Genomic DNA, 144179 nt, shown 5'->3' with positions numbered 1-144179 from the left:
AAGGCATCATTGACAGTGGATTGAAGAAGAAAAAAGAAATCCCATCTTCTACTCTTGGTTCTACTGGTCAACGACCACAGAAGAAAGGGTGAAGAGCAAACTCCACAGTCTAGTCCCTCCTCAGAGCTGAATGGCATAGAGTAGATCCATCTTGACTTTTATCTGGGCCACAAGTGGCATGAATGATCCTTTTAGCCAATCATTAGAAGTGACCTGTGTTCCTCAGTTGATCTCATCCAATGGTCAATGCCCTAAACTCTATTTGGTTGTTTGAGAGCTTCATTACACGTTGCTAGCAGGTTATTTAAGAAAATTAATTTATACTACAGTATCAGGTTGTGTATTTTAATTCCTCTACTGAGGCAGCCTGGTATGGTGGAGAGAGAGAGGGTTGTCTTTGAAGCCAAGAAGACTTCCATTTAAGTCCTTCCACAGATCTAGTCCCTGTCTTTATCTCCACTATAAGGATGTAAGTAAGTATTATGTCTTATTCATTATTTTTTTTTTAGGCAATTGGCATTAAGTGACTTGTTCAGGGTTATACAGTTAGTATTTAAGGCTGGATTAGAACTCAGTTCCTCCTGACCCCAGGGCTGGTGCTCTATCCACTGTGCTATCTAGCTGCCCCATGTACTATTTATTTTTAAATTTCCTCATGGTGCCTTGCACAGACTAGGCATGCCATAAATATTGATTGAATATATCAATGGTACAATTTTTCTGTCAGGCAATCAGGCTCAACATTTTAAGAGTCATCCTTGATTATTTCTTTATCTGCAACCAGTTACCAAGTACTATTTATTCTTCCTTTAAAATGTTTATTACATTTTTGCCTCTCATTATATTCCCACTGCTCCTACCCTAGGCCAAGAAGGTCCTTACAACTAGGCTATTGCAATTATTTCATGATCCATCTTCTTGCCTCTAGTCCCTCCTTGTCTAATTTGTCCTAGGAATGGCTATTAGATTAATCCTTCAAAAACACTATTTGTATTTGTTATATGCCTACTCAAAAAGTTTAATGACTGCATAGTTTATAGAACAAAGTGTAAAGTCCTAAAACGAGAAATTTTAACTGAATCCCAAGAGAGGTAACTTGCTGGGAGAGAGAGAAGAAGGAGGAAGAGAAGGAGAGAAGTTAGCTTCAGCCTTGACCAGGTGTCCTTGCTTTACACCTTTTACTGCAGGAGGTCATTCTGGTTTCAAAGGGCCTGGAGCAGGGGTGTGCTGGTAAATGTTTAAATCTAAAAACAAACAAAAAAAAAGTATGCACAACACACTTTTAAATTTAACCTACATTATTGACATTTTTAAAAATACAAATTTATTTATTTTTAGTTTTCAACATTTACTTCCACAAGATTTTGAGTTCCAAATTTTCACCCCATCTTACCCTCCCCCATCCCAAGATGGCATGCATTCTGAGTACCCCATTCCCTAGTCTGCCCTCTCTTCTATCTCTCTCCCCGCCTTATCCCCTTCCCCTTCTATTTTTCTGTAGGGCAGGATAGATTTCTGTACCCCATTTCCTGTATTTCTTATTTCCCAGTTGTATGTGAAAACACTTTTTTAAAACATGTGTTTTTAAAGCTTTGGGTTCCAAATTTTCTCCCTTCCTCCCTCCCCACCCACCCTCTTTGAAAAGGCAAGCAACTCAGACCCACATGTACAAAAATATTCATAGCAGCTCTTTTTGTGGTGACAAAGAATTGGAAATTGAGAGGATGCCCATCAATTGGGGAATGGCTGAGCAAGTTGTGGTATATGAATGGAATGGAATACTATTGTGCTATAAGAAATGATGAACAGGCTGACTTCAGAAAACCTGGAAAGACTTATATGATCTGATGTTAAGTGAAGTGAGTAGAATCAAGAGGACTTTGTGCACAGTAACAGCCACGTTATGCGATTACTAATATTGTTATACTGAACCCTTCTCAGCATTACAAGGATCTAAGACATCTCCAGAGGCCTCAGGATGGAAAATGCTGTCCACATCCAAAGAAAGAACTATGGAAGTCGAATCGCTATCACTTATTTTTACCTTCTGTTGAGTTTTGTTTCCTCTTTCTGATGGTTCCTCCTATTGGTTTTAATTTTTACTTAGAACTTCACTAATGTGAAAATATGTTTAATGGGTATGTAAATGTAAAGCCTATATCAGATTGTGCTCTGTCTTGGGGAGGGTGGGAGGGAGGAAGGGGAAGAAAAATAATCAAAAAAAAAAAGAAAAGGCAAGCAATTCAATATAGGTTATACATGTGCACTTATGCAAAACACTTCCATAGTAGACATGTTGTGAAATACTAACTGCATTTCCCTTAATCCTATCCCGCCCCCCCATTTATTCTATTCTTTCTTTTTACCCTGTCCCTCCTCAGAAGTATTTGCTTCTGATTACCCCCTTTCCCAATCTGCCCTCCTCTCTATCATCCCCCTGCTCTCTTGTCCCCTTCACCCCCTATTTTCCTGTAGGGTAAGACAGATTTCCATGCTCCATTGAATGTGTATGTTATTCCCTCCTTAAGCTGAATCCTATGAGGATAAGATTCACTCATTCCCTCTCACCTTCCTCCTTTTCCCCTCTACTGTAAGAGCCTTTTCTTTTGTGAGATAATTTACCCCGTTCTACCTTTCCCTTTCTTCTTCTCTTAGTATAATCCTCTCTCATCCCTTAATTTGATTCTCCAGATATCACCCCTTCATCTTCAACTCACCCTGTCCTCTATCTATCTATCTATCTATCTATCTATCTATCTATCTATCTATCTATCTGTCTGTCTGTCTGTGTCTGTCTGTCTGTCAATCTATCTATCCATACATACATTTAATTTTTTTCCCTCCAACTACCCTAATACTGACAAAGGTCTCATGAGTTATAAATATCATCTTTTCATGCAGGAATGTAAACAGTTTAATAAGTCCCTTATGATTTCTCTTTCCTGTTTACCTCTTCATGTTCCACTTGAGTCTTATATTTGGAAGTCAAATTTTCTATTCACCTCTGGTCTTTTCATCAAAAATGCTTGAAAGTCCTCTATTTCACTGAATGACCATTTTCCCCCCTGAAGGATTATACTCAGTTTTGCTGGGTAGGTGATTCTTGGTTGTGATCCTATCTCCTTTGCCCTCCAGAATATTATATTCCATGCCCTGTGGTCCTTTAATGTAGAAGCTGCTAAATCTTGTGTTGAGGGCTGATCTTAAGAGTCTGATAAGGGTTTAAGATCCAAGGCAGAGTTTGACCTCTGCTCAGGCTTTCACCCCAAAGGGCTCAAGGATTAAGCGGTATGGCTCCCCAAATTCCTTCCTGATAAAGAGGTCTCTGAGATATCCCTTCTCTCTCTTTGAACCTTAGATTTACGTATTTACTCCTCTATGCAGGTGGTGCCTAGGCGCCAGGGAAAACCTTGGAATCTACAGCTCAATCTAGGAACCCTGATAAGGAGGAAATTTCATGATTGTTACATCCTCAGCAGATGTTCTGGGGAGTATCTCACGGGGAGGACTCTCTGAAGTTAGGCTAGATCTTCCCTATATATTCTGTGCCCTCAGATGAATAAACTGAGTCAGTAATTCTACTCCGCCTGGCCCATGTCATAAGTTATTTCACGCCTCTCCGTTCGGTGTACAATCTGGTTGCGGGCAACAATCTTGTGTTATCCTGATTGTGTTTCCACAATACTTGAATTGTTTCTTTCTGGCTGCTTGTAGTATTTTCTCCTTGACCTGGGAATTCTGGAATTTGGCTACAATATTCCTAGGAGTTTTCCTTTGGGGATCTCTTTCAGGAGATCTGTGGATTCTTTCAATTTCTATTTTGCCCTCTGGTTCTAAAATATCAGGGTAGTTTTCCTTGACAGTTTCTTGAAAGATGATGTCTAGGCTCTTTTTTGATCATGGCTTTCAGATAGTCCAATAATTTTTAAATTCTCTCTCCTGGATCTATTTTCCAAGTCAGTTGTTTTTCCAATGAGATATTTCACATTGTTTTCTAATTTTTCATTCTTTTGGATTTGTTTTATAGTGTCTTGATTTCTCATAAAGTCACTAGCTTCCAATTGCTCTATTCTAATTTTTAAGGAAGTGTTTTCTTCAGTAATCTTTTGGACTTCCTTTTCCATTTGGCCAATTTATCTTTTTAGGGCATTCTTCTCCTCATTGGCTTTTTGGACCTCTTTTGCCATTTGGGTTAGGCTATTTTTTAAGGTGTTATTTTCTTCAATACTTTTTTGGGTCTCCTTTAGCAATATGTTGACTTGCTTTTTATGATTTTCTTGCATCACTCTCATTTCTCTTCCCAGTTTTTCCTCTACTTCTCTTACTTGCTTCTCAAAATCCCTTTTGAGCTCTTCCAAGTCCTGGGACTGATTCATATTTTTCTTGGAGGCTTTGGATGTAGGAGCTTTGACTTTGTTGTCTTCTTCTGGTTGTATGTTTTGATCTTCTTTGTCACCAAAGTAAGATAATATAGTCTGACTCTTTTTGCAAGGTTTGCTCATGATGCCAGCCAATTACTTGAGTTTTAAACTCTTTGTTAAGGTAGAGTCTGCTTCCAAAGTGGAGAATATACTGTCCCAAGCTTCAGCGGTTTGTATAGCTGTTTTCAGAGATACTTCTAGGGATCTGTAAAATTTTTCAGTTCTTCCAAGGTGGTATGATAAGGGGTGAGGTGTTTACTCCTTTCCTGGCCTGCGCTCTGGTCTATAAGTGACCACAAGCAGTCTTTTCTGTCTTGGAACTGTGAGGAGAATTTTCTCTCCATAGCCACTACAAGCTCCACCATGCCAGCACTCCTCCTTGCCCCAGGACCGCCGCCCAGAACTGTGACCCAGATCCAAACACGAGCAAAGCAAGAGATTCCTGCCTTAGCACTGGCAAAGAGATCCCTGCAGTCCCCCTGTGATCAGCCACCTGATTACCCTTCAGTCTGTGGGCTGGAAGCTCAGGACACAGCCACCACCCAGGGCCAAGCTTGCTGGAGAACTGAGGCTGAGACCTAGCTCCTCTCTCACCGCAGAAACAGAATTTTCCCACTGACCTTCTAAGTTGTCCTTGGCATTTCGGGGTTGAGAAGTCTGGAAACTGCCACAGTTGCCCACGATCAGTCCTCTGAGGCCTGCTCTAGATTCACTGTGGCCTGCTCACCCATGCTGAACTGTGCTCCTCTTACAGACTGGCACAATATACCTTTCTGATCAACCATCCAGGTTGTCTTGGGCTGGAAATTTGTTTCACTCTGTCTTTTTGTGGGTTCTGCTGCTCTAGAATATGTTTAGAGCCATCTTTTACAGGTATTTGGAAGGATTTCGGGGAGAAATCAAGCAAGTCACTGTTTTCACTCTGCCATCTTGGCTGCGCCCCCCATTATTGTCATTTTTCCATCATTTCCGTAAGTTTAGAAAATCAACAAAACAATAAATCAAGCTGTGAACTTTCAGTGCTTGCTGATTTCTGAGGTATAAATGCCTATATTGAAAATTTAACAATCCGCTGTTCCCAGCTAGTTAGAGTGGGCTCCAGCATACTCTTGGATAATGGCATCCCTAGATCAGCTGGCAGCAGTGTCTGTATTGGGAGTCAAGGACAAACTGGATACAAATTCACCACGCTTAAGGGGAATGCCTTAAGAACTTCATAAGATGGAGAAAAGAAATTCCAGTAACCAGGAGCTGTGTGAGTTACACACTGACCACATGTGTTCTCTAAGCTTTAGCCCCCTCTGCCCTGGACTTGATATGTACTTGTAGGAGAAGGTGTCATAGACTTTTGCGGATGGGTGAGGGGTGGGGAGGTCTTGTATTGGTTCTAATCATACCACCTCAGTGGTACAAATATTCTTATCATACCACTTTAGTAAATTCTGCTTTCTAAAAGCCACTTAAGGCTGGCAGACCAAACTGATTCTTAGCTGATAATCTTGAGCCCTGGCATTAGAGAATCACCAGAATCCCTTAGAAATACTCCTAAAACTAAGAGGGGAGAAGGACAGCCGACCCAGCTCTGGAGATCAAAATCATCAATAGGAGTGGGAGGTGGGATAAAGATTCTCAGAGCTTCCATGGGCTACACAAACTTCTTTTAAGGTCAAATTTGACCTTCAGTTCCTTCATAACATCTTCCCTACAGGTTCAGCCCTCAGTGACTGCTTTCTATTCCAAATTGCTATAGGGCCTATTGTCTTGACTACTCACTGGGCACTTTAAAAGAAAAACCATACAAATCTAGAAAGATGTAATAAAGACATATATACATACATATGTTATATGTATAATAGTGTACAAATTAACTACAATAAAGAAAAATAAGTATGTTGACATTCAATAAACCTTTTTACATCTTTAAAAGGCTTTTAATACGCTGTACGTTCTCCTTTTGCTGGTCACTTGCTTTTTATATTATTTGGCATCAAATTCTTTCTTCGTTATGAAGAAGTTTTGTCACACTGGATATTAGTGTACCTTTGATGAACAGTACAAGTCTAACCTTGATTATATTCCATAGGCTATAATCAATATGCATTATTGAAGCATGTTTATCTCCATCTCTTGGCTACATGTCTTAACCTTTTATGACATAATGGCATGCTGTAAGACCACATTGCAGTATTCCATTTCCACTTAGGAATTTTTGTAATTTTGGAACAATTCTGGTCTTCCCCACCCCCCACTATGTCATTGTTTTTTCTACAATCATCATTTTTTTCAAAGAGGGCAAGACTTCTGGGTTCAAAACACCAAAAACCAAAACATTTTTGGGTGGATATTTTACGGAGTAGTAATAATACCCAGATCCTACACTTACTTGGACTCTTGGCAATAGCTTTGTTATATTCTTCAATGAAAAAGTGAGTTTCATTAGTACATTTTCTCAATATTCAGTCTGGTCTTTGTATTGTCTTGTCCAGAGCCAGAATTTTTTCTGCATAGAAATGGTTAGCTGCTGGTTTTCTTTCTTTACGCTGGTCTTCTTACTGTTCCTTCAAATTTAAAAAATGTAAGCCACATTGCAGAAGAATCAATAATAATCTGGTTGATAGGACCCTTTGAGGATCTTACTTTTTTTCCCCTTTCCCTGAGCATTAATTAGGCTATTTTTGCCACCCTAATTTGTCAGTTCTTGGAGTTTTGTTTTGTTTTGTTTTGTTTTCCATTTTCAACTGCTCTTACCTCTGTGTTTCAGTAGGACCAATGCTGTTTCATTGTGGGCTTGAATTCCTTGAAACATTTGACTTTCCCAGACCACAGCCACTGTTAGATCTCTAGTGGTCATTGAATTACGCTCTTTAAAAGCCATAACTTTTGCATATTTTTTTTGGAGTAATAGCCATTCTTAAAAACCACAGAGCTAAAAATACAACAAAAGAGATCAATTAAGCACATGTGTATAACATGAAATCCAGTAGTCAACTGACAGAGAACTAACTAAAAGGTCAGGAAACCAGCGTCATCCAGTTTCATCAGGCCAAGCTCAGATTTTTTTAGTTAGCTTAATATCTGTAGAAGCACACACACATGACCATTGCTTTCACAAAATTAAACCATATCAAAAGTAGTTTGTCTCAAGTAATTCACACATGTTACCCTTTGTTTCCTTCTAGAAAGTGTTCCAAGCCCCTTAGAGTAATATGGTATTTCTGGATGTTTGAGTATGGATTTCTTACGTGAAACAGTTATCACTAGAAATTTTGGGGAATTGCCTCCCTAGGAACCCCAAATTTACTGCCCTTCTGAGAGAAGTCTAAACCAAATGGTGAAGCTATAAATAGAGAGAACTTCAAAATCCTAGGAAAAAGGTGAACTCAAAGGAGAAGGAAATTTTGCATTGATTGGGCTAGCATGAGTCCTTTATGTCTTCTCTGTATTTTCTTCAGGTTGGGATACAAGCTATTCTATAATGGATATGTCATTACTTTGCAAAGGAACTGGATACCCTTTTGACCACATTTGTGAAGACTTAGACATGAGCATTATTCAAGTGACATCCTGAGACAACTCTGGGTAAAGGCAATATGAGCCTTTCCTCCCCCTTTCCCCCCTCCCCCAAAAGGAGTGAGTTTTGGGAGGGTCCGTTCATATAGATAAACAACTCTGTCACTGCCCAACTCACTTTATGTTTTTTTAGCTCATGTTGCTGCCACCCAGAGTTGTCTCTGAGAAATCTCCAAATATCATTTGAACATATACACAAATACACACATACACGCATACACACACACATAAACTATATTCAACTGATTTTGGTGATATATACACACATGTTAAATATGTACATGCATACACATATATACATTTGTATAGCATGTGTGTAAAAATTACACACATAAAATATGTTCATATGTACATGTATATAAAAGAAATAAAATATACATATATATGAAAAGAAATTATATATACAGCTATACACATATACATACACACTATATATTTATGTAAATATATAGTGTGTATGTGTGTGTGTACCATGTCCCAAAAGTCTTAGTGTAGTTTAAAGCCTTTTGGGATACATTGTATAAAAACACATATGTACATGCATACATACATACATATATGTGTATATCTAAACGGCAAAGTGAGAGCTTCAAATTATCTACGGAGTAGATTGCAATGGGAGCCTTGTCCTGGCACATACATAGAGTATAGCATCTGAATGGTGAGGCTAAGAGCCTGCTTCGAGTAGGGTCATTCCATTAGAGACATGTGTATCTTGGAGAGCCTATGGAATATGTATGGACATTCTGTAACTGGTTATGATTTGTTGACCATGTGGTGAAGAGGAGGCTCTTGATTGAGTGTAGAAGCATTCAAAAAGGCCTGTTAGTCTTGGCCTAGACCCTTTTGGTCACGCTCAATAGAGTCATACTCTGGTGGTGTGATCTCTTTGCTTACAGCATCTAGTTAGAGACAATAATATAAGAAGAAAAGGCTTGGGTCTTTTTCTCCTTCCAAGGCTATGGGAACTCAAAAAAATAGGCCTCAGTCCTTAGTTCTTGGATTTATTCCATTGATATGAAAGAAATTGGCACCTCCAACCTCGTGAGATCTGAAGGTCAGGAGAGTATTCCAGAATTGTAGAGTCTGGTTTCCAGAGCTGGTATACTGTCAATGCCCTAAGGAACAAGAAGTGACCTTTGGAAGAGACCTATGTGACCTCAACCCAGCCATAACTGAGATAAGAACTTATCCAGTAGAGATGCCACCTTTGGATATGACCTTGGTGGGACCAATACTACATAAGAACTGAGCTAAGTTGAGCCTGCTTCCACCAGAGACCAAGAAGATATAGGAGAAATTATGCCCATGAGGTATTAGGGTAAAATGGTTGCATGTTTGTTCTTGTTTATATCTTTGAAGTAGTTGTTCCTTTGTAAAACCTAATGTTGGGTAGTTAAATGGAATGGAGTGCTAGAGATTGGAACCTAATAATGGAAGGAACACAGTTGGTGGGAGTTCAACCCAATGGCAATAGAGAAGAGATATTGTAGCCCTTCAGGGTTACCTCCCAGATTTCTGAGGGGAATATATAGGAGCCTGGCTCCAAGAGAATAAGGCAGAGCATGTTCACTACAAGATCATAGGATCAGGAATGAATAACTTTATCTCACTTGACACTCTTATTATTGTAGGTAATTGATTCGTGGAGGGATTCATGATTGAAATTAAAATACAACAGTCCTGAAATATCTGATCCTCTAATCTACCATGCCAGGATAAGATTCCTTGTCCTTATTCTTTCTCTCCTACCCAGTGGGAGCTGGTCCAATGTAAGGAGTCTTTGGGGGAAGCCCAAATGGTTTAGCCTAGTGACCTACCTCACCAGAATACATTTCATGAAACTAGTTAGCAATTGGAAGGCATCATATAAACTGCTTCTGAAAGTGCTAAACAATAACAACATTTCTCAAAAGGGCCTCAGTCCCTTCAGAATCTTACAGGAATTCCAACTCAAGCAGCTTTACACAGACATAATCACTTAATTACCAATATAAATCTCACTAGCAGGTTCCATAATTTCATTTGCAAATGAATATGCACACCTCTTAAATCATTTGCTCTTTTTCTTTCTGTGCCCCAAATTACTTCATAACTTGATCTGAAAGAAATTCAACAGCTTTGATTCACTGCCTCTCCCAGTTTCCTAGGTTCATTCCAAGTCAACTTGCAGCCCCTGAATTTGGCAATGTTGAGGCTATGGAATTTTACCTGGTTCACACTCAAACCCATAAATTCCTCCTTGGCACTGGTGGGAGTAGGGACATGGCAGAAACTTGGCCCCATTTGTTTGAAAGGTTCACAAACCACAGTGAACTTTTTTAGTGATCTAGGGCCAAGTTTCCGGTATATATTGAAAACTGAAACCTGGTTTTGGGTTTCTTTACCAAATTTGCACAGAGCTAGTCATGACAAGAAACTTGTGAGGTAGCAAGGACAAAGAGAAATGAGGCCACTGACTTGCTGTGTGGCCTCAGGTAGGTCATATCCTCTCTATACTTCAATTTCCTTTTTGTGTAAAATAAAGATGATGATTCTCACCACAATTCAGTTCTCTGAGACCTGGTGAGTAGGAGAGGATAGCCTCTCTGAAAATTCTTTAAAGCTATTTCATTGACAAACTCAAGTATATTCAGAGAAAAACAACATGGTGAGAGGACTCTGGAGTGCTGGGTCTGGAGTCAGGAAGACCTGAATTCAAATTTGGCCTCAGACACCAGCTTTGTGACCCTGGTCAAGTCACTTAACCTTTGTTTGCCTCAGTTTCCTAAACTGTAAAATGGGGATAATAGTAACAAAAATCTCCCTTACAGGATTATTGTGAGGATCAAATGAAACAATATTTGTAAAGCACTTAGTACAGTGCCTACCACATAGTAGGTGATATATATATATATATATATATATATATATGTATATATATATATATATATATATACACACACACACATATACATACACATACATATACATACATATACATATGTATGTGTATATATATATATATATATATATATATATATATATATATATATATATATATCAGAGTCATTTGAAAGAACAAAGGCTGTTTAGATTGGAGAAGAGAAGATTTACAGGGAACATGATAGCTGTCTTCAAATATTTGAAGGGTTATCAAGCAGAGAGATAGTAGATCCATTCTGCTTAGCCCCAGAGGGTAGAACTAATACCAACAGGTAAAAGTTTAAGAGAGATAGTTGTAATTCCATATAAGGAAAATCTTTACAAGTCAGATTTGTCTAAAAATGGAATGGGCTGTCTCAAGTAGTGTTTCCCGTCACTGGAGATCTTCAAGCCAAGGCTGTATAACTACTTTTTCGGGGGGAAGGGATGGGATGAGATGGTGTGAGGTGGGCAGGGATGTGTTAGAAGGAATTTTTATTCAAGAATAGGTTGAGCCAATGACCTCTGCTATTTCCAACTTTGACATTCTGTGATAACTTAGTTAAAAGACATAGAATCCTTTGACTTTCAAACTGGGAGGAACTTTAGACATCATTGAGTCCAATACTTTTATTTTATAGGTGGGGAAGCTGAGAAGTTGAGTGATTTGATCCAGGTCAAACATACTCTTCATGCTGCCATGATATAAGTTCTGGGTATATGGCATTCTTATTCATGGAAAGTATTATTTTGAAAAAATAGAGATGAGTTTCCTCATCTGTAAAATGAGGATAATAATAGCACCTCCCTCACAGGGTGTTATGAGGATCAAATGAGATAACATGCAAAGTGCTTTGAAAAGCTTAAAGGACTCTAAAAACATTATTATTATTATTATTATTATTAAATAATTGCAATTATTAAAATAAAATGATTTGGAAAAACTTCATACCTTCAAAAACTGTCTGCGAGATATTCAGAGACAATTCCACCAATAACAATCCTTTATTTTTTTTTATTTTGCCACTTCCTTGAGGAATCCTATTCCCCTTTTCACTAGACCAAGACATTACCATATGTTTGTTGCAGGTCTGCTGGAGTTACACAGAAGTTGATTCTATTTTTATTTTTATCACTGACATGCTGTGTACTGCTTGCCTATAATATATATTTATTGTGCCTTTACAAATTTAATTTTCCCATGAAATCTAAAAAAAAGGAAACAGAAAGAAGAGTTTATTACATTTCTCTCAACCTCATTGCCTGATTTCCTTTAGGCATGACCTTATTGATTTTAGGCCTTGGGCTTGATACCATGGCTGATTGTAAGTTTTCCTAGATTCTAAATATTTTTCTCTTTCAATTAGAAACAAAGCACAAGTCCATCAATTGGGGACCACAGATTTGTGGCACATGAATGTAATAAAAGAAACTATGCATATCAAGAATTCAGAGAACCACCAGACTTAAATGAACTAATGCAGAGTGAAGTAAAGAGAACCAGGACTATCATATATAAAATGACAACCACAATATAATGGAAAGAAAAAAACTGCAATTGAATCACGTGCAATTATTATAACCAAGGTTGGCCCAGGAAAAGAAACAAGGAAATCTCTCTCTCTCTTCTTTGTGGAAGTGGAGGACAAGGGATACGGAACATATGCTGTCAGATATGTGGTTAGTTTTGCTGAAATGCTTTTTTTCCTCTTTCTTTTTTTTTCTCTATTATAAGGAATGGTTCCTTGGGTAGGGAAAAGGGGAAGGATATATTTTTTAAAAATGAAGGTGATGTGAAAACAGAAGCTATAGCTACATTTAAAATAAATAAATAAATAAATAAAATATTTTTCTCCTTCAAGAAATTTGATTTTTCTTTATCTATGAAGGTCTCTAATGGGTAAAAAAATGTATGGAGTTATGGTATAATTGGAATATTGCTGCTTAAAAAAAGACAAGATAGAAAGAAATATACATTCATTCTCCTGAGGCTCTCTACAAGAATAAACCACTCAATGAAATTGGCTTTCAATTCAAAGGCTAGGTTATTAATTATTTATCGCTTTTAGAACTGGAGGTAAGAATGGAATTGGCTGATTGGGTAACTCTTCAGTGTATATGAAGTGAGTTGACAAGAATGGAATTTCAAATTGCTCAATTTTATAATTTCCTGAAATTTGCTTAGTAGCAACCAAATCTGAGATTTGTAATGGTTGAAGCCAAACAAACTTTGGGCTGAATGACTGTAAGTAATACTCAGCAAATGCACTGGAATGACTATTCTCCTTACTTTCATTTCCACTCCAGGCAATACATTTCTAGAGGATTATTTCACTTCTTGGGTGGCCCCAGTCATTTGGCCTTCAGCCTTATGGCTCAAAACTCCACTCAAGGCAAGCAGTAACCACCCAAAAATGCACTATCTTGTCCCAGTGGCACAAAAAAACGTAATTAACCCTTCAAGGCCAGAGCTCTCAGCATTGTGTAATACATTATGTACTACTGGTATGGTATGTGAGGTAAGAGAAATCCATCTAACACTGTTTATACATCTCATTTTTATGCTGAAAATACAATTGTCCACATAAACAATCCTGTGGATTCCCACCCCCCCTACCCACTCCCTCCAAAAAGAATCTTGTATTTCAGCAGCATTGTAGATTACAAAATGGAAGCTCTGTGCTCTCTTATTCCAGTTCCAGTAAGGACAAGATTCTACTGAAAGACTCAGTTTGAGATTTCAAAAAGGGAAGAATATCGCTGACAGAAGGTCCATGAGGATTTTCAACTTCAAGAGTACAGCTGCTGTGCATTTTGGTGCTTGGTGTTTTACATGCTACACTCTTAAGCAAAGCTTTCTAATGTTTTTAAAAAAAAAAAACAAACCAAACCCTTTGCAGGGCACTCTACCCGAAGTGAGACACAGTAACACATTTCCTAAGGGCCAACAGACACAGCTGGGACAAAGATGAACGAGGCCCTTTTCAGTCATTATGGTTTTCTTGCACCATCTGGTGGCTTATAGTAGTGACTGCGGGTGCTCTCCAAGTTTTCATCCTGGGATGCTATTCAGCACCTGTTGGCTCTCTAATTGTGTTTCCTTTGCTTGTTATCCAAGTACTGCTCTAGTTTTAATTGATACCAAGTACTCCCCATTTTCCCAAAGCATTCAGAGCACATCAAAACAGTAAGAGTATAATGAGAAAGAAGAGTGAGCAGTAGAGGACCTCATCCCTTTTGTGAATGACCAACACTTGCTCCTTAATGAAGCTGTGTGTCTCTTCTTGGAGGTCTTGTGGCTCTGATGAGACATTAGATCATACTTTTAGGGACAGAAGGGAACTTAAAGGTCATCTATTCCAACCATCTCATTTTACAAATGAAGGAAATGAGACTCAGAGAGGTTGGAATTTCTTAAGGTCTTACATTAGTAAGGGAGTAAAGCTGGGATTTGAACCCAGGTCTTCTGATTCCATATCCAGCATTTTTTCCTCACTATATTTCCTCACTATATCACTTTAAAGTGACATAATGTACTGTGGTCCTCCAGTTTTCCAAATTCTACATGTTGTTTCCCCCATTAGAATGTGAGCTCTCCAATGGTGGGGGCCATGTTTTTGCCTTTCTTTGTATCCCCAGTGCTTCACACAGTGAAATTCCATTCTTACCTCCAGTTATGAAAGCAATAAACAATTAATAACCTAACCTTGGAACTGAAAGCCAATCTCATTGGGTGGTTTATTCTTGTAGAGAGCCTCAGGAGAATGGATGTATATTTCTTTCTTTTTATCTTGTCCTTTTTTTAAGCAGCTGTGTTAATTAATTACTAAATGTTTAATAATTGTTTGTTGATTGATTGATTGCCAGGAACACACTAGATGCCCTTGGGCAAGCCACTTAACTGCTTCACATTTTCCACAAGGAAAACCTTTTCTCCCATTATACCCCTACATAAATCACTGACTCAGGCCAGGCTATGCTCACAGTACCCTCAAGCATTGTGCATTCCAATTGATGCCTTTGTCCATGTTGTTTTCACTGCCTGGAGAAAATATCCTCATCCAGCTTTCTGCCTATCTTGATCCTACTCATCTTTTAACATCTAACCCAAGGTCTATATTCACTGAGCATTAGCATAACCAGGAATGCTGGACAGTTGATCTGTGGAGCAGAAAAGCAGCAGTTTTTGCTTTAAATTCTAATAAGGACAATCAACCTCTCTCTGGCTTTGAGGCAGTCTATAAAACTATAGAGAATTTGAACATTTGAACTAATGTTTGGTCTGTTCCATATTTTACTATTATGGGAAGGAGGGATAGGAAGCCAGAAGAAGGGAGAGGTATGATTGGTTTCCTGGGTAGATTACCCTGTATTGAAGAAAGGGGGACATAGTTTGATACGCACCCTAGATTTTTGAACAACAGTTTATTTCCAAAGATTAAGAGGGAGGATGCATAAAATCTCATAGACTAAATTCTACAGGAAGATTAGAGAAACTCTGAAGAATTAAATTTTGAAGATACAAAGAGAAACAATTCCAATGAGAAGTTAGCTAAAGAGACTGACATGGATATACACAGAATTCATAAACCAACATAATTTTTTTACAATATACATAAAAGAAGCAAGGTCAGGTAACTGAAGATGAATACAAAACTTTAGCATGGTCCCTTAAGATTATAAGTACAAAAGATTATAAAGAGTCTAAGCTGGCAATGAAAGCTAAGGATGTTAGGGTTTTTTGAAGGCTATGTTGGGCAAAGAAGGGGAGAATCAGAGAAAGAATTTGCTCATTGCTCTGGGTGGAGGGAATGATAATAATTGACAATGTAGAGAAGGCCTAGATGCTCAAATCTTATTTTGCTTCTGTTTCTTAGCCAAGAAGAATGATTTTTGGATTAGAAAGGACAGAAGAGAGGAGGGATTTGTGACTGTGGGGTGGGGGCCAGCCTAGAGTGTGTAAGCAGAGCAAGTGGTGGGCCTTGGAGGTAACTGTGGCTGCAGCAGCAGAAGCATCTGGGGGTACTCTCAGACAAGAGATGGTAAAGGATTCAGACAACTCCTCAGACAGAGATTACAGAGGACCCTTGGCTGGCACTGGGTGTAGCTGGCACTGATTGGCAGCTCTGTTGCCTATCACTAGTTTTGCGTTGCAGTGCAAGGGTGGAGAAGAGCTCTCAAGGGCCATAGTCACAGTCCTAAGGCAAAGAGGAGCACTAGAGCTTGTGGCTGCAAGGGAACAAAGGGCCCTTCCTGGGTAAAGATCAAAACATACATCAACAGAGCAGTGACCACACCTCTCCCTGGATCCTACCACCTTGGAAAGATAGAAAACTTTCAGACCCCCAGAACTACCTCTGAAAACAGCAGCACAAAAAAGCCTGAAGCTTATTTCAGTGCCTCCCCAACCCTAGGTGAGCAGAGCTCAATTTTAACATAAAATTCAAAGACAAGAAATAAGCTGGAAAAATGAGAAAACAACAACAACAAAAAAGAATTTGACCATGAAAGGCTACTATAGTGGCAGGGAAGACCAAGATAAAAACTTAGAAGACAACAATGTGAAAATAGCTACAAGCAAAGTCTCAAAGAAAAATGCTATGTGGACACAAGGCCAGCAAGAATTCCTAGAATAAGGGGCAGCTAGGTGGCGCAGTGGATAGAGCACCAGCCCTGAAGTCAGGAGGACCTGAGTTCAAATCTGGTCTCAGACCAAACACTTGACACTTACTAGCTGTGTGACCCTGGGCAAGTCATTTAACCCCAATTGCCTAAAAAGAAAAAAAAAAGAATTCCTAGAAGAGTTAAAGGAAGAAGTAAGAGTGATAGAAGAAAAATTAGGAGAAGCAATAAGAGTGACATAAGAAAATCATGAAAAGAAAACAGCTTAGTAAAAGAGGCACAAAAAATGCTGAAGAAAATAACACCTTAAAAAACAATTATTGGTAAAAAGAGGTACAAAAATTTACTGGAAAAAAAAAGAATCCCTTAAAAAGCAGAATCAACCACCTAGAAAAAGAAGTACAAAAGCTCACTGAAGAAAATGATTCCTTGAAAATTAGATTATGGCTTTCAGGCAGTCGAATAATTCTTAAATTTTCTCTCCTCAATCCATTTTCCAGGTCTGTTGTTTTTCCAAAGGGATATTTCACCTTTTCTTCTTTTTTTTTTCATTCTTTTGATTTTGTCTTATTCTTTCTTGATGTCTCATGGTGTCATTAACTTCCACTTGCCCAATTATATATATATATATATATATATATATATATATATATATATGCACATTCATCTATCTTACCCAACAGGAAAATAGGAGGGGAAGGGGATAAGAGATATGGGGGAGGAGATGATAAAAGAGAGGGTGGATTAAGGGAGGCAGTGGTCAGAAGCAAAACAGACTTTTGAGGAGAGACAGGATAAAAAGAGAGAGAGAAGGATAAACAGCAGAAAATAGGATGGAGAAAAATACAGTTAGCAGTCATAACTGTGAGTGTGAATGGGATGAGTTCACACATAAAACAGAAGCATACAGCAGAATGTATTAGAAACCAAAATCCAACGATGTGTTGCTTAGAAGAGACACACTTGAAACAGAAAGACATACAGAGTTAAAATAAAGGGATGAGGGGCAGCTAGGTGGCACAGTGGATAGACAGCACTGGCTCTGGAGTCAGGAGGACTTGAGTTCAAATCCAGCCTCAGACACATAACACTAACTAGCTATATGATTCTGGGCAAGTCACTTAATCCTAACTGCCTCACAAAAAAATAATAAAATAAAGTGATGGAATAGAATCTAATATGCTTCAGCTGAAGTAAGAAAGGCAAGGGTAGCAATCATGATCTCAGAAAAAAGCAAAAATAATTAAAAGAGATACCAGGGTAATTACATCTTGCTAAAATGTACTATAGACAATGAAGTAATATAAAAAAAATTTACAGCAAGTTTCTGTGATAAAGGCCTCATTTCTCAAATATATAGGGAATTGAGTCAAATTTATAAAAAATAAAAGCTATTCCCCACTTGATAAATGATCAAAGGATATGAACAGGCAGTCTTCAGAAAAAGAAATCAAAGCTATCTATAGTCATATGAAAAAATCCTCTAAATGGCTATCGATTAGAGAAATGCGAATTAAAACAACTCTGATGTACCACTTCATACCTGTCAGAAAGGACTGGAGATGATGAGGGAAAATGAGTATGCTAATAAATTGTTGGAGGAGTTGTAAACTGTTTTAACCATTCTTGAGAACAATTTGGAACTATACCCAAAAGGACTATAAAACTGTGAATACCCTTTGACTTAGCAATACCACTATTAGGTCCATACCCCAAAGAGATAAAAAAAAAAAAGGACCTATATGTACAAAAATATTTATATCAGCTTTTTTTTTTGTGGAGGCAGGTCAGGAGCTCATCAGTGAGATGTGCTGATTCTTAAAAGAGAGGATTTTCTGAAATTATATTTCACAGGTTAGAGGCTAGGTCCTCTAAACTGCTATACCTTAGCAGTCAATGGTCACGGGGCTCTGGAAATTCAGTGATCTGAACTCAGAAGACTTCCTTAGCTGCTTGAGCCTTAATGATGGATTTCCCCTATTCCTTCCTTCTGCACAAAACACCTAAAGCACTTACTAGCTATATTAGTCATTTGGCACTTGTCTTATACTACCTTGTATTTTTAGTTAATTCTAAATAATATTATGTGTGTAGTATAATATATAATGTATTATTTAATACAATAATATATAATTGTATTGTCAACTATATATTTTATACATATATTGATATATATCATTAACCCATGTGTAGTCAATTAACTATACATTATTTAATTTTTAAACTATATTTATATGTAACCGTATTATGTATTATATTTTATATATAACTACGTTCTATATTATGTATTTTATATAACTATGTATATTATTTAATGATTTAACTTTATATAATATATTATTTATATATATTTAACTAACAATACAAGGTAATATGAGCTGCATGCCAAATGACTAGTATGGCTACCAAGTGGTATAGGTGATAAATGTATATGTACATATAGCACATATGTGTGTGTGTGTGTGTGTGTCTGTGTCTGTGGAGAGAGAGAGAGAGGGAGAGAGTGAGAGTTAACTAACAATAAGATAAATAGATACAAGATAAGATAGATATCAACTAAACCAACACTTCTTAAACTGTGGGTCACGACCTCATTTGGGGTTTAAGAAGTGCTGACGGGGTTGCAAATGGAAAAAGTTTAAGAAGCCCTGAACTAGACTATAAGTTTCTTGAGAGTAGGAACCATGTTTTACACTTTGGATTCCCTCTAGCATTTCATGAGTAGGAATTGAATGAATACTTGTTAACTGCTTGAACTATAATTATAGGCACTATGAATAATAATCATCAGTAAAAGAAACTTTGATTGCTTTCATGTAAAATATAGCAATTTCCTTTATTATTTGCTACTGCCCTATGGGAAAGGTCAGCTTTTCCATTCCCACAAAGGGTTAAGTTAAATTTAGATCTATAAAAGAATACATGGAAATATGGAAAGGGCAATGTGAAGTGATGCAAAGCAAAACCAATATCTACAAAGATTACTATTATGGCAATTTTTAAGAAAGAAAACAAAGTCAAAAGTAGAAAGACTTCAAACCAATTCAAAATGGAAGAGGGCAAACATATGTTTTTGTCTGTCATTTATTCATATCTTGGTTATGCTTTATAAAAATGTTCAGCAATAATTTATTTAATTATTATTAACTTCAGAATAATTTTTGTTTAAATTAAATATATCCATTAAATATTGGCGAAAAGGGATTCTTGGCTTAAGCATTCTAAATTTTAGAACCTCATGAAGTTTTATAAAAGGTAAAATGTTTAAAAATGTTTGTGGAATTAAGAACATGTGTAGTACCAAGTTTACATTGATCATATACTTTTTGACATGTGAATTTGAATGGGAGGTAAGAAATTTCCCCCCCTATTCCAAGGTACCTCTTAATTGACACAATTATAGTTTGCAATTTGTGATCAGCCTAGGTAAGATCTATAAACTGTAGTGTATTTTAGCAGAGTTAGTACTACGAATAGTATGGTTTTTAAAAAATGACCAGGAAAAGCAAGCTAAATTTTCAAGCACTACATTACCAAGTTTAACACTGAAATTTTCTTCTGGAGAAGAGCAGAAAAAACAATCATCCACGAAGGATGCTGCTTACAGTTGACTCTAGGAGCCTAGCCAAAAATAGCCCACAGATCCCCTAGAGGTCCCATCAACTGCTCCCTCAAAGCTGTTCCTATTACCTAGAGGATGGGTGGGCTGTTCATGTCATAAAACCAGTGCCTTAGACTGCATCCTAAACAAAGTGAGGAATGACTTGAGCAAGTTGAAATACATGTATATATTTATACATACACATATAGTATATTCCAGTATACAATATATAGCTACTTAGTAGCAAAGAACTGGAAACTAAGTTGAAGCCCATTGATTAGGGGAAATTGCTAAACAAGCTGTGGAATATAAATATAATAGAATATATTGGCTCTTTAAGAAATGGTGAATATGAAGGATTCAAAGAAACTTGGGAAGAAATATATAAACTGATACAGAGTAAAATGAGAAGAACCAGAAGAACAAGGTATGCAAGGAGACTAACGTAAAAGAAAACAGTCTCAGAAAGAATGGGCTCTCTCCTTCCTTATTCTCCCATCCTCAGGTTCAACTTCCTGCTTCTGCTTCCTAGCCATGCTCTCTGGTTCAGTAAGGGCAATGAGAAGAGGCAGGAACAGAGCGAAGAAAATTGATGCATATAGAGACGTCAAACCTCAGAGATGAAATCTAGTCCAACTTGGTCTTCAAGGGGAATTCATCCTCTCTACAATTCATCTGACAAATGATTATCCAGTTTCCTCATGAGATCACCAATAAAGAGGAATCCATGTCCTGGGGCATTCCATTCTTTTTTTAGATTATTCTAATTTTTTTCCCTTTAAGATACTGTTTTCTTCAGAAATTTTCATCAATTCCTTGTATTTCTGCCCTCCAGAGCAGGAATTCTTAACTTTTTTGTGTGTCTTGGACCCCTTTGGCAATCTGCTAAAACCTATGGATCTCTTCTCAGAATAATGTTTTGTTATCTATATTCATAATAAGAAGAAATGCTAAATTTCTGTTAGAGGTTAGTGAAAATAAAGATGTAATTTTTCCCTATCCAAGTTTACAGACCTATGGAAATTAAGTTGAGTCAGTGAAGTAGGACCAAGCAATATACATCTAATCCCTATTTTATATTATATTCCTTCAAATACTTAAAGACAGTTCAGCCACCGCACAAGTCTTTTCTTCTCCAAGCTCACCATAATCATTTCTTTCAACTGATTCTCATATGGCACAGCCTCTGATCCCCTTACTCTCTTCGTGGTCCTATTCTAGACAAACTTCTAGATTATCAATGTCCTTCCTAAAATTTGGCCCCCGGGAATGAGTATAGAACTCCAGATGGTGTCTAAGTACGTGAGAGTACAGTGGGGCTACCCACCTCTCTCATTCTGGTCTGTGTTTCTATTAAAGCAATCTAAGATTGTGTTAGCTTTTTTGGCCTGTCATATAACATTGTTCGTTTTGAGTTTTCCATCAGAAAAGACCTTCAAGACCATTTTCATATGACTTATTATCTAGCTGGGCCTTTCCCAATCATGTTATTGTTTAGTTGGGATTTTTTTTGAACTGGAGTGTGGGACCACATCTATACTTTTAAGTTTCACTCCATTAGTTCAAAGCCATCATTCTAGCTTTTTATATCCTAATTCTGTCTTCTAACACTTTAGCTGTCCCTCCCAGCTCTGCCACAACAAACCTGACAAGTATCTCAAATGTTGAATAGCACAGGAATAAGGACAAAGACCAGGATGTGTACTTATGGGTCAGGCAATCTTAAGAAGAAGGGCAGGCAGAATTGGCATATGACCGAAGCACCTGTTGCTCAGGATGTTTAGAGCAGGTTTATACAATGGCACCCAGGTTTTAGTTGAATGATTCAACACACACGAGAATGGATAACAGTATCTCAATACTCAAACTGGCTTCTACAGAACAATACTATCCAATGAAAACATTTTGCTGGGCTGATTTCAGAAAAACCTAGAAAGACTTCTCTGGACTGATGCTGAGTGAAGTGAGAAGAACCACGACAACATTGTACACAGTAACAGCCACGTTGTGCAATGACTAATATTGATAGATTTAACCCTTCTAAGCAATACAAGGATCTAAGACATCTCCAAAGGCCTCATGATAGAAAATGCTATCCACATCCAAAGAAAGAACTATGGAGTTTGACTGCAGATCGAAGCATACTATTTGCTATTTTTTTCCCTTCTGTTGTGTTTCTTCTGTTCTGGTGGTTTCTCCTATTAGTTCTAATTCTTACTTACAACATCACTAATGTGAAAATATGTTTAGTAGGAATGTATATGTATAGCCTATATCAGATTGCGTGCTGTCTTGCGGAGGGAGGTAGGGAGGGAGGGGGAGAAAAATTTAAAACTCAAAAGCTTATGGAAGTGATTGTTGATCATTCAAAATAAATTAATTAAAAAAAAAGAAGACATTTTGCTGGATAGTTCATTCTGAAGGGAAAATTACCTTACAAAACTTTTCTCTGATGAAACACCTTGATTATCATTTGATCTCCCTATGGCTAGGTGGGGAAAATGGATAATAGTGTTGTAGATAGTAAAGAAAAAGTCACTCCTATTCTCAATTTTCAAATTCATGATTCATGCACCCCTGTACATTATAGATAGGGGAAGATCAGGGAAGAGAATAAGCTCTGATATAGCATCTAATATGTTCCAGGCATTGCGCTAAGCACTTTTACAAATATTTCTCATTTGATAAGATAACTGTTTTGTAGGAAATTCTACTAGAAGTGCATATCCCTAAATTAAGAGATCCCAGAGAAATAAGGACAAATGATTATTCTATATCAGATTTTGCACCTTATTATGATGTTGCTTTGAATAGATGAGCAGCTAGGTGGCCCAGTGGATACAGTGCCAGGTCTGGAGTAAAAAAGACTTATCTTCCTAAGTTCAAATCTGACCTCAGACACTTATTAGCTGTTTGACCCTGGGCAAGTCACTAAAACCCTGTTTGCAGTTTCCTCATATGTAAAATGAGCTGGAGAAGGAAATGGTAAACCACTCTAGTATTTGTTAAGAAAACCCCAAATGGGGTCATGAAGAGTTGGACACGGCTAAAACAACTCAACAAAAACAAATCTGAATAGACAAATTTCATCTATGTTTCATTCCCTTAACTTTGGTCCTGAAATCTTGTTATTGACCTTTTCCCACATTTATCATGTAAGTTGATACTACTCCAGTGAATTCTGGAGAGTAGAAAATTTTCTGTTTTCATAAGGTACCTATATTTAAATATCTAGGTGCAATGGTAATAGAAGTTCCAGAGATGGCAGTAGCTAAAAAAGCAAAATATGTACTAATAAAAATTCATCAAAAGAATGAAATAGTAATAATAGCTCACATTTATATCTGGCTAGAAGAAGTACATATCTAGTAAGGCTATATTTGAACTCAGGTCTGTCCTGAGTCCAGGTCTAGTGCTCTATCTGCTGAGCCACCTTTCTACCAAATGAAGGCCCACCTTTTAAACATCAATAGCATTCCATGACTCACTTCCACATAACACTGCAGTTTCCAAAAACCACAACTTAAGTACCACTCAAAAGGCAACAGGGAAGTACAAGGTCAGCATGAGAAGGCTTCAACACATTACAAATGAGGAATTATGTTGGAGAAGTGCATAAAGTATACCATTGGAGAAATGGATGAATAGACTAGTAACACAGTGAGAACTGGAATATAAATTCATTGAGAGTAGGGATTTTTTTATTCTTTGCACTTACATTCCTAGTGACTAGCACATAGTAAGCACTTAATAAACATTTGTTGTTTGATAATAATGATAGTGATGATGGTGATAGCTAACATTTGCAAAATGATTTAAGTTTTATAAAGTGTTTTAGACACCAAATGGCATTTGATCCTTTAAACAGCCCTGTGAGGTAGGTGCTATTATTATTTCCATTTTGCAGAAGAGGAAAATGAGACAGACAGAGGTTGAAGGGTTCGCACAGGGTCATACCGCTAATAAATATCTGAGACTAAATTTGAACTCAGGTAAGGAACATTTTTAAAAGAAATATTGATCATCACTAGTCACGTCAATACATACTCTTTTGCACATACACACATACACATGAGCATTTAATTTTTTAATAGATAGTAGATTGGCACTGAGGGAAGGAATTTAGGATATATGTGCTCTTCTTTGATCAAGAAAATTATTAAAACGAGGCAGTGATAATCCTAAGGAAATCTTTGATAAAATAAAATGAAATTTGCTTTTTTTCTGAGGCAAGACAAATGCTACACTTAATTATGGGACCCTAAGAATGAATGAGGATGTTCCAAAGTAATCACTGAATCCAGTTTTGGAAAGTTCTGTGCAAATGTATACCTACTAAAAATTAGCTACATTCATCAAAAAGAAAATATTTTAGAATAATATGGTTATCAAAGACAAGAGCTGATCTGAGCAGATGTTTTCAGGAGCAAAGTTGATTTTCTACCAATTTCATAACTTCACAGAATCATGAGAATACACAGATTATATGAGCAGTTAGTTCTTCATAGAAAACAAAGGGATTTTGATAGTGTTCTCTAGTTTAGAGAAAACCAGAGTAAGAAAGCAGATACAATACAACCTTACTTTTGTTGTGGATTAGATATAACGCAGTGTAGCATCATACTCTAGGCTTTACTAAAAGGCCGGCGGTGCTTGTTTCTTATCTCTTATGTATCCTAGTATTCAGTACCTCAAGCTCTGGATTTACACAGACTGGGTTCAATCTTGAGGGCAGACTTCCCAAATCACTCTTTAGCTTATGTTATCCCTACCCACAGTTGATTCTGGGAAATCTCAGAATATTTCTTGAATATAGCTAATGTCTCAGTATCCACAGATGTAGGTAAAAGGATCTCCCAATCCCTTATAAGCACTCAAGTTAACAATGCATATCAACTAAGGGAAACATTTATTGTACACTACAGAAAATACAAAGGACTCCCAGGAGGCTATGGACAATAAAAAATGCATTAAGGATTCATAATAGCCTAAAAACAATCTTTCCTCTCTGGTGAATTTCACTTTTCCTTAGGGTCTCATTCCCAGCACCACCCTGTGGCTTGTATTCCTGTCATCAAGGAAATGAGTTTGGTGTTGCTAATAGAGAAATCCCCTAACATTCCACTGAATCCCTCTTTCACAGACCCATACAACCATACAGCCTCATAGTACTACCTTCAAATATGGACTCCTCAAGAGGGAAATACCTTTGGGATCACTAGAAAGTAATTTCCCTATAATTTCAAGGAATCCCACTTTTACTCCCAAAAACCTATCCAGTCATCTAGATTTATAGTTCTACCCTAAAGGGCTAGAGTGTTCCTAGAAGGAAATGTATTTGGGGTTTCTAGAGAAACAAAACCCTTTCCCATAATATCTGCCCTGCCTAAACAAATATATTAATTTGTTTTGTCTGACTATATAGATTAATTTGTTGCTAGGAAGACTTCCATTGGATTGGGGGTGGGGTATGAGAAAGGCATAAAAACTATGAAGGAAAAAAAGAATATTATTAAATTATTTAAAATATATAGAAGAAAACAAAAAGGAGAAACTAGTAGGGCAAACTTATTACCTTGTTAAATTTAATACATACTTTTTTCTGAGCAATTTATGCACAACAGAAGTTCATTTTCATATATGGTAGGTTTTTTTGTTCTTAATATAGTTTTTTAATGTTTGTTTTTTTAAATCTATAAGAAAAAATTAAACTAAATTAAAGAGTAGAGGGCAAAGTCTAGGTCTTTTTCTTCCCCAGATTGTGGCTCAGATTGCCTGTTCTTCCTTCAATTTGGGGGGCAGGACTACATCCTCATTTGTCTCCATAAAGATGGAGTCAGGTTGGGCACCTTCTCTATCTGAAAAGCTGAGTCCCAGGAACATGCTGTATTTTCTACTCCCCATCCAGGAAACTAGTCGTTAGGCACTCTCGACACTCTCAGAAAATCAGGAGTTAAGAACTCTCACCACTTGAACCATGCAGTTTTTTTTTTTCCACTGCTGCCATCTCTCATACTAAGAAGTTATCTCAGTGCCTTTCCAAAGCTGGGACCAGGAACTGTCATCTCACATTGCAGCTCTCCTGCCTCTGACTTTTCTATTTCTGTGAAAGGGACCACCTTTCTACTCTATGCTCAGAACCTGGGAGGTAGCTTTGACTCTCTCTCTTTCTCTCTCTGTCTCTGTCTCTCTCTGTGCCTATGTCTCCGTCTGTCTCTGTCTCTTTCTTTCTCTTTCCCCTTAGCCCTTATATCCAATCAGCTGACAAATCCTGTTGAAAATTCACTTAAAGCATCCAGAGCTATAAATGCAAATTCTAGCACTTGGGGACAAATTCAGTTGTAATAGGTTCTCCATTAGTTCTCTGCTGCAGGAAGTATACCCATCCATTTTAGTATTTTGAGAAGAAAAGGTACTAGCTATGCCCTGGAGATGAATAATGTGCCCCCAAATGTTGCTTACCTGAGGCCAAACTCTGGTCACTCTAAGGCTAGTTATAGCTTCCATGATATCTCATCTACCTTTTCCTTCCTTAGTCTATCCCACTACCATCACTTTGGTTTAGGCTCTCACAATCTTTTATTTGAACTACTGTAATCAACTCTCATTCATTCTCTCAACCTTTATTCCCTTCTCACTCCAATCTGTTCTATATTCTACTACTAGAGAAATCTTCATAACACACAGTTCTTACTAAGTCATTTTGCTGCTGAAAATTCTACCACGGATTGTTAATGCTTACTAAACGAGGTCCATACGCCTGTAATTGAAGGCCTTCTGCAATGGGAGCCCATTGGACTTTTACAGTCTTGCTATGCTTCTCTAGTCAAGTGCCAAACTGTAGGGGTCTCCATTCCCTGAACATATCCAGTCTCTGAATCTTTGTCCATTCATCAGATTTGAGTCTGAATTCCATAAGAGCTACTCTCTACTTGGGTGACCTTGGCCAAATCACTCAACAAGTCTGGGCTTCAGCGACTTCATAAATAAAATGAAGAGATCAGTACTAGACGATCCCTTAGGTATCTCTAAATCCTATGATCTTCTCTTCCCACTCCCATCTTTGTCTACTGAAAGCTTACCTGTCTTCCAAGGCCCAACTCAAATATTGTATCCTCCATAAATACTTCTGTGATCTTTCCCTCTGCTCTTTTACAGCACTTTTGAAGTTCATCATTCTTATGACTTCATGGTACAGACATTAAATTATAGTTTGTGTATATATAAATGGCTAATCTTCTGATAATAAGAATGACATCTACTCCACGTAAGCTAGGCTAGTTTTTCACTAAAAGACAATGAGAATCAACTAGTCCAGAGGACCAAGGCTCAAATAATTGATAAAGTTTCTTGGTCATCTAAATAGAAAAGCTCAATGCTTGGAAGAACATGGATTCTCATTAGGCTCGACACACCTTTTTGCCATTATGGCAAATGAGGATGTGCAAAATGTGCAAGATGTGCAAAAGGAGGGGACCAGACTGAATCAATGCTATAACCTTGCTGAAGAGCCTTTCTATACTATTAAGTAAAATTCTTTTGTCAAATGTTATGTGGTCTATCAGTGTGTCATTTTGTTCCAGTCTCAAACCTGAACCACTAGACTGGCCTGGTGAAGAATATAAGCCTATAACATTATAAATGTTTAAAGAGCAAGGGTCCTGTCTTATATATCTCACTATCTCCCCCAACACTCGACACCAACAAGTCGGCACCAACTTGTTAGATGGATAAATATCACCTCCAGTCAAAACCTAAAACTGTTGAGAAGAATTCAGTTTAGGAAAACCTCACAAACTCTCGTACTGTTTATGTTTGCAAAGAAAGAAAATTCAGATGTGACCACATTTGCAGAGAGAGAAAAAAGTAGCTAGGCACCACAGGGGATACAGATCTAAAGTCATGAAGAACTAAGTTCAAATGCTGCCTTTAGTTGAGTTGGTAAGTCATTTAACCTCTATCTGCCTCACTTTCCTCATCTCTAAAATGGGGATAACAGCAGCACCTACTTCATAGGATTGTTGTACAGATCAAATGAGTTAGCATATATAAAAGGCTTTTTAAAACTTAAACTACTATACAAATGCTAACTACCATTGTATTAATATTATTAAAGAAAATGTAGGTGCCAGACCACATGAGTACCAGAAACCATGACAGTTACTATAAGGAATGATGTCAAGGCCACCTTCTTTGAGGGAGAAACAGAAGAAACATTTCTGCCATAAATGAAAGCAGCTAGTTATTTTTTTTCACATTCAAAGCTTGAAAAAATGCTTTGGTTTCTCATCTTAAGAGCCTTGTCATACTTCCAGTGAGAAATTAGCAATGCCTTCCTAATGGTTGTGAATGTCTCCTGGCTACGAGCCTAGATGGAAAACATAAATCCATTTGCCAAAACCATATCAAAGGACACCTGCAAAGTCCTACCAAGCTGGGAAAGGTAACTTCCCAATATACCAGGGTAACCAGTGGGAAAGCAACTATTACTGGGGAGAATCTGATCTGCCCAGCATGCCCCAGTCTTTTTGGCTGAATGAAGCAGGTGAAACATGATTGGAAGAGCTCTCTGCAGAGTTCAATCACTTATCAGTAGGCTAGCAAAATAAAGACAGACGGTAATGGATTTCATCTCATCTTTTATTGCCAATGCAGCCATTAAGGCCCCCTTCAGGGCACTCAGTCCAACCAGAACTCCTTCGGCTTAAACCTCTCGCTACAGCAATGTGCTGCCTGGTCTGGAATCACAATTTATCATTTAATAGGAATCCTTGTGTGACTGAATTTATTGCCTTCTCCTGTCTGCACTACAAGGAACAGAGTGAGGGTTTCTGACAGCGGAAGAGGACCTTAGAATTCTGATTTAGACTTGGAAACAGAATGGAGAGACCGACTTTATCCTGTAGGTTTTATGCCTGCCTAATTCTTCTAATATCTGGAAAAACTATGCTAATGAAGTGAAAAGGAAAACTAATAGATTATTTCTATACTACAAGTAAAATGTATTTTGTAGGAACTCTGACTGATTGGCAACATAGCGTAATGGAAAGACTTGAATTCAAATTCCATCTCAGGTCATTATTAGGTGTCTGACAATGGGCAGATTGTTTAATCTTGATGAACCTCAGTTTCTCATTTTGTAAAATGGAAATTAACTATCATAACTTATGGGGTTGCAGTAAAGATCAAATGAGGTAGTATGGGTAATTTATTATATAACTTTCAGTTATTATTATTCCACACAAACTCAATAGACTGCTTACAAAACCACAAACGTACATAGGGTTCAAATGGGATCTCATGCAGATGTCGGAGGCACTTTCCAAATCAGTATCTGATTCCTGTAGCTTACCTATGTCTGGGTTATTCTCACACTTCCTAATTAGTCCTTTGTTCTAAATTAGAGAAAGTGTTCAAATAGAGGGTGGGGTCCCTTTACCTCATTGCTTAATCTTTTTTTCCACTGGCTTAATCAACTAACCCAGTATGTCACTTTTTTTGGAATACAAGATGCTAGAAGATCAAAGATGTTAATTAAAGGACACCTAGGGTTAGAGTGCAAGGCTTTTACCACTAACCCTGCAGCAACAGCCTGTCTCAGCACATAGATAAATTGTGGACCTCAACTTCTTAGACCTTGGGTTGAGCTGCAATCTCTTGTTGCTGACAACAAGCAGGATGCTGCCCCAGCACTAAGGTGGTCTTTAAATTCCCCTCATGGGGAGAGCTTTTACACTCTTCAGGAGAGAGGTGAAAGAGGGCAGCACTGCTGCAGGTTTGTTTGTTTTTCACAAATCCTAATTTGATAGTGAACCTCTCACAGCAGAGAAAAGTCTATTGATGGCCTTGAAAAAAATAATAAAATTTATCTTCTTTCCTTTTTATAGAGGTGGGGGACTATGGGTGTGCAATGTGGAAGATACTATCGACCCAGTTGATGTGCTGGTTACTTCTTTCTTTTTTACTTTCTAACACGGGATGATTCAGGAGAGGGGAATATATATATGTATATATTTGTTTTATATATATATATATATATATATATACATACACATATACATATATGTATACATACATATATATATTTGAAAATGAAGGTGATGTAAAAACAAAAGGTATAATTTTTTTAGAGGTTTGTGAGGTCTTCTGTCATATGGCCATTTAGAAGAGAGATAGGGAGACAGAAGCTTGGGAACTAAGTAGGAAAAGCTGAGTCCTAGGAAACAAACCTAAGGAGAAATGTGAAACATAAGAAACAAATTGTGCTTTAAACATGAGCAGGCAGTGTAGAATAGTGGAGAGAATGTCTTAGTAGGGCATAGGAAGGGTGGGTCTAAATCCCACCTCCAATACTTCCTAGCTGTATGTTCAATAGTCAAGTCACTTTAACCTCTCAAACCCAGTTTTGAGCTTCACTTGTAGAATGGGAGTAATGATGTATAAAGAACTATATGTCTATGTCAAGAGTTGTTATGAGGCTCAAACGAGGTAATATATGTTCAACATTTGACTGGTGTTTGGGGTCGCTAGGCTAAAAAGGAAAACTGGATGTTCTCTCTCTCTTTCTTCTCTTCCTCTGTCTCTCTGTCTCTGTCTCTGTCTCTGTATCTCTCCCTCCCTCTCCCCTCACCCCCCCCCCAGTTCTCATGGGGTGGTGCTACCTTCTCCCAACCCCTCCCTTCAGGTACCTTACGGCCATGACTTTTCCTTAAGTCACTATTCTCCCACTCTAAGTAGGGAATTAGGGGTTAAGAGTAAAGCTCTTTTAACCTGCCTGAGAGAAAACAAAAGGAAGGGAGATTTTACCAAGGTCTACTGCTTCAGAGAGAGCTCAGAGAGTAAGCCTCTCCTAACTAAGCCCCCTTCCCACCAGAAAAGCACTGCTTAGCTCTTTCAAGGTCTAGGACTGGATTCACTTGGTCTTTTCTACTTTGAGTGGAGTTTAATAAAATGCTTTCAACAAAAATCTCTTTGGTTTGTTTTGAGCCCTTAGACAAGGTACCATTGAGAAAGAGGGTCTCTACTGCTGGATGCCAGAGTGACCATAGTCCCATTTAGGTACTCTTAATCCCCTCAAGGGAACACACACACATTTATACAGTTAACAATATCTTAGACAAAACGGTTTCTTTGAAAAGTGCATGCCAAATACATAAAATGAATAAACCCTTAATGGAACCAAGGATAGACTAGACTAGTGATGACCAGTTTTGTTTTCATCGGAGTGACAGATACAGCTCTCTGCAACAGCTCTGTCCAGTGTTCTTTAGCTCTGCTCAACAAACTGCTATTCTGGTTATTCAGTGGCTTCTCATGTTGTGGCATTACTGTGGCTCAGGTGTGTGGGCTGTGTCATTCTTCCTCCCTACACTGCTGTGCCTCCCATCTCTTTCTGTTGAAGAGGCAAGAAATTCCCAGAGCCTCTCATGACTACCCCTTATCCTGCTTCTACTTTCTCTGATATCATTGCCTTGCCTGACATCTGTTCTTCTCCTCTTTTTTATAGACAGGAGAGACTGAGCGTTCAGTCACAGCCTCCCCTAGGCTCAAGTAGATAAACATGAATGAATGAATGAGAAAAATTATTAAGCAAAGCACTAAGCTGAGCACTGTAGCCACAAACACAAAAATAAGATATTCCTTGCTCCCAAGGATCTTACTTTCTAATGAAGGGATAAAACACATAAAAGAGGTTTCAGCTGCAAGTGGAAAGGGCCTGAAGTTTTTAGGGGGCACTAGCACAACAGATGGTAATGCATTTTCTTTAATATCATTTCCATCGATAAAATATTTCTGCTGTTGATCCATTTAACAATGACAAGGATGTAGGTAGCTAGACCTTTTTTTCTAGGTCTTCAGTGGTTATAGTTGCTGAGGAGGTGGGGGATATAGCTCCTATAGAGGCAGTTGCCAGGTCACATCATCACAAGGGTTGCTTCCCCTGGACAGTGTCAGGATGGAAACCCAACTGGTAGTCTAAGAGGCACTGCTATGCCTAGGACTCTTAGACTTAGGGTTCTGGGCTCTCTTACTCGGATCTGACAAGAGGTGATGGTTAAGGTGGTAGCACTGGTTTGACCTGCCAGATATATGCCTTCTCCTTTCTCTCCGTCAGGGTGCCTTGTTGTTTCGGTTAGATTGACTTGCTTGCCTGTTGGTGGCAGGTGGTCAGCATTTCATACTAGTGGTAACGGGAATGGCAGACCACTTTTCCATAGGAATGTTTCTCATGATGGCTGCAAGGACTTGTTATAAATATGAGGTTCTTTGTAAAACCTAAAATATGTTAATGTGAGTTATTATTATGATGATAATATGTTAGATATTATTACCATGTGTCTACCATATCAGTGTTTATGGAGTTAGTACAGGGCTTGAGCCTCTCAAGCTAATCCACAGAATCAGAAAATTTAAGAGTTGGAAGGGACCTCAAAGGACATTTATTTTAATCTAACCCATTCTCAAAAGGAATCGTCACTGCAACATATACAAGTGGTCATCTAGTTTTTGCTTGAAGACCTCCAAGAAAGATGGGACTCCATTACCCCCCAGGAAAGTCTATTCCAATTTTGCCTAGCTCTAATTGTTAAATTTTTCTTGACATCAAAACTTAAATTTAATTTTATCCATTGTTTTACCCATTGTTTCTGGTTTGGCCTCCTGGAGCCAAAAAAACCCAAGTTCAATTCCTCTTCCACACAACAATCCATATTTCCCCTGATTTTTCTCATTTCCAGGCTTAACATCCCCAATTCCTTCATATGAAGCAGAATCAATATCCTTCTCTATTCTGATATCCTTTCTCTGGAAGTTCTCCAGCTTATCAAGGTCTTTATTAAACTGTGCAGCCCAGAACTGAACACAATGCTCCAGATGAGGTTTGATCAGGACAGAATACAAAAAAAACCCCTATCATAATAAGCGATAGTTAGCATTTTTATAATGCTTTGAGGTTTACAAAGTGCCTCACAAATATTACCTTATTTAACTCTCTAAACAACCCTGAGGTAGGTGCTATTGTTAATGCCATTTTATATTTGAGGAAATTGAGACTGAGAGAGGTTAAGTCATTTGCCTACAGTCACACAACTAATAAGGGTCTGAGGCAGAGTTTAAACTCAAATCTTTCTGCCTCAAAGTCTAACACTTTATCCACTGTTCCACCTAACTGCCTGTTGTGGTTGTTAAGTAATTTCAGTTGTGTCTGACTCTTCATGACCCCATTTAGAGTTTTCTTGGCAAGGATACTGAAGTGGTTTGCAATTTCCTTCTCTAGCCCATTTTACAGATGAGGAACTGAGATAAACAGTTAAGTGACTTGCCCAGGGTCACACAGCTAGTAAACATCTGAAGCCAGATTTGAACATATGAAGATGAGTCTTCCTGATTCCAAGTCCAGTGCTCTATCTACCAGGTCACCTAGCTGCCCATTTCCTTCTTATTCTTGGAAACCGTATCTCTCCTGATGTAGTCTGTGATAGCATTAGCTTTTTGGGCTATCATATCATGTTGTGACTCATTGAGTCAACTCCCCCCCAGGTCATTTTCAGACAAACTGCTATCTAACCATGCTTTCTACTTCCCATCTTGTACTTGTGAAGCTAATATTTATTTTGGGACCCAAGTGTAAGACTTCATATGTCTTTCTATTGAGTTTCATCTTATTAGATTCTGCCTAGTGCTCTAGGCTATCAAAACCTTTTCGAATCTTGACTCTCCCATTCTGTAGCTATCCTTCCCAGTCTTATTTCATCTTCAAATCTGATGAGCATACTGCCTATGCTTTTATCCAAATCATTGATAAATATATTAAAAATAGTATAGGGCATATAGCCCAGCATATACCTGGAGTATTCTGCCAGAAACCTTCTGAGACATTGATATTGGAGCATTAGTGACTACTTTTTGAATCTGTTGATCCAGCAAGTTCTGAATCAATTTAATTATATCACTTGACTCATATCTCTCTACCTTCTCCCTAAGAATAGTATAAGATACGTTTTTCAAAAGCTTTGCTAAAATGTAGGGAAACTACATAGATAAGTATTCCATCCATCTACTATAATCCTGTTAAAAAGGAAATAAGAGTAGTCTCAAATGATATGAATAATTATTCATTTTAGGCTTTTCCCAGGAATCTGTCAAGTTTATCTTCCTATAGTTTACACATTTGGTTCTCTTTAAAACACACACACACACACACACACACACACACACACACACACACACACACACACACACACACCCCTTCAACAAAGAACATTGGGCCAACATTTGCCATTCTCTAGCCTTGTGATATCTTTTCCATTTTCCATAATCTTTCAAATACTAGTGATAGTGGCTTAACAAACATAGCTCTCAGTTCTTTTAGGAAGATGGAGACAGGTGACTTGAATTCATCAATGACAAGTAGGTGCTCTCCCACTACTTTCTTATTTATCTTGGGTATTAAGACCAGATAATTCCCTGTTAGCCATTTTCATGTTCTTATATTGGTAAGCAAAATAGGAATTGAGCATCAGTTATCATCATTCCATTCATTTCAACAAAGGATCCATTCCATCTTTGATCTTCCCTTTTTCCCAGCATAACTTTAAAATTTCTTTTTGCTTTCCTTAACCTTCCTTGACAGACTCTTCTCATTCTGAATTTCAGTGCCCCTGACATTATTTTTACAGGACTGTGCCATACTTTTATATTCATTCTCTTTTACTTGGCCTTACTTCCATCTCCTATAAATTTCTTCTCAATCTCTCTCTCTTTCTCTCTCTCGTTTTTTCTTTCTTCCCTCTTTTCCTCCTTTCTTTCCTGTCTTTTGCCTTTCTCTTTCTCTATTAGTGATATTGCTGAGTCAAAGGGTATTCACAGTTTTATGCATGCTTTGAGCACAGTTTCAAATTATTCTCCAGAATGGTTGGACCCCCTGACCACATTCTTGGTGATTTCTCTTATTTCCCTTCTCCATAGAGTAATTTAGATCTTAAACTCCTTCCAAAAGCCATAACACTAATAGGGAAGGCTTATGTGAAGTCTTAACTCCTCCCTCTATCCTTCTAAACTCCATCACTAATCTTCTATCTGTCCCTGTCTACTGGCTACTTCCCTGCTTCCTACAAACATATCCACGTCTCCAACATTCTAAAAGAACCCTCACTAGATTCATCTCATTAATTATCATCTTACAGCTCTCCCTTTCATGACTACCATCCTTGAAAAAGCCATCTATAATCAATGCTTCTACCTCCTTTCTTCTCATGCTCTTTTAACTCTTTGTAGTATGGTGTCTGACCTTATCATTCCATCAAAAAATGTCCTCTCCAAAGTTACCTGTAATCTCTTAATTGCTAGCTCTAATGGCCTTTTCTCAATCTTCATCCTTCTTGATCTCTCTGTAGCCTCTGACATCTCTTCTCTCTACATTTTTGTCATATTGCTCCTTCCTGGTTCTCCTCAAACCTGTGTAGTCTCTTCTTCTCAATCTCATTTACTGGATTTTCATTCAGATTGTGCCTGCTAACCATGGATATCTCCCCCAAAACTCAGTCCTGGGTCCATTTCTCTTTTTCCTCTATACTATTTTGCTTTAGGATCTCATCTTCTTTGTGGGTTCAAATATCATCATTATGCAGATGATTCTCAGTTCTACTTGTACAGCCCTAATCTCCCTCCTGATCTCTAGTCTCACATCTCCAACTACCTCTTGGACATCTTGAACTGGATGTCTCATAAACATCTCAAACTCAATATGTTTGAAACTGAACTCAGTATTTTCCCACCCCAAATCCCCCTCTTCATTACTTTCCTATTTCTGTTAAGGGACCATGATCTTCCCAGTCACTCAAACCTACACCTAGGTATCATCCTTAATTCCTTCCTCTCTCTCACCCTCTCTGCCCAATCAGTTGCCAAGTGCTGTCATTTCTACCTTTGTAATATCTCTTTGTAACATCTTCCCCCTTCTCTAATCTGACACTGCCACCACCTTTGGATGGGTCTTCATTATCTTGAACTTTGACTATTGAAATAATTGCTAGTTGGCCTCCATGCCTCAAGACTGTCCCTCCTCCAATCCGCCTTCCACTCAGTTATCACTTGATATCCTAAAGGTCTAGTCTGACCATATTATCCCCATTACATAAATTTCAGTGGCTTCCTTTTACCTCCAGAATAAAATATATACTCCTCTGTTTGGCTTTTAAGTTCCTCATAACCTGGCCTTTCCCCACCTTTCCAGTATTTTTATACCTTACTCCTTCCATGTACTCTGTAATCCAATGACACTGGCTTCTACTGTTCCTTGCCCCAAACACTCCATCTCTTAACTCCACGCATTTTCACTGGCTGTCTTTCATGCTTAGAATTCTTTCCCTTCTCATCTCTGCCTCTCGGCTTCCTTCACTTTCTGTAAGTCTCAGCTTAAACCCTACCTTCTTCAGAAAGCCTTTCCTGTCTACCTTAATGCTGGTGCTTTTTCGCTGAGATTATCTCCAATTTATCCTTTATATCTTGTTTATACATAATTATTTGCATATTCGCTCCCCCAATAGATTGTGAGCTTCTTGAGAGTTTTTGCCTTTCTTAATATCCTTAGCATTTAGCACAATACCTGATCAATAGTAGGCACTCAATAAATGCTTGTTTGTTTGACTCGCCCTCTCTTAGAGGGTTGGTGGGGTAGGGGAGGGTAAGGGATGGCAAACTTTAGTGTCTACTTCTCTTCTCAGATCTCTTGCCAGTCTTCATAGTGCCATATTTTTTAGTCCAAATATTTTCCCTCTCTGCTTTGCTTGACTGGGTAACATACTGTAGCTGTCAAGAACGCTAAAACTATTGTGGCAGACACTCTCTTTTTTTGGACATCATCAGCTGAGTCCAGTCCTACCTTGCTCTCCTCTTGCCAGCAGCAGTCTCTCCAACTGCAGTCAAGGAGAGAGCAAGGCAGGACTGGACTCAGCTGAGGAGTTCGCCTAAAGAAAGGAAGCACCCATCAGGTGACTTCCTATTTTAAATAATTATTCTTGCTAAGTATGTACAAAGCTTAGTTATTTCTACATAGCTGAAGGAATAAGTGCTGTCAGCACTCTTAAAACTTTTATGCCTTGGGGAAAAGTTCCAGTTGCCCTGTCCTAGTTATGATGCTGCCTACAATAGTTGATTTGAGGTAATACCAAACTTTGCCCACTTTATATTTTCGCGTTGGACTAGCCCTAGTCAGCAGTGTTTGATAAAAGTGGCTGAACAGGCTTTGGATGGAGTGATAGTGACTGTCAGAAGTCTCTTAGATCAGGGTCATAGAAGTAATCTGTGTATTTTTGAGAGTAATAAACCAGAAAACTGCTTTTTAGCTAGAAAACCTGAAACTCCTCATCAGATGTTTAACATTGATACTTTGACAGGGCCATGGTCTCATATATCTGGGTTCCCCCTGCCAATCAAACCACAAACCAATCATACCTTATCTTCTGTGACTCTTGTCCATGTCCTCCAGTAAATTATCCTTCATAGGGGTCCATCCAACATATTAAGAGCCTTTCTCTATATCTCTTAATATTGGGCAGATACCTGCCATCCACACACTTGCTCTATGACCAGATTACCTCACTTTCCATGTATACATATCTCTTTACATGATAAGGGGCAGTCAGTTCTCCATCTCTCTCTTATAAGTGAAGGGTACATTTTGATATGGAATCTCCTTCTACCAGTGTAGATCTGCAACTCCCATGTAATTTAGTGAGTTGCCTGGGGCCACTAATAGGTTAAGAGACTTTATGGGCAGATGGTTCATATGTGTCAAAGATATAACTAGAACCCAAGTCTTCCTTGGTTAATTTTTTTATTATGAAATGGACAGATATCAACAAACATGATCATTTCTACATACAGAGTACAGAAAAAGAATTGCATATGAAACCATGAACCCCAACCATGTATAGATTATTTTGTTAAGTATCTTGTAAACTTAACACAGTAATTTCAGTATCATTCTGTCTGTCTGTATCTCTTGCTGAACTTCCTTCTCCTGTCTTCTGTATGGTAGATGAGAACAATTTGTTCCAACAGCTATGAAATTGGCTGAAGCAGGCTTTGTGTAGCACTTAGAGCTTGGTCAGACAGCAAAGACACCAAGATCATCCACTGAATCCTGGGTCATCACAGGTCATTTTGACTTTTGTCTTGCCACTGGACTTCAATGTAACTCTACCTTACTTAAATCCAATTCACTGCGAATTCAAGACATCATTGGTGATGTCATTGGTCCTCTTCAAAAACGAAGGACGAACAACAATATTTTATAAACGCTTTGTTAATGCTGTTTTAAAAAATCACTATTACTATGCTTCCAATTTTATCCTCCCTTCTCCCCCCAAAAAAGTTACCCCCCCCTTGTAATAAATAAGTATAGTTAAGCAGGGTGGTGGTACAGAGGATAGTGTGCAGGGCCTGGAGTCAGGAAGACTCATCTTCCTGAGTTCAAATCTGACCTCAGACATTTACTAGTTGTGTGACTCTGGGCACGTCACTTAACTCTGTTTGCCTCAGGTTCCTCATCTGTAAAATGAACTGTAGAAGGAAATGGCAAACCACTCCACGATCTTTGTTAAGAAAACCCCAAATGAGGTCACAAAGAGTTGGATGTATTTTAAAACATGACTGAACAACATAGTCAAGCAGAAAAGAACTATGTATTAGCAATGTTAAAAAAATGTACCTTTTTTCTATACTTCTAGATCATTACCTTTTTGTCAAGAGTTGGGAAGTATCATTTATCTATTGGTCTTCTGGAGTTGTGGTTGTTCTTTGCATTGACCAGAATCCTTAATTCTTTCAAAGTTGTTTTCCTTTATAATGTTGTAGTTATTGTGTAAATTGCTTCCCTGGTTCTACTTACTATACTCTGTATCAGTTCATATGCCTTCCCAGTCTTTTTGGAATTTATCCCTTTGGTTGTTTCCTTTTTTTTTGGGGGGGGACCAGGCAATGGGGTTAAGTAACAATAAAACCTGTATGGTTTGGACAGGAATGAGACTGAGCACTGCCCTTTTGTGCTGAAACTACTAAATAAAATGCTTGGCACCATTTAGTTAACACTTCCATATAGATATGGTCTCATTGATGTGGGTCCTTCCCTCCATGATGCCACTGTAACAACCTGCCTGCTGCAAATCTCAAGGGCAAATGTGATCTAGGCACCTTGGGAATGTAGTGTTCCCCACCTCCCCACTCCCCCAGCTGTTCCCCAGTCCAGGAGAAGAGGGATGAAATATCTCACTAGATTTGGGGATTAGGGAGAAGAGCTTGAGTTTGAACAGAAGAGGCGGTGAGACTGGAAGTGCAATGGCACTAAGGAAGAAACAGGAACTGGGCTATAGAGATAGAGAAGCAGAGTAGAGTTTGTCCAGTGGGAATACAAAGCAATCACAGTCTCCCTGGGATGGCTAACATCATCATCCATGTCAGAAGAGTGGACTTCAGCAATCCAATTGGAGAAAAGGACTGAGAGGTAGTGATTTTTGTCACCTTCAACCCCTCTTGTGAAGGCACACAGCTTGTAGGGGTGGGAAACCTGCACCTCGAAGCCACATGTGGCCTTCTAGGTCCTTGGGTGTGGCCTTTTGACTGAGTCCAAATTTTATAGAACAAATCCTTTTATTAAGGGGATTTGTTCTGTGAAGTTTGGATTCAGTCAAAGGGCTGCACAAAGGGCCACATGTGGCTTCAAGGCTGCAGGTTTCCCACCTTTGATAGGGGTTATCTCCTTTTTCCTTCCCCATCTCTTCTCTCTATCCATTTAGGCAGAACTGAAAAAACTGAACCAGTGTGTCCTATTTTTAAAAATTTCCTTTATAGCTATATAAAGGTAATTGCCAAGTTTGATTCTCTTTTTAAAATTATCTTGTTTCCTTTGTCTGGGGGCATGTTGTTACTTGGGGTTATAGAGTATATGGGGGGATAGCAGTGAGGGGGCTTGCATTTTATAGACTAGGACTCTGCAGTTCCTGCACGGAAAATTAAAAGATTCTTGGGGGCAATCAAATCACAGTTGAGTTTTATAAATGACCCTATAGCTCTCCCAAGCAAAACTATTAAAACTTGGACTCCAGGCTCACTTAGATTTTTCCAAAATAACAAACACATTGAAGCCCTGGTGTTTCTGAGGGTGTGACAGCTAGTCTGTAAAATCTACCACTTTTACCTAAATAGGGGGGAGTTCAGAGAGAATTGGTTAGAAAGTCCTGGCTCTTAGCTAGCCCAGTAGGGTTGGTCTATGAGAATTTCAACTCTATCCGTCTCTGGTTAGGAAGGGAAAGTGAAGGGAGCAGACTCCCTCTGGCTCCCTAGAGAAACCTAGGGTTACTACAGGGCCTCTTTATGATATCCCTTACACCATGGTAAATGTTGTTTAAAAATATCAAACTGGGCAAGCTTAATATTTAAGTTATTTAAGATATCCATCATCATGGCATCAGGGAATTTTCTTTGGTTTGGATTTCCTTCATGGTACCCACTAAAACCCATTGACTATGCTGCTACAGCAGTCTTTGTGGAATACAGTTACATGGCTCTAAGTAGAAGAATGTGCTACCTTTCAGGTTTTGCTTAGCAAGCTGCTTCTGAAGTATATTCCTAATCCCTTAGAGGGTTAGTATTAAGGACCTCAGCTATATATTTGCTTTATATAAAACTTTTTTGCCAGAGGTTCCAATGGCATTAATGTGCCAGGTTACCTTTGGGCCTGTCATACTTTACAACCGTTTTGAGCCCCAGTTCTAGAAATTTGCAAAAGTCTTCTAATTAGATGTTCCATCTTCCACCTACCTGACAGTTTGATGTTAATAATATATCAATAAGTAAATCATTAAACATTTATTAGGCACCCAATACATGCAAGACACTGAGCCAGGTATTGGAGATACAAACACAAAAGCAAGACAGGGGTGATAGGAGATAGGGTAAGGAGTTGGGGTGGGGGGAAGAAGGTACTAGCAGCTGCTTGGGGAGGGGATTAGGGAGTGGGCAGCAGACTTAAGGTGAAGGTGTCCCTTGAGCTGGATATTGAAGGAATTTAGGAATTCCAAAGGCAGAGATAACCCCACCCCCAGTCTTGGGGGACAGGCAGTGCAAAGGCATGGTAATAAGAAATGATGCATCACATATGAGGGATAGCAAGAAGGTTAATATGACTGGACCAAATAATGTGTGGAGACAAATAGAGAAATGCTGTAGAAAGAGATGATAAGATTTGGCAACTGATTTGACACATGGGATGAATGAGAGTGAGGAGCTGAAGATGACATCAAGGTTGCAAACCTGGATAACTGGAAGGATGGTGATATCCTTAACAGAAATAGGAAAATTTGGAAGAAGGGTAGTTCATGGAGGAGTTGAGGTAGGGAGGAATGGTGCTAGTGGTGAAGAAATAACCAGTTGTTTGGAACATACTTGAGTTTCAGATGTCTACAGGATATTCATTTCAAACATCCAAAATGCAGTTGGCAGAACTCAGGAGAGATCCTAATATAAAAGGAATGCTGTGCCCTGTTTATACTACAGCAAAACTAAGGGTTGGAAAGGAGCAAAAGGCATTGGAATCTTAGTATAACATTGAAATGTAAAGGGAAAAACATAGGAAGATGCCTGTATGAAAGAACCTGCCCCATGCCACAGATCACTTCAATAAAGTTATGCAGTCAACTATAAAGATCCAACAGGAATCTAGAAAATGTAATTTGGTTCATCATCATAAGTAAAGATGAAGTCCAAAACTGAGAGAGGTCACCTTTGAACCAAGAGTGATTGCTGAATAGGAGAAGCTAGACTGCTACCACCTCCTGCTTAGAAGTGACAACCTCATAGTTAAGGGTCTGAGAAAATCAAAGAGCAGAAGTTTATGCCAATCCAAGGCTTAACAGTCACTGCCTTTGCTGATAGAGTATCGTAACCCTCCAGGTGACAAAGAAAAATAGAGTAACACCTAGCCAAGTTAGTGCCTGAAAGAGGTGCTGGACAGCTACTCATCAAAGATAGGACCAGGGAGTCCAGCAGACTGAATCATTCGTCAAAGATGCTGCACCCTATGAAGAGCCCAGTAATTGAGCAATCTGTCTGTACCAGCCTGGGTACCTGCAGCTCAGTGGTAAGGCAATCTGCTCAGTCCAGTCTGGCAACAGCTGCCCAGAGGGAAAGAAGCCTGTCTGGTCCAGCCCAGTAGCTGCTATGACTAGCAGCCAAACAACTCACTCATTACAACCAGCAGCAGGTGACCCCAGATAGGATCTAGCTCATCAAAAGAGCAACCTGATCGACCTAGTGTAGCAGGGGACTGACCTTTCCAGCAGCGGATTGACCTTTCCAGCTGAAACTATACAAGCCCAGCTGACAGCCTATCCAGCAGACAGGTCAGGGGAAAAGACATATACACATATAAATATATACAGAGGAATAAATTTAATTAATTTAATAAAAGTCACCTATATTTGCATTTAAGGTCACTGAAACTTTATTTCAATCCTGTTGTCTTTTTCTACTTTACAATATCCATTTGGCATCTATCCATACTGGCCTAAGGGCTCAAAAACTCCTCTAATTGTTTTCCACTTCATTCTTCCTAGTCTCTGAGTAGGACTATTTAATTCACACTGCAAGAAGCTGTGTCTGCCACTGACTGCTCAGTATGTATGCCCTTGTGGGCCAGCCTCCAGCTTTCTCAAGTCAGCCTGAGGGACCTGTCCAGAGACTGAGCTGACCTACATATTTAATTGCTTTCTCTTTTGGAAAAAGCATTGGATTTGGAGTCTGGAGACCTTGATTAAATCCCAGCTATGATACTTCATGAGCTCTGTGACCATGAGTATGTCTTTCTATTTCTTTGAGTTTCAATTTCTTCTGTAAAATGGGAATAATGGTCCTTAGATTATCTACCTTACAGGACTGTTATAAGGAAGGTCCTTAAGTCACTAATTACTACTATTATTTTTTCCTTAGATACATGTCAAGTAAATTTAGGGCTGAATTTGAGGGAATGACATGCCACAACACTAGTGTGGTCAAAATGGTTTACTGATACTCACATAGCCAAATGCAGCATAAGAGGGTCTAGATAGACAAATAGCAAATCATTCAGAAAGAGAGTCATGGGTGGGCTCCAACACCTTCATCATCCCATGGGACAGCATCCAGGTTGGTAGATAAGCAGTGGAATTTGTATTTCAGTGGAAGGTATGGACATCACACAGGCATAGATTTAATAGAGTTTTTAGAAAAAGAGCCTGTTAGTGGTACCTGTCACATCACTGGTGAGGCAATGCATTCGAGGAACATGGGACAGTAGTAAAAGTGAGGGGAGTCTCTAAAAAGTAACTAGGAAGGTCTATTCAGGATGAGGAAGGCAGAATTATTACTGTGCCTCATCAGCAGGTTTGTGGGAAGTTTTTAAGCAGCCAGATCTAATTAGAATTGGGTATGGTTAAGCCTTAAGCATATCAGCATTGTGTAACAGGAGGTAGGCCTGGGAGAAAGCGGACAAAAATTCTTCTGGCTATTTAATAGGGTCAGCATTCACTTTCTTTCCTCTCTGTGGCTTTAAATAGTAGGCAATAGTAGTGGATAAGCTGTGGATAACAGTAGTGGAAAAGCTCACTGTGTTAACAATATCTTCATCTACTGCTCAGAGACATAGTAATACTAGACCTGTTAGTTACTTACTCTCAGTCCTTAAAATAGGAATATTCAGAATTACATGGTTAAGAAGAGGCTCTTGTGGGCAGCTAGGTGGCACACTGAATAGAGCACTGACCCTGGAGTCAGGAGGACCTGAGTTCAAATCCAGCCTCAGAGCAAACACTTGACACTTACTAGCTGTGTGACCCTGGGCAAAGCATTTAACCCCAATTGCCTTAAAAAAAAAAGAGGCTCTTATGCATATTCTCAGCCCTCTACATACATCTTCCATCAGCATTCTCTCTGTATTCTAATTCTCCATCTGTTTTATAGCACGTGCAGAAAAACAAAATAAAACAAAACCAAACCAAAAAAACCAATTGATTGATGTCCTTGTGTAATGCGGAGATTGGCCAATGAGGGTTAGTCCTTAGAGCATGCTTAGATTTACCTTTGTTGGTGAGCTATACAGAGCATGTGCAGATATATATTATCTTGTTCCAATCCAGTATGTGGAGAGTGGGGAGGGGGGCAATTTCTGGCCATGAGTGACTGAGGGGTTGGTACTGTGTGGTGATGAAGAGTTTTCTGGTTGGCTGAGGAGCTGATGCAGAGATGGAACAAAATATGCATACAAAAGCACTAATTTACTTTCCTGAGTGTCCTTTTTGCCTTATTTTCCTTCTTTGGAAGCAAGTAAAGTAGAACAGCTTGAGCAGTAGCCCTTCCCCCACCTGCTCACCATTTATGCACGAGCATGTGTTGCCTCTGTTTTTCTTGCATTTATTCTTCTGTGATCTTAGATGAATGACCATTTGAAAAGAGGAGTGTCCAGGAGACTAGGAGATCCATCCAGGTCATCAGAAGTCCCACCAGCAACAGGAATGGTAGCAGATCCTGCTACACAGCAATGCTGGCCAATGACAGAAGTGTCCATAGATCGAGGTGGAAAAATAGTTCCCTTAGGATGGCTGTAGTTTAGGGGATCATGATCCATTGGCACAGAGAGAAATGCAGTACTAATTTTAGATAAAAGAAAGGGGAGAGCTTGGCCAAGAGCCAGAACTGAAATTTAAAGATACTACTGTTATACCATACTTTCCTCTATATATACTCTGCAATCCAGTGACATCGGCCTCTTGCTATTTCTTGCACAGAGTACTCGCATCCCAAATCTGCATTCTTACTGGCATGTTTGGGCCTCTCCTAATCTCTTGTCTCTTGGCTTCCCTGGATTGTTTCAAGTCTCAGCTAAATCCCACATTCTGCAAAAAGAGGACTGAATTTTTTTGTGTGTGTGAGAATAAATTGACTATTCTATAGCTTAAAATAAGAATGAAGATTTACTGTTTTCTGTCTCCATGCTCTCCTATGTAATTTATTTAATTGGAGACCATACGGCAAAAATTTCAACTTTTAGGCCTTTATACTTCAGAGAAAAAGTGATTTTTCTCATCATTTTTTAAAATGATTTAGTTTCTCATATTAGTTTTATATATAGCTAAATGATCTTTAGAAATGTTTGCCTTATCATGAAGCATATCCATTAGATCTCATGCCTTAACCTACAGCAGACAAGACCCTTGAATTCTCAAAGGTTATGCTATGGAAAGATTTCAGATATTACCCCAATTACAGACTAGTTTGCTCCTCTCAGGGACACAGGCATAGGAAATGAGTGAGTCAAGTTCTACATGAAGGACAGGCTATAATTATGAGGTTCAGCATAGGTAGACTGATTGCTAGTTGATGAATTATTTGATCATGGAAACCAATTTGTTTAGTATAGTGTTTTAAAACCCTTTTTGAGTGTGTGGAACCCTTCTGAATGGTTTTTCATGTCTGGAACACCAGCCTCCTATCTCATAAGGTTTCCTGACTGATCTTCCTTTTACATCAATCTGGTCATTTCCTTCTTTATTAGCTCTGTAGAGCTTACTGAATAAAGTACAAATTCACTTAAGATCTGCCACAATCTGATAATACCCGACCTTTCTAACATTATGTTATTCCCCAATACTTACTCTATGCTTCAGCCAAACAGAACAACTCCCTATCCTAAGAGCCTACTCTGTGCTTTCCTGTTTCTGTGCCTTGGCTCACTTTTCCCAGAACGTTTTTCCTCACCTTGTCTGCCTGTTGAATTATTGCTCTTCTAAAACTCAACTCAAAAATCATCATGCTCCATAAACCCTTTCCTAATCATCCTGTTGGTAATCACCATTTGGCATTTGAAACTCAGGTAGTCTTTTGTTTCATATTTTTCTAAAGTACTTAGCATGCATTTTAGTTTTTTTTGGGAACATCATGTCAAAATCCACAGGCCCATGGCTCAGGGACACCCTCACCCACTAAAGTGGTAGTGCCCCAATTCCAGATTCAGACCAGGTTTATACGAAGGGAAGCGTGGCCCCAGAAAAAGGATTAGGCTTCCAGAATGCTCTGGCTTAAAATGCCACAACCCCAGAGTCCAATTCTGGAGACAATCACTTAAACAAAGCTCAAGTTTGGTTTAGGTCAAGGGTCTCTGTCTAAAGGGGATTAACTTGGTCTCTTCTAGAAAGCTACTCAATGTACAACATATACCAGGTATAGCAGAGCTATTTATTTCCTCTACCACAAAAAATAACACTTAAAACACAAAAGACCAATAAATGTGCACCGACAATCACTTAAAGCATGATACAAGTATTAAAAGCATGTACAGGAGTTCCATTTTCAACTCAGATCTGCTTTCTGAGTAGTTCACTCAAGGTCCAGATATATTGACTAGCTTGGAACGAACAGTTCTCCCTTATTACTCTTAACTTCCCTAGCTCTTGCTCTCCTATGCAAGTGGCAAAGTAGTTTCTATACCTGCTGGAGGAAGGGGGATTTTTTCTACCCCCACTCCAACATGGAGTGTCCAAAGGAGAGTCTCAAAGGGTTCCAAACACTGGACATACACAGCCACTTGTGCAGGCTAAATGGCAAATTCTCTTTGATCCAGCCTCCGATTGAGAGTCAGGAGTATACAAGGGAGCCAACTAGAAGTTTCTGGTTATGTATGTTTTTTATCAAGGAGTCCACTAGACAGGCACAGGATACACACGTCTTTGGAGAGGGCCTCAGATCCAGAGACAGCACGTGTCACCAGAGGAGATCCAGGGCCCATGTGGCATAAGTGTGCCCAACTCTGGGCATGCTCCAAAGGAAGCATTGCTATACTCAGACTGCCCAGTGGGACTATTAGCTCCATAAGCATCAGTATTATTTTACCTAAGCTTTGTATTAGTCCTGACACATAGCAGCGTTCTGCATACAAAACTGAAAAGATTTCTGCTGTAGGTGTGAGATAAGTCCTTTAAGTTATGAGTCAGATACAAATTAAACCTAGCTAATACTGTATAGTTTCTTTTTAAGGAACTCCATATCTTGAAGAAAATATATCTGTTTAGAAGTCAAAGGTTTATACTATCTGGAAATGAAATGGACCTTAAAGATAATATAGTTTAATTCTCTCATTTTATAACTATTAGTATTCAAATAGTGGTTTCCAAGAATGTCTGGACTTATTCATTGAGGTGGATGACACCGAATTACCAGGCCACAGGGACCTAACAACATCCCACCACATATGGAGGCTCTTGGCACCTGGCTCAGATTACTAGAGGATAGGTTGAAACCAAAGCCATTATTTAGAGAATTCAGATTTTAGTTTGGAAAATGGAATTACAAGTAGGAGTGGAATGTCTTCTGAACTATCTGGCTGGACATTTTGTTTTCGCATTTACTATAAAGCTAAGGTGCTGTCAAAGGTCGTTTACACATTTATTTGTTTTTATTTTATTCACTCTGAACTTAATGCCAAAAAAGCCCACTACTTTCCATATAAAAAGTGGAACAGAAAAAGACAATTCATGTTTTTCATATTTTAGATGGATAAAGTATTTATTAAGTGCTTTCTGCTAAGCACAGAGAATACAAATATAGGCAGTTCTGCTATAACAAGACATATGGGTTCCCTAAAAGCATTTTGATATGAAAAAATGTGCAATAAAAGCCAGAATTAGGGGGAAAATAATAACAGCTAACATTTATATAATGCTTACAAGGTGCCAGGCACTGTGCTAAGCACTTTACAATAATCATCTCATTTGATCCTCATAACAACCCAGCAGGTAGGTGCTATTATCTCTCATTTTGTAGATGAGAAAACTGAAGTAGACAGAGGTTAAGTGACTTGCTCAGGGTCACAGAGTTAGTGTCTGACATCAGATCTGAACTCAGGACTTCCTATCTGCAGGCCTGACACATTAAATAGAAGAGAGAAACCTAATAAAAATTAAGCACAGTTTTATATGTGTTACATGATTAAGAAATATATGAATGCTACTCTGGATGCTGCCAGGCCTGCACCCTAGGGCTGCCTGAGCAAACTGAGCAGGCCACAGCTCAGGGTCTTGGGAGGCCATTGGAGGAAGGAGGTAGGGGTGGTGCAGACATCCACAGCCCCACTGCACCAGATGACACAATAAACATGGCACTTTACCTCAACAAAGACCTGAAATTTGCTGGTAGAAGTGGAAACTGGAAGGGTTGTAGCTTGTGAGATAATAATATCTAACATTGATATAGCACTTAAAGTATGCCAGGTACTGTGCTAAGCACTTTACAATTATCTCATTTGACCCATATAACAACCCTGGGAAGTAGGTGCTATTATTACCCCCGTTTTCCCAATGAGGAAACTGTGGCAAACAGAGGTTAAGGGACTTGCCTAGGGTCACACAGCTAGTAAGTGTCTAAGGTCAAATTTGAACTCAGATCTCCCTTATTCCAGGCCCAGCAGTCTATCCACTGAGCCACCTACCTGCTCAAGTTGTGCAGAAGCAAACTTGAATTTCAAGCTATGCTCAAAACGTTCCCTAATTCAGTAATCACGTTGGAACAAATTTGCATTTTTGAAACATACCTTATCCAGAACTTACTGTACATGCATAAAAAGAAAACACCTATCCTTGAAGAATTCACATTCTAATGGAGGAACACATACACATAAAAGGGAGCAATGGTATTCATTGGGGAAAGGCAACAGAGTCCATATAGATATACAGTTATGTTGATAGGTAACTATCCAATTCTGCCCCTCACAATTACGGAGTAATCAATCTCCACCAAGTACTAGAGGCTCATACAAATGATATTTGAACCAATGGTTGCACATGTTTCCATATTTTTAGACTTTTCAATAGTGCGAGAATTTATGTAGAACCAACACTGAACTGAGAGTCAGGAAACCTGAGGATTTATTCCTGCCACTAATCTGGGTGACTTTATCAATCACAAGACCATGGAATCACAGATGTTGAACTGGGTTTTCAGGGAAGGGATTTGAACTCTGTCTCTCAAAGTACTGTTCCTTCTTAAGTGAGGTAGCTAGATGGTAGAGTGGACAAAACACTGGGCATGCTGCCAGGAAAACCTAAGCTTAAATCTAGACTTGGACACTCACTAGCTTTTGTAATATTGGATAATTACTTGTTTAACTAAGTTTCCTCAACTGTAAAATAGGACAAGAATAGCATCTACCTCATAGGACTGTTGTGAAGATCGAATAAGAGGTAATATTTGTAAAGCCCTGGCACTATATAAAGGCTATCTATATTATCGGCAGCTAGGTGGTGCAGTGGATACAGCACTGGGCTTAGAATCAGAAAGACCTAAACTCAAACTCAATTTCAGACACTTATTAGGTTTATGGGCAAGTCACTTAACCCTGTTTGCCTCAGTTTCCTCATCTGTAAAATGAGCTGGAGAAGGAAAGGACAACACTCGAGTATCTTTGCCAAAAAAATCTCAACTGCGGTCATGACTGAAAAACATTATTATAGGCAGGATTGTTGTAAGGATCAAATAAGATATTTGTAAATATTTCCTCAACTGTAAAATAGGACAAGAATAGCATCACAGAATTGTTGTGAAGATCAAGTAAGATAATATTTGTAAAGCCCTGGCACTACACAAATGCTAGCTATTTATTATTATTATTATTGTCAGGTAGTATAGTGGATAGAGCACTGGGCCTGGAGGCAGTAAGAGAAATTCAAATCTAACCTCAGCACTTACTAGCTTTAAGTTACTTGCCCTGGGCAGGTCACTTCATCTATCTACCTGTTTCTTCAACTTTAAAACAGAGATAATAATAGCATCGACTTCCCAGGATTATAGTGAGGATCAAATGAGGAGGTATTTCTAAAGCACTTAACAGACAGCAAGCACTTAATAAATGCTTATTCCTTTCCTCTCCCTCTCTTGACTACTTTCCTCACCTGTAAACAATAACTCCGGCTTCCATGGCATTATAAAGTTTACAGAGTTAAATAGTAAAAGTCTCTTTTTATAGAAAAGGAAACTGAGGGTTAAAAGTGATTAAATGACTTTGTATTTATCACTTACCTATTTGGAACTGGTATTTGAACTTTCTAATTGTAAGACCAGAGCTGTTGTCAAATGTGATTTTTTTACTGCGCTAATATTTTCAGATTCTGTTTCAAAGTCACATTTTTGGTAGGAATTCTGAATTCACATTCGGATTTTTGGTTGGAAAAAAGGCACAAACTTCGTGCAACCGGTGCCCGTGAAAACTAGCTGAATAAACGGCACGCACAAGTTCAGAAGGAGCAAGGCCCCTCCCTAGTGTGGTCCCAGGCGCGTGCCCTGACCCGGGACCTGGGAGCGCGCGCGCACGCACGCACACGGCGCTGAGGCGACCTAAGGGAGCTAAGCGGCCGCGGTGACGCGCGTGACGAATGGAGCGGGTTTTGGCCGAAGCGCTGCTCTCTCAGAGCCAGGACCCCCGCGTCCTGCTCCGGGTGCTCTGTGTGTGGGAGTCCCCGACCCCAGCGGAGAGCGTTGAGACGTTACGGTTCCTTCTCCAGCGTCTCGAGGAAAAGCAGGAGGGTGGCGGCGTCAGGAGCGCGCTGCCCGCGGCTCCGCTGCTGCAAGAGGCGGTGCGCGAGGTCGCGGCGGGGCACCTCGTGCCGCTGCTTCGGGGCCTGCAGGCCCGCCGGGCTGGGGCGCCGGCCGGGGAGTCCTCGGCGCCTCGCGACCGCCGGCGCCGCGTGCTCAGGGCGGCGGGCGGGGCCCTGCGCTCGTGCGCCCGCCTGTCCGGGGGCCCCCAGCTGGCGGCCGGGCTGGTGCACGAGGCTCTCCTTGACCTGCTCGCCCTGAGGCCCGCGGCGGGCCCGGAGGAGGAGAAAGAAGAGGAGGAAGAGGCCCGACCAGCTCCGGGGGAGCGCGGCGGGCTGGGCGCCGAGGAGGCCGTGGAGGTGCTGGTGGCCGTGGGCCCGTGCTTGCGGCCGCGTGAGGACCGAGCGCTGCTGGAGCGTGTGGCGCGGGCGGCCTTGGCCGTGGCGCTAGGGGACGAGGACGACGAGGAGCCCGGAGCCGAGGAGGGGGCGGCGGCGCTAGTGGCTGGGCGGCTGCTGCCGGCTCTCGGTCGGAGCAGCGCTGTCGCTCTTCGAGCACTGTGGGACGGGCTCCTGCCCCGAGAAGAGGAGGAGGGGCCGGGCCCGGTGCCCCACGCGCCCCGCGTCGCGAGGCTGCTGCTGGTGCTGAGCGCCTTAGCAGAGAGGCTGCTGCCCACCCCGGGCGTAGGCGGAGCTTGGGGCGCCCCCGAGGAGGAGGTGCCCGATGCGCGGCGCTGCCCTTGCTTCTGGAGGGCGGTGCAGGCCGGCCTGGTGCACGTGGACGGGCTGACCCGCAAGAGAGCCCGCTATCTGCTGCAGAGGGCGGTGGAGGCTTCTGCGGGGCTGGGGGCCGAGTGCAGCTGCGGGGCCCGAGATGCAAACGGTATTTGCTTCATCGCAGGGACCCAGACCTCAGACTGGGGGGACGGGGGAAGGGGATTCCTCGAACTTATCCACGCCCCCACCCCTTTTCTTTTTGTATTCCTACGCGATTTTCCTCTCCCAGTGAGGATCAGCAACTAAGGAAGGAGCACTGAGAAGTGACTTGCCCAGGATCACATAGTTAATATGTCAGAAACTGGAGGGTACAGACTTTTACAAGATGCATTAACGGTGCACATCAATTTCAGGGTATCCAGTTGAAATGGCTAGTTTGTATCATAGGTGGTCCTCTTAAGTCGAGTTCCCTACTAGTACACCTTTTAAAAGATGCATTGACTGTACACATTAGTTTTGTGATATATTTCCAGTTGAAATGGCTAGTTTGTGTCAGAAGTGGTCCTCTAGGTTAAGCTGCCCCTCATTAGCTGAGATTTCATCAGCCCTTACCCTCCCTTCATAAGATCTGAGCCCTTAGGCCTGTATTTCCCTTCTGAATATCACCTCACAGATCCGCTGACTTTACGTTTGAGAACACCGACGTGTTTGCAAATTTGTTGAAAGCAGTACGTAGGATTTTGTTCTGTGCAAAATGAAAGGCACACAAAGGTGTGTATAATAAAAAATCTGCAGAATATAACACAGTAGAACCTTTATTGCAATGATGAAACTAAATTTAAGATATTGGATCAGATTGGCCTGTTATTTTCTTTTGATCTTTTTGGGACCTCCGTCACTTTGAAGGACTTCTACCTTGTTTAATTTCCTTTCAAGTAGAGGTATCATCCTTAACTTCATTCCCTGGTAGTCCCAGTTACTACTAACTCACCTGGAATTCTCTGGTGGTTCACTTGGGAGCGTTATTTCCCATAGATTTTGAGGATGTAAGAGGCTGCTAGATAAGATCACTTCATAGACATATCAAAGGAAACAGTAAAAAAGTCAGAATGAGAATGATTGAGTTGAGAATTATTTTTTTTTACAGCTCTTAGGCTTGTGTCTTTTAATGAGGTTGCTGTCAAAAGAACATATTTAATAAAAATATTAATTTTTATTTCCAATATGGTAGACTTCAGTTTTCCAAGTATGTGAAGAACACTTGACTCAGCCCTTTTCTAGAGGTCTCTTAAGAGTTTACTGTAGGTTGCATTTACGGTAAGCTGTATTTGTTTAATTCGCCTTGGACCAGAATTTCTACCTTATAGGTGGCATTTGGCAAGTTATTGTGAGCAATGTGTTCTCCTTTCCTTTAGAAAGGAGTAAATATAAGAGGTAGAAGAAACATTCTTTTCAAAGGGTAATAACTTTCCAGATTTTATTACAGCTAGGTAGTCAGGAAAAAATTAGGGAGTCATAAACATACTGTAAATTGCACAGGGTTTTTGAAAAATAAATACTGGCTATTTGGCAGGAACCTTTGCTGCAGTTGTAAATGTATTAAATCAGTTATCATTTGCTGGTAGGATTAAAAAGATTCATTACAAAACATTTTTTACCAGCCTATAATATTTACCAGCTGTTCACATACTTAACAATGACAAGATTATCAATCAACTTATGAAAGTGATCTTAAGCTGTTTACAAAACTGTTGTGCAGTAGATCTTTACTTAATTTATTATTCTTAATTGCTTCTTAATTTCTTTTTAGGCCAGGCCTCCTCTGTAACTGAACTTTTGCATGTGGGCTTGCATTCGATTTTTTACATACTAGAAAGCATTTTCATAATGCTAATGATATTGTTATATGAAAGTATTTTTTTTTGAAGTTAGTAATAGACAAAAATGACTGTTTTTGTGTTACATTAGAACCAAGTCTGTTTTGGTGGTTGGATAAGAAAAAAGAACAACTCTTGAAGTTTTGGGAAAACTACATTTTAATAATGGAAACTCTAGAAGGAAATCAGGTAAGTGATTTAATGATTTTTATCACCATTGCCTTTTCAGGACAAATTCGATGATGCAGCAAAATGAATTCTTCAGATTTTCATCATTCAAGATAGGACATGTAATAATCACTCTTTTGGCTTTGATTTAGCATGATAAAGTACAGGTAGACATGTCTCAGATTTTGATAGAAATGTGTCCCTAAAAAGCTGAATACAAATCATATTTTATAGATGAAATTATCTTCCTTTGACTTAACATTATAATTATGGAAATATGCAGCTTAAAAATTTTTTTTTTATTTTTTTGCAATTGAACATCAGTTTTCAGTGATTCCTAAAAATTTAGTTGTTAGATTCCTGGCCTTTCCAAATGAATGGTCTATAAACAAATAATTGAACGTACCAGGGGAGTACTTATTTCAAAGAAACCAACCAAGACTTAAATTCTTAAGTGAATAATTTATCTGTTTTGTTATTTTGGATTTTTTATACTGAGGTAATATATCTATTGACATATTATGTTACATTTAGGTGATTTATAAGTGCTGATGAAAGCATCAGTTCTATGGACTATCTATGGACACTGGAGTTTATAATTGGCTTTGAAATGCATTTATGTGTGTGTGTGTTTATGTGTATATGTGTATACCCCCCCCATACACAAATATATTTAAATAGGATTACAAAATGCTGTAGTGGAGAGAACACTAGACCTAAATCTGGGTTCCAGTCTTAGTTTTCCAATTTACTACCCATGATGTCTTGGGTATGTGGCTTAACTTCTGGGGCTGTTTCCTCAAATGTAAAATGAACTAGGGTCTCTTGTAGTTTTAACATTGTATGATTTTAGAAATTCCCTGCAGAGTGAAAAGGTGATTCAGGGAGTTTGATTCTTCCATATTTACGAGGCAGAGGTGTTGTAAAGACACTGACAATTACAGAGAAAGAGGACTGTACTAAAAGTCAGGAGATTTGGGTATTGTGATTTTGTTGCTCATAGTGATCCTGGGGAAACTCAGGAATCTGTGCTTCAATTTTCTCACCTTTAAAATGGGTGTAATGTCTGCTCTGGTTATTAGCTACTGATGTGAGCTTGAATATGTCACTTGATATTTCTGGGCCTGTTTGCTCATCTGTGAAATGAGGGGCTTAGACTAGATGACTAACTCTGAGGGCCCTTCCAGTTCTAATTCGGTGTCTACAATGCCTACCCACCTCACTGCTATTAGGGATCAAAGATCAAATTAGAAATGAAGGTAATATATGTAAAAGGGCATTAAAAATCACAAAATGGCATGTAAAATCTGTATTTTGCATATATTCTAAGGTACACATCACCTTTGTTCTTCATAATTCTAGTTCTCATGTTTATAACCATTAAATTCTTAACAATTTTCCAATGTGATGCTGAGAAATAATACTGTTACTGTAATGACACTAGATCTAAATCAGTTTTTGGAAGTGTTTTTTCATCAATTACAAAATCTTTTTGTGTTTATATTTCAGATACATGTTATAAAACCTGTTTTACCAAAGCTAAACAGTTTATTTGACTATGCAGTGTCAGAGGAAAAAGGTAATGGTTGTCCTTTCAAGAAGATGATTTATTCCTAAGCTTTTAAAATATGTCATCTTTGTGTGGTAGCATTACTTTTGTTATAGCCCTTCATTATTCTTTTAAAACATCCAGTTTTGCCTTAGTGATTGTGAGTTACTTTTTAGGACCTTTAGAAACATTTTATTTGGATAGATGTGTATAAGATGTATTAGCATACTAAGGTTGGTGGAGACTGCAAATAAGAATGAATCTGGGTCCTTGCTGTATTGCATTGACAGTAACAGAAGGTAGATGATTACTCCTAATTGCCACATAGTTGGTATTCCTTAGTCAGGAATAGAGAATTCCAAGGTAAATCTAACATGGGAGTCTTGGGCCTTAACCACTACCAATATTATGGATTCTTTTCAGTGGAGGATGTATAGAGGCTATTTAGATAATTCTTACTGATGTCTTACAGGACAGTTTTATGAAATTGAAGTTCACATCAATGTAATAAGCAAACATAGGTTAACGTATTTTGTATTCATGTGAATGATTAAGTGCTATATTATAGTGTTTACATATGGGAATTAACTTGGGTTAGATGGGTTTTAGTACCTGCCTCAGATAATTACAATTTTAATAGGTTGACCCTTTAGGAATTGAGCCTTATTCAGCTTATTGCAGTAATCTTTTGATGCACTGGGATTTTCACAGACCATGAGAATCTATGGTCCCACCTGGGGCTAGAATTTAATTGAATCCTGGTGTGACTTCACTTAACTATCTAGGATTAAAATGATACACTTATTATTATGTTTTGCGCACAGCTCTTGGAATGTGAAATCAAATGGCAATGAATGATTTTTAAAAATTACTGCTGCCAAAGAATTTTAAAAACTTCTTCATGTTGATTGTAGATAATGAACTAATTTACTTATAATATGGTGTGAATTGATGTTGAAAAATCAGTTTTACAAAAGAATTAAAGGATAAAAATACTCATTTCTGAAGAGCCAGAAATGTGTATAGTAAGTGGAAGGTAACCAAGTCAAGTTTTCAGTCCAATTTCCTCATCTGTAAAATGGGGGTAATAATTTTGATGTGACTATTTCACAGGGTTGTTGTGTAGAATGTACTTTGTAAACCATAAAACATTCTATAAATATGAGTTATTGAATAATGAAAATTTTTATCACTAATTCTAAATTTGTACCTCTCCAAAGGAAGGAATTTCTTTTGTTGGCAGTTGCCAAATTTTATATAGTTGCCTTTGCAACTATATAAGACTGGCTGACTCCAGTTGATAATGAAATTTTGGGGCATTCGATAATTAAAGTTTTTCAAATGTCATTCAATACTAACCCAGTTCCTACTGAATTCTACCCTTTAGTGATCAGTGTAATAAGAAGGTTAAAATTTATGTATGTTTTAGATTAATATTTGATAACTCAGACCAAAGGCAAAATTGGGCTTTTGTTTTGACAGCACATTGGCTCCTCCATCCGTCCTGGCATATGTGTATTTATAAAAGAATGTTTGAAAGTGAAAACAAAACCCTGACCAAAGAAGGCATTATGCACTTTTTGGAGCTCTGTGAAACAAAGGGTCTTCCAGGTGCACCAGGATTTTCTGAGGTAATGGTAGTGTTCCCTGTCCCCATTGCCAGAAGACCAAAAGATATCTGTTGTACTTTTTTATCCCTAAGAATTAATAGAACATCATTATTACATGACTTATTTCATGGCTTTAGGGAAAACAAATTCTAACCTCTGAAGATAGCTACTACATATAGAAAAAGCCAATTGATAGCAAGATTAGCTTATAAAGTAGGCATTGGTTTTGTCTAGTATTATAAGAAAATTTTATTGTATTAGTAATATAGACACATAAATATATCAGTGTTAGTGCAAATTATGACTTAAAATAAGGCCTATTAGTGATGTTATGCCTATGATTCAAAACAACTATATCATGGCTATAATTTTCCATTGAATGCAGCCATTTTAAGTGTTTTGGGCCATGATCATCCTAACTTATAATTATGTTTTTCAGTAATTTTTATATATATATATATATATATATATATATATATATATATATACACACACACATAGGGATATAGGGACATTGGCAGAAAACCAATTCTATAAGTGTTAAAGATACATTTGTGAACTTTGTCATTTTGGAATTGTCTACTGCTTATGGAAAATACTGATTTTTCTGCTTTAACAAAGGTTTGCTCTACCCTTTTACTTATTATCTGAATAGCTAACATGATATTTTTAGAAATGCCATGTAACTAATCTCATTAAGTCCCATGATCCTGTTTGTGAATTTACCACCTTAACCAATGTCCAGCAAAATTCCAGAGATATAATTTAACATTTTTTTTTCCTTTAACTTCCAGGTAAGGGGCTTGAATCTCCTCTTGAGCACCTTATTCTCTCTTTCTGTCACTGCCTTTATTCCAGCATGTTACTACTTCAGGTTCCTTTCCTGCTTCTTGAACCAGCACATGAACCCTCTTCTCAGTATCCCAAACTTTTATATCAGGTGGGCAAATAGCTCTACTGGCTTTATCATTCTGGCAGAATTTATCTGCTTAAAAAGCACATCATTATATTCTGGCTTCTGTTAACCTCAGAGTCAAACTTTAGTGTGAGAGAGGTCTGTTTTGTTTATAGCAATCCTTCCTTTTCCTTATGTAGGGTGAATACAAATCAAAGCAAGCCTAGTTATTTACTGGATTTCAAAATTATAAATACAAGTTAATATAAATCATATGTCTTTTTTTTTTTTTAGTTTATTATTGGACCACTAATGGAAGCCCTTTCAGAAAGTTCTCTTTGTATAGCAGGTAAATCTTCTGATACCTAATTATGATGCAAAACAATAAGGAAAAGAATATGTTTGTCATAGGTTGGTACAATGCCAGATATCCTATGGGGTGCCTGACTTTAAACTGATGGTTTGTTTTAATATGGCCATTCCTCTTTACTATGGCTGTTCTCATCCCTTACCTTCTTTTCCTGGTCTAAAAAACTATCAGTTTTTTCCCCTTCCGTAATTAAAAATAAACAAAACCCCCCAAAATTCTTCTCTCTGTTATTTCTCTTACTTCTTTTTTCCCATTCTTCTCCCTTCTCTAGTATGTGCCCCCCACCCCTTCTTTTTGGTTTTTTGAAAGTACATCATTATCACCCCCTCCCACCCCCCTCCAGTGCACACACATACACGTCAGTGGTTTTGGCTTTCACTTGGGCCTGGCCTTGTGGAAGTTGGAGGCTCTGGTCAGCCTCCCATTATCAGTGAGAAGTACCACTGATCTGGAATAATAGGAGATTGTGAGTAGTTTCTATATTCTTTGTATTCCTGAACTTTGTTTTCAGGAATTTTCCACAGTTTTTAAAAGTAATTTTCTTCATAAATATTGATACTATAAATAGAAGTTAACGTTCCTGTGTTTAACATGCCTATATTTGATACTTATAGAAAGCTCATATTTGTCTATATTTATTTCTTTTAATAATTAGATTAAGTGAACAAGTTTAGGATTTTATGCGCTAACGTATGTTAATATTTAGCCTAATTTAATCACTGTATAAGGAGTATAGCGATACTTGATGTGCCAATTATTTTGTAGTTTTCAAATAACTCATTACTCTTGAATAGTTTGCTGTAGCAATTAGACAGCTGGAGAGCAGTAAAACCCAAGAAGACATTTAGTGTTTTCTATAAGGTTTGAAAAACATTTATTATGGCTTGCTTTTAGATTCTAGTGGTCTAATGTGTTCAACTAATGGATAATGTTCATGGCAGAATCATATAGTAGGAAAAAATGACTGGTAAATGTTAACAACTAAATGCTGTATTGAAATAATTTGTTGCTAATATCTGTCTTGGCCATGAATATTATTTTATCTAGCAAAAAAAATTAATTTTTGGTGATGTTATTTTGGTGACAAAGTTTATATATACTTCAGTACTTGACTGCATTGTGATCCAGAGCTTAGCACAGTGCCTGGCACATGATAGGTGCTTAATGTTTATTGGATTGGATTGATCTAATTGGTGTGGGTATCTTTCTAAGTGTGCAAGTAGTAAGTCATCCATCCCTTCTCATACTGTGACGTTTTTCCCCCCATGTGCTATGATAGATCTTCCATAGGCGATCCCACCCAGTGTGCTATGGCCCTTCCTTGGGTCTTTTACCATTCTGTGGGTAGAGTATCGTACTTGGATAGTCTACATGCCATCCATCGTTCTGCTACGTTGCCAGTCTACCTTCTTTTCCAGTCCTACTCCTGGAGGATATTTTCTATGTGTACAAAATTCGTACATATTCTTAAATTAAAAAGTAGGTTATTATAGCACAAGCCACGATTATGTAATATTATATTTGGCCATACCCAATCTCAGAAGGTAAAACATAACATCCTGAGTCTCTGTAATCAGAAAATCCTGATCCACCCTCTAAATGTAGTACCAAATACGATACGTACTTAAGAAAAAACTTTCATCTTTGTTTAATCATGAAAGACTTGTGGGCCATGGTGCACTTAAAAGAATGCAGTGTCATATTTCATGAAGAAATGTACTTAACGTTTTTTTTCCTCCCTCCATTATAGGTCCCCAGGCCACAAGATGGGAAGCTGTTCCCCTTTGGGAATGAAATTACAGACATTTTTAGTCACTTATGTTTCCCTCCTTTCAGAAGATATAAAAAGTAGGTTTTAATGGAGTGTTTTATTCTATGAATATTGCTTCTTTCCTAATTTTTTAAGCATGTGAGGCATTTTCCTAATGTAATTAAACAATAATTCAACAAACATTTTTTAGCATCTATTGTGTACAAAGCGGTATGCTAGCTGTTGGGTGTAGTGCTATTGGGGAGGTGGAAGGGGAAGGGAGCAGTGTGACAACGTGTACGTAGATAAATAAATACCGATTAGTTTGAAGATCAGTCAACTAGCAGATTCAGCAAAGCCTTCATGGATGAAGTAGCACCTGAGATCAGCCTTGAAAAAGGGATGCTAAGTGTTACAGATAAGTAGAGAGTGCATTGTAGGGGTATGGGACAAATTGTATGACAGGTATAGAGATGTGAAATAGAACATTGAGTTTTGGGAGTTAGCTAGCAGTTCAGTTTGGCTGGAACATGGCTTACATGAAGGGAAGTAATATGAAATAAGGCTAAAAAGGCAGGCTGGAGCCAGATTGTGGAGGTTTTTTAAATGCCGGGCTGAGGAGTGATATTTAATTGTAGGGACGTGGAACCGGAGCCATCAAAGATTTTTGCCAAAGGAGTGATACGGTCAGACTCTTGTTTTAGGAATTTTAATTTGGTAACTGTATGAAATATGGATTGGGGGAGGGTAAAACTGGAAGTAGGCAGACCAATTAGGAGACTATTTCAGTAGTCCAGGTGAGAGATGATAAGGGCTTGTATGTAGTAGGATAGTGGCCATATGAATTGAGAGGACGTGATGTGGAGGTGTGACTGACAAGGTAGGCATCCGATTCAATGTAAGGTATGAGGGAGAGGAAAGAGAAAGGGAGGTCCACAAGATTGCAAATGTAGATAATTGGAAAGAAGATGATTCCCTCAAATTTTGGAGGATGGGCAATTTTAGTCAGAAGAAATGAGATAATACTGTTTCAAGAGTGAAAAAAATGCTGTCGCTCTTTCTAGGTGTTCTTTTTCTGTCAGAATTACAGAGATATGTTGTGATTCACTAAGGAAGACTGCTGTTGTACATAGTACGTTAGTGTATTAATGAAGGACTTCTAAAGCTAGCTAGCTTTTCAAGCCATTTGCCATTTAATTTTTAGAATGAAGGAGGATACTGGGCTTAGAAAATTTTTGGAACTAAAATGTTTAAATTGGCTAAGTATAAGAGCTCTTTGTAATATATCTTTCCTATTGGCATATGGAGCATCCCTTAATTCTCATTTCTAATGAAATTAATCATTGGTGTAGTAGCCCCTTTATAGAGCCAGATTTAGATAGAGATGTTAGACTTGCTTTATGTTAACAGCTAATGAACTGAAAATGTCCAAGGTGATTTTCACTCCAAGAGGTTAGGAAGATGAGGTTTACTGAGTTGGCAAGCAAAGCAGAGAGGTGATATCATCCTGTTAATAGCAGGCAGTGCTTGACATTAGGATACTTTGGCTTTATTTTCACTTCATTCTTTATAATTAGCATGAGTTATTGTTTGAATTAAATGAGATATATTTGTAAAGCTATTTGCAAACCTTAAAGCACTGCATAAATGCTAGCACTTATTAATATTACTAATATTAGTCGAGTGGTCCTGGTCATATGTAACTTTCCTATTTTCCTATAATTGAATAATCGAATGTTAAGGTGATCACTGGTAATATATGTATAGAACTTAGAAGATGTTAAGAGGAATGTGTTTTATAATAAAACATTTTTTATTCACAAATTAATTAGATAGTCATTCAAGCTTCTTTTCTTTCTCTTCTCTATTCTCTTTCCCTTTATATAAAGATCTTGCCAGGAAAATGGAGCAGAAAGAGCAGTGGGGAGAAATTGAGATATCTGGTATTTAGGTGTGGTGTTTAATATTTTAATGTAGTGTAGCACTTTGTGGCATGAACTTTTGATCAAAAGGTAGCATTTTATCCTGGTTTTCTAAGAAAATCATGATAGGGTAGCTTGGGGGGAAAAGAATAGCCAAGGGTAAAATCAATGACTAAGCTGTATTAACTAAAACAAGCACTTAAAAGTGTAGCTGGGTAAAAATGTATTCAGTATCTCTGTCTAGAGAATAGAAGGAGACTTTCAAATAATGTTAGTTTCTGCACCATTTTCACATAAAGAAAATTCAGATGTCTTGATGAAATCATGAATTAAGTAATAATTAGCAAATATTTATTAATTGCCTTATGTATCAGAGCTCTGTGATAAGCACTGGGAATATACAAAATTTAAATCTTTGCTCCCATGGAACTTTATAAAGCTTAGTTATTTTTATTCCCCCCCTATCATACAAAAAAAACCAAACTACACAACTACCTAAGAGAAGTATAAAGTACTATGTGAGATTAAAGGAGGAAAACATTTCTGCTTAGGGGGAGCAGGTACAAGTTTAAGGTGGACTTTAATGAATATTTAGGAATTCAGCAGGCTAAGAGGAAATATGTTCTCCTTATTCAATTAATGAATAATTGAAATGTAAAACTTTATGACTGTCAGATGATGTTGGTATTTAGTAATTATGTAGTACCATATACATGTGTGTGGATGTACATATTTAGCAGATTTCAGTCCAAAAGTTGAAGAAATGAAAATATAATATAATATGGAAAGAAAATTTTGAGTTTACTTGGTCAAAGAAAGTAGTGTTGAATTTTTTGATTTGTCTCTGTATTAGCCTTTGAGGGAGGGTATAGGCTGGATTTTTTTCTTAACCTTTTCTATTTGGTATCAGACATGCTATAGAGGATATTAACCTGCCATGTTAAGGCAGATGTAGCTATATTTTTTTGATGTGGTCATTGGGTGTACAGAGTACTTCAGTATGGTTATTCTTATGTAAAGTAATGATGTGAGGAATACAATTTGAATTGCTTTCAGAATTTTCTAACTTCAACATAAATACCTAATTTAGTTTTATTCTGGAGTTAACTTTAGTAAAGCAGAATACTTAATTTAGCTAATGAAGGGGAAAAGTAAAGTTAGTAAGGTTAGTAAAATTTCCTATTGATTTTCTTTCTTTTAGGTAGTTTCCTATTGAAATTTATTAAGAAGATGACAAGTAGGCATTGGTGTGCTGTTCCCATTTTATTCCTGTCCAGAGCTCTGGCACACATTCCACCATGTAAAGTGCTTGGGGTAGAAGGCCTTCTTGCTCTCAGGTATTTATTTATATTGAGTGAATATTTAGATTCATATAGCAAACATTGTGAAAGTTTTCTTTACAGTATTGAACTTTCTTCACAAATTAAATGTTTTAATTTTCTGCTGGGAAGTTGGATCCCATGGTAACACTACTATTTGTTTTCACATCTGTACTTTACTTGGCCCTTGGGGAACACCAAAACAAAACAAAAAAGTTCTGTAATGTAAAGCTGAGTATTCTGGGCATGCTTTCTTTTATGTATGACTAATATAAATAGTGTAGTACAGATCTTTAGGTTTCTGAAGCACTTTAGATAGCACTAGTAACTTTTGCAAATATTTGTAATATTTAATCAAGTAAAAATAGAATGATAGTTGGATTTATGTGGTATGTGTATGTAGTATAGCATAATAAAAAGTTTGCAAAATGCCTTACATGCATTGTCTCATTTTATCCTCATAACATCCCCCTGAAGTAGATACTACAGATATTATCACCATTTTATAGATGAGGAACATGAGACTTAAGAGATAGTAAGTGATTAAGGCTTCTTTTCTCTTTCCTTCAGTGTTCTGGCCCTTACTATAATTGAGAGACCACCACTTTCTTGCCACACTTCCCAGTGCTGCATATACTTTCTCTTATACTGTCCAGCTGACTGGTAGCAAGGGGGGAGAGTAATTAGAATACTCCTTGCTCCATATTGCCACTTCTAGACTCCTCCTGCCTCTTTCACTAAACAGTCTCTCTTCCTTTGAGTTTCACACTCTCCATTTATTGTCCTATCCAAATCCCAGTGGCTGTTATTGTAATGACAGTATTCGCCCACCTTTTTCAATAAGTTCATTTTTTTTAAGAAAGTGTTTCTGCCCTTCATAACATTCTGCTGTCATTCATACCTCAAATATCCAAACTTTACTTAGTGCTCATGATCTATTCCTTTATTCTAATCTAAGCTACATACAGAAAGAGTCATATCCTTGATCTACCCATCACCCACGAATGTTCTGCTTCCTTATTCATAAACTCCCAGATTCCTTTATCTGATCATATTCTTTATTATTCCATCTTTCTCTTTTTTTATAACCCCTAACCCTATTACTTATTTTCATCATGATATCCATTCCTTCCATGCCTCAGTTCTTCCTCCAGGTATCACCTCTGCGCTAGTTGTACTCTCTTTCCTTTCTTGTCTCAACCCTTTAGTGAACTGGTTCAACTCTACATTGTTATCCACTCTCAAATCCCTTGCCTTTTGCCCCGTCTTTTTTTTTATATATTTTTATTTTTGACCTTCATTTTCTTTAAGATTTTGAGTTTAAAATTATCTTCCTCCCTTTTGTATCTCCCCCACCCATTGAGGAGGCAAGCAAGTAGTATGATTTCAATTATACCTGTGAAATCTATCAGTTATACATGTGAAATCCCCCTTGCCCTGTCTTCGAACATTCCTTGCCACACCTCAACAGTGGGTTATTCCTACTGTCTGCCTCCTTTTCCTACTTAAGTGCTGCTGAACAAAATTGAGGGACATAACAAAACTCTACAAATTTATCTAATATCAACTGGGCCCTCACTGCTTCATGGAAAACGTTCTATTCCTCCCTGATTGATTTACTAACTATGGGTGTCTCCTAAAGCTCTGTCCTGGGCCTCTTCTTTTAGCTGAATATTATCTTACTTGGGTTCAATTATCTCTCTGTAGATAATTCCCATCTCTATGTATCTAGCCCTAGTTTTTCCTTGATTGCAGTCCCATATCACTAATTGCGCTTTGGACACCTTGAATTTGATGTCTCATAGGCATCTCAGACTCACCAAGTCTAAAACAGAGCTCATTTATCTTTCTCCCCAACTTAAACCATCCTTCTAATCACTCTGGCTTACTACATTGGAGATGGGATTTCAAGGCCAGTACATGTTTTACTGCAATTCTGGGTCAAACAATTCTAAAATTTTAATTTAAATATGAAAATAAAGAAGATAATAGTCAACATGGTTCGGTGGAATGAATTCTACCTTTGGTGTCAGGCAGGGAAGCTGGAGTCAGGGGACCTGGGTTCAAATCCTGCCTCTTTTGTTTACTATATGTTTGATCTTAGACAAGTTGCTTAACCACACCAGACCTGAATTTCCTCATCTGTAAAATGAAGGGGTTAGATTAGATGGCCTCTGACTGTATAACCCTATAAAATCTGTGATCTGTGAAATTACTAGATAACTTTACTAATGTAAACATCAGTTTCTAGGTAATAAAGAATAAATTTTTCAGATTGGAAGTCAGCTTTGATGGTAGAAGTCTTAATTAAAAATCATAGGAATAAAAAAAATCTTACTGATGACTTTTTTAGCATAAGAAATGAGAGATGAAATATAAATTTTAATTTTTGTAAGTGCACAGGCATTATTTATGAGGCCTAATTTAAGGGCTGTTATATATAGTTACATAAATGTGGAAATATACATTAAAGAATGTTTGGTTGTAGGGATGTTCTTCAGTGTACTATGATCACACATCAGATTCGATTGAGAGGAGCCGCTCAGTGCTACCTTCTTCAAACAGCTATGAATTTGATAGATGTGGTAAGTTCTTTACTTCTCTAAGTATTTCAGTTAAAAAGTCTTTTAGAACTCAGTTGTTACATCATGAATGAATAGATTTAAAAAAACAAATTGGCAAATAACTCTTATTTTTGGAGCTCTTGTGGTTCTGAGTTTGAATTTTCCCTTTATTTCTTTTGTGTCCTTAAAGAAGGGATATGGATGCCTATGGTGCAAAGAGAAGGGCTGCTAGTAACTGGCTCCCTTGTTTTTAGTTAAATTCAACGTAGAGGCAAAACTACTTTAATAACAGTGGAATTTTTTATCACCTTTCTCCATCATTTATATATAGTCTCACCCAAGAGGAATAGGAAGACCTAGGAGAAAACTTTCTTTCATCATTTAACCTTCAAATGAACAAAGTTAATAGAAAAGAACAACACCTCTTTGATTAAAAATGATGTCTGTAGGAATGGCATCCTTGGTTAAGACTTTACATATGGTAGTTTATAAACGGTAACTTCATTTTTAAGGGAAATAGGCTTATAGAATAAACCCTGCTACTCTATTTGCAGATGTGTCGACTTTTTTCCTATGAATATGTGAGAATTATTTAATATTTAGATTGAAATATGAAATTATGTAATTTTAAAGAAATAAGTTGCCTACTTTCAGACTTAATTAAGAGTGATGCTATATTTTAAATTCTAATATACTTGATTTTTTTTAACAAAGTAATTTTGTTTTATTGAAACTGTTTTGATCTTTTTGGCTGAAGATTTTCTTTCATATTTCTCCAGGAAAAGGTGTCATTTTCAGATGTCTCAAATTTCCTCATGTCCTTGAGACAAGAGGAATCCTTAGGCAGAGGTACTGTACTGTGGACAGAGGTAAGATTTGAAAATAATTGATCAGGTCTTTGTAATTGTATAAAAATTGCTATCTAGTAATTTTATTACTAGCCAGTTGTACAAAATATAATGATGGTTTTTCTAGTTATAAGCAGAACAGAATTCTGTTCCATTATTCATAGTCTTCCCTAAGTAGTTAAAGTGGCAGATTATTACAGAGGAATAGAGGAGAATATTTGGCAGAGAGGTATGGTGACAAGAAGAGGCAGTGGTGGTATCTCTGGTAGATCTCTGGTTGGTTTCTGGTTACTTGGTTAGGTATAGCTTAGAGATGGTGGAAAATGTAAGACTCAAGGGAAGATGAAAATTGATGAGAGAAAACTGCAGGTAGGAAGACTCAGAGGGAATATAAATTTACTTAAATCAAAGGGAGGTCATCCATGATTGTTACTATAGTTGAGGACTTTAGAAAGGGTGTTGGAGGGGAAAAGGAGCAACCTATTTAAGTGTCACCTGTAAGCTTAGAAATGGAATTAAGTTAACTTGGGCTGTTTAGTAGTAACTTCTTCATTCCCAGTTTTCTCTTTGCTATTTTAATTCAGTTGAACAAATATTTCAGTGGCTAAGGATACAAAGTTAAACAAAACATAGATGCCACTCTCAAGGAGCTTGCTTACAGTTTAAATTAGGAGTTTATAATCTAGTTACATACCTTGCAGAAATTTTGTGACATGTTTTGAACTTGTTGAATTAAACATGCCAAGTAATAATCATTTGGGAGAAAATGAGAGATTCATAGAACTGAAGAGAAAACAAAAAATTGAACAAAATATTCATGCAAAAGACGGTTTTGGAGGAGAAAGTTTTTTGGCACCTACCCCACTCTCAAATTCAAAGAACAGTGGAACTTATTTGAAGACTGACTGTCCCAGGAGAACGAGCAGCATAAGATCCTTCTAGTTATCTGTCCCTAGGAGATAGTATAAATTCCACATTTCTTTCCAAATACAAATTCTTTGTTGAGTTCCTACTCTGTGTTGTGCTTTTTAATATGGAGGATACAAAAGAAGTGTTGAGGATGCTATAATTGAATTGGGGAAATGACCTAAGACGTGAAACAGTTGTGGATTACAGTGGGACAGTAATCAAGTGATAAATGGTATACTATAGACTATAAATGCAATATGAATTAAAAGAAGAAGGGTCATTGATTTTAGGTTAGAAAACATTCTGGAGAAGATTGGGAATTGTTGGGAATTGTCCTTGAAGGGTGAGTAGAATTTGGGTATGTAGAAAGGAAGGAGTAGGGTATTCTCAGTAATATACCACAGTAGCATGAGCAAAGAGTAGGGCAGGAAGGAGTGAGCAGGATTTAAAAGGGGGCAGTTGATTGAACTGGTTTCTCTTTGAGAACTGCCTTTAAGGGCATTTCAGATCCTGCCTCAGATGCTTACCAGTCTTGTGACATTGAGCAAGTAATTCTCAGCTTTAATTTCAAAATGGGGATAATAGCACCTACCTTGCAAGGTTGTGGGATCAAATAAGGTAACATGAAAAGCACTTTGCAAACCTTAACATGCTATGTAAATGCTAGCTGGTAATGACCATATTAATAGGAGGGGACCAGAATATTGAAGGCCTTAAAAACCTGGACTCGCAGTTGAGACTTGATAAGATGGCTAGTGGAAAGGCGCTGCTTAGTATGTGCTGGTATACAGCAGAGGGGTCACATATGTGGCTTGTGAACCACATGTTGCCTAAACCAAACTAAAGCTTAATTGGGAAATAAACAAAATAAAAATATAAATAGGCAATATTAGTATGTGATTTTCCAAGTCAGTATGTAGCTTGCGGGCATATACTTATGGATGGTTTAGTGGCTTGAGTTTCTGTTTGAGTTTGACAACACTGGTATACAAAGTGGATTAGAAGAGCAGAGAGACAGGATTCAGAGAAAATATCCAGTTCACAAGGACATTAAGTAATGACATGTCATTGAAACCTGAATTTTTATAAATAGTAAATCAGAGCCTGCCTGTGGAAGAGGGATAAAGATCTGCATAAACAATAATATGAGAGGTATAGAGTAATTTATTTATTAGGTTGACTAGTTTGGAGAGTGGTGTGACTATTGAAAGACCCAGCTTTAGGTTGATTCCATCATGTTATCTGCTGCCCTGAATATGTCTTTCCTCAGAAGCTCCCCGAGACAGAATTGAGATCCTGGTTTTTTGCTGCCGCAGATTTTGCTGATCAGTTCATTCTGCGGTGCCTCAAAAGCATTTCCTTTTCTATTGAATCATTTACTCATTCATCAGCAGCAGCATCTGAATCATCAGTCGTAGCATTTTGCTGCACCAGTTCTGGATTGCCATCTAGTGATGAAAGCACACGGCTGCAGATTGTGCTTTGGGAATGAAAAAGATGCTATTGTTACCATTGGGCTTTCAAATGTAATTTTTCAGGCATGCAAAATTCCCAAGAATCCACATAAATAAAATTTTCAGTTGGTTAAAATTTGGCTGTTAAAGGGCTAAAATTTTCCATGATGGATGGAAATATTTCTAAAATGCTTCTAATGTGTTTCTTTACTATAAGAGTAGGTTGCTGATTTGTGGTCATCATATAAGAGCTTAGTTATTATATTGTTCTTTAATGTATTGTACTGTTATACTATTTTTTAATGCAGTAATGGCCTCAGGGGTCTGGAAATGTTTGCCTTATGTTAAATGACCAAGACAGTTGTGTTTTTTTTTTTAACTTTCTGGGACTTTAAAATTATTTTTCTGTTTATTCCTTCAGTGTGAGACTGCCAGTTACTAATTCCTAATGTTAGTGTGCCCACTTACAATAGCATCCTTCATTCATTTGTTCACTTTATTCTTTCTGATTTGTTGTTGGTGATCTGCTATGTATGGCAGCAGATACTAAATTTGTTAAAATTGATAGAAAAATAGAAGCTTTGAATGAGTGCCAAAGGTTCTCTCTTAGAGGTTCTCAAACTTACTTGGCCTGCCACCCCCTTAAAAGAAAAATTACTCAGAGTGCCCCTGGAAATCTATTTTAACTCTTTAATGGGGTTTTTTAAAATTTACATCATTCCATTTGTACTTTTATCTTTATATGTAAGTATCTTTTCTTTGAAATGGTGGTTGTTAAAAATAGTTTTAAGGTGTTATCTGAAACTTGGAAGAGTAGAATCTGATAGTCTGGTAGATTTTCTGAATTGTAGATAAATTCTTCTTGAAACTGAAGAGACTTATTCACTGCCTTTTATCCCACCCTGAGGTATGGAATGTTCTTGAGGAAGCAAGGGAAAAAACAAAGAGTGAATTCTGGAAGAACTCAGGGAAAGACAAAAAACTGGGAAAATATAGGGCTGATTCTAGAATGAGAAAAAAATGTAGAAGGCCTGAAAATATCAACAAAATTGACTGAGGAGACCCTTGAGACCTTGTGAAATTTCTTTTTTTTGTGTTATTTTTTTTTCTCTGTCTATATTTCTCTATAGGGTTTTTGTAGCAAAGCTCTTTTAAAAAACGTTGGAGGTTTTTTTTATTATATTAAGGGAATAGAAGAAAGGAAATTACATTCTCTTCCATCAGAAGAACTAGCTATTGGGAGCCTAGGAAAAAAGAGGGGCAATGATAGCAATGAGAAAACAATTGAGGGTACCAGCAACTATAGTTAGGACATCTTGTTGGAAAAATGAGTGGGGGTATTATCTAGATATATTGTCAAAAACAAATAATAAAATTGATGTTAGATTAGTATTCATTTCCACAAGTTTTCTAAAAGGTGTTAAAGAAATAAGCATTACAATTTTTAAAAAGTAAATTTATTGGAATGTATTTGACAAATAGAGATAGTGGCCAAAGGCAACACCAGTTTACAATATAAACTTGTAAAATCTTTTTAAGGCTGATAGCATCTCAGAAAGAAAAGAGATAATTGACAGAAAGCTTAGCAGGAGATCCAACTAAGCCAAGTCATCCCAGGGGCACTTAAAGATGAAAATGGTAAGAGGATAACAAATAGAAAAAAATAGAAAAGATCTGTAAAGATTAATCATCAAGGACAATGGCTGTATTGTATTTAGACCCTAGGATTACAGTCTTGGATTTACATATAAGGGAGTTAGAAATGGCACTAAAGAGAACAAAGATGGTGAGGAAAATAGCCAGAATGGATAGGTGTTTTTTTAGAAGACAGTTGTGCTAGAGAAGAGATGGTTGTGAGAGTAATGAAGGGTGGGTATATGAGACATCAGAAGGAGATGAAGATACCTAAGGTCTGGAAAAAATCTTGGACCTTATTAACACCAAAAAAAAAAAAGTGACAGCAAACAGGTACCAGCCTGCTACCTCAAATCATTATGTGAGTAATCTACATACAAATGAAGGGCATTCTTCACAAGTGTTGTTTAGCAATGGGTCACACATCTTTGTAGTTTTTCAAATGACTGAAAGAGAATAAATGATCTCATCTACATCTTATCCAGTTATATAGAGGCAAATGTGATACAGTGGAAGGAACAGTGGGTTTAGAGTTGGAAGACCTGTGTATAAATCTTTGCTTTACAGTTTACTGCCTATATGACCTTGGACAAATCACTGCTGTGGAGTGCCCGAAAGCTTGTACATATAGAGCACTTTAAGGTTTGCAGTTATTGTTATTGAGATAGATGATGTTCGGAATCGGGTTGTCTGGAAAGAATTCAGGGGACAGAGGTTCTTCTAGTCAAGAGGGCTTTTATTGCCACAAAAGCTTTGGCCAAGTCCTTAGGAGCACTAACAGTTTGAGAAAAGACAGAGACTTGCTTTTATACCTAAGTTTTGGGCATTCAGCTGCCTACGTGGGCAGTTAACCATAGGGAAGGATGTTAAGAAGGGGGAGGCAGGTGTGTTGGGTACTTCACAGAACAGTTCAGGGATGTAGTATGGGCACAAACCATAGGAATTTTACTCATGTACACAGATAATAACAAGATTTTTTTGTCAACAGATGGAGCCCCCTATTACTGGGCCGATTTAGATTTAGACAAGGCTCTCGTTGCTGGGCAGAAGTCAGCCTCATCATTATCTCATTTGATCCTCACAATAAGTGTGGGAGGTGGGTGCTGTTATTATCATCCCCATTTTATAGATGAGGAAGCTAAGGCAAGAGGGATTAACACAGGGTAACATAGCTAGTATCTGGTTTGAATTCAGTTATTCTGACTGCAGGGTAGGTACTCTATCCGCTGCTCTGCCACTGTGCCTCAGGTTCTTCATCCATAAAATGAAGGATTCAGTGATCTAGGTCTCTTATCTTATTGTGCTTATGTATTTTTTTAATTATGAAAAATAATTTGATTCAGTAGAGCAAAATACTGCCTTAAAAGCCCTGTTGTAACAAAATCATTCACAATTACTTGAAAGATACGGCAACAATTATAACCTGGTTCAGTGATGCTCTGATTATAAAAATGAGATGTGATGGAAGAGGTCCAGTGCAGAGTCCTAGTTGAAGTGGGTTTCTCAGTGGGTGGTAACATCTTCCAAATATACCTGTTGATGAATGACATATTGGTTGCATGAAACCATGAGGTGTTGCAGGGCCTCCTGGAAGAGATCTGTAACTACTCAAAAGACTTTAATCAGACCATCATCACAGGAGAAACCACGTAGGTGAAGAATATCTGTTGTTCAGATTATAACATGCATTGGATGTCCACAGACAACCATGTAGACCTTGTCTTTTCTTTATATGTATCTGGGATAGGTGCAGCAGATGGAAAATTATTTCATAACATTTAACTACTTTGTACATATGTAGTTATTTATTAACTTCATATTTATGCTGTGTATATTTTATACGTACTTGTCTTCCCAATTAGGAAGTAAACTCATTTTAAGTACGGAATCATTTGATTCTTTGTACATGAATCTCCAGTGCTTGCTTGTCACATAGTCACCGTTTAACAAATACTTACTGATTGCTTGATGGTTGTTAATAGTTTGGTGGTTTGATTCCAAGATTTTTTTTCCCTAATCAGCAACTTCTTTTATTTTAATCGTCTTGATTTTATTGGTGCAAAAACTTTTCAATTTTATATAATTAACCATGTTGTGGTTTAGTTTGAGACGACTAGTATTTATTAAGCACTTAATATGTGCAAAGCACTGTGCTAAGGTAGTCTGAGAATACAGATGCAAGTACAAAGAAAGACAGTCCCTGCCCTCAAAGTGCTTATATTCTAAGATTTAAAAGGAAGCTGGAAAGGTTAGGGGTGGGGAAGACAGAGTATTTTATTAACTAGGTGGAAGCATTGTAGTGAAAATCCTGGAGGAGAGTCTGGAGTGAAGTCTCTGGAGGATTCCTTGGTTGTTTTGTTAAGACATTTCACTCTAGTCTTATCTGTGAAAGATAACTGGTTCTCTTTTAATTGTTTTATTGTATGACATTTAACATTCAAGCTGTGTATCCATTTTCAAGATTATTGAGGTTTATTTTTGAGATATATATACCAATGAAATCATAGATCTAGACTGAGGGCTATTCTAGTGGAGTAGAAGCTCTGGCAGCCTCTGCCAGACTGAGAAAGCTTTGGTTATAGACTAGTGATGATGAACTGTTTGTCATTTGAGCCTGGGTTGAGCTTAGTTCAGAGTGGCTCATCTTATCCTTAAGAGGCTGTCCATAATGTTTGATAAATGTTTTGGGGTATAGCAACTCATTAATAATGCTTACTAAAGTATGTAGAGATTGTGATCTGCATTAATGGTCTCATATGAGTGAAACCCCTGGTTCTTGGAGGCATTAAAGCCACTATGATTTCCTTGAGAGTGATCAGAGGGCTTTATTTTATTTGTCTGTTTACGTATATATGACTATATGAACTAACTAATATTTTTTTCCGTGTCTTAGCTCTGTGACTGGTTACGGGTTAATGAGAACTACTTTGGAGAAATCCACAGCTGCATTGGCTTTTCTGGCAGGTGTTCCTTAAGTGTTTATGTACAGAGCCTGGTACAAGACTATATTAAGTCACCTACCATGGAAAGTAAGTTGGGAATGATTTTTCGTTGATAAATATAATGAAGATATTTTCAGAGATATTAAACCGTCTCTGCAAGTGAAATCTGGGCTTAACACAGTTACTTGCTCACTGGTAGCAGTAACTTATTTTAGCTCAGTATGGAGGCCAAATGTCAGTACTAGACTGATCTTTGGATGGTTGCATGATGGCTTCCATTACTGCTGCTGTCTGCATTTCCAAAAGGGCATTTTCTGAGAACTAGACAGCACTGTATTCTATGTGTCTGCTTACCAGTCTGGCCAGTTTTATAAATATATTCCTTAAATGTCTGAAAGAGAAGGAAGTGTCTGTTAAAAGGAGCTCTCCTTTGCTTTTCATTGTGCATGTTGAAGGATTTTAAAATGACAAATATATTTTATTACAAAAATGGATTTGAGAATAAACTATTTTTGGGCAATATCAAATTTTTTTTTGGGGGGGGAGCTAGGCAATGGGGTTAAGTGACTTGCCCAGGGTCACACAGCTAGTAAGTGTTATGTATCTGAGGCCGGATTTGAATGTGGGTTCTCCTGAATTCAGGGCCAATGCTCTATCCACTGCACCTCACCACCTACCTGCCCCAATTTTTTTATTTGTACAGATTATCCCTTGTATATCTAAGCGTTAACAGTTTATTGATAAACTTTAAAGTCATCATCATTTCTCTTTAATCCCTTTTGAGCTAACATCCAGAAAAGAACAGTTAGCAAAATCATTAATTAGAATTAAATAAAGATGTTTAGCCTAAAGAAGAGAAGGGAGATTACTAACTTCACATAACTTAAAAGGCTGTTGTTATATGTAAGAAATATTTGGCTTATTGGTATGTCTTCAGAAGTCATGACTAGGGCCAGAATGTTGGAAGGTACTGGGGAGAGTGGACACATTTTGGCTTAAGATAAAGAACTTCCTAATAGTTAGAACTGTTCAGAAATGACATGAGCTGCCTCGTGAGATAACACACCTTTCATTATTGGGAATTAATACATGGCCTCACTTGCTAGGGATGTTGTAGAGCAGGGGTCCTTCATCTTTTTTTGTGTCGTGGACTGCTTGGCAGTCTGGTAAAATTTGTGCATTCCTTCTTCTCAGAATCATGTCTTTTAAATGCATAGACTAAAATACATAGGATTACAGAAGAAAACAAATGTTAATGAAAATAAAGATGTAATTTTTTTTACCCCACTTAAGTTTGTATACTCCCTGAAATCTTTCCACAGATCTGTGAATCTCAGGTTAAGAGCCCTTGTTATAGAGAGAATTCATGCACAAGGTAGGGAGGAGATTAGTCTAGGTGGTCTCTAGGATTCCTTCCATCTTGCAAGATTCTGTGGATCCTATATGCTTTCCTATTATGAAGACTGGTTTAAATAAGGTATTCTTTCATTAAGAGGATTACTCCATTAGTATTATGAATAAGTGATAATTTGCAAGAATTTTACATTTTGATTTCTCACATTTTTTATTTGCCAGCACTGTCACAGACCAGGTTATAGTTTCATATATTGATATTTCCAATCAAAGACATATGGTCTTTGCTAACAGATGATTACCCTTTGTGAATAGCACCATGCTTTCATTCCTGCTGGAGTATTTGTCTATTATACAATATTCCATGTGCTATATAAGTTCTGTATATCCATTAACTTAGGAGATTGTTTTCTTTGGTCTTATAGTAAATGAATTTTAGTATGTGTTCTATTTAACATAGCTTAACCTAAATTTATGGGGATGCTATTTCATTATCTTGTAATGCATACCATACATTTTCAAATCTAATTAAATATGTAAAGTTAGTAGATGAGATTGCTGTTAGGAACAAAGTTTGTTCCTTAAAAATTTAAGGAGGTGAGATCTAGATGTATGACTAGTGACCTATGGAAATTAACTTTCATAATTTAAATTCTTTTGCTGGCTTGAAAGGGAAAGGGAACAAATGCCATCAGTCTAAGAACTGAGAGGCAGTGTGGGGTGGTAAATTGAGAGCTGGGCTTAGAGCCAGGGAGACTTGGGTTCAAGTCCCCCTTGACAGAATCCTGATTATGTGACATTGTGTGACCTGATTGTGTATAGTACCTGACTTCATCTAGCTGGTCTAAGCTCCAGTGCTGTAAGTTGCTGGAAAGATGTTGACCTGCATTTGTAGAGGGAGTTTCCTCATTTATTAATTTTCAGTACAAATAAATCACAGCTCCAATCCCTGTCTTCTAGGTTGACAACTATACATGGGCCAGAACTTGAATGCTTTTGACCAAAAACTCTTGCAAAACTTGGGGAGTACAAAAATTAAATGTAGTGGTTTTCAAAGTAGGTTACGTAGCCCAGAGCAGGGTTAAATTGAGGTTTTGAGAATGAAAAGATGTACTATTCTAAAGTTGATTTTGGCTTGATAGAATTGTCAAGCTAAAGTATCACTATGCCAATTGCTGCATCTAAAATAACTTTTGTTCTGATTTCTCAAAGCGGCCAATGCAGGAAAGAGAAACTGTAAGTTAAGAACATGTCTGTGTCGGGCAGTAAGTAACAGACCTTTTTTTTTTTTACACCAGATGTTTGATATCTCTCATTTTTCTATTCTGAACTTATTGAACACCAAAAAAGACAACATTTCCATATACAGAGTAGAACAAAAGAAAATTACATGTGAAACTGTGACCCTCTATTACACACAGCTCACTTTGAAAATGTTTATCACAAATTTAACATGAGGAACATACTTTTTTCCAGACTTGCTCTTGAGGGCAGTTAGTCACAATAACCCTAGAAAACTTATGTTGTGGTTCCTGCTACGTAGGTCAAAATAGATGCTGTTTTTGAAGATCCTCTTCTTGGACTCTACAAATAAACTGAAGGAGGTCTTTGACATCTGCCTTCAATCATAGACACATAGAATACTCTGGAAATGAATAGATATAAATGAGCTTAGATTAACTAGGTGTAGAGATCTTTTGTGATTACTTTTGAGTAGCCTATTTTTTTACCAAATATAGTCAGCATATCAGACAAAACATTTTGGTCAAACATCACATTATACTTACTTAAAAAAGGATTGATAATCCAAAGAAATTGATTAACAGTGAAGTATACCTTATGGTAGCTATAAACCCAGTTGTTAAGGTTCTGTAATTAGACATGGTACATTTTTGAGTGACATCTCTCAAGAGTTAAAAATCCTATTTTAGAGTCTTTTGGAACTTCCCTTATTTACTTTGCATCCTTTTCCTCCCCAAAAGAAGTTTTAGAGTTTGAATTATTGGTCTAACAGGCCCGGTTATTCTTTTTCTTTGGGGAATGTTATCAAGTGTTTAAGAATTTACTATTTCTGCAGTCTATTTAAAATGCTATTTCCAGCCAAAATATTGATTTTAGACTTGTTGTTTAGTCTCTAAAATATTTGGAACCCCAGTGTTTTTCAGGGATGGGACTAACATCTGTTCTACCTCCTTCATGAATTTTCCCTTATTCAGACCTAAAGTGATAAAACAGGATTCAGAGCTCTAGGGGAACTTCAATATATAGTCTTGACTCCTTTGTTTTACAGATGAGGAAATAAGCTGGGCTGTTAAGTGCTTACATAAAGTTGCCCTAGGTAATACTAGCCTCAGAACCAAATTTGAACCTAAATCCAGTGCTGTTTCCTTACATGAATGATGGGGAAAATGAAAATTTTTTAATTAAATAGTGTTCCAAATGCTAGAGATGCATATAGAAAAGTGAGATGGCCCTTACCCTCAAGGAACTTGTTCTGATAGGGAGAGGCAGTATGTATAGGAAGATTCATCTGCAGGATAGGCCCAGTGGTCCTGGCAGGACAGCTGGTAATAGCTTTTCTTTAATGTAATTTCCATCAATGAAACCATATCTGCTTCCGATGTTGAACTATTTGGCAGTGCTAAGGACCTATGCTTCTTACTAAGTGTGATTTTATACTTTGTACCCCTTTCGTCATTTTTATCACAGTCCCTCCTGTACCATAATTTACATATGTTCTTTCATTTGACGTAACTGTGAGGTAAGTAATAGAAAGGTTATATAATCATTTTAATAGTTGAGAAAATGGAGACTCAGGTTAATTTATTCATCTAGCTCACTTGATAATAAAAGTAAGTCCTGGAGCTAGGGCTCAGACCCAAATCTGCTGACTCCCAAGCCCAGTGTTCTTTTCCCTACACCATGCTGCCTCTTTCATGTACTTGTGTTCCAGACTACTCCATTATTTGCTGAACATGTTTTATATTTCTTCTCTTCACACTTTAGTCGTACTTTCTGTACCTGGCTTCATCTAAGTCTTACCTATCCATCAGTTATCAATACAGATGCCACTTCCATGAAGCTTTCCCTGATGTTTGCTCTATCCAGAAGGGATCTGTGAAATTACATTGCATTACTTTTAACATTCATTCATCAGTCATTTATTAACTGCCTACTATGTACAATGCACTGTAATTGGTTATTGATATTACTTTTTCCTGTAAGCTAGATTATAAGTTTCTTGAGGTTTAGTATTGTCTTAATACTCTTTGACTTTGACCAGCTCAGTGCTTTGCAAACAGTAGATGCCTAGCAGATGGTTTTTGAATGAGTGATACTAGATTTTTTAAATCAGTTTTTATTGATACTTGTTTTAAATATCACCTAGATTTCTTCCTGCATCCTTTTCTTTCTATTCCCAGAGAATCATTCTTTATAACAAATGATTTTTTAAAGAGGAGAAAAAAGGGAAAAGAGGAATAAGAGGGGAAAAAAATCAGTAAAACCAATCAATACATCAACAAAAATCTGGCGTTGTATGAAGGGTTCTATACCCGTGGATCCCCATAGCTTTGTGAAGGAGTGGAGGCGGTGTCTTCTCATCTCTCTTTTGGGGCCACAATTGTTCTTTATTTTTCACAACATTAATTTTTCATTGTTTTGTGGTGATTCTTTTCATTTACATTGTTGAAGTGTATATTTTTTTTTAGCTCTGCTTACTTTGTTTTAATTTATATAAGTATTTCCTTATTTCCCTTTACTCATTATGTTCATCAGTTTTTATAGTCAAAAACCATTTATTATACATCTACGTGCCAGGTGTTATGATAAGTTCTGGAAATACAAAGAAAGGCTTCTCCCTTCTCCCCCTCAAAAAACCCCCCAAAACCCTAAAAATAAAAAAAAACAGTCCCCCCTTAAGGAACTCACAGTCTAATGGAAGAGATAACATGATATGTTTAATTCCAAATTACTTCCCAGAATTGTTGTGTTAATTGTCGAGTTTTCAATTAACTCTTGAGGGGCAGAGACTGTCTTACTTTACTAAACTTGTGCTAAGTGTAACAGGTATGAAATATTATTTTTGGTTGAATTATATGCTAACAATTTATAGTCTTGTGTCTATTTGGTGTATTTAGGAGATTTACTTGGGTAGTTTATTCAAATTTTTTTAAAAATAAACTGTCATGATGAAAATTCTGCTATATTTAATTTCAGTTACCTTTAATTCTTCACTAGTTTTACATTAATATTACTTAATACTATGGTACTTACTGTTTATGAAAAATTGTCATATGAGAAAAGTCAGTAGGTTAACCAAAGAACCTAGTAGTAATTGATTCACATATGAACTTGATTCTAAGGCTTTACAAACTTTAAATATTATTGTTTAAGCAGGAGGAAATTGCTTTATGCCTGATTGGTATGAAGCTAAACTTGTTGCCGTGATGATCCTGCTTGCTGCAGATGTGGAGGAAATGAAAAATAAATATAGGTAAGTATGTTGCTTTAAAAAGAAAGCTAATCAGATCTGTGATTCCATTCAGATGATTGGATGCAGGGGTTTACTCATTAGGTTTGCTGATGGCATCGTGGGTGGGATGACTAGCATCTTGGTCTGCCTATTAAGAAAATGTTCAAAAATAATCAAAGTGATTTTGAAGAATAGCAAATTAGTCAATTTATGGAAGAAAAAAAGCTATCTACCAAAACAACTGATTTTGTATGATAAGGGCTGAAAACTCATACTTTGTATACCAAGTACAGAATTACTGTCTGCAAATCTCCAAAGTTAATATCACAGTTTAAATTTCCTGACATTTTCCCCTCCTGAAAATTTTAATATTTTTAAAAAATTTTGACCCTTATACAATTAGAAAGGATTATCTCATAATGTACATATGTTGTGGAGAATATGAACAGACCAAACTATATTGCTTTGAAATTGCAGAGTTTCTTTGTTCATAGTGACAAAGCATGGGCTGGCAAACTATGGCCTGTGGGCCAAACTAGGCCATGCATTAGAAATGGTTTTTACATTTTAAAATATAGTTGTATTTAAAAATGTAGAAATAAGGTTGTATTTTAAAATATAAAAATCATTCTTAGCTTATGGGCCATACAGAAGCAGGTGGAAGATTCAAGTTTGCTAGCCTGTGGTATAAATACAATTCTATATTGGTTAAACTTTTTTTGCTAGAAGAGGTTTAAGTTAGAAAACGTTTTATGTATTTGCAACACCTGATCCATGGTGTTATTTTGACTAAAATGTTTTGTAAACTTGGAAGTGCAGTGTAAATTCAAGTTTTTATGATTGTTTTATTATTGGCCATAGGTACTTTTGAGAAATAATGAAGTAAATGTTTTTGAGCTGCTTTGTTCTAAGATTTTGTTTAATATATCTAATTTATCAGCATTCAAGCTACCAAAAGTTTTCTTCATAGGAAAAAAATACTAGAAAACTGAAATTTTTTATTTTTTCAAATAAAACTAGCTGTAGGGTTTCTTTTGTATTTATACTTATTTGGAAATTTGGAAATGAGTATAGGATATATTTGACTGTGCTTTCCTTTTATAGTAAATATTAAACTCAGGGGGAAAAGTATGACTAAAACGGGCAGTTAGGAAGACCAGAGTTAAAGATCTGGCCACATATGAAGCACACATTCGTAAATTAAATGCTGAGGCTAATTTGTAACATAGATTAATATCTAGCAGTTTTAGGGAGGTAGTTTCCTAAGTTGTAGGTGGAATGGGATTTGTCTTAGCTTGAAACATTTATTTTTGATTTTGTTTTTGATGTATAGTGAAAGGAAGAAAACACAGAATGAATTAAAGGCTATCTTGCATCCTCTTATGGATGTCCTCATGAAGCTTGGAAGGAATGCTTACATACCCTTGCTGAAAACTGACAAATGCTTACAGTTGTTATTGAAGTTATTACAGACTTGTTCATTGAAAGGTTCCCTAACACAAGATGGTAAGTGATATATTCTGTTAGTTTTATGCTTGGGCTGTTTATCGTTTGGGTTTGGATTGAAGGGAAGAGGGGAAATAAAAATGATTATCTAAGTATTTTAGTATTTGATTTTATGAGAACACATAATTCATCAGTGTGGGGAAACATATCTATAACTAAGTAGGTAAGTTTTAGATGCTTAAATGGGGAAAACAAACAAAAAAAAGAAGCATTTGTGAAGCATTAGCTGTGTTGTGCACTGTGCTAAGCATGGGGGATTCAAAAACAGGTAGGATATTTCTGCCCTTCTGGAGCTTACATTCTGATGGGGAAGATGACACATAAAGTAGAGCTGGGGTTGGGAATGGCCAAGAATAATGGGGTGGGGGCAGGTAGGTGGTGCAGTAAAGCACTGGCCCTGGAGTCAGGAGGACCCGAGTTCAAATCCTGCCTCAGTCCAGATACGTGACACTACCTAGCTGTGTGACCCTGGGCAAGTCACTTAACCCTAATTGCCCCTCCCCCCCCAAAAAGAATGGTAGGGTAGCTTTGTTCCAGACAAGATAAGAGGAAAGCTTCCTTAGCAGAGCCCACCGACCCAAGGGCAGAACTGAGTTCAGGTGGGAGCAAGGGGAAGTCCAGAGTACAGGTGGCATGTTTGAGAAAAAATATGAGTGATATAGACGCTATGCGTCACCCAGAGTTACACAGCTACCAGGTGTCTGAGGTATGATTGGAAACCAGGTTTCCTTCCTTGTGTTTCCTTGTTTTTTAGCTAGGGAAAATTTGGTAGATCTGTGATTCTTTTCCAGATAATTGAAATATCATTACAATTTACAAATTTACAAAATTGTTAAGCAGTATCTACTTGTTTATGAGATGGTACTAGATGTTATTCAAAACAAATTAAAACCAGATAATGTTATGTTTTGTTTTTGTAGCTATTGGTATAAATTTAAACAGACATGATCCATAGAGGAGGTGGTGGCAGTGGTTGTAATTTTTTTCCCCAGCAATTATATAATTTAATAGATTATGGTGATAAATCACATACAGAGTTCTATAGACATAATTTAAACATTAAATAATGCACTAAATAAGGCATTATTTACACCGTTCATAAACAATGGGGAAATTTTTTTTATACTTTCTTTCTTCCTTCCTTCCTTCTTCCCTCCCTTCCTTCCTTCCTTTCTTCCTTCCTTCCTTTCCTTTCCTTTCTTCCTTCCTTTCTTTTTTTCTTTCTCCTCAGTTACATGTAAAAACAATTTTTAACACTCATTTTTAAAACTTTCAGTTCCAAATTCTCTCCCTTCCTCCCCATCCCCTCTCCTACCCCTCTCCCACCATTGAGAAGGCAAGCAATTTGGTATAGGTTATACACATGTGGTCATGCAAAACATTTCCATAATAGTCGTGTTGTGAAAGAAAACATAGACCAAAAAATCCAAAAACTCAAGAAAAATAAAGTTAAAAAAAATACGCTCAATCTGTATTCAAACACCGTCAGTTTTTCTCTGGGGATGGATAGCATTTTTCATAATAACTCCGTCAGAATTGTCTTGGATCATTGTGTTGCTGAGAATAGCTAAGTCATTCACAGCTGATCATCTTATGATATTGGTATTACTTTGTACACAGCATCAGCTCTTGTAAGTCTTTCCAAGTTTTTCTGCAGGCATCCTGCTCATCATTTCTTATAGCACAATAGTATTCCATCGTAATCACATACCACAACTTGTTCAGCCATTCCCCAGTTGATGGGCATCACCTCAATTTCCAGTTCTTTGCCACCAGAAAAAAACTACTATAAATATTTTTGTCATATAGGTCTTTTTCCTTTTTGTTTTTTATGTCTTCTGGGATACAGACCTAGTCATGGCACTGGTAGATCAGAGGGTATGGAAGGTTTTATAGCCCTTTGGGCATAGTTCCAAATTCCTCTATAGAATGGTTGAATCAGTCCACCACTCCACCAACAGTGCATTAATGTCTCATTTTTCCCACATCCCCTTCAGCATTTCCCATTTTCCTTTTCTGCTATATTAGTCAATCTAGTAGGTGTGAGGTAGTACTTCAGAATTATCTTAATTTGCATTTCTTTCATCAGTAGTGAGTTAGAGCGTTTTTTTCATGTGGCTATAGATAGCTTTGATTATTTCATCTAAAAACTGTTCATATCTTTTGATCATTTATCAATTAGAGAATGGTTCTTATTTTTGTAAATTTGACTCAGTTCTCTATATATTTGAGAAATGAGGTCTTCATCAGAGAAACTTGGTTCAAAATATTTTTCACAGTATTGCTAACTGTATTTCCCTCCCACCCCTGCTGCATTTGTTCTATCCTCTCTGTCCTTTCATCCTGTCTCTTCTTCAAAAGTGTTTTGTTTCTGACTGTCCCCTCCCCCAATCAGCCCTACCTTCTATCACTCTTCCCCTTCTTTTATTCCCTTCCCCTCCTACTTTTCTGTAGGGTAAGGTAGATTTCTATACCCAATTGATGTGTGTATGTTATACCCTCTTTGAGCTAGTTCTGATGAGAGTAAGGTTCATTCATTGCCCTGCACCTCTCCCTCTTTGCCTCCGCTGTAAAAGCTTTTTCTTGCCTCTCTCATGTGAGATAAGCCAGAGATTATTCTATTTGGCAAAGGAAACAAGCAAAATGAAAGTTGACTTGGCTGCTGTGAATTAGGGTCCTTGAACCTCAATGCAAATGGTTATCCCAATCCTTTTTTTGATCTTCCTCATTGGCCTAGCATATAAAAACCTTCCAAAACAAAACAACTTTTTGCTCTTGGCATTTTTATCAGCTCATTCTGACATTTAACTCTCCTGACAGTTTTTATAGGATCATCCTATATTGTATTCTTACTCTCTCACCTGCCCTGGTATCCATTTTCTAAAGATATTTTAAAAAAAACCAAAACTTTTTTTTAGGCAACTTTTCCTTTTCCTCATTGTTAGAATTGTTTTTTCTTGTGCTTTCAGAATTTCGCTTTTCAAGAGAGAATTCCTCTAGGGGTTAATTGTTAGTAATCATAACATCTTAAATTATAATGTGTATGCTTAACTGTTTTCATGTTGTATCCTCCCTGTGGAATATAAGCTCTTTGAAGATAGGTAGTTATTCACTTTCTTTGTCTTCTCAGCGCCTTGCACTTGCATTAAGTAAATGCTTACTTAATTGTCTGTTGCATTGAGTTGACTTAGTTCGTGAGATTCCCACCTATTCTTTTTTTGAATTTTTGAAGTCTCTTCTCCTGAAATCTAGGGTACATGTCAGGACTGCTTTACTTTCTTTCACTTTAACATAAATTTTCTGAATTGATGTGGTCACTTTCCATTGAAGGTCTCTTCAGTCACATCCAAGCATTTTCACTGGCTGTGCCCCATGCCTGGAATTCTTTTCCTTATTAACTATTGCCTAGCTTCTTTCCAGTACCATTTAAAATTCTACCTTCTGTAGGATCCAATATAATTCTATTGCCTTCCCTGTGTTGTTTTCAATTTATTCAGTCCTTAGCCTGTTTGTACATAGTTGTTTGCATGTTGTCTCCCTCATTGGGCTGTGAGCTCCTTGAGAGCAGGGACTGTTTTTTGTATTTCTTTATATTCCCAGTGATTTTGCTTTTCTTCGTGTTCTCAGTGCTTAGCTGACTGGCCCGATGTTATTTCTACTCCAACAACCAGTTCTCTTGGTTGGTGAGAATCAGATTCTGAATAAGCTTCTTTCATTGCTTTCTCCACCTTTTGAAGTGTGGAGTTATCAGTGAGGCATTCTAGGAAATTATTAGTTGCTCTGTTTTTGGCATATATCCAGATATTTGAAGTTCTTCCATCCTCTTAGGTCATGTTTCCTTGTTAAGGTTGTGATTTGTTGCTTGAACTCAGGCATTTCTCTTTTGTTCTGATGAGCTGTAGAATAATCTTTTGACAGTGTCACTTCTGTTTTGGTGTTTGTTGGTATAATTTTATGACACTTTTGTTTTGGTATTCATTGATAACTACTCAAAATTCTTTCCACCATTTTCCTCCTTCCTGGTTCCTTTATCTTTGTATCTTTCTTAATATATCATGCTGTGCACTTTCCACCTCCACCACTTTTGCCTGTCTCATTCTTTTTGAATAAGGTTTACACTTACTAGAGCCATATTTCTGTCACCAAGCTGTAGTAATGTAGTAAACAGTCAAATCTGTTTCCTTGTGTTAGGATCTCTAGTTTATTTTACTTATTGCCTATGCTTGTGTATTTGTATATAGCTGTCTGAGGCCACTTGTTTTATTGAGGACTTACCCTTTGGAATTGGGACATGTGTAATGTATCCCTTTATAAATTAGTACTATTGGGAAAAAGATCTATATCTATGTTAAATCAAGCTTACTTTTACCATATGCAATATATTTTAGGACCTGACTAGACCTGATTTGTATATCCAGTTCTGTGTAATAAGAAACCTTAGTAAATATTTATAGCAGCTCCTGTTGTGGTAGCAAAGAAGTAAGGAGAGTGGGTGCTTATTGATTGGGGAACAGCCAAACAAATCATGATATGTGATTTTAATGGAATGTTATTGCACCACAAGAAATGATGAATGTGAATAACTTAAAAAAATTTGGGAAGACTGTGAATTGAAGCACACATAGTGAAGTAAGCAGAACAAGATAGCAATTTACATGACAGACAGTAATATAAAGAAAAGCAATATCAGAAAGATTTAGAATTCTGATCAGTGCACTGACTAGTGAGATCAGCGTCCTGAAGCATTGCTCCTGCCTCATCAGAGAGGTTGTGGAATAGAGCTATAGAATGGGTCATACATTGCTACACATGGCCAGGGTGTTGATTTATTTTGCTTAATTAAACTTCATTATAAGGCGTAGTTATATTGTTGTGGAGAAGGTGTCATTGAGAAGTCTAGTGATATAAGAGGAGAGTATCAGTGAGGCAAACCAATAAAAAAGACTTTGTCAGAAGAGGTTTCTTCTTTTAGAAAATACCCACATTTTTAAGAAAATGTGCTTGGTGTTTTGAGAGAGCATTACAAACCAACTAATTCTCTCAGTGCTAAACATAAAAAATAACATGGCATTCTCTAGGTTGAAGTAATGGACCCAGTGTGGCCCCTCTACAGCTTGTAACCTCTGGCTACCTTTGAGTCCCCTACACCTCACTAATCTCCTCAGTCTTTCAGTGAATTTGGGAGAATGAAGGCTGTGAATTTGTTTCATGCATCTCTTTGCTCTCTTGGGTTATTCCCACTTGTGTTTTTAGTTGCAGTCTTTATGTATTTTGGTCATATGATATCAGGGCCTGACCCAAATAAGCATTTTACATTTAGCTTAAAAAGGGCCATACACACTTTTTTTTCTATTCACTAATAACAGAAACACTTGACTGCTGCTATTACAGAATAATTTTTTAGGTATACAAGTTATGATTATTAAAGAATGAGACTGAGCCCGTGAGCCTGCCACAAAATTCAGACTACTTACTGTATAGTCACTCTTTGTATTCCTCTTTAAACAGTGTTTTCTTTTTTCTGTGTACATCTATTACACTCGTTCTTCTCTTGCACACTGTGGGGAATATGATAACTTTGTTCCTAACTTTTCTTGGAAGAGAAAACTAAGCTCTTGTGTTTATATATAAACGAAGGAAAATTATGTTGTGTTAGTCACTAGGCCTTCCACAAAGGGATTAGGAGGGTTGTGTCAAGTTTGTATTACAAATCTTTCAGTTTTTCTAACTGTAAAGCAAAGTTACTAGTTAGTTAACTCATTTTTATTAAATGCTTTCTATAGGAAAATTACCACATCAAAGGTTACATAGTATAAGGAAGATGTCAATAAGTAGCTTTCTGTTGTAGAGTGTTATAGTAATAGTTTGTGTAGGGACTATGGTAGTAATGGTGGAAAAAAAGGGAACAATTACTATCTTCTATCTGTCTTGCATCTTACTACCTGGCCTTATACCCCTAAACATTGTATTCTCTTTCATAATAAATTAGGCCAGTTAAGAGTATTTATACATGTGATAATTAGTATACATAGGATATTTAAACAATTGAATGTCATTTAGACAAGAAAATGAAGAAGAAATTAATGTCATATTTCCTTTCATGTTCTGGGTGATGAGTAGGGACATTAAATTAACATTCTTTTATTAAAGAAATTGCTTCCCTTTATCTACCATTAGCTTGTGGCTTCTTTGCACTGGGGGTCCAGTATGAACAGCTATTGTTGTAATGCATAAGGATGTACCCAACATCAGTTTCTATGAATTTTGTGATCACAGCTAAAGTTCTACCTTCTGCAGGAAGCCTTTCTCACTTCTCCTTTTATTTAGTATCCTTCCTGTAATGCTATTTCCAATTTATCTTGTGTGTATCTTGTTTGCACATGGTTGTTTGCATATTGTCTCTCCCCTACTAGACTGTGAACTCTGTGAGAGCAGGGCCTTTTTTTTTTTTGCCTCTTTTTTTGTATCCCTGGTGCTTAGTACAGTGCCTGGCCCCTCAGTAAGTGCTTAATAAATGCTTTTTGTCTTGAGTAATAGTTTTAGTTTCTGATGTTTCTGGAATAATTTACTTTTTCTTTTGGTACAGATGGGGTACTAACTCTTCTTCAGAATTCTGTCATATCCACTACAGAAAGTATTTCTGAGTTTATTGTTAGAAGGCTAACTGCCAATGAATTGAGTACTGTAAGTATTTAATGGAATAACCTGACAGTTGTGTTGTTAAATTGAAATGTTATGTAATGTTTTCCCCTTGGATAAATCTACTAAAAAGTCTTTTTACATGTAAGAACTTGAGTGATGCCTACCATCCAATTCTTTTGCCAAATGATTATTGGCTCTTTCATGCTCCCTCATGTGTGAATGTTTGTAAAAATTAGATGTTTTATCTGTGATTCTGATTCCTTGCTTTTGTTTTAATATGTGATCCATTTGTTGAAGGATCATTGAATCTTGATTTTTAATTTTTTTGTAATTTTGTAATTTTTTCTTAGAGATATTTTAATACTAATTATACATATCTTTTATTTGTCTTAGGTTTCAGATCTAGAACGTTGTCACTTATACTTAACAATGTTATCTGAACTTGTGAATTTACATGGGAAGATTGGTTGGAAAAACAGTGACTCCATTTGGAGATTCATTTCCCTTTTAAAAAATGCCTCCATTCTGCATCTGCAAGACATGAGTAGTGAACAGGTAATTTTTCTAATAATGTAATTTTTTTGTGAGCTTGTTGTAGCTTACAAGAAATATTAGATCTAGGGGCAGCTAGGTGGCGCAGTGGATAGAGCACTGGCCCTGAAGTCAGGAGGACCTGAGTTCAAATCCGGCGTCAGACCAAACACTTGACACTTACTAGCTGTGTGACCCTGGGCAAGTCACTTAACCTCAGTTGCCTAAAAGCAAAAAAAAAAATATTATTAGATCTAATTGCTGTAATTAATCAGTTAATCAATAAGCATTTAATTAAGTAACACCTTTGTTTGAAGCATTGTGCTAAGAGCTGAGGATATGAAGATAAAAATGAACGTCTCTGCCCTCAAGAAGCTTTTATTCATTTGAGGGAGACATACATAAATAAGCAAAATATATACAAATTGAATACAAAGTAAATTTTTTGTTGTGGAAAAGGGCACTAGCACTTGGGAGGATCAGGAAAGTCTGTGTAGAATATGGTGCTTCAGCTGAGTTTTGAAATAAAGAATTTTAAGAAGTGGCAGTCAGTCCATTCCAGGCATGGAAGACAGCTTAATTAAAAAATATAGAAAAGCAAGATACAGTGTCATGTGAGAAGAAGAACGAAAAGAGCACTTTGGATGAACTATAAATGAACCAAGTGCAGTAATGGATAATAAGTTTGGAAAGGTGGTTGGAGCCAGATTGTGAAGGACTCTAAAGCTAAATGGAAGAGCTTATTTTTGATTCTAGAGGAGATAGGGAGCTAGTGGAGTTATTAAGTAGGGTAATGACATCGTCTAACGTGCTTTAGGAGAATCACTTTGGAAACTGAGGCGTGGCTACAAAATGGTAAGACTAAAATTACAAGTCACTCATGACTGACTAATTTCGTGATGCTCGGCATCAGTTTCTCCAGCTATAGAGTAGGAGGACTGGACCATGGGACTTTGAAAGTGTCTTCCTTATCTAACTCTATGATCCTGTGACCCTACTTTATAACAACAGAAGAATGTAGGTGGCCACATAGTCTTGTGAAAAGGAGCATGACTGAGTTAGAAGGAGAATAAAGACATGTCAGTCATGACCCCTAGGTTCAGATCTAGGTAGATGGGGCTAAGTGACACAAGAAATAGAACCTAGGACTTGGAGTCAGGAAGTCTTGAGTTCAGATTCTGCCTCAGACCAGCTGTGTGACCCGTGAAAGTCACTTAATCTCTGTTATGCAAAATGGGGATAACAACACCTACTTCCCAATGTTTTTTTGAGGATCAACTGAGATAATAATTGTAAAGCACTTTACAAACCTTAAATTGCTATGTAAGTGTTATTTGTTGCTATTATTTTCATTGTTAGGAACATTACTTCGTTGTACCTATTTCTTACATATCAGATGAGGACAGTGCTTTTAGCCTGATTCCCCGGGGTTGTAGGAAGGATGAGATGACAGCAGATGGGAAAGTCCTGTGAACAACTCCAACACTCTATAATGGAAGACAGTGTTGTTACTTAAAGTTGACTCACTTGTCCAGAATTCTCACTCAGGAACAGTGGCACCAAGACCTTATGTGTGTGTTGTGCTTCAAGCATCCTCCGTGTATTCTCAGTAACTTGTTTGGATCCATCATCAGTAGACCTCTGTAGACCAGTAAGATCAAAGAATCATAGAAAGAGATCAAGAAAGGACCTTGAATATCACCTCGTCCAAACCCTCTCATTTTATAGATGATGAAACAGTCTCAGAGAAGTCCTTAAATGACTTAAGGTCCCCCAGGTAATAAGGGGCAAAACTGGGAATTGAACCTTGGTCTTGCGTCTCCAAATGCAGCACTGTTTCAAGCATTTCACATTGTTTTTTGATGAGAAGGGGGAAAAATTAACTTAAAAAATTATACTTTTCCATAAAAAAATTATATTTTGTTTATATCTAATAGGTATAAATATAAAACAGTTCCTGTAGTTATGTAATAAAATAACAACTACTATATGAAAATTATTATAATTTTATAAAGGTAGGCACATTCTCTTTGCAAAATTTAATGATACAATTTCTTGTAGTATATGTAGATGTATCATTTAGCTTTCTGTTCTTACTGGACAAGGTGGCTAGGATAAATAAAGCTGTCTGCAATGATGAAAGATCATTGTGTAACTTTCATGAATAATTTTCTGATCTATTACTAAGAATATGAGTTAATCTAACTTTATATTTCTTCATTTTGGGGCGCAGAGAAGTAGCCTAGTTACCCAGGTAGTAAAGCTGGGATTTGAACCTACATTCTGTTGATGCCAAATTGAGTGCTTATTCTAGTACAGCACAGGCACCATTAAAATATTTAATTTTTAAGGGTCCTTTTTATTTCACTTTTTGAAGTGCTTTGAACTTTTGTAAGGTTATGAAGGATCATAGTACATAAAAAGGAATTCAATTCCTCACTGCAAAAGTGTTGTAATATCAAAATGGTCTGCATAGACATTGGTCCTCCCTTTGGGATAGGGAAGATTTAAACAACATTTCCTGCGAGTGATATGATACAGACGTGACTATTTGTGAGACACCCATGGTCCTTGGAGTCTTCCTAGTAATGCTTTCTGCGTCTCTTTTTTTAAGGCTGTCACATACTACCACAACTGATAACTTCTAAAATGAATGTGTGGCCACCCAAGCTCCTAGATTACAGATTATGATTTATAATGTCTGTACTCAAGTCAGTCAACAAGAATTTATTAAATGCTTACGTAAGCACCTGCTAAATACCAGGCATTGTGCCACTGAGAAAGGCAAAAACGCTGTCCGTCTCCTTAAGAAGCTCATATTGTAATGGAGGAGAAAACATTTCAGTAACTATGTACATACACATACATATGTGTATATATAGAACACATACATACAGTGAGCAAGAAGGTAATCTTAAGAGGAAAGGCCGCGAACACAGTTGACAGAGAATATGAATGACAGAGTGAGCAGAAGTGAAAGAGTTTCTTGTCAGTGTGTTGGAAGCTCAGGAGTGTTATACAGGATGTGCATACACTTGGATGTACAGTGATGGGACGTGGGCAGCAAGGTGGCATAATAGGCAGACCACTGGACTTGGAGTCAGGAAGACCTTATTTCAGAGTCTGCTTCAGACACTTAATAGTTGTGTAGCTCCCTGAGCAAGTGACTTAATTTCTCAGCCTCAGTTTCCTCATCTGTAATATGAGAATAATAATAGCACCTGAGAAAGTTGATGTGTAGATCAAATGAGATAATATTTTAGAAGTGTTTTGCAAACCTTAAGGCATTATATAGATGTTAGCTAATATTATTAAATAGTGTTGACCTAAATTAGTCTTGGTAGAGAGTAGTATTTGTTGCTAACTGTAGCACTTGTTAAGTTACTTTGGGCTGTGTGGTTAAGGCTCTATGCATTGGTTTACACAGCACATTCATCAGAGTCGTTTTCTGTAGTCAGGAAGGATGACATTTCTTTTGCTTTTCTCCAGAGAGCAGAAGTAGGAGAAGTGGGTGGAAATTGTAGAGAGGTAGACTTATTATTGCTTTAAAGATATAATGGACTTGAACTGACTTTATATTAAACAATTTTTTTTTCCCTTATCAGGAACCAAAACTAGGTAAACAGATTCAGAAAGTAGTTAGTATGGCGTGTTTGGCAGCGGTCTGTGGGATCCTCTCCCAGAAATCAGATTTGCATCTTGATTTCCTAGATATTGAAATTTTGGAAAACTTTATTTCTTCTTTTCACCTCAACCAGATAGTAAGAAAGCCACATGCTGAGAAACAAAACAGGTTTGTACCAATCTTTTCTAGCTTAAGATGTTCTTGAACTGTTTCTTTTATTGCTATTAGAGAATTTTAAAATCCAGAATCCTATCCTTGTGTTTCAGGAACTGAATTAGATATTCATCTCATCCAGCCCTGGTATTGTCACTTTGGTTTGACCATGTGTAGTTGTATTTGTCTTCGACTACAGTAGTATTAGCAGATTTTCTTCCTGTTAGCTGATGATGAATGGGCTTCTTCAATTTAAGTGATTCTCTGATAGGCAGGGGAACTTGATGGTAGTAATGTTTAAATTTGTCTCTATAAGAACTGTATATGCAAAGAAAATGAAACTTTACCATAAATAACTATAAATAGTAATGGTATTTTTTTGTTACAGTTTATTTGAAGAATCATCTTCTTCCCAGGGATGGGGGAGAGTAGTTGCACAGTATATTCATGATCAATGGCTCTGCCTCTCATTCCTGTTAAACAAATACCATACCCTTATACCAGCTACGGAGGGTGAGATGGAACCTTTTCTGCATGTCATTCCAAAGCCAGTAGGCATTTTGCAGTCTGCATTAGAAGCCTTCACTATTCTTCCTTCTGATCAGGTTTTACCAGTGTTTCATTGCATGAAAATACTGGTTCCTAAAGTAAGTGATAGATTTGTCAATTTAAGTCTAGCTATAGAAATAATTACAAAATTTTTTTGAAATTAAGGGATAACTACCTCCCTTTTTTTTTTTTTAAAGCTTCTTTGCTCCTCAGAGTCACTCTGCATTGAGTCTTTTGATATGGCTTGGAAAATTATATATTCTTTGAGCAACACACAGCTGATATTCTGGTCTAATTTGAAGGCTTTTATCCAGTTTGTCTTTGATATCAGAGTTCTTACTGTTGCTGCCAGAATCAAGGGCCAGGCATATTCAAAAATAAAGGAGGTAAATTTTTTTTTTTTAGCATAGCCTCTGGGATTATCATTTGTGGATAAGAAATTTTAAGCTACAACTAAATTTACTATATTATCTTTTCTTCACTTATGAACTTAAAAATAACTAATTAGCACAGTATAATGGGCTTTATATGATTAAAAAAGAAATCTAAGCCTAAGTATGCCATGAAGTTTTCTTTTTATGGAAAAGTATCAGGGTTATTTATTCATTTTTTCCCATTTTGGGGAGGGAATTTGTTCCTTTGGAGATTTCTAGATGATTAGGAAACCAGAGTGATCTTGTTAGTGCTATGTTTTTTTATGTTTTTTAAAACTGTCTCTAGGCATTGAATAGATTTGTTTGTAGACTTGATGTTGGTTATAATGCAACTTCTATTAAAGAGATTTAATTAGAGGTTGTTCACCTAATAGTTAATAGGGACACTGATTTCTTTGAAAGCAAAAATGCAAGTAAGTAAATTGACTTCCATTTTATTTTCATTGCAGATTATATATAAGGTAATTGAAATGTCCACAACAAAGACTGGGGTCTTGAATATATTGATAAGTTATTGCTGTCGATCTTGGATAGTTCCTGCTTCAGATGATTTGACCCTAACCCAAGATCCATTCTCAAGTGCTAGAGATTATATTGAACTTGTTATTGAAGGCTGCATCTTTGGAACTGTGTTTAGACGAGATCAAAGGTAAAAAAACACTTGATTTCATACTATTATTTAAATTAATTTACTTAATTTTAATTAAATTAAATTTAAATTAAATAACTTAATTATGTAGAATTATATGTACCAACTACTTTACATTTCTTTTCTTTGTTCTGAAGCTATTAAGAGAAAAAAAAGCTATTAGATTTGGAATTATTTTGTACTTTAATCTTCTAAAAATATTCTTTTATCTTTTTTTTTTTGTTAAGGCTTATACAGGATGTACAAGCCTTCATAGAAAATCTTGGACATGAATGTGCAGCAAATGTTGTCACAGAAAAGTAAATATGTTTAATATTTTTTCTTGTCTAAACATAAATGGGAAATTGTTCCTTTATTATTATGAAAAGGCACCTTTGTTAAATGGGGGAATATTTACGAATTAGAAAAAAATAAGATCTAATTAAATTAACATTTATTAAGCACTAGTTATATGTAAGGAGCAATGTTGTTTAAGCCAGCTGTCAAAAAATACATTTAAATGTACTATTCTTTGAAAGCTGTTTTTCTTGGTGCTATTGCCAATAATGTAAAATTCCAGTACTATAACCCTTGCACTAAAAGCCCAGAATGAAAAAAATAATTGAGTAAAGAAGATTTTTTGGCCCCTTTAGAATGTATTAAAATGATTTATTCTTTAGATTTTCTTTGTTATAAAAATTTACAGATGGCATAACTAACTGATTAATACCATATCAAACCAAATGTAGTTACTCTGAAACATTTTAGAAGTTTTTATCTCTGATTAGATCTGATTTCTCTGATCCATTCTGTGAACTCAGCCTTGTAAAAGTTTCAGGATAGTATTTTCACATTTTATCACTAATTATTCTCTTAAATTTCTGACACTTATCTTTTTAACATGGTTTTTGAAATTTATTTTGTCCCTGAGAGAGAGCAGTATTGTTTTATTTGCTTTGATTTATGTTTGTGAGAACTCATAATGAATTTCATCATTCTTTACTTTTCTTTGTAAAACCAAAAGTTATAGTCATTAAAGTATATTATTTTGGAAGATATTCCCAGGCGCATTGTAGAGTATCTGCCATTATTCATGGAGCTAAATTTCTCCACTTTTAAAAAAGAGTTGGTGTTTTAAACGAGAGAACCTGTAGAACAGGGGTTCTACAAGGGTTACTGGGGCCCCTGACCCTCAAGAAGTCCATGGATAGATTCAGGGAGTTCATGAACTTGCATGGGGGAAAACAATCCATTATTATTTTAACAATCTCTAACAGAAATTTAGAATTTCTTTCAATTATTAATTTTAAAAAAAACAAAAACAAAACAACTTTTTTTTCTGAGGAGTCTATAGACTTTATGTGACTGCCAAAGTGATTGTGGTGGAACACAGAGTGATATCCTCATTCATATTAGAATAGAGAGTGTGGGAATTCATTAAATTAACTGCCAATCATTTTGGCTAAGATAGTTTATATTTAGCTCTGCTTCTCATAGTTTTTCAAATAAGAGTGTAAAGGAGTCCAAGAATATAGGCCCCCTTTGCCAGATGTACCTTGTATTTTTTAATATAGAAAAATACTGGCCATTGTGATACTTGATGTTTATTCCAATTGTTACTTGAGAAAAGGAGTATTTGCAATCTTGTATGCAATCTGCTTTTATAAGGTTTTATTACTTGGCTATGATATCAGATGTGCTTTCCTTAGTATGGGAAGGTGATACTACTTGTCCAATATCAATAGAGTATGAATGTTGAATAAGAACAGATGTCAAGGTGGATTTGTGTTGATCCATTCATACTTTCTGGAGAGTTTCCCCAGTTGACTAAAATATGATTATTTTTATCTTAGATGTTAAGCAGTAATGAAAAATTATTTTCTTTAAATTTGGGACTTTTAACTTAATAAAATGTTTTACCTGGGGTTTTTTTAAATGTTTTGATAAAATAGTTTCATTTGTTTACTGCACATTCAAGATATATTGAATATTATTCAATACATATGTTTTCCAGTACTAACAGAGATGACCATTATGTGAGAGTTTGCACTATCAAATTCCTTTGTTTATTGGATGGATCAGATATTTCCCACAAGATGTTTATAGAAGATCTTGCAATCAAGCTACTAGCTAAAGTAAAGATGTTACTTTATTTTACCTTTAAGATAATTTAAAAATAATCTTTGTTTTTATTAAAGGACTAACAATATAGTGGTGTATTAACCCAGCAGGTTCAGTCAGCAATTCTTTTTACATAGGCAGAAAGTACATTTTAGTGTTTTGAAAAAAAACAAAACCTCTAAATCAAGAAGAAATTAGCTTTAGTGTTTATTTCTGAACATTTGGGTTCAATATTAGTATAGTTACTAAGGCAAAATTGTCTTACTGAACCTAGTTTTTATATCTAAAAAACAGACAGCATAAATATAAAAGTATTGTTACAAGCTCTGGATTGTGGATTTTCAGAAAAATGTGTCAGGATTCGCATCTCTATAAATTCTTCCTGTTGTGTTACATAATGGCAATTTCCCATTATTAAAATAGTCAATGTAGCTAAGTGGGCAAATTTCTTGAAACTGTATGCTGAGCTCTGGTTACTTTGGGAGTAAGTGTAAGATGTTGTGAAAAAAGAGGTAGTAAAGAAGCACCAAGCTGGTTTCTATTTTTCACCCTGTAACTTGTTTATTGGACAGAGATGCATTGGTAGCAGCTTTTGGGTCCTGTGGTTTTGAATTCCCCATTGCTTAGAGAGGTAAATTCCACTAGTGGCTCTGTCATTGACTTGTTTTGTGAAGAGAGAGTGATTCAACTTTAATATTCTATAATTCTGACAGTATAGGAAATTTGGAATGTTCAGGGACCTAAGTTTGGTCCTCTTTTGGTTGGATTTCAGAAAAGAATATAGAATAATGAAGTAATTCAGCTCAATAGGATTCAGTTCTTGCTATATGTCAGTCACTGGTCTCAATGTTGAGAATGCATGTACAAAAATGGAACAGTCTCTGACCTCACAATCTTATATGCTACTGAGGGGAAAATGTCAAGTGCATAGATAAATAAATAAAAAATATGTAGAAGGAAGAAGCAAAGTAATTTTGAAGTGTGTGAGGGGGGTGGGGGTAAATGTACTGATGGCTGGAGGTTTCAAGAAAGGCATCTTGTAGGAGGTGACACTTGATCTGAGCCTTGAAAGGAGTTACCCAGTAGTCTTAACAGGAGGAGGTTAGGAGAAAGAGCATTCCAGGTATAGGAAATAATCTGTGTTAAGGGTAGGAGTTGAAATACTGTCTATGGGGAGAAATTGGGAGGGAGTACTTGCCCTGCATCTCATGCATTTGTCACCATTTTTTACTAGTCAAATAGCCATTGCTAACAACTAACTGCCTCCTACTTGATCTCTTCACCTCAAGTCACGTTGAGGCATGAAGTCAGGGAAAACTCCCTCCCAGAGCTGTGCATAAGAGGAACTGGCTACTTTGAGAGGGAGTGGAAGGTGTTAAAGCAGAGCCGTGACAGTTGCTTGTGGGACAGGTTATGGTGGGCATTTCTAAATAGCTGCAGAGGTCCCTTTCAGCTCTTAGATTCTGTAAAGTGTCTCTCTACTCCAGTCCATCCTCCACAGAGTTGCCAAAGTTATTTTCCTAAAGTGCAGATCTTTTCATATTACTTCACTGCAAGGTAAACTACAGTGGCTTCCTATTAACTCCCAAGATAAAATGGGAATTCCTCTGTGTGGCTTTCACAGTCTGGTTCTAGTTGGTTTTTCAAGCCTCACTATATATTACTCTCTTTCCCACACTTTATGGCACAACTAAACTGGTTTTCTGGATGTTCGCAATCAGCACTCTTGTCTTTTGTCTCTTTGCTTTTGTATTGGTCATCCCCGATACCTAGAATGTATTCCTTTACTTCCATCTGAGAATCCTTCAAGACAGTTTCCTTCAGGACTCAGGCTAACCTGATCCCCACCTTCTAGTGCCCTTTCTCCATATACCACTTTGTATGGTCTTCTCTGTTAAAAGTAGAGCATTTTATTTTTGTCTTTGTATCTCCAGTGCCAGTGCCTGACATGTAGTAGGCACTTAATAAATACTAGTTTATTGATTAATGTGAAATTTGTTGAGAACGATAGGTTATAATGAGACTGTAAAGGACTTTAAATGCCAAAGGAATTTGTATTTGATCCTAGAAGCATTAGGGAACCATTAAAACTTCTTGGTCAAAGGGAATAACATGGTCAGAGCTGTTCTAGGATGATCAGTTTGGCAGTTATGTACAGAATGAATTGGAGATGGGAAATATTGGTAGAAAGGTCAGTTAGATGGCTTTTGGAGTAGTCTAGACAAGAGGCGTTAAGGGCCTGAAGTAGAGTGGCGGCCATGTGGATGGAGAGGAAAAGATGATACAGAGGTAGAATTAACAGGACCTAGCATCTGATTGAATACAGGAGTGAGGGAGAAAGAAGAATTGAAGATGATTTCAAGGTTTCAGCCTGGGTGACTGCAAAGATAGTAGCACCCCAACAAATATAGAGAAGTTATAATGTACAATCTAAATGATCAGAAATAAAGTATTGTACATTTGGGCTTTAGGTTTCATGAAATAAATAACAAAACAAATCACTGAGTGCAATAAATTAATGTATTTTTTTTGATAGCCATTGTCTTGATTGGTAAATTTGGGTGGAATACTGAAGAAAGTAAAACAGTAAGCTGTCTGTCTGTCTCTCCCTTCCTCCTTCTGTTTCTCTTTTGATTCCCATCTTGTCTGTGTTTTCAAGTAAGAGGTACATGGTTCTTTATAATGTGCCTGTTGTAAACTTGTGGAGGAGGATAGCTAGCTGCCCAGAACTATTAGTACATTTCTTCTGAAAACATAAGGAAATCTTTACCACCTCTGTGTAAAGCACCTTGTGGTGAAGTATAAAATATGGTTTCTGCAATCAAGGAATCTTCTGTTAAATTTAAGTCAATCAACAAACAAGCATTTATTAAGCACTCACTTATGTGCCTCGCATTGTCCTAAGCAAGCAGCTTAGGCAGATGGTGCAGTTGATGGAGTGCTCAGCCTGGAGTCAGGAAGACCTGAGTTCAAATCCAGTCTCATGCATTTACTAGCTGTGTGACCTGGGCAAGTCACTTAACCCTGTTTGCCTTAGTTTCGTCATCTATAAAATGAGCTGGAGAAGAAAATAGCAAACCATTCCAATATCTCTGCCAAGAAAAACCCAAATAGGGTCATGAAGAATTGGGCATGACTGAAAAATGACAGAACAACATCATTGTCCTGAGCAGTGGATACAAAGAAAGGCAAAATCACAGTCCCTGCCTTCAAGAACTCACTTTCTCTTTCTCTCCCTTTCTCTTTCTCTCTCTCTCTTTTTTTTGCTTTTCGGTGAGGTGTGGTCAGGGTTAAGTGACTGGCCCAGGGTCAAACAGCTAGTGAGTGTCAAGTGTCTGAGGCCAGATTTTGAACTCGGGTCCTCCTGACTTCAAGGCTGGAACTCTATCCAGTGTGCCACCAACCCGCCCCTTGGGGACTCACTTTCTACTAGGGGAGACAACATGTAAATGAGTATGCATGAGTTTTGAGTTCAGACTGAGTCTCTTCACTTATCTATAAGTATCCTCTTTCCTTGTGTTCCTTTGTACCTCATTAAAAAAATAGTTTTAGTATTGTTTTTTGATTTTTTTTTATACCTCTTCACATATTTTTCCCTCCTGTTTTTCTCTTTTTTTATCTTTCCCCCATCTGTTATGTGGTTTTTTTCTCTACCTTTCTTCTCCTTCTGCACACCTAAGATAATTCCTGCCTTGAGCTGGGGTGGTAGAGTTAAAAAAAAAAATCACTAGACTGAAGGAATAGTTGGGAATTTGCCACAAATTAGCTTTGTAATCTTGAGAAAGTTTTTTTTTTAATGGGCTTGATTTTCATCTGTAAAATGAAGTTTGGTTGAATGATCCCTAAAGTTTCTTCATTGTATTCTCATTCCTTCCCCTTTACTTATTGATAATATGGAATTAAGGCATATTTTAAAGTCATTCATTTCATTTAATAAGTGAACTTTTATTCTGTTTCTGAATTTTAGAAGCAGAAAAGTTGAACTTCTGTGTTTACCTCTTTAAAAATAAAAAAGACACATAACCCTCACCAGCTGTGTGACTCTGGGCAAGTCACTTAACCCCATTTGCCCCCACTAAAAAAAAAAAGTCCTACTTTTAGTTGCCTTTTTTCTTTTCCTTCTTCTTTTGGCCCTCTTGATTTTCCCCTCCCCTCTCCTCCCCTTTTCTTTGTGGGGTAGTTGCACATGAATTTATTTTCCAAAAGATGGTGGTAGGCTGATGGGTTTAGGGTTACATTGTTACCAATTTATGCTCTAGCAAATTACATTTGTAACTTATTTTAGTTCTGATCACAAGCCATTTAAGTACTTTTTAAACTTAGTGTTATAACATTAAAATTGAATTTCTTTTCAGGATGAGCTGGTATCCAGGTCTAGAACACGCTATTATGTGAATTCTTTGCAGCACAGAGTAAAAAATAGAGTGTGGCAGACTCTACTTGTACTCTTTCCCAAATTTGACCAGGTATATCTTTCATCATATACACATCATTAAGACTAATTTAGCTTTTTAATTAAGAGATTATTCTATTAAAACAATGCTCAATACTTTTAAATGAGATTAGGCTGAGGAATACATACTTATATCAAGCTTCATAATTAAAATTAAGTAGAAGATGCATTTTATGAAGAGAGGTACTGGCCTAATCACTTGTTTACTAGGATAAGTTTCATAGAAATAAATTTATAAATGGACTAAATAACATAACCAGTACCCCTTTAATATTTTATTATCTGATGATAACTTAACCTTCGCTAAAATACAAATGTGAGCACAGAGGAAAATAACAGAAAAGTATGTTTGAAAATATGGATATGGTTTGAAATGCCAAGAAAGGAAAAAGCTATATCTAGACTGCTTGTATATTTTCTTCAGTTAGAGGATTGGAAGACATAGGACATGTGGAGATGGCAAGTACTGAATTAAATTACCCTACACTCTGCCCCTCCAGTAATATTTCTTCACAGACAGGAAATCCAATTACTGATAAATCAGGTTTTTTTGCCTGTTAACTGTTGTAGTTAGAGCAAAGGTAAAACATAACTTCAAATTAGATGAAAGAATAAAAATGAAAAGATATCAAACAATTGCAACAGGTTCATGCTGACATTTTCAAAACATTTGCAGTGTTATGGGCTGGGGGGGGTGGGGAGGAAAATGGAAATAGGCATTAATAATGGCCTTAATTATCATTCTTTCCAGTAAAAATGTTGCTGATATGAAGCAGTCACCACAGTAAGGAGAACAAAAGAACCTAGAAACTACTTGAGCCAGTGTAGACTCCATCTCCTTGCCAAGCAGAAGTAATGACAGTTTAGGATACAAACTCATTTGTAAAACACTAGGAAGGAGGGTAGTAGAATATTATAAATAGTATTTTTGCCTCATAAAGCTAGAAAGCTGTCAAAGCAAAACATCTATAGAAAGTTTGGCATGAGACCCCAGCTCAGTCACACTGTTTCAGGAATATTCTGTCTGGAGGACACAAATAGAAAGTGTAACATTTTTTTGTGTTTCTATAATTGTTAAACATCAGTAATAGGATTCAAATACGATAGTTCCTCTAACGCTTTTGAGTCCTCAGTGTGCTGTAGATGGATTTTAAAATGGCACTTAAAAAGAAGTTTGGAAGAGCAGCTAGTTCAGACACACTGAGGCAATCTGTGCTGGAGGCAATGTAATCTTGAAGGTGTTAAGGGGTTATTTTGCACAATGACTTAGGGAAGGGAAACTCAGACAAAAAATCATAAAAATCACAGGTGGTATATTGTCATCAGTCTTCTTTTTTAGGTATCAATAACTGCTAACCTATATACCTATTTTCTCTTCTTATAAAATCATTATGAGAATGATCTAAAAATATATTGAGGGTATCATCAATTAAAGCATAAGAAAGAAACAATCAGGTTTTCAAAATCAGTTTTCTATAGCAGACCACAGGTTTTTGGTCATAGAAATCACTGAAAGGTACAAAGAATGTGTGATTCTACTGTATTTTTTGATTATCAAAAAAGCATTTGGCTTGGTAGTTCAAAATGCTACCTTAAAAAAAGCCTCTCCTCCATATGCTTCTCATACATATGCTAAAATACCACACAGGTTTCTTAGTAAAATGAACCAGAGAAATTACTCTTTTCAAGGATTTCTTAGCATCAAATGAGGAATACAACAGGTGGACAAGATCTCTCAAGATGTTCACTTCTTCGATGGAATATATCCTAGGCAAAGTCCAAATGGAAAAGGGATTACCTATACATGGCAGGGTGACCCAGATGTTTTATGTGGATGATATTGTGTTAATCAAGTCAAGCCCCAGAACATTACAGGGTCTCATTAGTGAGATACATGATTACTCGAGATTAGTCTTTATAATCCGTCAAGAAAAATTTAAGTGGCTAAGGATGAAAAACGTCTGTTGTCCAGACTACATATTGGATGGTTGGTCCATTGAGTCCCAGATATATAAGTATCTGTGACAGGTACTACAGGTGAATGGTTATTTGGGCCCAAAATGCAAGAAAAAGTCAAGAGCAGGATGTATTTAATTTGGGAAATTATGTAGTACTTTCAACAAACTCAAACTGGCCCCTCACACAAAAAGCCAACTTAAAAAAAAACACAACACATAAATGTACTATTAATGATTCTATAGGATTGTGAATCTTAAAATATTACAATTTCCGAAGAGCCAAAGTTGCCAGTGTCCCAAAGTTCAACTTAACCTGTGCATTTTGGGCACAGGTAGGTTAAAATATATTTGTACTAGGGAAGCATATATAAGAAGTAAAATCATTATGGAAATGTATAATCAGGAAGATGTGAGCTGGTAGGGCTGGTCATAGTGCAAGTGCTACAGATAAGGGATGGCTCACTTAAGTGGTATACCTAATATCTACAAAATAGAAAGATACTTAGAACGATGCTTCTAGTATTTTGATCATGTCCTTTGTAGAGGAGTTCTGGGAGAAGATGGGGAAAAAAAGTCATGCATGATGAGAAGATATGGACGAGTTGCTATTTGTATGGGTGGAGGATATAGCTACATTGTTAAGATCACAGATTCATTCAGTAAAATATTAATGCATTCCTGCAGCAATTCCACAAAAATCTGTTTGGGCAAATATTTAATGAACTGTGAGATACAGTGAAGTAGACTTCCTGGTCATGTAACCAACAAGATGGAGTACTAGACACTTTCATCAATCCTTATGACCTCTCAAAAATGGGAATTATATTAAAGAGATAAAGCAGTTTTAGCTTTCTCCAGACACCGGACAGCTTTCTCTAAGACACCAAGAGCTTTAGGTAATAATGCTTGTTTATTCAAGAAATTAAGGATTAAGCTTCTTTCTTAGACCTAGTATTCTCACTGACTCCTGCCACCAGGTACCATGGTCTGGCAAGGCTACACAAGGCTACACAAGGCTACACAAGTTTGCAACAAAACAAAACTCTGTGCACATATGTGCGTGTGCGTGCGTACACACGCATGCACACACACTCTCACTCCCTTTCCTCTTTGCCACAGAAAATCAAAAGACAGAAGCTCACTCCAGTAGGTTTACAGCATGGTGTTGCTCTGTGCCACAACAAAGCTCAGCCAGAGAACTGGGGCAGGATGCCAGTGTGTGTGGTATATCACTTAGACTGAGAGAAAGGGCCCAGCATTCATCGGGGGCCGTCTCTTTCCCCCCAGAAGTTACTTGGGGCAGAGACTGAGGCCAGTAGAGCATAAATTACCCCAGCGGGGGGGGGGGAGATGCTGAGACAGATTTAAGGTCTATCCTTTAGGGTAACAGTCATCAAAAAGGAAGAGTCAGAAAGTGAGAAATAAGAAAAAAAATATAGAAATTACCAAAGACCTTAACATAAGCAGATGAACCAAAAGGGAAGATGAGAATATGGCCTCCAGATCAGTTAACTGAGTCTAAATTTCTTTCACTAAATATTGCAAGTCAGAGGAAAATGATTCAATGCCTGATGAGGCAGAGAACCCTGTGGTTTACCAAGAGAACATGGAACTATAGCTGCATATTCCCCAGTGGTATGAAAGAGAAATAAGAATTGTGAAAAAAAGAATTTATGGCCTGCACAGTAGAAATAATTGACAGAAGAAAAAAAAGCTTGAATACACAGCAGAAAACTACTTAAAAAAAATGGGAGAACAGCTGACTGGGAATACAAATACATAGAAGTGAAGGATGATCTGGGAACAGAGAAGCAAAAAAACCCAGTAACCTTAAAACGAAGGTTGCAAAGGGGATGAACAAACACGAGATAACACTCTTTGATATCAAGTTACTATTTAGTTGGGAGTATTGTAAATCACCTTGTGAACATCATTACTTTGTAAAAGTCAGCTCTTAGTGTGTAGTTGATTTAAATCATTCAGTAATTTCTAAAAATTATTGACATAGGAGCTAAGGTAACTGTAAAAACTTTAGCCAAAAGAGTGAAAAAAAAATTACATAATTGTAGTACTTAGGATTGATGGTGCCAGTTAGGGTTATTGAGTTTCCTTATTCGGTGCTTAGTTTTTATTTGCTAAATATTTTAGAAAAATTCGTGAAAAGTTAATAAAATTAATGTGTTTTTGTTTTTTATTTTTTGCTTAACTGATTTAATATGCAAGAAATGATTTTTCCTCAGGGGAATAACTGATTTTGTGATTTTTTTTTTTACTTAGAACTTCTTGGATCAGATTATTGGCAAGATTTTTGAAGCAGGGTTCATTAACAACCAAGCATCCGTAAAATATTTAGTAGAATGGATTATTATATTGATTCTTCATAAATTTCCTCAGTTTCTTTCAAAGTTCTGGAATTGTTTTTGTTACGTAAGTAAATGACAGTTTTCATGTTTTGTTTAGAAGAGAATTTCACTCACTTAGTGGACCCATGTTTCATATTCCATAGCAAAATGTTTGATGAACTCAACTTTGAATTTGATGTAATACTTCATGAATAAGTAAATGGAAGGTATGAAAGAGAGAATAGTAATAGAGTTAACCTATCATGTTACTATTTAGTCTTGGTCTTACCAGTTAATGTTTACAAAACAAAAATCTGAAACAGCTTTTGTAAATATTAATTAGTAATCAGAATAGATTGGGTACTATATATCTATATGTAATTTATACACTCATGTATCAGGCAAACCCTTTGATTTGTTATTATGACATATTTAAATTATTGAAGGTTTTTATGTAAAGATTAGAGAGGCAGTGTCCCAGCCATCCTTAGTCATGAAACCTGGGTCCAAGTCCTGCCTCTGACATGTGCTAGACTCCCCCAAATACAAAGATTAATTCCAGATTTTATGATTGAAGAACTCTTAGAAAAACAGTGAAAAATATTCCTAAAATATCTGTCTTGTGCCTGTTACGAACATTTTTGTGTTGATTCCCTTATGTCCTTCAGTCTTTGATTATTCCAAAATGCAGCAAACTTTGTAATGTCTGTCATCATCCCCTTCCAGTCCATTTACTACTACCACCATTGCCTTCTTCATCTTTTTAAAATACATCTTTACATCTCTTTATTGCCCCCAAACCTTTAATAACTATCCCCTCCATTGCACCTCATAAAGGTCCTATGGCCTAGCAGAGCAATCAAGTCCCTCTGTATTCACAGTCAAACAGAACTTTACATCTTTGCTTTCCCCTGCTCCACTATTGGAATCTCCCGCTTTTTGTGGATACAGCCCATGCTTTCCTACGTTTGGTCTTTGATTCCCTCCATTCCCTTCTTCCAGAATAGACAGCTGCTCCTTTGCCTCTACACCAAACCCTACCTTTGTTTAACTGATTGATTTAAGTTACTTTTCCTCTGTGAAAACTTCCTCAGACTAGTCTGTTCCAGTGATTTGGCATACTCTTTTTGACCACTTATTTGACGGCTTATGCTATTTATATTGTAACTCTTGTGTTAATATCTTTAACTTTTCATGATTTTATAACCTTGTCTCCCTAGCTAGAATGTGAACTTCTCGAGGTTAGGGGTCGTGTCATATGCTTAATTATTTTGTATCCTTCATAGTGCTTGTACTGAATAAATACTTGCTCGATGCTGATTGATTCTTTTTCTCTAGGGTGAAGAAAAACTCAAAATGAGTATTTGTACATTTTTATCTGTTTTGTCACATTTGGATATCATTATTCAGAATATAACTGAGATGGTAAGTTTAAAATGTTTAAAGTAAAAAAATATACATCTTACATGTAGATCATCAATTTTTAAACATCTGTAGTAATTTTCTTGAAACAGAATACTTGATATTCTTTTCATTTTACCATCTTCCCTACTGTAAAATGTGTATGTGTGTGTGTGTGTGTGTGTGTGTGTATATATATGTATGGGGAGAGAGAGAGAGCTATCCTTTTTAAGAAAAAGTTAGATAAAAATCTAAATTTGTAGATAAACTACATTACTTGTAGATTAAAATTTTTTTTAATTTGGTTTTTATTTTCAGTCCAAATTCTCCCTCTTTTATTCCCCTCCCATCCAATATGATACATACTATACATGTAAAGTGATGCAAGACATATTTACACATTAGCCATATTCCAAATAAATCAGTAAATAAATAAAAGCAAGAAAAAGAGAGGAGGAGAAAAAATATACTTAATATGCCCCTTGAGTCTATCAGTTCTGTATCTGGAGGTGGATAGCATGTTTCATCCTAAGTTTTTTGGAGTTGTGGTGAACCATTACATTGATCAGAGTTACTAGTCTTTCATAGTTATTATCTTTTTAATATTGCTGTTATCGTGTATATTGTTCTCCTGGTTCTGCTCATTTTTTTTTTTTGCATGAGTTCATGTCAGTCTTCTCAGGTTTCTCTGAAATCATCTCCCTTGTCATTTCTTATAGCACAATAGTATTGTATCATATTCATATATCACAACTTGTTCAGCCATTACCCAACTGATGAGCATCCTTTTAGTTTCTGATTCTTTGCCACCACAAAAAAGCTGCTATAAATATTTGTGTACATAAGGTCCTTTTCATTTTTCTTTGATCTTTTTTGGATACAGACCTAGTAGCTGTATTGATTGGTCAAAGGGTATGCACAGTTTTATAGCCCTTTGGACATAGTTCTAGAATGCTTGGATAAGTTCACAACTCCACTAACAGTGCTTTAAGTGTACCTGTTTTGCCATATCCCCTCTAGTATTTGTCATTTTCTTTTTCTGTCATGTTAGCAAATCTGATTGGTATGAAGTGGTACTTCAGAGTGGTTTTAGTTTGCATTTCTCTGATTATTAGTGGTTTAGAGCATTTTTATCATGTGACTGTTGACAGCTTTGATTTCTTCTGAAAACTACCTGTTCATATCCTTTGACCATTTATCAGTTGAGGAATGGATCCCATTTTTATTAATTTGGCTCAGTTCTCTGCGTAGTTGAGAAATGAGACCTTTATCAGAGAAACTTGTTATAAAGGCCCACCACAACCCCAGTTTTCTGCTTATTTTGCTTGTGTTGGTTTTGTTTGTGCAAAACTTGTAAAATTTTATGTAATCAAAATTATCTTTTTCACTTTCTGTGAACCTCTCTATTTCTTGTTTATTCGTGAACCCCTTCCCCATCCATATATCTGACAGGAAATTTCCTCCATGTTCCCCTAATTTGCTTATGAGATCATTGTTATGTTGAACTCATTACCCATTTTGAGTTTATCTTGGTAAAGTGGAGAGGTTGATCTATGCCTAGTTTCTTCCAGACTGTTTTCCAGTTTTCCCAACAGTTTTTGTCAAATAGTGAGTTCTTGCCCCAGTAGCCGACATCTTTGAGTTTATCAACACTAGGCTACTGTGGGTACTGCTGAGGGCAGCTAGATGGCACAGTGGATATGGCACTGGGATTGGAATCAGGAAAACTCACCTTCCTAAGTTCAGATCTGGCCGGGGGTGGGTAGGGAGGGAAAGGAAAAGGACCAGGAGTTTAGACTGAATTGTTAACTAGTAGCAAGCTAGTATGAGTTCTAGAATAGTAACAAGATAGAAACAGTGTTTTGGTTTGTTTTTTGTTTTTGATTAGTCAGTGGGGTTAAGTGACTTGCCCAGGGTCACTCAGCTAGTAAGTGTATGTGTTTGAAGCTGAATCCAGGGCCGGTGCTCTATCCACTGCGCCACCTAGTTGCCCCAGAAACAGTGTTTTAAGATGTTTATTTTGGTAGGAAGGATTGGAGGCAAGGAGATCACCTATAAGTCAGTTGCGGTAATTGAAGCACAGAACATAAAACCCTGGACTAGTAGTGTCAGAACATTGAGGATATATTGAATTTGAGAATGGAAGAAGGGAAAGAGTACTGACTCTGGATCCAGAGGACCTAGATTCCAGTCCTGACTCTGGTGTTTTTTTTTGTCTGTTAGGTAGGTTGCTTAACTCCTCATCTGTGAGGACTGATGGAAATCTAGAACTGGAGGCCCATCTAATCTAACCCCTTTATATTACATATAGAGTCACAAAGGCCCAGGGAGGCTAAGTGACCTAGGTGGTTGTCAGGCAGGATTTGAACACAGCTCATTGTGGCTCCAGAGCAAGTGCTCTTAGATCTTGTCATCCTCTCTCATTTTCCAGATGGTGAAACTGAAGCCCCAAATGTGAATTGACTTGCTCACAGACATTTAGGTAATACATAAATAATAGGTAATAGGTGATGCATAGCAGATTGAGGAATTGAATGTCATCCCTTTGATTCCAAGTCTGTGTTCTTTCCGTTAGAAATCTACTATTCCTCTTTCACATGAAAGCCCTTTAGATATTTGAAAGATGGTTTTTAGGGTCTTTTGTGTCTTCTCTTTATTCTAAATATCTTCATTGAATACACGGTCCTAGGATAGTGTCTTGGGATCAAAAGAAGGCAAAAATATGCAATTTCTTAAGATTTATGTATATTTTGATGCTCTCAGTTGTAGAGGTGTTTTCTTTTTTGAGAACAAAGAGGGAAATTTGCTTAGAACAGCAATAATCATTTTCTTTTCTAAAATGTTTTATATATGCCTGCTAAAACCAACCAAATATTTCGGCATTGAAATAAAAAAAGTTTTTTTTTCTTAAGTAGTTCCAGAAATTGAGAGCATTGTTATTTTCATTTGCAAGGAATGTGGACAGAATTTTCATTCTGTTATTTAAAAATTAAGGAGCTGTTACTGTAGTAGAGTTTTGTCGTTATACTTTGCGATAAATGGCTTCTGTTACTACCAGCCAAAATAAGAACAACTCCCAGATACATACTGTAGCCACATTATCTACTTAAAATGAACGTCAGAAATTGAGCTGAATGTCTGTTTCCTTTTTTAGTCTTCCTCTTTTATCTTTAGCTTCTGTCTTTTGTAGTTTGTCCTATTGATTCTTCCATTATAATAAATCTCAATTTTGCCATTTTCTTTTCATTCCCATTGCCCCATTCCAAACCCCATGTATATTGTTTGTGCCTAGACCATTACATCATTCCTTTTGCTGCCCACCTAGACTATGTCTAGCAGATACCACCTCCAAACTTAGACCATACCCTAAAGAAATGATCTTCTACCTCTAAAGTCAGTTTGGTCCATCAGAACTTTTCCTACTACCCTATCCTATCTCCTAACTCTTCAGAACTGACCTGGTCATTTAACTACTAAGTCTTAGCTGTTGGTGTTATTCTTTGCACTCTGTGCCCTGTGGTCTTTCCTCTAGTCAAGCAATTATACTTACCATTTTTCTTACTCATTTTGCTGTCTCCCACGTATATTATATATAACCATTGGTGGTACTATTCACTTCTTACCCTTTAGTCATAATTTTGAAGATTTTTTCCTCGTGGTAGTCCATATTTTCTTTTATCCTAAAAAACTTAGCTTTCCTTCTTATGTTTATGGAACCTTATAAGACCCGATTCTGATCAATGTAACTAGTTGGTCCTTTTTTGTTTCTCTGTCTGTCTGTGTGTATGTGTGTGTGTGTGTGTGTGTGTGTGTGTGTGTGTGTGTGTGTGTGTGTGTATGTGTATTTAGCCACTCAAATATTTATTTCTAAATGTTTTGGTAAATGTCTGATAGTATACAATGATGTATTTTTTTTTTTGCTTTTTTGGCAAGGCAGTTGTGGTTAAGTGACTTGCCCAGGGTCACACAGCTACAACGTGTCAAGTGTTTGGTCTGAGATCGGATTTGGACTCAGGTCCTCCTGACTCCAAGGCCAGAGCTCTATCCTCTGCGCCACCTAGCTGCCACTAAAATGATTTTTTTTTAAATATAAATTTGTTTATTTTTAGTTTTCAACATTCACTTCCACAAGTTTTTGAGTTCCAAATTTTCACCCCATCTCCCCCCTCCCCCCACCCCAAAATGTCATGCATTCTGAATATCCCTTCCCCTAGTCTGTCCTCTCTTCTATCTCTCTCCCCTTCTCTTATCCCCTTCCCCTTCTATTTTCCTGTAGGGCAGGACAGACTTCTGTACCCCATTTCCTATATTTCTTATTTCCCAGTAGCATGGGAAAACTTTTTTTAAAAAACATTTGTTTTTAAAACTTTGGATTCCAAATTTTCTCCCTTCCTCCCTCCCCACTCACCCTCATTTAAAAGGCAAGCAACTCAATAGAGGTTGTACATGTGCAGTTATGCAAAACATGTCCATAGTAGACGTGTTGTGAAAAACTAACTCTATTTCCCTTAATCCTATCCTGCCCTCCCATTTATTCTATTCTTTCTTTTGACCCTGTCCCTCCTCAGAAGTATTTACTTCTGATTACCCCTTTCCCAATCTGCCCTCCTCTCTATCATCCCCCTGTTCTCTTGTCCCCTTCTCCCCCTATTTTCCTGTAGGGTAAGACAGATTTCCATATCCAATTAAGTGTGTATGTTATTCCCTCCTTAAGCCAAATTCTATGAGAATAAGATTCACTCATTCCCTCTCACCTTCTCCTGTTTCCCCCCCACTGTAAAAGCCTCTTCTTTTCTGTTTTTTGTGAGATAATTTACCCCGTTCCCTCTCCCTTTCTCCTTCTTCCAGTATAATCCTCTCTCACCACTTAATTTTATTCTCCAGATATGACCCCTTCATCTTCAACTCATCCTGTGCCCTCTATCTATATCTATCTATATCTATATACATACACACACACGTACACACATATATACATATAATTTTTTCCCTCCAACTACCCCTAATACTGACAAAGGTCTCATGAGATTATAAATATCATCTTTCCATGCAGGAATGTAAACAGTTCAATCTTAATAAGTCTCTTATGATTTCTCTTTCCTGTTTACCTCTTCATGTTCCACTTGAGTCCTGTATTTGAAAGTCAGATTTTCTATTCACCTCTGGTCTTTTCATCAAGAATGCTTGAAAGTCCTCTATTTCACTGAATGACCATTTTTTTTCCCCTGAAGGATTATACTCAGTTTTTCTGGGTAGGTGATTCTTGGTTGTAATCCTGTCTCCTTTGCCCTCCGGAATATTACGTTCCATGCCCACCGGTTCTTTAATGTAGAAGCTGCTAAATCTTGTGTTATCCTGATTGTGTTTCCACAATACTTGAACTGCTTCCTTCTGGCTGCTTGTAATATTTTCTCCTTGACCTGGGAACTCTGGAATTTGGCTACAATATTCCTAGGAGTTTTCCTTTGGGGATCTCTTTCAGGAGGAGATTGGTGGATTCTTTCAATTTCTATTTTGCCCTCTGGTTCTACTATATCAGGGCAGTTTTCCTTGATAATTTCTTGAAAGATGATGTCTAGGCTCTGTTTTTGATCATGGCTTTCAGATAGTCCAGTAATTTTTAAATTCTCTCTCCTGGATCTATTTTCCAGGTCAGTTGTTTTTCCAATGAGATATTTCACATTGTTTTCTAATTTTTCATTCTTTTGGATTTGTTCTACTGTGTCGTGATTTCTCATAAAGTCGCTATCTTCCAATTGCTCTATTCTAATTTTTAAGGAAGTATTTTCTTCAGTAATTTTTTGGACTTCCTTTTCCATTTGGCCAATTTTTCTTTTTAGGGCATTTTTCTCCTCATTGGCTTTTTGGACCTCTTTTGCCATTTGGGTTAGGCTATTTTTTATACAATGATTCTTGATACGTATTGATGAGTGACTGAAAAAGGAACCTAATGCCAATTTAAAATGTGCTATAGGCGTGCTGACCAAGTGATTTAACTCCTTGACTATCTTGTCAGTACAGATTCCCCTAAACTGATTATTAGCAACTTTTGTTTGACTTTTAAGATAGGTCTAGGCCAGTAAAGATTTCCACCTGGCAGGAGCATCTGAGGAGCTACTTTAGTAAGTAACAAAAAAAAAAATCTCAACATACTTTTATTTAAAAGTTTGGCTCTTGTTTCCACATTTAAATAAAGTAAGCTTTTCCTGAATAGTTGTTAACTCTGCCCTAACAATATTCTTCTCACTATTCTAAAGTAAACCTTGTGATTTATAAGGAAAACCCAATTAGTATTTTAATGGGAAGTTTTGGTTTTATGTAGGAAAATGAGTGTGACATCGTGGATAGGATACATCATTTGGCTTGCGCAACTCTCTTTCCTTAAAATCTATGATCTAGTCAAATTGGCCTTCTCTGTCTTCTTCAGCTGTGGTGCTCTTACCTCCCATCTCTGAGCGTTTGCACTGCTTTTAACTCTGTATTACTTGTCTTCTCCATTGGAATGTAAGCTTCTTTTGAGTAGGTGTTGTTTCATTCTTTGTACTTTTATTCCTAATGTCTAGTGCAGTGCTTGCTATATAGTAGGCACTTAATAAATGCTTGTTGATAATCAAGATTCTGATATTCCAGTATCATTTTTGCCACTGAGTCACTATGTAATCTATAAAAGACAGCTTTGTACATTTCATTTTCCTTTCCAGACCCTCTACTGACCTCATAGGGATGTTAAAATATGGATAGAAAACACATTTACTGAGCACTTAATGTGTGAAAAGCACACTGTATCAGATACTAAGAAAGAGACCTAATTTAGGCAAAAGGATCCCTGCCTTCAGACAATCTACTGTTTAAATGCTTTTAATTTATCAGGCATAAGATCTATGTACAGCCTGTGATTGTGGTATTATTATAATGGAAAAATCTCTTGGTTACTTTTCTAGAGTAGGGTTTAGGATACATAGTTAGTAGAGCTTTATTTTTTAATTTAATTTTCTTAATAGTCATTTTACTTTTTCTTACAAACTGGTATAATTTTACAAGATTAGTGGGCAATGGTGTCAGTTTCTGTGAAGGGCGAATAGTCTTTGAGTTTACTGAAATAGGATATGAGAAAGCTAAATTGCCTTGTTATTTTCCTTTATACATCTTAATTTCCTACTACTTCCTTAGTGTTGAGAACAAGTTGATTAAAGAAGACATAGTAGCTAAAACATCAGTAATAATTTAGCTCTTTAAGTGGTATCCTACTTTGTAAATACTTGTAATTTTGTCACTTGGATAGCTCTTAAAGGTTATTCCAACTTGCAGTTAGAGAAAAGGTGATAGGAATAGTTGGAGCTAAACTTTAACAAACACTTCAGTGACCTTGGGCAAATCATTCTAATTCTTTGGGCCTCATCTGGAGAATAAAGGGGCTGGATTAGGTGAACTTTTAAGATTCCATCCAGTTAATGCCCCATGAGTCTAAGGTATTTCAGTTAATCAGTAAGCATTTATTAATTAAGCTCTTTATATGTGCCAGGCCACCGTGTTAAGTTCTGGGGTTACATGGAAAGACAAAAAACAGTCCCTGCCCTAGAGGAGCTCACAGTCATTATAATGGGGGAGACAACAGGCAAATAGCTATGCACAGACATGCTTACATACATGATAAAAGGAAATAATCGGGGGGCGCCACTAGAATTTAGTCCAAAATAGCCTAAGTACTGAAGTGTTTTTTTTAAAGCATTAAATAACCAAGGAATTGAGAGAACATTTTTTTTCCTTCTCAAGATGCAAATGTAAAAATACCTAATCTAAAAAGAAGTGGTTGCATTGGTTTGTTAATTTTTTTGAGTCCTAATAGAAAGTATGTTATTATAATTATTACTACTTATTTGTACCTAACTCCTTATTCATTGTAGGCTTTTGAGGTAGCTGGTATGAGTGTTTTTATTTCCACTTCATTGATAAGGAAACTGAGGCACAGAGCGCTTAAGTGACCTGACTTTCAGCCACTAAACACCAAACCCAAATCCTCTTATTCCAAGTCCTGTTCCCCCTTTACTAATATGGACTCACTATCATTCCTTAACCTTTTTTGCTCAGCTGGTAATGGAAAATGATTTGTGTCTAAATTTGAAGATTCTCTTTGCCCTTTCTTCTAGAAACCAGTTCTAAAACAAGCTCTTACTGTTGTACTCCAGTGGTGTTTCAATCATAATTTTAGTGTTCGACTGTATGCTTTATTAGCTCTTAAGAAAATCTGGGCTATGTGCAAAGCTTTGCACATAGAGGAGTTTGATGCTTTGACTGCTGTTATAGAATCCAGCCTTCATCAAGTAGAAAACATGCATGGAGCAGGGTAGGTAAAATTTTATAATTAGTGCTCTGTTTATTTCTGTTATAGTTAAGCTAAAAGATGATATTGGTCCTCTAATATTTTTGCCAGATTGTAGCTGTTTCGTTTTCCTTTATTTTAATGTTGTATTGGATAGACTATGGAGATACTAAAACTACTCAGTAAATTCTAATTTGTCCAGTTTAATGGTAATTTTATTTACATTGAGCCTGATTTTTAACTTTTGTTAATTTTATACTTCTAAACCCTTTATTTTTATATCCTTTTTTATGTATCATCAATTTCAGGATTTTTTGTACAAAATACCATTATGCAGAGTTTATTTTGGTTGTATGTGTTAGACTTTGCTTCAATAGATTATAAACTTATTTGAGGTGCTGCTAAATACTTGTTGATTGGTTATAGAAGTAATAAGAATTCTAGAAAAAACTTGTCATCAGATCATAGGATTTAGAGATAAATAGGGATCTTGGAAATCATTGAATCTAACCCATTCATTTTGCAGACGAGGAAACTGAGACTCAAATAAGTAAAGCAGCTTGTCACAGAGTGAGAACTCAGACCCAAATCTTCTGACTCCAATTCCAGTCCTGCTTTTACTGTGCTTGTTTCTCTCTCTACATCAGTGGAGTTAGTAGGCTTCCTAAGTCTCCATTTATAATTAGCTTGAGAATGCTGAAAGACTTAATAATTTCTAGAGGCTTGGGAAATGAATGTAGCCAATTATTAAAAGTGCTGATTATTTAGTGTTAAGGCACTAAAAGAAACAGCTTGACATAGTAGATAGAGAGCTAGTCTTGGAGCCAAGGAAATCACATATCTAGTGTGTGACTGTGAGCAAGTCACAACCTTTATGTAGTGCTTTTACATGAGAACTTGAAGGAATATATTTTATTAGTACTTGAAACATAGGTAGCTGATATAAAATTTGAAATTATGTGAATTATGTGAACTAGTGATATATAGTATTTACAGTTTTAATCATCACAAAGGAAAGTATTTCAAGCAGTCAGTCAGTAAACATTTATTAAACATCTACTATGTGCCAGGCACTATGCTAAGTGTAAGGGATACAAAGACAGGCAAAAGACCATCCCTTTTCTCAAGGACCATACCGTATAGTGGGGGAGACAACAAGGAAACAGATATATACAAGTAAGCTATTTACAGGATAAATATGAAATAATTGAGAGAGAATGCACTAAAATTAAGAGAGGTTGGGAAAGGCTTCCTGTAGTAGATGGGATATTAGTTGGGACTTAAAAGAAGTCAGAGAAGGCAATAGAGAGGTGAGGAGGGAGACATGATTCTAGGCGTGAGGGACATCCAGAGAAAATGCTCATGGGTGAGAAATGGAGTCTATCAAAACAGCAAGAAGTCCAGTGTTACTATATTGAAGAGTACATGGGGGGCAGGCTTCCCTTCTATAAGGTATAAGAAGACTGAAAGGATTGGGGAAGAGGTACAGGTTTTGAAATGCTTAGAACACTGAAACAAGATTAATAATTGATCCTGGAGGTGATATGGAGCCACTGGAATGTATAGCTTTAAGAGCTGAATGGAAGATGGACTGCAATGGAGAAAAACTTGTGGCAGTCAGATCAACCAGAATGCTGTTGCTGAAGTCCAGCTGTGAGGTGGTTGGGCAGTGCAGTGTCAGAGTAGAGAATGTAGTGTATGCAGGACATGTTAAGAAGGTAAAATCAACCGGCCTTAGAAGCAATAGGTAGGTTAGAGTAAGGGGTCAGGGATGACACCTGGGTTGTAAACCTGAATGGCTGGGAGGCTGGTGGAATCTTCAGTAGTAATAGGGAACTTAGAAAGTTCGAAGTCATAAAGAGGGTAGAGTTTGTGACAGTAATGATGATGAGTGCAGTTTTGGACATGCTGAGTTTAAGACATCCATTTTGAGGTGTTTAATAAGCAGTTGGAGGTGTGAGGCTGCAAGTCCTCAGACAAGTTAGAGTTGCGTAAGTAGATTTGAAAACTATCTGCTTATAGAAGATAATTGAATTCAATAGGAGATCTGATGAGATCACTAAGTGAAATAGTTTGGAGGGAGAAGAGTAGAGATTAAAGCCCAGGACAGAGCCCTGTGGGACACCCAACAGCCAAGATTAGTGGTTGTGGCTTGGATGAGGATCCAGCAAAGGAGACTGAGAAGAAATGGTCCATTAAGTAACAAAAGAATAGTACCTAGTAATGTCATGAAAACCTAGTAGGAAGAGGCTGTCAAGGAGAAGAGTATGGTAACAGTGTGAAAGGCTACAGAAAAGACAAGGATGAAGAGTGAGGAAAGGCCATTCATTGTTTTTGACAATTGAAAGATTGTTAGTAACTTCAGAGAGATCAGTTTTAGTTGAATGAAGTCAGGAGAGTTAAGAAGAATCAGAGGAAAGAAAGTGGAGGCATCTCTCGTAGGTAGCTTTCTCATAGAGTTTAGCTGCAAGAGAGAGAAGAGAGCTAGGGACAATAGCCTTTAGCTGTTGGAAAGGATGGACTGAGTGAGGGATTTTGAGGATGAGGAAGACGTGGGCATGTTTATAGGCAATAGGGAAGCATCTAGTAGACAGAGAGATTGAAAATAATGAGAGGGGCCAGTCTGCAGGTGATGATTGTATAGAATGGGATCACTTACGTACGTACAATACTTGGCCTTGGCAAGAAGAAGAGCCAGCTGTTCAACATGAGAAAGGGGTGAAAAAATGGCAGAAGGCATTTGGGTGAAACCTGAGATAAGGAAGAGGGGAGAGGATCTTTCTTCTTTTAAAAGGAACATCTTTCTCCTTTTTTCAACAACAAAAAAAGTGAATGTCCTCGATTTTTATATGAAACAAGTTTCTCAGCCAGGAGAATCAGGGAGGGGGAGAGGTTTGTGGAGGATAAAAAGTTTTGGAAGAGCTCTTGTGATAGGTGGAATACTAAATTAATTAAGGAAGTATAAAAGGATTTCCTTGCTTCATTGAGGACCTAGTTGAAGCATAAATTTGTGGTGGACTCCTTCAGCAGGGTTTAATCTTTCTTCAGCTTCACTCAGTAGCACATGTGTAGGAGCAAATGCAGCAGGTGATGAGAGTGATTCAAAGAGTCAGTCAGTACCTGGTACTGGTACATTGTACTTGGACCATATTATCTTAGCATTCTACAGAAATGCATTCAATGAGTGAGGACTGATTTTGTCTAACAAATGGCCATTTGAACAATATTTCTGCATTTTACAAAACCATGCTTGAGGACAATGACCGTTATTGGTGCCCACTGTCCCTTTTATCATATCATAAATAACTTATTTAATTTAGTACCATGAAAAATTCATCCTTTAGGACAATCTTCTGTGCTCACCTTATCACTTATTTATAAGACTTTATAAATTAAATTATCTCCCTTAGTTATTAGGAAATAGGTAAGTTTAGCACTTAATTGCAGTAATTTATCATTTACATTATCTGCTCAGATCTATTTCTGTGCACCTTTCCTTTGTCTTTGTTTAATTTTTCTTTTAATTGATTTATTTTATATTTTATTAAGCTATCTTAGATTTTTTTTTGGAAATGAGCCTATAAATCCTAAATAAGTGATCTGCTTGACATCCCCCTAACAAGCAAATCGAATCGAAGAACTAGAACATGTTCTCTTGCAAATAAGTCTTCATTATATTTCAGCATTTTTTATTATACTGGCTAGTCCAATTTAGAACTCAAAAGGAACGAATAAACATTTGCTCCATATAATTCCAGTTTTTCTTAATAAAAAACTTATGGTGGACAATTAGTCATCTTTATGTACAAAAAGAGGATTTTTGCTGTTTCTTGGGTGGTTTTTTTTATATGTAGTTATATTAGTTTATTATTTGCTTTTGAACTATCTGGCATGGTGCAAAGAAGAGCACTGAATTTGAAGTTAAAGGCTGCCGGTACAAAACCTGGTTCTGCCTCTCAGAGTACTACTATCTGCATGACTTTGCGAAGTCACTTCACTGCTTGATCATTTTTCTCATTTGTAAAATGAGGATGTACCCTAAGTGACCCCTAAATCCTTTCCAGTTTGAAAATCTGTGATCTGTTCTTTCTCCCACTCCCACTTAGAATGTATTTTGAGAAAACTAGTAAGCTTATTTTCACATGTAGATTTAGATAAACTTTATATAATAAGGCCAATTAGATCTGTGAACAAGTAGATAAAAAATTATGTTTGTTCCAAAATTTCCAGTTTTTTCTTTCTGTTTGGTGGTCGTGATAAGGGTGTTAAAGTTAAGTAAGGGCATCTGAGGTAGCTGGGCCTTTACATATTGAGTCACAGAAAAAAAAATTGAGCATTAGTGATATGACAAAATTTGTAATTCTGTATTTATTTTCCAGTTTTCAAGAATATTAGACATATCCAGATTATTATAGCCATTTTACTAATATAATCATTTAATTGGTCACGAAGCTGATGGTAAGTTTCTAGCTATCTGTGTCTTGACTTCTCAAAACTGCAATTTTTACTCACATTCTTGATTTTAAGAAACAAGGTACCTAGTCATCTGACAATGAGTCTTCATTTATTCACTTCAGATATGTGATATTGAGTATCCAATTAAAATTTTTCAGTTTATTATTGAAAAAAATTTCAGTTCATCACTTCCAGGTATCAGCAGGAATCTGTCCTAACTGTTCTTTGAAATGATCTCTTGCTTACTGTGAAATTGTTTTCTTGTAGTTTTTTCACCCTTTTTTGATTCTTATTACTTTTAGTTGGAGATAGGTCTGAGGATTGTTAGAGAAGGTTGATTGCCATACTAGGGGACCTAGATTCTTTTGTTAGCATAACTGCTGACTCATCTATGACCTTGGAGATGGAATTTCATATTTTTGGTCTTATTTCCTTTTCAGGGGTGTTGTAAGATTCAATAAAATGTATTTAAAAGGTTTTTAATTGTCTTGGAGAAATGTGCTTATATAGTGAGAATGACAAAGTTTCAGTTTCCTTTTAAAATATGTAGTAGCTCTTTAAGGTATCTAATTGATTATTTTCCCTCTAACTAGAGTTGTAAAACTCAGCTATCTCTCACAGTATCATATGTGTGTGTGTGTGTATATATATATATATATATATTATATATATATATATATATATATTATTTATTTATTTATCCATCCATTCATGCATTCATTTATTTATTTTTTTGATTCTCAGGAATGCCAAAAAAAATTGGCAAAGAATTCAAGAGCATTTCTTTTTTGCAACGTTTCATCCACTTAAGGATTATAGCCTAGAGGTAAGCATAGAATTACATTCTAAAATTTTATTTGCTGTGCTCTTAACACTAACATTTTCTTCTTTTGTTGTCATGATTATTGAGGGGAGATAGGTTAAATTCTTTCCCCCCTGTTTACAAGCATCATCTTAGATTTTAAAATTCTGTTAACTTTGTTTCTTGTCATTTTGTAGATGACTTGCTTTTACATCACTCTTTAGTAGTGAAAATTGGCTAGTCATTTTCAATTTCTGTTTCTTAGGCAGTTTCTGGCTTGTAAACACTGGAAGGGAATGTTTAACTCTAAACAGAAATCTGTTCTGACATTAAAAGGAAATGAGTGAAAACATTTGTGCAGGTGAGATTTTGTTGTAATCAAGTCCATTATGATGAAAGAGTTCCATCCTTTTTTAAAACTATGCTTCTGTTTCTGGTTGGCTGAAATTCTAGAGCAAAAATTCTATATAGCAAATTATTTGGTAGTTGTGGAATTTGGTTTATAATTTTAAAAACAGGAACACCCCCCTCCAACATTTTTCTTGAAAACGGACAAATGACAACATGGTACAAAATGTCAGAAAATTATATAAACTATATGACTTTTCTGATTTTAAAAACTATAATAGTAATATTCTAGTTTTGAGTTTTGAACCTTCTGCTTTTATGTTTTGCTTTAAATAGTTCAAAAGTATCTATAACTTCAAGTATCTAAACATGCTATTTATTTAATAAGGTTGTAGATTTATGTTATTTATTGTTTGCCCATATTTTTAAATTCACCAATAAATGTGCTATGGTCTGTACTTTGGATTTTAATTATTGGAAATATTGGCCCAATTTTAGTTCTGTTATTAAAAATAGGAAGCAATTATTTAAAAAAAAAACCTCCAACATTCTCCGCTCTTTGTTCTTTCAAGTTCACAATGCTTTGACATCTTTCTGAAGGATTCACTTTATCACTATGTATTAATTGTCTTTTGTCAACATTCTTGTGGCCTGGTTGGATTAACTCCCTTGTTTATCTTTCTTTTACCCTTTTTTCCTACAATCTCATGTTCTTTTCCCTCTCCTTTCCATTACTCACATAAATTCAGTAAGTTAAAGGTCTATATAATGAGTACTATTAGATGTCAAAGTATAAAAATGATTCTCTTCCTCCCCCCTCCCACCCCCACTTCCCAAGAAAAAGGGGAAAGGAGGATGGAAAAATGAAATATAAATAAGCTAGTTTTTTATTAAATGTTCTCTGTGTTTGTATGTGTGTTAGGACATTTAAAATTTTAAGTCTTTTGAGGGCAGGGACTGTTTTTATATATCTGAGTTAGTGCTTAGTATTTTGGGTGCTTAATAAATGGTAAATAACAGTAATAATAATTATGCCAAGTAGAACTTCCACAATGACATGTTAAAGCATATGATGGCTTAAATAGTTTGAATTTTACCTATGTACTTCTAAAGCAAATGAGGATTGTATTTGCTAAGTAGGAATGTTACTTTTTTAGTCTTTCATATAATACAACACATTGTTATTAAGAAAATTGTTTTTTCACTGTTGGGTTTTATTTTTGCCCTGTGGGAACTACCATTAGTTTTCAGTAATTCAGAAATGTATTGTTTATGTATTATCCATGACCTTTCCTCTACTTCTTATTTTGCCATTTCGTGGCTTTACTTAGACCTCTTTCAGAAGGGGAAGAGGAGAAACAACTTTTTTTTATATTATTCTTTGTGGTAAAAGATTTGGTGAAGAAAGAGCTTGACACGAATAGCTTAACTGAAGCTTTTATATTTACTGCATTAGGAACTTCTAGAAATTGAAAAAAGAAGTTGAAGACATAGTCCCTATCCTCAAGTAATTTATGATGTACTTACAGAGCACAGGACCTACATATAGAACATAATTAGAGAATAAATAAGGCTAAAACAGTATATGTTCTATGTGTGTGTATGGGTATGTTTATAGTATGCTTATAGTCTGGCATACTCTATAGTTAATTAAGTTGACCATATAGAAATTCATAGAGCTATTTATTGTGCCTTCCATTTGTTTGCTTAAGGAAAGAAATTAAAATTTGTGAACAAATTGTCTTTTTCAGACCATATTTTATACCCTTCCACGCCTTTCAGAACTGGTTGAAGATGAGTGGATCACCATTGGTAAATTCATAAAATTCACTGACATTCCTACAGGTTCAGCATTTCAGTGGTACCTTTCTCAAACTGAACTTTGTGAACTAAAACCAAGTGACTGGTCTCAGCAAGATATAGGTAAAATGTGGTTATTTTTGTCTTCTTTTTGCTGTTGTTTTGGCTCCATCTTAGTGATTTGTTAGTTAATAAATGCACCTGAATTTTTTTCACCTCATCATATGCCAGTGAATTTTAATCTTCTACTTAGAGAAAAACTATTTAAGGTATATCTGTGAATTTTAGTAAACAGGGAATCTGTAATGTCATAACCTATAAGTGGAACCCTTCAATGTTAAACTCATTGGCTTTTATTTGAAAAATTGTTATAATTTGACATTCATTGAGGGCCTATAACATGATAAAGTATCAAAGGTAGGTTTAGGAATAATTCCTACCATACCATCTAAATTACATAGAGCAGTAAACCAGTAAGTCAAAACAGAAAGTTAACAGCAGTGTGAGTAAAGAGACACTGGAACGCATCATAAGACACATGTACGTACACACGTGCATGTATAATACACGTACACATACATATGTGTATATGCGTATGAACTTTGTAATCATAAAAATGCTTTGTAAAGGTAAGTTATATTCAAGAAAGTTCATTTCTGTGGGCTTCTGTCTGAAAGAATGAACTACTTCCTGAAGACTTTTCCAGCCTTTCTTCTTTATTCTAACCTTGCAGATGCTAAAATATTATAACAGGACAGTTTAAAGACAATAGACTTGTCCTGCTTTAATAAAACCTATATAAAACATTTGAATATAACCTATCCAATGGATGATTTATATTTCAAAAGATTCTTTATTGAGCAGAGGGATCTATTTTGTTTTTAAGTAGCAGGTTACCTAAGCATATATAAAATGATGATTTATAAAAACCTTTTCCAGGACACATTAAGTAAAGTACAGCTGTATTTAGAGGCATGTTGAATTAATGTTAAAAATACAACTCTGATAAACTATTGGTACCTTTTGGTTTAACATCACCTGCATTTCCCGGTGTGCCCCCTCACTTTTCCCCTTGCCAGAGATCTGTCCCTTAAAACTAAAAACAGAAAAAGAGGGGAAATGTTAACTTAAACATTGACTTAAAAAATGAATGAACTAATGAAACATTTAAAAATATTTTTTATTTCATTAAATATTTTCCAATTTTGTGCAAAAAAATTTTTAACATTCATTTAAAAAAATTTTTGAGTTCTAAATTCTCTTCCACTTGCCTTCCCCACCCCCTTCCTTGAGAAGGCATGCAATTACAGTGATGATATATGTGAAGTCATATAAAACATTTTTCATATTAGCCATGTTGCAAAAGAAAACAGATTCCCCCCAAAAAAGCTCCAAGAAAAATAAATTTTAAAAAGTTATGCTTCATTCAGAATTCAGAGTTCAGCAGTTCTTTCTCTCTGGAGAGGCCTTTGGAATTTTCTTGAACTGTTGTCTTGAGCAGAGTAGCTAAGTCACAGTTGCACATTCTTACAATATTGCTGTAACTGTGAACAATGTTCCCCTGGTTCTTCTGCTCACTTCTCTTTGCATTAGTTCATATAAGTCTAGCCAGGCTTTTTTTTTTAAACAACCCTGCTTATCATTTCATATAGTAGTTTTCTGTCACAATCATATACCACAACTTGTTTAGCCGTTCCTCAATTGATGGGCATCTCCTCAATTTCCAGTTGCTATATTTTTGTAAAAATAGGTCTTTTTCTGTTTTTTTTTAAATAAAATCTCTTTGCATTACAGATTATGCAGTTTGGACATAGTTCCAGATTGTTCTCCAGAATTGTTGAACCAGTTCACAACTCTACCAACAGCACAGTTAACAAAAGACATTGAAAAAGTTTGATGTTATCTATAGTGTTCCACGCCCATATTGCCCCCCGGCTTTGCCAAGAAAAAAGTTGGCTTCTCACTGTTTTCTTTAGAGCTAACCTTGATCATTATGATTTCATAGTTTTCTATTTCGTTTGTTTTGTTGTTATTATTTCCTTTTATGTTGTGGTCATTGTGTAGGGTTTTTCTGTTTCTGCTTACTTCACTTGTATCACTTCATAGAAGTATACTTGTGCTTCTCTGTAGTCATTAGTTTACTGGTTTTTTGTTGGGTTTTTTTTTTCAGCCAAATACAGGGTTTATTAAAGATCAGCCATATTGGTCACACTTTCTTTCTTTTTCTTTTTTAAAAAAATTTATTTATTGTTAGTTTTCAACATTTACTTCCACAAGATTTTGAGTTCCAAATTTTCACCTCATCTCACCCCTCCTACCACCCTAAGATGGCATGCATTCTGAATATCCCTTCTCCTAATCTGCCCTCCCTTCTATCTCTTCCCCACTTCTCTTATTCCCTTCCCCTTCTGCTTTCCTGTAGGGCAGGATAGATTTCTGTACCCCATTTCCTCTATTTCTTATTTCCCAGTTGCATGTGAAAACATTTTTTTTAAACATTTGTTTTTAAAACTTTGGATTCCAAATTTTCTCCCTTCCTCCCTCCCCACTCACCCTCATTGAAAAAGCAAGCAACTCAATATAGGTTATACATGTGCAGTTATGCAAAACACTTCCATAGTAGTCATGTTGTGAAAAACTAACTCTTTCCATTAATCCTATCTGCCCCATTTATTCTATTCTTTCTTTTGACCCTGTCCCTCCTCAGAAGTTTGCTTCTGATTACCCCCTTTCCCAATCTGCCCTCCTCTCTGTCATTCCCCTGCTTTCTTGTCCCCTTCTCCTCCTATTTTCCTGTAGGGTAAGACAGATTTCCATATCCAATTAAGTGTGTATGTTATTCCCTCCTTAAGCCAAATCCTATGAGAATAAGATTCACTTAATCCCTCTCACCTTCCCCCATTTCCCCTCGACTGTAAAAGCCTCTTCTTTTCTGTTTTTTGTGAGATAATTTACCCCATTCCCTCTCCCTTTCTCCTTCTCCAGTATAATCCTCTCTCACCACTTAATTTTATTCTCCAGATATGACCCCTTCATCTTCAACTCATCCTGTGCCCTCTATCTATATCTATCTATATCTATATCCATACACACACACGTACACACATATATACATATAATTTTTTCCCTCCAACTACCCCTAATACTGACAAAGGTCTCATGAGATTATAAATATCATCTTTCCATGCAGGAATGTAAACAGTTCAATCTTAATAAGTCTCTTATGATTTCTCTTTCCTGTTTACCTCTTCATGTTCCACTTGAGTCTTGTATTTGAAAGTCAAATTTTCTATTCAGCTCTGGTCTTTTCATCAAGAATGCTTGAAAGTCCTCTATTTCACTGAATTACCATTTTTTCCCCTGAAGGATTATACTCAGTTTTTCTGGGTAGGTGATTCTTGGTTGTAATCCTATCTCCTTTGCCCTCCGGAATATATTCCATGCCCCGGTCCTTAATGTAGAAGCTGCTAAATCTTGTGTTATCCTGATTGTGTTTCCACAATACTTGAATTGTTGCTTGTTTGTTTGTTTTTCCTGGCTGCTTGTAATATTTTCTCCTTGACCTGGGAACTCTGGAATTTGGCTACAATATTCCTAGGAGTTTTCCTTTGGGGATCTCTTTCAGGAGGAGATTGGTGGATTCTTTCAATTTCTATTTTGCCCTCTGGTTCTACTACATCAGGGCAGTTTTCCTTGATAACTTCTTGAAAATAGATGTCTAGGCTCTTTTTTTGAACATGGCTTTCAGATAGTCCAATAATTTTTAAATTCTCTCTCCTGGATCTATTTTCCAGGTCAGTTGTTTTTCCAATGAGATATTTCACATTGTTTCCTAATTTTTCATTCTTTTGGATTTGTTTTACAGTGTCTTGATTTCTCATAAAGTCACTATCTTCTAATTGCTCTATTCTAATTTTTAAGGAAGTATTTTCTTCAGTAATCTTTTGGATTTCCTTTTCCATTTGGCCAATTTTTCTTTTTAGGGCATTTTTCTCCTCATTGGCTTTTTGGACCTCTTTTGCCATTTGGGTTAGGCTATTTTTTAAGGTGTTATTTTCGTCAGTATTTTTTTGGGTTTCCTTTAGCAAGTTGTTGACTTTTCATGATTTTCTTGCATCACACTCATTTCTCTTCCTAGTTTTTCCTCTACTTCTCTTACTTGCTTCTCAAAATCCTTTTTTAGCTCTTCCGAGGCCTGGGACTGATTCATATTTTTCTTGCAGGCTTTGGATGTAGGAGCTTTGACTTTGTTGTCGTCATCTGGTTGTATGTTTTGATCTTCTTTGTTACCAAAAAAAGATGACGCTTCTTGGGAAGTTTGCTCATGATTCCAGCTAATTACTTGAGTTATAAACTCTTTATTAAGGTAGAAGTCTGCTTCCAGTGTGGAGAATGTACTGTCCCAAGCTTTGGGGGTTTGTACAGCTGTTTTCAGAGACACTTCTAGGGACCTGTAAATTTTCAGTTCTTCCAAGGTGGGCGAGGTGTTTACTCCTTTCCTGGCCTGTGCTCTGGTCTGTGAGTGACCACAAGCTTTCTTTTCTGTCTTAGAACTGTGAGGAAGATTTCTTCTTCACAGCCACTGCAAGCTCCACCACACCAGCACTCCTCCTCACCCCAGGACTGCCACTCAGAACTGTGACTCAGATCCAGGCATGGGCAAAGCAAGAGATTGCTGCCTCAGCACTGGCAAAGAGATCCTTGCAATCCCCTTCTGATCAGCCACTGAATTCCCCCTCAGTCTGGGGGCGGGAAGCTTAGGATGCAGCCACTGCCCTGGGGCAAGCTTGAGAAATGGGGCTGAGACCTAGCTCCTCTCTCATTGCAGAAACAGACTTTTCCCATTGACCTTCTAAGTTGTCTTTGGCGTTTCTGGGTTCAGAAGTCTGGAAACTGCCACAGCTGCCTGTGATTCAGTCCTCTGAGGCTTGCTCCAGGTTCTCTGAGGCCTGCCTTGCCTGCGTGCCCATGCTGAACTGCACCTGACTCCCAGCCCGGTGCAATATACCTTTCTGATCAACCATCCAGGTTGTCTTGGGCTGGAAATTTGCTTCACTCCGTCTTCTTTGTGGGTTCTGCTGCTGTAGAATTATTTTAGAGCCAATTTTATAGGTATTTGGAGGGGTTTGGGAGAGAGCTCAAGCAAGTCATTGCTTTCACTCTGCCATCTTGGCTCTGCCCCCCCCCACTGTTTTTTACAACACAGTATTTCATTGCCTAAATCTACCTCAACTTGTTTATTAGTCTTTCCCCAGTAGAGAGGGACCTACTTTGTTTCTAATTCCTTGCCGCTGCAAGAGCTGCTGTTTTGGTGTATATGTCTCACAGTAAAATCTCGGGGTCTTTACATAAAGTCTTCCAGACTATTTTGCAGTTTTCCTAGAAATCTTTGTCAATTAGGAGGGTCCTTCTTAGGTAATTTGTTTTCTGGTTTATCATACACTGAGTTGTTACGTTAAATTAATTTTTATTCTTAATTTTTTTAGGCTGTTTCATTAATCTTTTTTTTTAAGCAATACCAAATAGTTTTGATAATTACTGATTAATTAAAATAGTTGGAAGTCTGGAAGTGATATTAACCCTTCATTTTTCATTTTAAGAATTCTTTTCTTTTATCTTTTTGTTCCTCGAAATACATTTTGTCATTATTTTGTCTAACTATAAAATATACCTATTGGCAAAGCACTAAATGTGTACATCAATTTAGGGACTACTGTCATTGAATACCCCGCCAGTTATTTAAGTTCATTTCTTTAAGGAATAGGTTGTGATTGTATTCATACAAGTATTGAGTGTACTCTGTTAAATTGATTCATATTTTTTTTTCATGAATGGGATTTACCTTTCAATTATTCCCTTTTATTGCTATATGAAAATGTTCATTTTTGTGGGTTTATTTTGTATATTATTATTTTACTGAAGCTGTCATTTGAGTTAGTTTCTTTGCTGATTTCCTGGGATTTTCTAAGTAAACCATCATGTCATCAGATATCTTTAGGCCTTTTATTTCTCATCTTTTTGCTATTGCTCATGTTTTTAGAACCACATCACATAACATCAGGGAAAGGGAGCATTCTTGCTTTATTTCTACATTTATTGGGAAAGCTTTTAATATTTCTCCAGTGCTTATAAGGCTAGCTTTCAGTTTTAGATACCTTTTATCATATTAAAAAATGTCTTTCCATGAGTATGTATTACAGGTTCAATAGCATAAATGTATTGTACCTTGTCAGAGGCTTTTTTTTTTGCATTGTATTCATGTAATTATGTGGCTTTTGTATTTCTTAAAATATAACAGCATTGATTCCCTAATTTTGAACCATCTTTGCATCTCCATTATAAATCCATCTTGATCAGATCTAGTGAATGATTTTTTAACAATAAATTGCTGCTACTTTTTGCTAGGATTTTATTTTTAAAATTTTAATTAATATTCATTGATGATATTGGTTCAGACAATTATTTTGGATCATCTTGGTTTTTTTCTCCCCAGGTTCTAACTCAATTGAGGGAGACAGCCAATCAGAATGGATTGATGTTCAAAAGAAGATGATCCCTTGGAAAAATAATGTTCCTGATTTAGAACTTGATTTGGTATTTCAGGATCGTGCTGCTAAACTTGGAAAATCCATTAGTAGATTGATTGTAGTAGCTTCACTAATTGATAAGCCAACCAATTTAGGAGGTAATATCATAGTTTTATAGATAGGTTTCTTGACTCTCTTATCCCTGGCAATTTGTACTAACTTATAAAATTTTTACTGGGTCTTGTTAACATTTACTAGTATTATAAGATGTTACATTTTACGTCTTTATAATATATGGATATCTGCTCCTTGAGAGAAAGGGAAAGATCCAGAATAACCTCTTAATTCAGTAATTGCAGTATGCTTTTGTATTGTTTAGATTAAAATACTTATCCTAGTGTGTTAAAGCATTTTCAAAAGAGTCAGACAAGTTAGTGATTATAAAAGCAAGAAGCCTTCATTTGGTATGATTGAGCCTAAACAAGGAAAAGTGTGGCTTAAGGTAGAAACACAGAAGTTATTCATAGGGCAGCAACGGAAAGATACAAAGTGGTTGCTGGATGTGTGTAGGTCGTGGCAGGGAGGAGGAGGGAAATTCAAGGATAGTCCTCTGGAGAAGTTGCTCCTCAGTCTTGATACTCAAAATTTCAGCTCTAGTCAACTCATCAATGTAGGAAGCAGCTATTGGCATCTCATTTCTTCAGATATGACAGTGACTAGCATTTCCTGCTCTTTCCCCATACCCTTATCATCCCCCCAAAACAATCACTGTTGCCTTTGCAGCTGCTTCTGTAACAGCTAGTACCTCCAAGACTAGTGCAGCACACTGACACACTGGAGCTGGAAGCCATTATCTTCAAAACAGAGGTCATGTGTTGACACATCACGTGCATGTTAGGACAGCCCATACACTAGTACAGATTGACTACTGAGATAATAGTGAAACAGTGGGGGTCAGTAGTTTTATGATCGTGGGCAGGGACAAGGTCTCAGGTATCCCTTATTTTGCCACATTATCCCCTGATTGTGTTTCCCACCTCTGAGGTGCCAGTTACTAAGGTTGCATATGAGAAGGAAGTTTCCATGTGCAAATTTCAGAAAAGAGTTTTATCTAAAACAGAAAGCTTGTTACTACAAAGACTAGGTCTAAGGAAGACTAATAAGCACACTAAACTCAACATATCCAAGGGAGAATTCATTACATTTCTCCCTAAACCCACCCTCTGCTTAATTTTCCTATTTCTGTTGAGGGGACCACTCTCCTTCCAGTCTCCTAAGTTCAGAACTTGGGAGTCATTCTTGGCTCCCCACTCACTCACCTTTATATCCAGTCAGTAGTCATCTTCTCTCTTCCACCACTGTAGCATCTCTCTTATCTGACACACCAGAACTACCCTAATATATATACTTAGTGAGGACTAGTGCAATAGCTTGCTGATTGATCTCCCTGCTTCAAGTCTGTCTCCTCTATAATCCTGTACTCATTTGCCAAATGGATCTATTTTAGAGAACAAGTGTCGTAGTGTCACTCCTCTGTTCAAAAAACTTCAGTGGCTACCTTATTTCCTTTATGTTTAAAACAGAATCTCTGGCACATAAAACTCTTCATAATCTACATTTTTTCCCAGGCTGATTGCACATTACTCCCTCTTACACACTTCACAGTTGAGCCATGTAGTCCTGTTGATTGTCCCCTGTACATGAGATCTCATGTCCTGAGGGGCTGGATCCGTGTCTGGAATGCTCTCCTTCCTAAACTCTGCTTGTTGGGACCCATAAATCTCTTGAAGGCTTATTATATGTGCATCCTTGTCAGTCCTTTCATCATTCTCCCTGTTGTTGGTCTCCCTACAACCCCATCAGAGGGTATTTTGTATATAGTCTGTACTTACTCTTTGTACCCCCTCCCCCACATTGAATGTTAACTCCCTGAGGGCAGGGGCTGTTTTGCTTTTCTGTTTGTATCCTAGCATTTTGCATAGTAGTACATATAGTAGCACATAGTAGGCACTTAAATGCATGACTGAAAAATAGATAGGATTATGGTGGTTTTTTGGGCTACCACAATATAACAGGTAGTATGTCTCAATTTATCTTTCCCTGCTACTTGTAAATAGTATCTTTCAGCCTCTCTAGAAAATATAAAAAGAATATTTTACTATAATTTTACTTCCTCCTTATTGATAGCATAGTTTAATTAGAAACTTTCTTCCCCATTTTAATTCTTGTTTTTCATAAGTTACAGATTTTAAAATATTTGTCATCCCCAATTTCTCCCCTAACCATCATGATGTGAAAATAGCCCAAGGTTCTCAAGTACTATGCTAGTAGAATGAAGGTCCCACCGACCTTTAAATGCTTCAAATAAGCACCTCAGGACCAGTCAATCTGTCTGCCAAGATCTGTGCTAGGTCTTAGAGATAAAGTGAAAAGAATGAAACTTGCAGTTCGCAATGAGCTTACATTCTAGTGTAGAAACAAGTTCATGTTAAAATATAAAGTTAATAAAAGTATTTAAATATAATAAGGTGGTTTGGGAAGGAGGATTGTGATCAGAAAAAGCTTCAAGCAGAAGATGGTACCTGAGCTGTATCTTAAAGGAAGACAGTATACTTAGTGAGGTCTAGGTAAGAAAGGAGTGCATTCCAGGCAAGGGGGGCAAGCTAGTGCAAAGGCAAGATAAGAGATGGAGTGTATTGTGTGAGATAGAGAGAAGGCTGGTTTGGCTAGATTGCAGAGTATAAGGAGGAGTAATGTCCAGGAAGGCTGGAAAGATAGCTAAGCAGAGAAGTTTATTTTTCATCCTAGAGGTAATAGGAAGCCACTGGACCTGATTGAGTCCCAGGGCATCACATTGTTAGATGTATGGTTAAGGAAAATCACTTTGGTAGCAGTGTATAGGATGAACTAGAAAGATGAAAGACTTATGGCATGGAGACCAATTAGGAGGCCTTAGGTGAGACATGATGAAGACCTGAACTTAAGGGTAGCTGTGTGAATGGAGGGAAGAGTTTGGATGCAAGAAATGTTATGAAGGTAGAAATGAGACCTGGCAGTTCATTGGTCATGAAGGGTGATGGAAAGTGAGTCCTTATTAATGCTGAGATCTAGAATCTGAGACACTAGAATGATGGTGAGTGATGTCTTTGACAGATATAGGCAAGTTTAGAAGGAGAGGGTTTAAAGGGAAAGGGTGTTCAGTTTTTAGACATGTGGTCTGCTAAGGTTGGCTACAGGGTGATACATTTTTTGGCCACAGTAAGTCTCAAAGACCAGCTTCTAATATACTTATTGTTGAGTATCCATCTACATTACTAAGAGAGAATATCCATATAGGCAAATTACAAATTCATAAAGTATTAAAGTCTGTGTAAGCTTAATGTTATAAAAGGAAATACATAATTTTTACATTGTTTTTATTTATTTTTATAGGTTTGTGCCGGACCTGTGAAATATTTGGGGCCTCAGCTCTAGTAGTAGGAAGTCTTCATTATGTCAATGATAAGCAGTTTCAGCATCTCAGTGTTTCTGCAGAACAGTGGCTTCCTCTGGTGGAGGTGAGTAAAAAGTAATTTACTTTGTAAATTATCTTATTTAGAAATGTTTTATAAAGTTCTTTTCTTTTTAAAATAGCATTTCTGTGGAAATTTTACAGTAAGCCAGCCTTAAAATATCCCATAGGAGGTAGTCACCACTTAGTTCCTCCTCCCTCATTTATTGTATTTTTATTAGCCCTAATGTAGTCTTACTGAAGGGACCCAATAATCTCATTACAAGTCAGACTCATTGTATAGCTATTCATTTTTACATATTAGTAAACTTAATGAACAAAATATGAATTATATATGGTATTCTTCTATAAGGCGTGTTAGCTTTTTGTCTTGAGAACTTTATATGCTGAAACTTGTTTCTTGAAATTTTTCTGGTATTAATTTTTCTCTAAGAAAGGCCATAGGTGAAATTTTCTAACGTTTGAATTCTTCACTCATTTTTTAAATTTTTAGGTAAAACCACTTCAGCTTGTTGATTACTTACAGAAGAAAAAAACAGAAGGGTATACTACCATAGGTGTGGAACAAACTGCCAAAAGTTCAGACTTAACCAAATACTGTTTTCCTGAGAAATCTCTGCTCTTATTAGGGTAATTTCCTTTCTGTCTGGTACTTCTTTTTTCCCCCCAATAAGTTGAATAAATTACTATTTACCCAAATGATAGTGACATCCAAGTTAGCTTTTCTGTGGTGTCATATGGCATTCACTTAGATCTGTTCAAGATAGGAAGTCCCAGTCATTGGCCAGTGGCTATGTGCTTGCAGAAGGTTTTGGTTTTTTTTTTCTGTTACCCTTTTAATTTTTGACTTTGCATAGAACATGAACTTGGGATTACTTGTATTTTATTGTAAGTGTTTTTGGGTCCTTTTATTACTTTTCTTGCATGCCCATGTTAAAATTAGTATTCTTATTTCATTATGACTATATGAAAAGCTGCCTTTGTTTCCTTTTCCCCTCATCAGAAATGAACGTGAGGGAATCCCAGCAAACCTGATTCAGCATTTGGATGTGTGTGTGGAAATTCCTCAGCATGGCATCATACGCTCCCTTAATGTTCATGTGAGTGGAGCTTTACTAATTTGGGAGTATACTAGGCAACAGATAATCAAGCAAAGAGATATAAAGTAATTACAAAAATAGAAAGTTCTGTGCCTTATCTGAACTTAATGGTGCTATTGAGATATATTTTTAAACTCTATATGCACTTAAGGAACAGGCTAAACTTTTATTTAAGATAATTTTGTATTAAGTTTTTTGTGTTATATTTATTTTATTGGTTTAAAATATTAAATATTACTTTGAAATAAGTAACTTTGGGTATTGCGTTCTTTAATAAAAATCATGGTTCTATCATCATTTCATATTTCATTTCAAGAAATATTTATTAAGCTCTTCCAGAAATGTTCAGAGCCCTGTTCTAGGAAACTGGGTAATACAAAGTTTAGGTGGTCCTTGCCCTCACAGAGCTTACCATCTATTGACACATTATTTATAGAAATGGCTAGAATACAAAACACATGATACCTATATGAGAGAGGTTTGAAAAGTGCTATGTAAAGTCTTGGGGGTAGTCATTAGTCATTACCATTTAAGTCAGAATCAAACTAGTAAAGGATATCAAGGTATTGAATATATGGAAGGTAGAGCTGAATTAATAGTACAATTGATGAGAAGCTGCGTGGAATCTTTTTTTTTTTTTGCTTTTTGGTGAGGTGGTTGGGATTAAGTGATTTGCCCTAACACAGCTAGTAAGTGTTAAGTGTCTGAGGCTGGATTTGAACTCAGGTCCTCCTGACTCCAAGGCCAGAGCTCTATTCACTGCACTATCTAGCTGCCCCATGTGTGGAATCTTTATATAGCTTGTTTCACATACTGGGTTCAAATTCGACCTCTGGGCCTCCATTCCCTCATCTGTAAAATGAAGGATTTGTACTAGGTTACTTCTAAAGTCCCTTTAGCCTCTAGTTCTTTAATCATTTAATTTTCATAATAGCCCTGGGAGATGGGCAGGGTAGAAGACCTCTCACCCAATTTTCTGGATAAAGAAACTTAGCTTCAGAGAATAAAATGCAAGGTCCAGTGAGTAGCAGTGGTAGTAGTAGAATTAAAATCTTAGCCTTCTGATGCCTAGTGTTTTCTATTAGGCCTTAAAAGGTATTATATTCCAATTTGGAACTCAACATTTTAAAAAATGAATGCTAAAAATTGTTTTTACATGTAACTGGAAAAAATTAAAATATTATTTTAAAAAGGTATTACATTGAAAAGGTATAATTTAATTAAAAAAGTACAATCTCTGTGCCCAGTTATCCTTTGATGACTGCTCCTGAAAACAGAGGTGAGAGTAAGAACAGAGATATAAATCAACACAGTAAGCTTGCTGATATCTTTTCTCAAATTTATCATGACAATTGTCAAACATTTCTAATGTGGCCCCAGGTCATGACCTCAGTTTATATTTTCTTAAAGAGACTACATTATTTACAAATTAACTGTTTATTAACCATCACATGTAGCAAAATACTTAGTTTGACTCATATAAACTCTACCCCCTTGAAATTATATATTGCATCATATCTTACAATGTTTGCTTTCAAGTTTTTAAATTTCAGTGAAGTAAAATGTTGATGCCATATATAAACACTTAAAAGTATCAATTCCAAAAACTTCTTTTACCACATTCAAATGTGGTTCTCATCTAGAAAAGAAAAAAAAATCACTTATGTTTACTTACTTTGTGTTATGAAAGTGAACAATAAAACCAACTTCCACAATATAAATTAAGTGTTCTACATCACTTTATTCCCTGGATGAATTAAATATTCTGTTGGATTCTTGATCATTTCTAGTACTGTTGAGAGCAAAAGAGCTGTGCTGACAATGAGTCCAATCTGTCATACTTCATAGAAATTCAGGCAATCTGGCATTCAAAGGAATATTTAATGATGTCCACAAAGAAGTCTCAGTATTTGTTAAAAAAATTTTTTTTAACGGAGAGCTATGATGTTGCTGTTCTTTCTGAAGGCTCAAATTGTCCCGCTTCAAACTTTTCTTTGAACTTTAAGTAATCTCTTCTTTTATCAAAATATTTAATCTATTAAAAAGAAAACACAATTAAGGGAGACAAAGTAAAAAGGACACCATGGCAAAATAAGAGCAAAGATTTAAAAGTCAATAATTTGAATCATCATCTGAACATATTTCTATAGTATGTACATATGTCAGAATCAAGATTTAGAGCTGGAATCAGTATGAGTTGATAGAAAATTTTTCTTAAAATAAAATATTAAGATTTCATTAAAAATGATGAATATAGTTAAGCTTTTTAAATTTAAAGCAGCCTACAATAAGAGTTATAAATAAATATGACTTAAAGTAGGGTTGAGAACCAAAATGCCTTCTAGAAAGTGCATGGACACTAAGTACACGTTTCTACCCACTTAGAAAAAAAAGAGAAAACCTGAATGGATATAATTCAAAATTACTAATATGTCCAAATACCATCTAATTTTATATACACTATCTTCTCACAAAATAGAGAAACACAGATGTCATTCTTACAACTTAATTGCTATTAAAATTATTGGTTTTAAAACTTGTTGATTTTTGGGGTTGCTTTCTTTTACACTAAAGTGACTACTTTAAATCATTAGTATGAGTACATTAAATAAATTTTTTTATACAAAACATACTTCATTTTGTATAAGCTTCATTGTGACGTAGAGGGGACTCTGGGCTCTTGAAGGTTATACTAATAATGAAAATTTGGCAGTGCTTCCCAAGCTAGAAAAAGCTACCAGTGGAGAACAGGCTGTGGCAGGGCCTCCCACTGCTTCAAATGTGAACATGGTGAAGTGATTTGAGAAGGAGGGTATCTCATCTACCATGATCACCATGCCCCACTCCCCCTTTATTACAGATGGAGAATTTGAGGCCCAAAGAGGTTAAATGCCAAAAGTTACAAAGTTGGCAAAACTGGATTTTGAACCCAAGTCCTCTGATTGCAATTCCAATGATTTTTTCTACTCCATCAGTTCCTCTCATGGAACTATCAGAGATACTTCACAAAAGCGCACGGAGTTCCTTGTTTGCAAAATGTTTCAGACTTTCTTCAAAAGGCTATAAATGTATTTACATCTTAGATAACCATGTACTCAGGATTGCAACAATCCTACTATCCATTAAGAAATGAGAAAGAAGAATTCAGAGAACTGTTACAACTAGAACAATAAACACAACTACAATGATGCAATCAAAACTAAAAGGCAACCAAACTAATTAATTGCAATGATCAATCTTGGTCCTAGAGAACAGATGAAGCACAATTCTACCTCAGTAGAGAATTAAGAGACCACAAGTACAGAATGCTGCATATATCATACTCAATCTGTCAAACGGTTTTGTTTAACTGCTTTTCTTGGTTATTTATACAGGAGGGTATGTTGGGAAATGACTGGCATAACAGCATATATATATAGTGTTTTAGGGTTTGCAGAACATTTGGCAAATGTTTTATTCTTACAACAGGCTTAGGAGGTAGGTGCTATGATTATCTCCATATTACAGATGAGGGAACTGAGGCAGACAGGTTAAATGACTTGCCTAGGGTAGCACAGCTAATATATATCTGAGGCCAAATCTCAGGTTTTCTTCACTCCAGACCCAGTACTTGTTCTGTCCCCTGGGCCACCTAGCTACCTATAAAAACAAAAGGCATCAAAACTTTTTAAAGAATGTATTATTAAAAGCTGTAATAAAGGTCAACATGATATAGTGGAAAGATCACTGAATTAGGAACTAGAACTATCTGGGATTACCATGAAGTTAGTGAGTGACCTTGGGCAAACTCTTCAGCCCTTTCAGCCTGAGCTTCCCTAGGTTCAAAATAAGGGGGTTGTACTGATGACTTCTTGCTAAGGTCTCTTCCAAGAGTAAAATACCAGTTTTTCTTAATGGTTTTAATAGTTATGGGGACTGAAGCTATTTATTATTTAACTGCTATTGGGAACTGCCAGATGAAGAAACTCATATGCAGGTTGGTACTTTTTCTAGGCTTAAGAGCTGCCTACAGTACTGTGACTTCCCAGGGTCAACACAGCTAGTCTAGGTCAAAGGTGGGACTTGAACCAAGGATTTCCTGGCTCTAAGGTTGGCTCTATAAACTATGCAATGCTGTTTTCAATTACATCATGACATCTGTTTATATACAGGATTCTGGAGGGAGTTTTTTCCCTTTCGTTAAAAAAACATTTTAATATCAACCTCAAATGGCAATTTCTATTTTAAAATAAAATTAAAAAAAAATAACTCATTGATTTTTATCTATCCTGACAAAACTATAGGCAGAATTGATGTGAACTAACAAATATATAGTGTTTGTTCAACATGAAATCTGTAAGAAGAAAATATACATATATGACATACTCTTTTGATCATAACCTCATCTCCTCACCTATACTTTGCCTTCACTACAGTTATCCCTTCCACACTGTGGGGGCATGGCACCCCAACAATCTGGAAAATCTGTATAAAAGTTTTTGGACCTCCCTTCATACCTGAGAAGAAGTCTGAATTTCTTTTCTTTTTTCTTTTTTTTTGGGGGGGTAAGGGGTGTTAACAGTACCTTATTGTAAAATTTGGGTTAAGTATTTGGTCATAGGCTATATTATACTATACATGTATTTCAATGCATTTCTGAGTTTCTAAACTTTTTTTGTGTCATCTACAGCTTCCACAAAACTCCCAAAAAATTCCCATTTAATTTCTTGTGCTGGCCCATAATATATCAAAACCGCAATGGGAAAAGTCACAGTGTGGAAGAGATAATATATTATCTCTAATCCTTCCACTCCATTTTTAAACTTACCTTCCTTCCCAATCTTGACCACAGTTAGTGAAATTCAATTTCATCCTATAGGCTCTTGAATCCCTTATCTTATCTCCCAATTCTTAACTTTTGCCAAACCTCAACCTTGAATAACTCCTATAATCTACCTTTTCCCTCCTACTTACATGCTGCTGAACAGAGTTGGAAGAAGTCTAACAACCAAGCTGACTAGGTACACTACAAACTGATGTCACCACACTTCAGCTGGGTCTTCTCTGAATCAAGGCCTCTCTCTATTCCTCCCTAATTGACTCTCTTTAGAACTCTTCATAGAGGCTGTTCTGAACCTTCTCTTCTTTCCTCAAGCATACCATACCTTTCCCTTACTCCCACACTCTCAGCTGAGGACCTGACTTCTTAATTTACTGAGAAAATTGACCAGGGTCTGTCTCTTCATCTCAAAACCCCTCAATGTAATCCACTTCTGTCTATCTCTTCATCTCAAAACCCCTCAATGTAATCCACCTCTGTCCTCCTTCATTACAATCTCTAATAATATGATGGCTCTTCATATCCTCTGTTTACTTATTCTACCCAGGCACTTCAAAGACTGGAAGATGCAGAAAAGATCTGCTTTGGTAGAAGTTCATCACTGGGAGCTCTCTATACCAATGGGAGGAAGGAGCTACAGCTAAAAGTTTGTGAAAATGAAGTTGTAATTCACTTCTATTCCAGTTCACAAATGTGCCCAGGGTGGGGGCAGCTCCCCCAACTCTTATCTACAGGACCCCCCCCCCAATAGCTTCAAGGTTAAGAGCATCTGTTCTATACACACCCTTTTCTCTAGGCTTTCATGACGTTACTTGTCTGGTTCTTCCCCTACCTGTCCAATTATTTGCCAAACCTTGGTTCTAATACCACCACAACTCTTGAGTCTGTCCCCTTCTTATTCACACAATCACCAATCTTAGTTGAAGCCCTTATCAACTTTCCCTTGGGTTCTTGCTCCTAGTTGTTTCCTCTGCCTCATCTCTCCCCACTACCGTCCATCCCCTTTACAGTATAGATCTTACTATGGCACTCCCTGCATTATACTCTAGTAGCTGTCTATTGCTTCTAGGATCAAAGAGAAACCTCTCTCGCTTTCTGAAGCCCTTCATAATCTGGCTTCAACCAACCTTCTAAGTCCCAAATTTTCTTCCTGTTCCACAAAGTAGTCCACCCAAACTGACCTTACCTCTGTTAGTCACATACTAGCCTCAATCTCCCATCTATATGCATTAGCACCTGTCATTTCCCTTGCCAATAGAAGGTACTCCTCCCTCCTCACCTCTACCTCTTAAAACCCCTCACTCTCTCAGAGATTCAGCTTCTGAAGCCTCACCTTGAACATGACTTTTCCTGAACCCTCAGCCTTGAGTGCTTTCCTTCCGTGCCTCCAGCTTGCACCAACCATGAATCCTTTATAACATCTCTGTAAATATTATTTATTAAAACTGGGGGCAGGCCCCTACTTATATTTAATTGGCATTTAATAAATGCCAATTAAAGCATATGCAGATGAATTTAAAAAAAATACAAGTCAGTTTAGCTTGGGAGGACCCTGACAGGTGTTTTTTTGTTTTGTTTTGTTTTGTTTTTTGCTGGGGGGGGTGGTGGTAGTGGTGGGTGGAATCAGGAAAGCTTTGTGTAGAAAATGAGTTGATCTAAAGGATTCTAAGAGGTGGAGGTGAGAAGGGAGTACATGCCAGCCAATGGGGACAGCCAGTGCAGAGGTACAGAAGGGAGACAAAAGTGTCATGTGAGAGGGACAGCATTAAGGCTAATTTGGCTAGACTGGAGTGTGAAAAGGAGAACACTGAAGCTAAAAAGACAATTTGGAACCTGGTTGTGAAGGGCTTCAAAGGCCAAATAGAGGAGTTTCTATTTTATCCTAGAGGCAATAGAGAGCCAGTGATGTTGATTGAGAAAGGTAGTCACACGGTCAGACATTCATTTAAGGAAAATCACTGTGGCAGCTGTGGAGTGGGGAGAGGCTAGAAGCAGACAGACCAATTAGAAGGTTACTGTAATAGTCCAGTGAGAGATAATAAGGTCTAATGTGGAAACCTGATAAACTGTTAATTGACTTGGTTATCAAGAAAGCATAACTTTCAATACAAATGATAAGTTGATTTAAATAGTTTTACAAATTAGGCAAATAGTTATGTTGACTTTCATTGCTGCATGCGCCGAATGGATCTACTGGACAACTTGATCTTCAACATCCTACTTAATTCTAACATAGATAAAGTGAGGAAAGTACATGTAAACTTAAATGTGCTTATCCTATTCAACATAAAACCAAGAGTAAATAACATAGCAAAGATGCCAACCAACAAGCATTTGTTGAATTCGTACTACCCAGTGGGAGAATAAAAAGATAAAAGTGAAACAGTTCCTGCCACAAGGAAGCTTACTCTACTGGGGAAAGATAACATGCATATGCATCAGTATCTCTAAAATATATAAAAAATAAATACAAAGTAATTTGGGGAGAAAGGCACTAAGAGTTGGGGGAGGGGGTAGTGAGGGTCAGGAATGGCCTCAGGTGGTATTTGAGCTCAGCACTGAAGAAAACTTGAGATTTTAAGCAGCAAAAGTAAGAAGGTAGTATATTCTGTGCGTGGGAATGGGGGACAGCCAGTGCAAAGCCAAGGAGGTGGAGAATGGAATGTCATGTTTGATGAACAGCAAGAATATCAGCCAGATGGGACCAAAGATTGCATAAAGAATAAGGCTAGGAAAGCTAGTTGGAGCCAGGTTGTAAAAAGGGCTTGAAATGTCAGAGAGGGGAGCTTGTACTTGTTTCTAAAGATAATGGTGAATCAATGAAGTTAGGATGAGGAGAGTGACTAAGTCAGCCTTCAGCTTTAGGAATGATACTTTGGCAGCTGTGCGGAGCTGACTGGGGAGGGGAGTAACTTGAGGCAGGGAGATCAATTAATTAGGAAGATACTGCAGTAGTCCAAGTGAGAGGTGATAAAAGCCTAGAGCTGGGTGTGTAGTGATGGAGAGGTGGGGGACAGATGGGAGGGTTTTACCTGAGGCAGCATCAAGTACCTCTTAGAGGTAACATTCCCCAGGATCAGGTACTTATTGTTATTTTTTCTACCTCCTAACTTTCTTATCATCCTCGCCCCCCTCTCCCCTGCCTCATAGGGTCAGTGGTAATCAAGGATAATGTTTAGCACCAGTAGTGATACTAAAGACTTCATGGTATCCTAACACACACTATACAGTCTTTAGCAAAATTCTGGAGAAGATTACTGATTTTATAAAAGATAAAACACCTGATTTATCTGTTTATTAACTACCATGGCACTTGCTTAAGTGTTGTCCCAGTCTGGAACTGGGCTCAAATAAAAATGTGTGTAATGCATTTTGTAAACTTTAAAAGTACTATATAAATGTCAGCTATTATTAAGTGGCAATTAAGAACTAAGGAGAACTTCATCATCCTGTTAATAGAATAACAAATTTAGAGCAGAGTGGAATTTCAGAAATAATCTAGTTCAATCCCCTTATTTGATGAGGCAACTAAGGTTGGGAAGTTAAGTAACTTATCCAGGGTCACAAAGTTGCAGAACTTGGAATGTGAATCCAAGTCTTTTAAACAGACACCTGGCAAGCTTTTTCCTCTACCACAAAATACTTTATTTTGGAAACATGAGCAACAATATATTCAGACATTTTTCATAAAATTAACAAGAATTTATGAAGTGCTTACTGTGTGACAGGCACTGTCATAAATGATATTTATTAAATGTTAATAAAGTTTATTAAAAATGAAAGTTTGTCTCCCTATCTACATAAAAAGACGAATAAATGCCAGCATTACTTACCCACTGTTGAGGGCAGCTTGATTCAAAAATGCTTCTGAACTTTTTACATTTAGAGGCATCATCGGTATTTTCATCCAAGCACTTCCAGTAGTCATCACGAGCTCCCCAGCAAACTTGCCTTTCTTTCATGGAAGGCGCTGTCATTTTTACTTCTATCACAGAAAAAAAGGACCACTGCTTGAAGAGACTCCCTTCATTTATTAAGGAACTTGTACTATATAAGAAGAGAAGGCAGAATCCTACTAGAATCTTACTGCCCACAAATGATACCAAGGAGCCAGAGTGCACTGAGCTGGCTTTTAAGTCCAATTCATAGCTTCACCTTATTAGTGTATTAATATTACTATTAGTGTGTAGTGTATTAGTGTGTCCTTCCCTGACTCCTTCAGAATTGACTGTTTTCTTCTTTTGTTATCTTTGAAAATTTGCTAAATGTAAGGTGCATTTCTCTTATGAGTAATTTGGAGCAATCTTTCATGCATTTGCTAATAGTTAGCAGTTTGGTTTTTTTTGAGAATTTCTTGTTCATATCTTTTGTCCATTTATCCATCAAGGAATGACTTTGTCCTATACATCTGTATTGAGGACAGTATGAAACTGAACTTGGCTAAGTACGTGATCAAGATTGGGACAGGAGATAAAATTGTTAGGGTGGAAGGATTACAGATAATAATAAAGGCAAAGTATAGGTGAAGAGATGAGGCATAGGGAGTTAAAATAAGGGAAGCTATAAACTGGGAAAAATCTTACCCCTCCCCCATCATCAACTCTGAACAAAATTCAACCAGGGATGGACAAAGAAATACTCCTAAGGAAGGTGACTACAGACTGAAAGATTCCAGGTCCTGACCTTGTTCCCGAGTCCTTACTGCACCAGGCAAGTAACTAGCTAAGGATGATGATGATGATGACTACATCATGAGGACTACAACCACTTAACATTTATATAGCACGTGTCTGGCACATATATTTTACAGTTGTTGCAGCTAGATGGTGCAGTGGATAGATGCTGGGTCTGGAGTCGGGAAAGTTCATCTTCCTAAATTCGAATCCGACCTCAGACACTTACTAGTTGTGTGACCCTGGGCAAGGCACTTAACCGTGTTTGCCTCAGTTTTCTTATCTGTAAAATGAGCTAGAGAAGAAAATGGCAAACCAAGAAAACCCCAAATGGGATCACAAAGAATCGGACACGACTGAAAATGACTGAAGTCACTTTACAATTATCTAATTTAATTCTGTCGACGACTCTGAGGTAAGATCTATTATTAACCCCCAGGGTAAACTGAGGCAAACGGAGATTAAATGACTTGCCTAAGATTATACAGCTAGTTAAGTGTCTGAAACCGGATTTGCACTCAGGTTTTCAGACTCCAGGCCCTACACTCTGAGTCACCTACCTACCCTGACAATAATAAAGAACATTTCCACAGCGCTTTATACGTATTTCATTTGATCCTCACAACCCTGTGAGGCGGGGACTATTGTTATCCCCATTTTATAGACGAGGAAACTGAGACAGAGAGGTCACAGAGTGTGGGTCAGGATTTCCCTCTACTAACTGAATCATCCATAAAGGCTTAAAGTTTGTAAAACTTTCGACATTTGTCTGACCCTACGGAACAACCTTGGGCTTCGGGAAGAGCCCGGCGGCTTCTTTCCTCCTGCTTCCGTCCGCTGGCCCCGCCCCCAAAGCCAGCGAGGAGCAGGTGCCTGGAAAGCGGCCTCCCCAGCACCGGAAACACGACTTTGGGGACGGGAGGCCTTCTGTCTAACGACGGAGTCTGTACAGACCCGAGGGCCACCACCGCAATCAGGAAACCATCATAAGAACGGCGACTTACCTGCTTGGAGGCGAACACCGAGCCCTTCCGGTGCGACTCCTTCGAGCCACCGTCTCCTCGAGATGGAGGGGGCGGGATTTCCTGTGTTGGCTCCCCTCCCCTCTTTGTGAGTGACTTCCGGCTGCAGCCCGAAGCTGTTGGTGTGAAGTTAGTTGACTTCGTGACCCGATGTGGCGGAGGAAGATGGCCTATGTCTTAGAGACACTGACGTGTCTGAGGGTGGGGGTGGCATCTTACCATGGGGACCCTACACCCGACTTTCCGCCGTGATTTTCCGTCTCCCTTCACTTCCGCCGTGGGCAGGATATCTCGGTTGTCTACCCCTACCCGGGCTCCCTTCCTGCTCCTGGGCTAGGACGGGGTCCGGGATCCCGGGACGGGGAGGTGGTAGGGCTGGACCGAGGGAAGAGGCTTTATGTGATAGGAAACCCAAATCATAAAATACTGTCTAGTGAAGAATTGTGCTTTTAGGATGTAACCTGCACCTGTGTAAAGTCTTATTAATGGTTCTAATTCTAGTGCTGTCACAAGCAGGGTGACCTTGACAAAGCCACTTAACATGTGAGCTGTCGTTTATTTATCGGTAAAATGAGGGGGTTGAACTGGATTACTTCGAAGACCCGCTTCCACATCCAAGTCTATCACCCTTAAAAGGTATAGGCATGAGGACCGGACTCCTGATTTCCTTTGCGTAGCGAACTCCCTCTACCAATGCAGGCTGGCACGTGCTCTGTAAATTATAGTTTTAATCAGCCAGAGAACTGAGAGATTAAATGACTTGCCAACGTCATACAGCCAGTATAGGTGAGAGAACTTAAAAGAAGGTCTTGTGGCTTTGAGGCCATGTCTTCAGCCCTGCACCTCCCTGCCTCTGATGATCCTTAAAAGCCCTCCTCGAAAACTGCCTCTTCCAAGAAGCCTTCCCTGAATCCCAGGACTGATCTGACCTCTCTTAGAACTCAGATATGTAACTTTAAAATGCAAATAATAAGTATTGTGTTTTACTTATTCCAATTATTGTCATCGCCTGCTAGACAGTATGCCCCTAGTGGACAGCGACTGTCTTTTCTGAATTGTGTAGTTCACCCATTTAGTACGGTTCGTCATAGCAGATGCTAAATAAGTGTTTGTTGGTAAAGGGCAAGGGCTCTTAACCTGTGGTCCATGGACCACAGGTATGTATGCACGGGATCGATGCATTTAGAGGAAAAAATTTTTATTTTCACTAATCTGTAACTGAAATTTACTATTTTCAATGATGATTTTAAAACATTCTGTGAAGGGTTCATAGGTTTCACCTGACTGCCAACAGGGTCTGACACAAAAAAGGTTAAGAACATCAGATGGTAGAAAGGGCACTGAATTTCAGATAGATTGCTTGTGTTCTGTGCC

The 144179-nt window shown here is 37.1% G+C and overlaps 2 protein-coding genes and 1 long non-coding RNA gene across 6 annotated transcripts; 1 reads left to right on the top strand and 2 right to left on the bottom strand.

Annotated features, from left to right (window-relative positions):
* Window positions 1-50515: 50515 nt before the first annotated feature.
* On the top strand, window positions 50516-132588 carry TARBP1 (tRNA guanosine 2 -O-methyltransferase TARBP1). Its single transcript, XM_078156241.1, has 30 exons — window positions 50516-51612; window positions 53415-53512; window positions 55001-55070; window positions 56523-56671; window positions 57840-57885; window positions 59659-59767; window positions 62793-62924; window positions 65395-65491; window positions 66250-66339; window positions 73210-73345; window positions 79007-79106; window positions 80419-80591; window positions 87178-87275; window positions 87627-87788; window positions 91370-91557; window positions 91931-92189; window positions 92289-92477; window positions 92975-93174; window positions 93402-93473; window positions 95168-95288; window positions 99630-99740; window positions 103963-104112; window positions 105366-105452; window positions 113576-113772; window positions 118948-119029; window positions 121105-121276; window positions 127647-127838; window positions 131113-131237; window positions 131685-131821; window positions 132195-132588. Exons 1-30 carry the CDS (start codon window positions 50571-50573, stop codon window positions 132358-132360), a joined length of 4950 nt encoding a protein of 1649 aa, XP_078012367.1. The 5' UTR covers window positions 50516-50570; the 3' UTR covers window positions 132361-132588.
* LOC110217828 (uncharacterized) lies at window positions 70226-77303 on the bottom strand. 3 transcript variants are annotated; one of them, XR_013487286.1, is made up of 3 exons: window positions 77090-77303; window positions 76078-76256; window positions 70226-71849 (listed from the first exon to the last, which is right to left on the bottom strand). It is a non-coding gene; the product is annotated as an uncharacterized LOC110217828 (long non-coding RNA). The 3 variants fall into 3 exon arrangements; XR_013487287.1 differs by lacking the exon at window positions 70226-71849 and adding an exon at window positions 74154-74476; XR_002327156.2 differs by lacking the exon at window positions 70226-71849 and having other exon boundaries at window positions 75913-76256.
* Window positions 132589-134012: 1424 nt separating the features above from the next.
* On the bottom strand, window positions 134013-142892 carry COA6 (cytochrome c oxidase assembly factor 6). 2 transcript variants are annotated; one of them, XM_021000476.2, is made up of 5 exons: window positions 142571-142781; window positions 140944-141095; window positions 138444-138533; window positions 135835-135930; window positions 134154-134326 (listed from the first exon to the last, which is right to left on the bottom strand). In XM_021000476.2, exons 2-4 carry the CDS (start codon window positions 141085-141087, stop codon window positions 135835-135837), a joined length of 330 nt encoding a protein of 109 aa, XP_020856135.2. In that variant the 5' UTR covers window positions 141088-141095; window positions 142571-142781; the 3' UTR covers window positions 134154-134326. The 2 variants fall into 2 exon arrangements, with proteins under 2 accessions (XP_020856136.1, XP_020856135.2); XM_021000477.2 differs by lacking the exons at window positions 135835-135930; window positions 138444-138533; window positions 142571-142781 and adding an exon at window positions 142788-142892 and having other exon boundaries at window positions 134013-134326.
* Window positions 142893-144179: the final 1287 nt, after the last annotated feature.

This window comes from Phascolarctos cinereus, unplaced genomic scaffold, assembly GCF_003287225.1.
Source record: "Phascolarctos cinereus isolate Bilbo 61053 unplaced genomic scaffold, phaCin_HiC Scaffold_5;HRSCAF=322, whole genome shotgun sequence".
Lineage (NCBI taxonomy): Eukaryota > Metazoa > Chordata > Mammalia > Diprotodontia > Phascolarctidae > Phascolarctos > Phascolarctos cinereus.
This window is presented reverse-complemented; position numbering and strand designations above follow the sequence as displayed.

Coding starts and splice junctions, on each gene's coding strand:
- TARBP1 (XM_078156241.1), top strand. CDS start 50,571: ATGGAGCGGGTTTTGGCCGAAGCGCTGCTCTCTCAGAGCCAGGACCCC. Junction 95,289..99,629: donor CAATCAAGCTACTAGCTAAA/GTAAAGATGTTA, acceptor ATTTCTTTTCAG/GATGAGCTGGTATCCAGGTC. Junction 121,277..127,646: donor CTGGTCTCAGCAAGATATAG/GTAAAATGTGGT, acceptor TTTTCTCCCCAG/GTTCTAACTCAATTGAGGGA.
- COA6 (XM_021000476.2), bottom strand. CDS start 141,087: ATGACAGCGCCTTCCATGAAAGAAAGGCAAGTTTGCTGGGGAGCTCGT. Junction 138,534..140,943: donor CAAGCTGCCCTCAACAGTGG/GTAAGTAATGCT, acceptor TAATATTTACAG/AGATGTTATAAAGGATTCAT. Junction 135,931..138,443: donor CAGGAAAAGTCATGTTCAAG/GTGAGGCTTCAG, acceptor TTGTTTTTATAG/GTAGCTAGGTGGCCCAGGGG.